This window comes from Macrotis lagotis, chromosome 1 (genome assembly GCF_037893015.1).
Source record: "Macrotis lagotis isolate mMagLag1 chromosome 1, bilby.v1.9.chrom.fasta, whole genome shotgun sequence".
NCBI classification, from domain to species: Eukaryota; Metazoa; Chordata; class Mammalia; order Peramelemorphia; family Peramelidae; genus Macrotis; species Macrotis lagotis.
This window is the reverse complement of record NC_133658.1, coordinates 802,054,241-802,198,419: the sequence shown is the minus strand read 5'-3', so window position 1 is coordinate 802,198,419 and position 144,179 is coordinate 802,054,241. Positions and strand designations below refer to the sequence as shown.

The window sequence follows — 144,179 nt, the reverse complement described above, 5'->3', positions numbered from 1 at the left end:
CAATTTTGCTGGATAGGTTATTTTTGGTTGAAATTCCAAATCTTGCCTTCCAGAATATCATATTTTTCAATGAGGTATTTCTTATTTTTTTCATTCTTTTGCCTTTTTAATTGTTTATTGACTTCTCACACAGTCATTAATTTCCACTTGTCCAATTCTAATTTTTAAAGAATGATTTTTATTTTTTTTTTTTAGGTTTTTGCAGGGCAAATGGGGTTAAGTGGCTTGCTCGAGGCCACGCGGCTAGGTAATTATTAAGTGTCTGAGACCGGATTTGAACCCAGGTACTCCTGACTCCAGGGCCAGTGCTTTATCCACTGCTCCACCTAGCCACCCCCAAGAATTATTTTCTTGAGTAAGTTTTTGTACCTTTTTTTAAATTTGCTCAATTTTTTAAATTGTTATTTTCTTTCATATGTTTTTGCATCTCTTTTGCCCCACTCTCTTATGATTTTCTTCCTTTGCTCTCATTCCTTTACCTAATTTTTCTTTTACCACTGTTATTGGTTGTTAAAATAATTTTTTAGTTCTTCTAGGAATTTTTTATGGATTTGGGTCCATTCTCATTTTCCTTGAATGTTTTTCTTGTAGCTGTTTTTAATTCATTATCTTCTTCTGAGTTGGTGTCTTGATCTCTGTCATGGGAGTAACTTTTTAATAGTTTCTTTTTTATTGATTGTTCATTTTTACACTCCATTTCTTGATTTTGAACTTTTTGGGGGGGGGGTTCTGTTCCTAGCTGTCCTAAACTTCAGGCTCTTTCACACTTGCTGTTTTCACTACTAGTTTTAGAGTGTGGAATTGGAAGCTTTCAATGTTTCCAAAGTGGTATGATCTGGGGAGAGGTGTGGTCATCATCCTCCTGGTCTGCACTCTGGTCCTTGCCCAGGAAAGGCCTTGACCCTTGAAATTGCAATTGATATTCTCCCTCAGTGTCTCTGCTCCCTTGGGACCAAAAATGATACTACCCTTCACCACCTCTTTCCTCCTGGAACTGGAAGCAATACTCAGCATCCCTGATTCTTTGTAACCACAAATGATGTAGCCCCTTGATGCCAGAGGCATACCAGACTCTTTCTTGACCACAAGGGCTCCTCTCTGCCCTCAAACTGGGGACCCAGGAATGGGTATAGGCAATGGAGTTGAAAAACAGAATCTGTTCTTATACTGAGTACTAGCAAAGGGGTACCCTGTAACCTCTTTCTGACCAGTTGCCTGGTCTCCAGCCTGGTCCCCTTATCATTTCTGGCTTGAGAGTTCCCAAAGCCACTGTTGCTTCTGTCATCACCACTACTTAGTCCCACCACTGGTACTTCATCCACATGGTTTCCAGGCCAACCTGCATCTCCATGTCAAAGATGTCTCTTTCCAACTTCCTGTTGTCCTGGGCTAGAAGAATGTCTCACTCTGAACTTTTCTTAGCTCTGCCACTCCAGAATTTGATTTGAAGTGTTATATTAAAGTTGTTTGGGAAAAAAATGTTGGGGGAGCTCAATTGAATGCTTTCTCTACTCTGCTATCTTGGCTAATCCCAGAAGACCCCCATTAAAAAAATTATCGATACATTTTGTCTTTACTAGGTTGCCATTGAGATCCCTTTCAACTCTTAAATTAGGTGATTTTCTCTGGGCATCCCAACCTAAACTTTCCTTTTGACAAAATAAAACAAACAAATAACATCCAATACAAGATGGTCACTTACAATATAAATAATAGTCTGTCTTAATGGACCCCCCACTTCTTAGTTCCTATACAATTTTAGCAGTAAAAATGTAAACTTCTTCTTTTTTTCTTTCATAATGTTAAAGAAAAAAAAGAAATAGCTCTTCTCTTATTCACCTTATTCTATTGAAAGCCACTGGGTACACAACTTGCTTATTTTTGAAATCCAAGTTCCCCTGGCATCCATCTTGTAGCTGCTTTAGCTTGGGCATCTTCACAGAAGGTAGTCAGAGCAGTGTTCATAGCATCAGAGACCCGAAGTCATATCCATAGGAAGAAAAAAGAATCTGGATTCGCATCCAGCTCTCCTGATGGCAAATGTAGCATCTTGTGCTGACAACAATTCCAGCTCCCATTTTATGAATGAGAACCTAGACTTGGGGAAAGGAAGTGATTAGCCCCAGGTCACACAAAAGAGCAAATTAAAAAGTCTATATTCTAAAACCTGATATCATCCTCCAAATACAATACTTTGTCAGCAGCATTTATTAAAATGATGAAGGGAAGTTTACCTTTATCCATCCCACATGACTTGGTGTAGTGGGAAGAACATTGAAATCAAAATCAAAAGACTTGGATTTGGGGGTATCGTTGGCTCTGGGTCAGAGTGGCAACATGGTTTGGAACGGGATACTGAATAGTCAGCAGGGAAGGCTGGTCCTAGACAAAATAAATAAAACACTCAACTATTTAAGTGCAAGGTTGTTTTAGGAGGCAGAGAATGTAAGCTCCTTTTAAAAAATTGTTTTACAAAGAACAAAATTCCATTATTTTGGATTTAAGTTTTCACTCAGGATTGCCTCCAGGGTCCTCAGGAGACAAATTAGTAGATTGTTTCCCTCTATCTCTATTTTTCACTACTCCCTCCTTCCCCCCTTCCATTAGAGGTGAGAAAAGAGGGATTTGTCATAAGCCTTTTATCTAGGGGATGACAGCAGAGAGCTAGTTGTTCAGTTTTCATTGTGAACATTTATACTTCAGAGATCAGCAAACACTACAAATCAGGGTTTGATTTATTGTTTTATTAATTGCCTAAATTCAAGAGATGGAGAAAATAATAATACAATTTTGATAATTAAAAAATTAGATTTTAAAAAGAATATTTAATAAACTTAATCGGGGTTCATAGGAACATTCTTCCCTCTGCTCCATTCCTATTCAAAATCAATTGTTAATCATTTAAGATCTAATCACTAGCTTTTGTCACTTTTATTCTTTCTTAAAAAAATTTATTTAAGGCAATGAGGTTAAGTGACTTGGCCAAGGTCACACAGGCAATTATTAAGTGTCTGACATCAGATTTGAACTCAGGTCCTCCTGACTCCAGGGCTGGTGCTCTATCCATTGCACCACCTAGCTTCACTTAGTCCACTTGTTCTTGAAACAAGCTAGCCTTCTATCTTGCCAATGTCAATATGAATATCATTATTAAGTAAAAAGTCCCGAGGGAACAATTACAATGAGGAAAAAATAGGGGACAGAAAGGGAGCAGGGGAAGAGAAGAATGGGAGTTAGGGGAAGGAGGAACAAATGCAGCTGCAAATTGTCTGTATCCCTGCTTCTTGACCTGGAGAAAACAACAAAAATGGCTAAGAGGGAACTCGAAGACAACTAGAGAAACAGTAGAAGCTCCTTTTCATACTCTCAAGAGTTCAAGTCACCAGGTGAACCAAAGCCCAGGTAAAGAAAGAGTTGGGGATCTTCACTGAGCTGACACCCCAATCAATGATCTTATTTCTTTTTTTTCTCAATTGTTATTTTATTTTATTTTTCCAGTTATGTTATGAAAAATTTTCAACATTTATCCACATGCATATGCATATTTTTAAGTTACTTAATTTCCTTCCACCCTTCCTTCCCTAGGGTTGTCCTAGCTCTGAACTTCTGAGAGGATCTGCATCCATCAAAGTTGATCTACTCATAATGTTGTTAATGTGTACATTGTTCTCTTGGTTCTGCTCCCTTTACTCAGCATCACTTCCTGTAATTCATTCCATGTTTCTTTATAGTCTGACCATTCATGTTTTCTTATAGAACAATAGTGCATCCCCTCAATTTCCAATTCTTTGTCACGATAAAAAGAACTGCTATGAATATTTTAGAATATGTGGGACTTTCCCCATATCTTATGATTTCTTCTGGATATAGGTCTAGTATTATTGCTGGATCAAAGGATAGTATTGTTGGGTCAAAGGATATGAGTAGCTTTATTGCTCTTTGGGCATAGTTCAATATTGCTCCCAGAATGTGACTCCACCAACAGTGCATTAATGTTCCAAATTCTCCAACTTTGATCATTTTCCCTTTTTGTCACTTTAGGTAATCTGATAGGTGTGAGGTGTTACCTCATAGTTGTTTTAATTTGTATTTCTCTAATCAGTAATGGTTGGAGGCAGAAATGGTCTTATTTCAAACATAAGATAGAAAAAGGAATCTGTGAATGCTAAGCCAATGAGGTTGATGCTGATTCTTGCAAAGATTAGAGAACCTTTCATGAAAGTGTTGATTTGTGAACATACAGGAAAGAAAGGGATGATTTCCAAGAACCAACATGTCTTTGTCAAAGCTACATCATGTTAGACAACCTCATTTCTTGTTTTTGACAGGGATCCTGGGGAAATACTGAAGTCTCATGCTTAGAACATAGTCCAATGAGATGATTTTTAGAACTGGGGGATTGACTATCCTTAAAGAGTAGCCACTGAAAGTTGGAGGTCAACTTGGATGGAAGGCCTCTAGTGGGGTGCCTTAGGGGTCTGTGCTTGTCTGTTTTGCTTTTTTTCCTTTATCAATGAATTGGATAAAGTAGGTGACATGTTTCTCAGATAATCAGAAAGTACAGTGCTAGACACAGTATAGCTAAGGCACTGGATGACAGAATCAGAATTCCTGCTCCCCCCCAAAAAAAGCTAAACAGGTCAGCCCAACTCTGGAGTCAAAGGACCAATCCCACCTGATATGCTTATTACCTGTCAGTGTGATTTTAGTTAAATGGTTTAACTTCCCTGGACTTCAGCCCTTTCATCAGCGCAATGAGGGGGTTGGATTAGATGTCCGTGTCATGAGCTCAGGTCAATTCACTAAAGATAAATGTAGAGTCATATATTTGTGTTCTAAAAAAAGAGTTCATAAGTATAATATTGGACATATGCCAAGACATCAGTTCATCTAAAAAAAAAAGCTAAGGATCTGGGGTTTCTAGGGGACTACAAGCTCTATATTAGCAACCAAAAAAAAAAAAAAGACATGTGTCTTAGATCATATGGTACAATGAGAGGTACAATATGTAATACTGATACATTTTAGTACTGCTCATATCTGAAAGCATAAGTTCTGGGCACCATTCCTTAGGGGGTTCACTAGTAAATGTAAGAGTGACCAGAGAGGTCAACTGGAATGAGGGGGTCTCAAAATGATTCCCTGTGGCGGTGGAGCCTAGAAAAAGGAAGACCTGCAAGAGGACGTCTTTGTGTTCAGCTAGTTTCAGGACTGTCAAATGCTTGGCCCCCAGGGTCAGAACCAGGAGCAGTGGGTGCAGAGGGGCAGTCTGAGCTGCACCCAAATGGAATGGGCTGTTTTAGGAGGAAGTGAGCTGGTTCCCCTTCCCTGGGGTTTTAATCCTGCTCTTGCCACCACCTGTGAGCCAGTCCCTTCCTTCCTTGAGTCTTGGTTTCTTCATCTGTGAAATGTGGTGGTTAGATTTCTGAGTTACCCGGGTGGAGCCAAGATGGCAACAAGAACGGATCATGTCTTAGGCTCACTCTCATAAATCTTTGAAACTAAGGACTCTTAACTAAATTTTCGAGAGACAGAACCTACAGAGGGACCCAGTGAGGTAGTTCTCCTACTCAAGGTAACCTGGAAAAGAGCAGAAAGGCTCTGCTCCCCGGGTCGGAGGGGCTGCCTGCCGGGGCGAAAGAACTTCAGCCCCTCGGAGGCAGCCCCAGGGCACTGGGAGCAGAGGATCACAGCAGCGGGGCAGTTTCCTGATCTACGCCCCAGGGAGCACCAAGGCACAAATTGGGGGAACAGCGGGGGACCTCTGCCAGAGCAAGCACATGGAGCCCAGCCCTCAGGGCACACAGAAAGCAGCTTGGCCACCAAAGCCCAGATCCAGGAACCAGAAGCAGCCAGTAAGCAGGAGCTCCCAGGGCATGAGCCCATTGCACCTAGGGAGGGGAGTGAAGGGACAGAGACTGCAGAGCTCTGTCCTCTGCCCCTGGAACTGGACTCTGGGGCTCTGACCACATTCAGATCTTGATCGAAGTCTAGGCCCCCCATAGAACAGCAGGCCCCCCCACCTCAGCCCTGTGGCAGAGGTGGGCACATATGGTCATTCACAGACCAGGGGGGAGTACAGAGCCTCACAAACTGAGATCCTTGTGGGAGTGTCCCAAAAGCTCAGGAAGCACCCCAAAACTAGGCCCAGGCTGGGAAAGTGAGCAAGCAGAGAAAAAAGAGGAACAAGCATTTTGCATATGAGCCCAAGAAGGATCAAAACACTCAGTCTGAAGATGATGCATCTAAAGACTCCAAGAAAAACAGAAATTGGGCTCAGGCTATGACAGAGCTCAAAAAAGACTTTGAAAATCAAATGAGGGAGTTAAAAGAAAAACTGGGAAAAGAAATGAGAGAGAGATGCAGGAAAAACATGAAAATGAAGTCAGCAGCTTAGTCAAGGAAATCCAAAAAACAGTTCAAAAAGTTATGAAGGAGAATGCTTTAAAAAGCAAAATTGGCCAGATGGAAAAAGAGATAAGAAAACTCTGAGGAAAACAAATCCTTCAGACAAAGAATAGAACTCAGGGATGAATTTACGAGAAACCAGGACTCAATACTTCAAAACCAAAAAAATGAAAAATTAGAAGAAAATGTGAAACATGTCATTGAAAAAACAACTGATATGGAAAACAGATTTAGGAAAGATAATTTAAAAATTATTGGAATACCTGAAAGTCATGATCAGGAAAAGAGCCTTGACATCATTTTCAAAAAATTAATACAGGAAAATTGCCCTGATATTCTAGAAGCAGAGGGCAAAATAGAAATGAAGAGAATCCACTGACCACCACCCCCCCCAGAAAGAGATACCAAAAAACCAACCCCCAGGAATATTATAGCCAAGTTCCAGAACTCCCAAGTCAAAGAGAAAATATTACAAGCAGCCAGAAGGACACAATTCAAATATCATGGAGCTGCAGTCAGGATCACACAGGACTTAGGAGCAACTACAATGCAAGCTCGTAGGGCTTGGAATATAATATACTGGAAGTCAAAAGAGCTTAGAATGCAGCCAAGAATCAACTACCCAGTAAAACTGAATGTCCTCTTCCAGGGAAAAAGATGGACTTTCAATGAACCAGGGGAATTTCAAATGTTCCTATTAGAATGGCCAGAGCTGAACAGAAGGTTTGATCTTCAGATACAGGACTCAGGTGAAGCCATAGAGATTGGAGGAGAAGGGGAAAATATGAGGGACTTAATAACGATGAACTGCATGTATTCCTGCATAGAAAAATGACACTGATAATACTCATATGAACCTTCTCAGTTAATACAGCAGGTAGAAAGAGCTTTTATAGTTGAAGCACAGGAGAAACCTGAATTTGAAGATAAAATATGGTGTAAAAATGGAGTCAGTAGAAAAAAAGGGAAATGTAATGGGAGAAAGAAAAAGGAGGGGGAATAGGCCAAGATATTTCATATAATAAGATCTTTCTTTATTACAATGAGCTACTTCAATGATATGGAAGGGGGGAAGGCAAAGGGGAATGAGGGAATCTTCGCTCTTATCAGAGGTGGCTAGGAGAGGAAACAGCATATATACTCAATGGGGTATAGACATATGGAGTAAGAAGGAGAGAAGGGGGACAGGGGGAAGGGGTGGGGATGTGAGTGATGGAGGACAGGATGGACCATGGGGGTAGAGTGGGCAGATATAACACATTGTCTTTTTTACTTCTTGCAAGGGGCTGGGATTGGAAGGCCTGTCCGGGACCACAGGGCCAGGTGGATGCTGGGCCTAAGGGGTGGTAGGGGGGCTCCAGGCCTCTTGGCCCCAGAGCCAGGGATCTGTCTGCTGCGCCACTCAGCAACCCTACAGCAGAGTCAGAGTGAAAGGAGAGAGAAAATATAGTACATAGTAGTGGAGAAATACGAAAGGAGGGAGTTGCAATCAGCAATGGCAACGGTGGAAAAATATGGAAGTAACTTTTGTGATGGACTTTTAAAGAATGTGATACACTCGCGACAGAGTTGTTGGCTTTGGAACAAAGACTCAAGCATATTTTTTATTATTATTTTGGGGGGTGCAGGGCAAATGGGGCTGGGTAGCCTGCCTGGAGCCACATAGCAGGGTGTCCGTTGGTTGTTGTCTGAGGCCAGATTTGGACCTGGGTGCTCCTGGCTCAAGGGCCAGTGCTCTGTCCACCACCCAGCCACCCCTACTATTATTACTATTTTATTTTATTTGGGGTCTTTTTTTTCCTTCTTTTTGGTTTTTGCAGGGAAGTGGGGTTGGGGTGGCTTGCATGTCACACGGCTGGGTGATTGTTGGGTGTACAGGGCCAGATGTAGGCTCTGGTGCTCATGGCTCCAGGGCTGGTGCTCTGTCCATTGCACCACCTGGCCATACCTACATTTATTACTATTATTTTTTTTATTTAATTTTTTTCTCTCCCCTTTACTTTATCACTCAAGCAAGTCTATATTTTTTGGGGAAGGGCATATTTTGTTTACTCTTAAACAAGAATATTTTATTAATGTATAAAAAACATTATTTGTACAAAATGAAAATAAATATTAAATATAAAAAAAATTGGAAAAAAAAGATTTCTGAGTTACTTTCCAGATCTTAGAGCTTGACATTTCCAGTGTCATCAGAGTTTGCTTTTGACCAGAGGTTAGACATCATTCTTCAACCTGAGCCTCCCTCATCACAGCCCCAGCAGGGGCTCAGAGATGAGAATAATGGTTCCCCTCTGGTTCCAGGATCAGAGAAACTGGGTTGCATCTTGTCTCTGATTCGTGCTTCCTCTGGGACCCCGAATAAATCACTTAGCTCCCCCCAGGCTTTAGTTTCCTCATTTGTAAAAATAAGAAGGGGTTGGTCTCTGAGGTTGCTTCTCACGCTAGATCTCTGCCCTCACATTGTATCCAGTGCTTTAAATTTCATATTTAATTTGATCCTTATGATAACCCAAACTGAGTTTCTTGAGGACAGGAACTGTCTTTTGCCTCATTTTGTGTATCCCAGTACCTGGTTTAATAAATGTTTACTGAATGACAGTCTAGAAATGGAGATTCCCATCTGACAGAGCAAGACACTGGGCACAGAGGCTGGAAATGGCTTGTCCAAAGTCGAATTACTGAGGTTGTAGAATAATGTTCCCACAATCCCAGAGAGGCAATGAGTTCCTAAAGACAGGATTCACTTTTTTATCTCCCCCCACCCCACCCCCAGAGCACAGGCTTGAGATGGCCGGTGGAGGAGGGAAGTGGTGTCAGAAGGGGAGGGGGGGAAGAGACAGGCAGAAAGTGTGTCCTAAGTGGGCCCAGCCCTCCATATGAAGTACTGGTAATGGTGTGTCCCCTTGGGAGGTGTCTGCACCAGAAGACGTCAGAATAGCTGTTTCCATCATGTAACTGCCCAGACCGAAGGTCATTTCAAAAAATAGCCCTGCCTCCTCTTTCCTTTTGGCTCTGAAAGAGCTTATGAGAGTCACTAAATCACCAGCAGGAGAGGGCCTGAGCCAGCCTTGGCTTTCTCAAGACCAGTGACCAGCCCAGTGAATCCACCCTCTTGGCCTTCCCAATCCTGAACCTGGGAAGACCAGTCCATCTTCTGGGTGAACAGGGTTTCCCTATTCTTCCCATAAGCAGGACACAATTAATTCTAGGGAGCCAGAGGCTCTGTAGAAAGTTTTACTGAAAAGGCAGATCTCTCTTTTATTCCACCAATTCTTTAATGATGATGGATCAGGTGTCCCAAGACTTCAATTCCCATCCTAAATGGTTATTGGCTTGTTAAGTGACCTTGACTATATCCGTTTTCTGGATCACAGTGTCATTTTCTTTCAAATGAAAGGACAGAATCAGATGATTCGAAGACCCCTCCTAGCTGTAACATTCTGTATTGTGTGGTTCCTTCCAGCTCTGTTACTCTCAATATTCTGTCCTAACATTATATGCACTAAAGATCCCCCTTCCCTTTGTGTAAAGGTCCCTTTGAGTTGTGACATAGAACATTCTGTGTATTGTGTTCTACAGTCCCTTCCAGTTCTGACTAGTTCCCTGTCAGAACTCAAAACCCCATCCAGATGGATCTATTATTGATAATGATGGGAATGGCCAGTCTTAGTGTTTCTGCTCCATGTGTGAAGGCTGGACTATGATGTTGAACAGAGTAACAGGAAAAGGAGGAAACATAATCTCTGCCCTTGGGAAGTTCATATTCTGGCTGGAGAGACTTGACTCCTACACCATGACCAGTTGTTTTTTTCCTTTGAGAAGCGGATCATACTATGTGCTAAATCCCACAATTTAAACTGTTGAAGACAACAGGAACCCAAGACAAGAGAAGTTTTCAAAGAATATCATCCCTGACTCTAGTTGTTTATTTTTATATTTATCCTAGAAAATGAAAGATTTGCAAAAGACTGCCTTCAAATATATAATATTTAATTTTACCAGCTTATTTGCTGTTTAGTCATTTTTAGTCATGTCCAACACTTTCAGGGGTTTTTTGATCCCTTTAAGGAATTTTCTTCCTTTTTTTTATATACGTATTTTTTTTTTTTTGCAAGGCAATGGGGTTAAGTGGCTTGTCTAAGGCCACACAACTAGGTAATTATTAGGTGTCTGAGGTCAGGTTTGAATTCAGGTCCTCCTGACTCCAGGGCCGGCCAACAGTGAGGTTGTTGAGAAGAGGATCCATGTATTTGCCCTTTCTTTTCTTTTTTTTTTTTTTTTGGTAAGGCAATGGAGGTTAAGTGATTTACCCAGGGTCATACAGCTGCTGTCAAATGACTGAATACAAATTTGAACTCAAATCCTCCAGACTCCAGGGCTGGTGCTTTATCCGATGCACCACCTAACCACCCCCCTTTAAGGAGTTTTCTTGACAAAGATAAGGGAGTAGTTTATCATTTCCTTCTCCAGCTCATTTTATAGATGAGGAAACTGAGGCAATGTTAAGTGATTTGCCCAGGGTAACACAGCTAATCATGTCAGAGGTCAAATTTGAACTCAGATCTTCCTGACTTTAGGCTTAGCTCTCTTTCCAGTGAGCCACTTTAACTGCCCTTACTGGACTCTTGACTTGGAGTAAATCACATCTCTCTAAAATGAAGTGCTTGTAGCTGCTTACAAAGAGTCAATGATGCACAGAATGAGACATAACATTTTCAGACAAAGACAACATGAGGGCTTCTTTTGCCTAACTGTGTGGGCATTTGTTACAAGAGGTTTTTTTTTTTTAAATACTTCAAAAGAGAGAAATTAGGTTCAACAAACATTCAATAAGGACATACTAAACATTGGGAATGCAAAAAAAAAATGCAAACTTGGTGGCAGCTAGGTGGCTTAGTTGATAGAGCACCTGCCCTGGAGTCTGAAGGATCTGAGTTCAAATTTGGGATTCAGTCACTTGACAGTAGCTGTAAGACCCTGGATAAATCATTTAACCTCTATTCCCTTGCAAAAAAAAAAAAGGGGAAATACATGGTCCATCTCAACAACCTCACTGTTGGCTGCCAGTCCTGGAGCCAGAAGGACCTGAATTCAAACCTGACCTCAGACACCTATAATTACCTAGCTGTGTGACCTTGGGCAAGTTACTTAACTCCATTGCCTTGCAACCCCCCCCCAAAAAAACCCCAACAACCTCACTGTCTAGTGGAGGAGATAACAGCTGGTGTCACCAAATAGCTCTTAGGGATGATAATACCCTCCCCCCAAAAGAAAAAAATAATCATCGCTGCTTTTTAAAAAATGCACAGAAACAAAAATTCAGAAGGAGGCATAAGCTAGTAGAAGAGTGTTGAAACTAAAGCATTGAATCTATTATATATTTTTTTAAAAAGCTGTATATAAAAGAAATTCATGGTTTCAGTCTTTTTTCTGTTCTTTGTATATAAAATGTTCTTTTTGTTGGTTGTTAAGATGAATATTTTTAAAAATTAAAATTATTTTTAAAGTTAAAATACATTGGGGGGTGGTCTAAACAACCTCCCAGATTCCTCCCAGATTAAAGCTACAAAACCCAGTCTCAATGCAGGAGTTAACAAGCTGTTCATTGCTAGGAAACATCACCTCTGTTCTTTCTAGATGCTTCTTCTGAAAGCTCTCCGGGCCTCTGGCAGGAGTACCTCAGCCTGTCTGAAGATAAAAGACCTGCCTGCCCCTTGCTCACTGCCTGCGCCAGCCCTCCCGCCCCTTCAATATCCCGAGGTGAAAGCATTCGAGGCTCCTCCTAGCCAAGCACGCTTCTGGCCTTCTGTGATGTGAGCCAGAAGCTAGCTTCTTGGACTGTTCAGTTCTTTCCCCTCGGACCATTCCTTGGGCCTCAGCCTGATGAACTGGCTGACTCTTTTTCTTCCTCTCTCATTGCTTTTTCACCTATATTCTGTCTTCTCCTTCCCCTTTCCCTTTTCCTTCCTTATTCTGTTTCCTGTCTTTTCTCACTTCTTTCCTCTTCTCTTTGCCTACTTTTCTCTCTCCTTTTCCTCCCTTTCTTGCTTTCTTTTTTTTAACCTCCTTTCTGTTTGCCTTTTCTTCTCTCCCTCCCTTCCTGTCCTCCCTCCCTCCTTCTCTCCCTTCATCCATCCCTTCCTGTCTTCTTTGCCTCCCCTCCTTTCTTTTTTTTCTCCCTCCCTCCCTGAATACCTGCCTTCTTTCTTTTCCTCCCTTTCTTTCTTTGGAGGTAGGTACAGTGGTAGTAGGTAGTACACTGGATAGGATGCTAGGCCTGGGTTCAGAAAGACAGATACTTACTATGTAACTATGTGAGCAATTCATTTATCCTCTGTCTGCCTCAGTTTCCCCAATTGTAAATTAGGAATAATAATAGCACCCACCTCCCAGACTTGTGAGACTCAAATGAGATATTTGTTAAGTACCAAATAGTAGCTGCTCCTTAAATATTTGTTTCCTTCCTTCCATCTTTGCTTTCTTTTTTTCTCACTCATCCCTTCCCTTCCTTCCCATTTCTTTCCTCTTTCTTCTTTCCATCCTTCTTTTCTCTCTCATCTCACCCTCTCTCTCCTTTCCATTTTTGAATCTCTCATCTCACCCTCCCCTCCCCTCCTCTTCCCTTCCCTTCTTTCCTTTTCCTTTCCTCTTTCTTCTGTCCTTTTATTTTATCTTAAATATTTTTTTTCCTTTTTTGCTTGGATGAAGGATTCCAAGGTTAAAGGCTCAGCCTGGAAGCTTCTTTGCCTCCCCGGTCAGTGATTCTCATGGCCCTTTCACTGGGGCAAAGCAATGGGGTCACATATTGTCCTACCAGTTCCTCTGCCCTGGGTGGGTCCCACGGACCAGAAGTCTTGGAGGGGATCTGGACAAACAGGGGAGTTGTCCTACAAGTCCGGAGAATGACTCAGGCTGGCCCAGTCTCAGCCTCCTACCCAATGTTAAATATGCTTTTGGGAAACAGGCCTGAAGGTCCTGGTTTCAGGCTACAGCTTCAGGCCTCTGGAGTCCAGGACCTGGCTGGCTCTTTGTTGACCTTCCCTGAAATTTCAAAGATATAAAAATTGAAACTCAGAGCATTTAAATGACTTGCCCAAGATCACATAGGTGGTAAATGGCAGAGCCAGGTCTTGAAACTGGGTCTCCTGACTCCAAATCTAATGATTTTATTATTCCATCAACCTTCCTTAGATAGTTTTGTAAGGAAAATCCATTGCCAACCTCCTTTTCTATTAATATGAATTGTTCCAGATGATTATAGAAAAATGTCTCTTGTGATTCTGGGCAAGTCACTTAATTTCTGCCTCTGTATCCTCAACTATAAAATGAGTATATAAGTAGTACCTGCCTCCCAGGGTGGCCATGAGACAATATTTGTAAAAAGTACTTAGCACAATGTCTAGCACTATATGAATGCTTCCTCTTTCTCTTTCTCTCTCTCTCTCTCTCTTTCTCTCTCTCTCTCTCTCTCTCAATCCTTTCATTAAATAAAAATATTTGTGCATTCAGCAAGCATTTACTAAGTATCTGATATGTGCAAGGACTTGCCTAGAAGCAGCCAGATGTCACAGTGGATAGAGCACCCTGGGCCTGGAATCAGAAAGACTCAATTTCCTGAACTCAAATCCAGCCTCAGACACTTAGCTAGCTGTGTGACCCTGGGCAAGTCTCTTTACACTGCCTGCCTCAGTTTCCCCATCTGTCAAATTAACTGGAATATTCTATGTCAAGAAAACACCATATCATGAAGAATCAGACATGACTGAACAACAACAAATCCAAGTCCAGTGCATTCATTACCTTGATAACTGAACTTTATAATTTATTAAAATCCTCATAGATTTAAACCTAGAGAGGACCTCAGAGGCAATCTAACCCAATCCTATCATTTTACAAATGAGGAAATTAAGGTCCAAAGTGATAATGCAATGAAAGCGGGGTGGGGAATGGGGTGGGCAGCATTTGAAGCAGGGGCATTTAGAAATTGGCATTGAAGGAAGGTCAAGATTTCAACAAGTGGGGATGGAGCTGGGCTCTTGATAAAGTCATCAAATATTATGGAACATTATTGGAAAAAACTGTTCTGGATGCTAGGAATACAAAGGCAAAACATAATAAACAATCTTCACAAACCAAAAGATTGGCATTCTAATGGAAGATAGATGAATAGCTAAACAGATAAGTTAAAGAAAAATTTGAGAAAGGGGAGAGCACTAAGGAATGGTTGTTGTTGTTGGTGGTGGTGGTGGTGGTGGTTGTGTGTGTGTGTGTGTGTGTGTGTGTGTGTGTAGGGTGGGGAGAGATCAAGACAAGCTTCCTTTTGGAAGTAGCAACCAAGCTACTTGGAAGGACGCTAAGAATTCTAGGGTTTAGCAGTGAAGAGGAAGGGTGGGATATCTACTTTTGGAAGTTGCTAGTAGGCTACTGTGACTAAGACTTTGAGTTCATGAAGAAAAATAACAAGTAAATCTGGAAAGGTAGATGGGAGCCAGATGTGGAAGGCTCTATATGCTACACTAAAACACATAGATTTTATCCTAGCAGCAATAGGCAGCCATTAAAGTTTCATGAACAGTAGAGTACAATGGTCAGACCTTTGATTTAATATGTTCATTTTAGCAGCCATACAAAATATGACTTGGAGAGGGGAGAGATAGGGAGGGAGATCACTTGAGAAGCCACAGATTGTGACTTTGAGTGGAGAGAAGAAGATGGATGATGAAAGAGTAAGAGGAGACAGATGTAGGGGCACAAGAAAGTTATAGGGAACAATGTAAGCAAAGGCTCTGGATCAAGAAATTATTAGGAAATTTGGGAAACATACAAAAAAAAGTGTCCAATTCTGGGCACCACATTTTAGGAAGGACATTGACAAACTGAAATGAGGTGACACCCAATGAAAGTGAATAGTAAGGGACAGGAAAACATAACATAGGAGGATTCTAGTCAAAGGAACTGGGAATTTTAATGTAGAGAAGAATCAGGATAAGAACCTGATAGCTTTCTACAAGTATTGCAGACCTGTCAGGTGAATGAGAAAGTAAACTTGTCCTGCATCTTGTCAGAAGGAAGAACTGGGAAAAATGACTAAAAGTTTCAGAAACAGATTTCACCTCTTTCCAAGTAAAATTCTAAGATGCAGAACTGATCCTCTCTCACTAGAGGTCTTTAGGGGGAGAAATAAGATTATTTGAATTAAATTCTTGGCCCATGTTCTTCCTATCCACCAACCCTCATCAGAGTTCATCACTTCCCATCACCCCCTTTGTAAATGTGTGCTTAGAAAAAGGAAAACTGCTGGAATATAGGGCTGAATCACAATTAGGAAGCAGTTTGAATCACAAAAGTCCAGAATCTTAATTGGCACCAATTCCCTATGGAATTGTCCTCTTAGTCTGGATTTCCTTCTCTGTTCCATGAAGATGTCTAACTGGATGGCATCTAAGGTCCCTTCCAGTTCTGAAATCCTATGCTCTCAGGGTGCTCCCAACTATAACATCATTTTCTATATCCTAAAGTCTATTCCAGCTCAAGTAATAAATAATCTCTGTTGGATTTAATTTTGTTTTCAGATCTATATTCTTTCTCTCCTACTTTTCCCTACCACTACTACAAAGAGAACAAGAAAATATAATCTATCTACTAAGATTCCTCTCAGATGTGATATGATGTATCTAGAATTTGGAAGGTAATATGACTGTGAGTGGGAGATGGGCATGAGTTCCTTTTGTGTTACCAAAAAACAAACCTAGAATCAAAGTAGGTGCCCATGAGTTGGGAATTATCAAACTGTATTATATGAATGTCATGGAAAATTATTGTGTAGGAAGAAACAAAGATGAGGAATTCAGAGAAACAGTAGAAGATTTATATAAGCTTAAATAGAATAAAGTAAGCAGAGACAGTTAACTTCAGTTTACATTTATAGAGGGTATGGTTGCATAGGCAAGTAGGTGGCACAGTAGATAGAGCACCAGCCTTGGAGTCAAGAGGACCTGGGTTCAAATCCAACCTAAAACACTTAATAATTGCTTAGCTGTGTGACCTTAGGCATTGCCTTACAAAAATAAAGCAAAAAGAAAGAAAACCCCGAATGGGAATACAAAAAAGTCAGATATGAATTAAAACAACTGAATAACAACAAATGGTACAGGAGTAGAACTCTCCATGTAAAGAAGTCTGGTGACAAGACTTCTAGGAGACTTATGATGAAAGATAAGGAAAATGGCTTGTAAGAGAGTGTACAACATCCATGGATATTGGTTAACTGGTTCCTGGTAGCCAGCTACAGGTGGAGAGGAAGCTTTTTTCAAAAAGACCAGAGTCAACTTCATTATATCTTTGCTCTGTTTGTGTCTGGGCAATCTTCAAGATTCACTCACTTGGTCCATGACCTTATTTGTTTGTTTTTAATTTTTAGTTTTCTTTTTTCTATTCTAGGTGATGGGAGTGGAGTCTCAGACCTTGAGAGTTTCAAAGATCAGGAGAGTAAACCTCAGGAAACTGGGAGTCAGATCCAGGTTCGGTTTTGCAGCTAGTGCAGTATTAATCCCTCAAAGAGCCATTTTGAGACTGACATTCAACACCCTAATTCAGTGGAGAGAAGCTAAATCAAATCTAGATTTGAACTTGGTGGAACATGTCTTTTAAGAATTTAGTTAAGTTTTCAGACCATTTCCCTAGAGACTTAGAGAAGTAAACTTACTTTTTATACAAGTCACTCATTGTTAAGTAGTTAAATGAAACTGGGAGCTACTCCTCATTAACCCCCAGCAATGGGTATCACAGATAATGATGGCTTGAACCCATGGAGAAGCAAGAACCCCATAAACCACTTAGGGTTTCCTAGGATCTTGAGGAGGTGATGTACCCAACCTGAGATTGAGAGAGTGGGGCCAGAGCTTACATGTGACCCATTATGTTTTATCTATTATAATGCAAACTAATAGACCACTTTTGGTTGAGGACAGGAGATAAGGAAATGTACTTCCTTTTCTAGAGATGGGAAGGGCAGTGCTATAGGGAGCAGAATGTTGCAAACAAAGTCATTGGGCTGGCTTGCTTAATTGTTTTTTTATTAGAAGACCTCATTTCTCATCTCTCTCTCTCTCTCTCTCTCTCTCTCTCTCTCTCTCTCTCTTCCTCTCCCCTCCTCTCATCCCACCCTCTTTCCCTCTCTCCCCCCTTAACAGCTTCCATAATAGATGCAGTCATCATCTTTATATCTATATATTTTGTCCTAATCTCTCCTGATTTACAATCTTGCATCATCAGCTATCTTTTAGACATTCTTCCAAGATGACATATAAAATACTGTTTGGCATTTAAAAAGCCCTTCCAAATCTGCTCACCCCCCTCCATTCCCAGTCTTTCTTATGCCGTATTTCCCTCACATACTCTGCCATTCATTGACATCAGCTTCCTGATAGTTTTCCTGAAACAAAAGCTCTCCCAACCTAGACCTTTTTACCAGATCTCCCATACCTTGAATATTCTTCCTCATCTTCACCTTACAGCTTCCATCAAGTCTCAGTTAAACCCCCATCTCCTACAAGAAGCCTTCCCCATCTCTTTTCATTCTGATGCCTTCTCTTTGTTAGTTATTTTCCCTTCTATCCTGTATCTAAATTGTTTGTCCATAATTGTTCATTGTTGTCTCGCCCATCAGACTAGGGGCTCCTTGAGGCCAGGGACTGGTTTTTAACTGTCTTTATATCTCCAGCCCAGAGAGAAGTGCCTATCACATTGTAGATATTTCTAATAATATCCTTTTTGATTGGCTACCGTGAACTCTTCTTACTGTCATTTCCATTCATCCTTCTAGTCCTGGTTCTAGCGGCAGTCGACCCCAGGTAGTTGTTAGGTCCTTGATGGAAAATGGCAGGTTAAGGTGCTGTTAAAAATAGGAATCAGGCCCAGAAGAGAGGAGAGGAAGCTGGTTGGGTAATCACACAGAAGGGACCTGGGATGGCACCTGAGATGACTGGACAGGGGAGCTTCAGGGGAATGTGTGTGAGGCAGCTCAGTGGTGCTCATTGTGGTGATGGTAGAAGCCTACCCAAGTGGGCTTCATCTTCCAGGACCAGCACAGACTAGCTATCCATCTGCTCCATGAGCTCATGCTTCCCTGTGTTCCCTCTCACCCCCCAACACACCCACATGCAGACACACAGTGTATTTCCCGATACATAGGACTCTACCCATAAACTGCCAGTCTATACCTGCCAATCCACATGTTCCAGCTCCCTCCATCCTTGACATGAATTCAGCCAACCCACCCAAGGCTCTCGGTTCATCAGACCATAAGAGTAGGAAGGGAGCTTAGAGCAGAGAGTGTCAGAGTTGAGAGTCTTTAGGATGTCAGAGATCATAAGACCCTTTGAACATACAATGTCAGGCCTAGGAAGAACCCTAGAGCTGGGAGGGGCCTTAGAGAACCTTTGATCCAACTCTCCATTTTACAGATGAAGAAACCAAGGTCCAGAAAAATGCAGTGAGTGTGTCCACACAGCGCTGCCAGCCTGCCCCATCCCCCAAACCGAATGATCATTCAGAGCCTTAGATGATGGCTGAGGATGGACTGCTCCTCCAAGAGTAGGGGTCTCAAGGAAAATGTCCCGAAACTCTGAGAGAAGTTACTTGTCAAAAGTCAGGGAGTTATCTGCAGAGCCAGGTGTCCTAATTCAATTTTATGTTTCTGGCTGACCTCTGTTGTCTAAGGAGAGAACCTTAATGAGGGTAAATATAAGGTTGGGGAGAAGGAGTTATAAGAAATGGTGGTTTGGCTTCCACAAGAATGTGAGGAAAGATTGTTAGTTTACATTACAAATACTGGGGTCTGCCTGTGATTGTGCCTATGGGCAGGTATATGTGTGTAAGACAAAGGAATTGACCCCAACCTAATCAGACCTGAGATTAGATCAGACCTGCCCCATCTGGTTCCCAGTTGACCTAGGGTTCTTGTCCTTTAGAAGTGCACCTGCTTAAGTTGGTTCATGCATATTACTGTTCATTCCTCTATGCTCATTAGTATAATAAGCAGGCAGGGAAAACATTTGGAGTGAATGTATTGATTAGATTGTAACTGTGGCCAATGATTAGCATGAAGGGGAGAACAAACCTTTCAAGCTGCATATAAGATTGGACATTGTTATAATTCAGGGCCTTCTTTCATTAGGAGAGAAAGTCCTTCTTTGCAAAGAAAAGTTAACAAAAGCCATTTTAATCACTCTGGACTAAGTATTTATAATTAAAAGCCATTAATAACAGATTGGAAGAATTTGTGCAAATGGAAAGAAGGAAGGAAAAGAAGGAATAAGAAAGGGAGGGAGGAAGGAAAGGAGAAGGAAGGAAGGAAGGAAAGGAAAGAAAGATGGGAGGGAGGAGGAAAGAAAAAAAGGGAGAGAGAATGCAAAGTACTTTACAGCTCTTTCATTCAGTCCTCACAACCAACCCAGAGAGGTATGTGATATAATAGCCATTTTACAGATGAGACACTGAGGGAGGCAGAAATTAAATGACTTCTCTGGGTCTCACACCTAATAAATGACTGAGAACATATTTAAACTCAGATCTTCTCAACTCCAGGTTCTATCTGTTGTACCACCTAACTGAAGGCAAAATTCAAAATTTGTCTGCATTATCTACAACCTTACCCAATCCTCCTTAATTTTAGTGCCTTTTCTTCTGAAATTATCTTCAAATTACCCATTATTTATCTTCTTTGTATATTCAGTTATGTCCAACCCTTTATGACCACTTTTGGGGTTTTCTTGGCAGTGATTCTGGAATGATTTGCCATTTCCTTCTCCAACTCATTTTAGAGTTGAGGAAACTGGGGCAAATGGGTAATTTGCCCAGGGTCACACAACTATTAAGTGGCTAAGACTGAATTTAAACTCAGGTCTTCCTGACTCCAGAACTGCACTCCATTCACTATGTTTGTAGGTTGTTGTTTGTATATTATTAAGAACAGGGACTATTTCTTACCTTTTCTTTTTTATGTTCTCACAGCTTAGCACAGTGCCCAGCAAATGGTAGGTTCTTAATAAATGCTTATTGACTTGATTTACTATATAAAGATGAACTTCCTGACATCAGAAATATTTCAAAGTAGAATGGGCTATCTCTGGAGATATTAGGTTCTCTTCTTAGATATGTCTTACCATTTTTTCCCAGGAAGAATAATAGAGGGATATTCTATTTATGTCTGGACTGGCTTAATAAATTGCTTGAAATTCCTTCCAACTCTGGAATGCTCTGGTTCTGGATAATGACTTTTTCCATATGATAGGGGACTCAGGGCAGTAGTTTATAGGATAGAGAATGGAATGTTCTTAGGAGACATCCTCAGTGGGGGTCTTAAAAGGCCAAAGTCCTCCTTTATTTCCTGACCTTGTAAGAAAGGTGACCGATCTTCAGACTCTGGGAGCCATACCAGGAGCCATACCAGGAGGCAGCCCAATGAGAGTCTGGATTTGTCTAATAATAATAATAATAATAACAGTAACTTACATGTACGTAACACTATATGACTACAAAGAACTAGCACATCTGAGCTCTCAGTGTAATGTGCAGAACAAACAGCCACGAGGGAGATAGGAAATGGAATATTACCTCCTTTATGCATATAAAGGAACTGAGGCTCAGAGAGAAGCAGGGACCTGACCATCATCACTAAGTGGGTAAGTAATTGATCTGGAATTCAAAACCAAACTTCTGGCATCTAGTCCAAGGCTTCCCCATTGAATTGAAATCCCCTTTATTAAGAAGAAAACTTCCCATCTGTCTCTTGATGCAAGGTGGTTATTTTAGCCTGGCTTATCTTGATGAGGGTAGAGGGATGTTTATAGTCATTTTTCTTTTCTTTTTTTCTAATTATATTCAAAGATAGTTTTCAACATTCATTCTTTTGCAAGCTTTTGAATTCCACATTTTTCTACCACACTCCCTTCTCTACTCTCTTCCATGGTAGCAAACATTCTGATATAAATTGGATTTAACATTTTCAATTTAGTCATGTGAAAGAGGAACTTAGAATTGAAAGCATGAGAAAGAAAGGAAAAAAAAAATAAAAGAAGTTAAGATTCTATATGCTTTACTCTGAATTTAAACTCCATAGTTTTGTGATTTTTTTGCTGGATGTGGATGGAATTTTCCATAACAGGTCTCTCAGGATTGTCCTTGATCTCCGTACTGCTGCTGAGTGGAGCTATGTCCATCATAGTTGATCATCTCACAGTGGCTCTTCTTATTTCACTCAGCATCAATTCATGCAAGTCTTTCCAGGCTTTTCTAAAGTGCAGCTGCTCATGATTTCTTACAGAAAAATTGTACTCCATCATATTCATATGCCATAATTTGTTCAGGCAATTCCCAATGGATGGATATCCCCTCAATTTTCAGGGTTTTTTTGTCATTATAAAAAGAACTGCTATAAGAAATGTTTGTACAAGTGAGTTTTTTCTTCCTTTTTATGATTTTCTTGGGGTTATAATGAACCTTGGAGTTTCTTGACTTGGATCAAAGGTCATGTACCATTTTATTGCCCTTTAGGCATAATTCCAAATTATGTTCTGGAATGGCTGGATCAGTTCACAACTCCACCAACAACTGTGCATCTCAGTTTTCCCACATCCCCTACAACACTGATCATTTTCTTTTTCTGTCATTTTAGCCCATCTGATAGTTGTGAACTAGTACCTCAGTTACTTTAATTTATATTTCTCTAATCAAGAGTGATTTAGAGCATCTTTTCATATGACTTAGAGTTGTCTCAGCTTTTCCCACTACTATTGGAGATCAATAATAAATAAAAAAATACCATTTCACTGACTATCCCTTCATATTTAGCCTATGATAGAACAGAGCTTAGAATAGAGAAGATTAGATTAGGGAGTCACTACCCACTCTAACTAACCCTATTGTTTTGCAGACAGAAAAACTGAGGCAGTGAAAAGAAAAAAAACTTTCTTCCCAAGGCTGCCCAATAAATTGCTAAGTAAACTAGGACTAGAACCCAGATCTGACTTTTGAACTACCAATCAATGAATCAATCAAACAAATTTATATAATGTATAAGGTGCAATGCTAAACACTAGGAATAAAAAGATAAAATTGAAAATAGTTCCCCTTCCCCTTTAAGAACTGTGCATTCTGCCAAGGGATTGTTCTTCACCTCAGTTAAATCATATGATTTCATATAAACTCACTATGATTCAGACAACCAAAGTTTACATTGCTCTTTCTGTGGAAAGATACCTTGTTAAACAAATACATGGTGTAAGCCAGGAGGAGATTATACATGTAAAGTGTTTTACAAACCTTAGAGTACTATAGGAAGTTAGCAGTTATTGTATTATTGTTATGCATGTTTAATCTATTTAGGGGAACAATTGATATGATAAGTGTAGGTCACTCTTATCATGAAGGAGTCTTCAAGTGGATCTCAGAGGGTCTCTGATTGCCTGGATACTGTCACTAGATTTTTTTAAAAGTAATGATGCTTGGGGCAGCTAGGTGGCACAGTGGATAGTGCGCCGGCCCTGGAGTCAGGAGGACCTGGGTTCAAATCCAGCCTCAGACACTTAATGATTACCTAGCTGTGTGGCCTTGGGCAAGCCACTTAACCCCATTGCCTTGCAAAAAAAAAAGGTAATGAAGCTTTCTCACAGAAGTCTAAAAAAAGGGGGGGGGACCTATAAAAAGATTTAGAACAACTCTTTGTTGTGATAAAGAATTAGAAATTGAAGGGATGCCCATCAGTTGAAGAATGGCTAAACAAATCGCGCTCTATGATTGTGATGGAATATTATTATGGTGTAGAAATGACTAGGAAGGATGGTTTCAGACTTACACGAACTGATACAGAACCAAGAGGACATTGTACACAATAAAAGTAATCTTAACTGTGAAAGATTTTGCTACTTTGATCAATATAAAGATCCAAGGCAATTTCAAAGTGCTCATGATGAAAATGACTATTCATCTCCAGAGAGAGAACTGATGAATTCAGAGCGCACGTATATTTTTTCACTTTTAAAATTTTTCTTGCTTTGGGGAAAATGGTGAATATGGAAATATGGTTTACATGACTTCACATGTATAATGGACATATTAACTTGTCTTTTCAATGAGTAGGGGAGAGATGGGAAGAAGGGGCAGAATTTAAAGTTCAAAATTTTTAAAAATGAATATAAAAATAAAAAAGATTGCATCATAAAATAATAAAGATTATAAAACTGCCTTTCTTTAAAAAATATTCCTTGGTTCTCACTTATTCAGATGGATGTATTCTCCAGGTAACAGTATTAAAAGACAACTATCATTGAAACCTATGTGCTGGGCATTTTGAGGAGGGAGAATCAGAGATGGACACATCTTTCTGAAGGGAACAGCTGAAAAAAATCTAATAACACAAGGCTGAAGGGTTATGATGGTTAGCCTTTATGCTCAGAGGACCAGCATTGCATCACCATGTTGGGTCAGGGCTTGGTGTGTCCAATTGTAGCTGATTAAACTAATGTAAGTTCAGAAGACTCTACCACAGTTGGGCACAAATAGTAAATTTGGAGTAGAGATGGCTAAATTTGTGCATCTCATAATAATAATAATAATAATAATAATAATAATAATGATAATAATAATAATAATAATATGGCATTAGGGAATAGTGAACTTATAGAAGCTGTAGAAGGACTTGCAATCTGGAAAGGACTTAGAACATAGACAGTCCAGAATCAGAAGGGATCTTAGAGCATGTCTTAGCAGTGTGGTATAGTGGAAAACTCCCTGATTTTGGTGTTAGAGGTTTTGGTTTCAGATCTTGCTCCCTCCCCCACCCCCCGTTTGTTTCTTCATCTATAAAATGGGTGACTTCTGTGGTTTCTTCAAGCTCTATAGCTATGATCTTATGTTATCTTAAGAATGTTAAAGCTAAAGACCTTCTAACTTGGAATGTTCAAACACAGAATATTTGAGCTGGAAAGGGGAATGGTGATTCATGTTTCTATTGTACTAGAAACTTACAGAGCACCTTGCTCACACTATCTCTGTGAGTGAGGAAGGTGGTACCAAGTATATTATTCTCATTTTACAGAGGATAAAATTAAAACTTGGAGAGGGTAGTTCCCTTGCCTGTGGTCCACAGCTAGTTTTGGGGCCAGTATTTGAATCCAGGCTTCCTAACTCTCCATCCTATGGGTTTTTTTAAAATTAGAATTTGCTGCATTATAAAACCACTTTGGCTATTAAATACTTTTTGAATTTGAAATTCCAGACTTTGAGAGTTGAAAGGGCTTTCACAGACATCTAGAACCAACCAAACTATACCTGAACAGGGACCCCTGCTACCCCTTCCCCAACAAGTGATTACTTATCCTTTGTTTTGAGACCTCCAGCGAGAGGGAATTCAGTGCCTCCCAAGTGAGCCCATTATCCTTTCAGACAGGCTCTTTGGAAGTTTTTTCTTACATCAAGTTGAAATCTCACTCCATTCGACATTCCCTCATGGCTTCCAGTTCTGCCCTCTCTGGCCAAAGCAGAACTGGTATTATTGACTTAGACTTAGACTTTTTGATTCAGGGAATATTATAGAGATAAAGGAGGAGGAAGCTTGAGTATAAAATATAACAAATTTGGGTTAAAATATAACAAATTTTGGGTATAAAATATAACAAATTAAGGTTATTTTCATGTAAAGAATGATTGCCCACAGGTGTTTTTTTATAATATGTAATTTCATATTTAATGTTGGAATATGACTCATTATTTGCTCATGGATCCCTTATTATGGAGAACAGGGAATACTGACACTGTCCAAATCCTTCATTTTAAATATAAGGAAACTGAGATCCAGAGAAGTAGAAATGACTTTTCCAAGGCCACAAAGACAACTTGTTTTCCCCTTTACTTTTTCCATCCCCTCTCTACATCTTTCTCTCCTTTTCCTTTTTTCCATTCTTGCCTTCTATCCCTCTCTTCCCTTCTTTCTCTTAAACCTGGCCTCTTATCTCCTCCTCATTCTTCTTTCCTCCCTCTCTCTTGTTCCATGCCTCCCTTCTCCTTTCATGTCTTCTCCCTGCCCTTTCTCCTCTTTTCCATCCTCTCCTTTCCTCCCCATCTTTCTTGCTCCCCCCCTTCCTCCATTTGACTTCTTTTCTTTCTCTCTTTTCCTTCTAGACTGCTATAATCAGTAACAGCTTTTGCCTCACTCCAGTCAGACAGTTGGATAAGACCAAAAGCCATCTAGGCAAACCAATATCTGAGCAAGATTCAGAGACAACAACGTCAAACAAGGACTGGTCCAGTCTTTGCTGTAAGAATTCCAGTGAGGGGCAACCTCATGACCTCCAGAGACGACTCACTTCATTTTCAGACATCTCTGAATGTTAGGAAATATTACACCAAGGCTAAACCTGCTTCCTGACTGCTCTCAGGCCTCATCCAGCTCTTATATGAGAAGGTGAGGTCGCTGAGGGCTAGGTGGGAAACACAACCCAGGGTGCCCACTGGGGCCCTGGGCCCCTCCCTGCCCCTGCCTGGGAAGGATGTGTTAGCCTGGGGCTTGGGGGAGCAGGTAGGAAGGATTAATGTGAGCGAATGGAAATCAGGCGGTGGGAATACAGGGGACAGGAAACTGCCTGCACGTCTGGGCAATCAGATAACCCAAATCACCGGCACCGGTAATTGAGGAGAAGGAAAATATATTAATCTCCTAAGTGGGGTGGGAGGAGCTTCCTCCTCCTACTCATAGGGTTAGATGGGCCTTTGAACCTTGAATGTCAGAACTGGAGTGGGCCTTAGAACACAATGTCAGAGCTGGAAAGGGTTTTAGAACATAGAATGAATGTTAGAGCTGGGAAAGTCTCAGAACAGGGAATGTCAGAGCTGGAAGGGCCATTAGAACACAGAACATCAGACCTGACATAGAATGTGAGATATTTAGGAAAGCCTTCAGAACAGGGAATGTCAGAGTTGGGAGAGGTGTTAGAACACAGAATGTCAGAGCTGGAGGGATCTTGGAGACTCATCTAGACCTTATGTTATACTGTAGTTAAGAAAACGGGACCAGATTTGAGAAAGTGATTTACTCAAAGTCACATAGGCAAGGGTCTGTGGAGCATCTATGTGTTCATATATGCAGCAATATTACTTTATTTTCTCATCTCTCGGTACATTTAATGCTTGCAAAGCCTTTACTTCCCTAGGGTATGGAGTGCAAGAAGGATCATGGCTGGCTCGTGGACTTTACACCATAGAATATTAGAGCTGAAAGGAATCTCAGTCATCATCTAATTCAGGGGTTCTTAAACTGACAAAAGGACCCATGGTTTCAGAAGAGGGAAAAAAAAGTTGCATCTTTTTTACTCATCTACCTCTCACCAAAAAATTAAGCAAAACCTTACTGTGTGACTCTGGTCAAGTCATTTAACCTCTCAGCCTCAGTTTCCTTAACTTTAAAATGGGATAATAGCATCTACTTCCCTGGGTTTATGGAGATGCAAACATCAATCAAAAGCACGGTCTAGAAAATTCAAATTTAAAGATCAGTATCATCTTTATCTGGTTTTAGGACTATTGAGCATTGGGAGTTTTCATTGATCTGGTTTCTCTAAGAGTTGTGAGGACCAAATGAGATTTAAAACCTTAAAGTGCTATATAAATTCCAGATATTAGCAATTGAAATCTAGTGGTTCTCAAAGTTCTCAAAAGTCTAGGTGTTCCTGGGACCCCTTCAGAAAAATTCATGAGGTTAAAGGTATTTTCATAATCATATTAAAAGCTTTTAATTTCTAATGACATATTTTGATAGCTGTAATCCCCATAAACACTCTTGTGGGGGGAGGGATCTTTAAAAGTTCCCCAAGGGCGGCTAGGTGTCCTAGTGGATAAAGCACCAGCCTTGGAGTCAGGAGTACCTGGGTTCAAATCTGGTCTCAGACACTTAATAATTACCTAGCTGTGTGGCCTTGGGCAAGCCACTTAACCCCATTTGCCTTGCAAAAACCTAAAAAAAAAAAAAAAAAAGTTCCCCAAGACCAAAACCCTTGAAAACTGCTGATTAAATTCAGTCACCTCATTTTACTCCTAAGTAAACAGAGGCTTAAAGAGATTCAACAACTTGCTAAGATCACACAGTTAATCAAAGATGGGTCATGGCCTTGAACCCATTTCTGCTCTCTTTCCAGTCTCCTATTCTTTATTATTTATGTCTTATATGTGTATATGTGCACTAGATGGTACAGTGGGTAAAGTACTGACCCTGAAGTCCAGAGGACCTGAGTTCAAATTTGACCTCAGATACTAGCTGTGTGACTTGGGCAAGTCACTTAATCCTGATTACCTTGAATCCAAGGCTTTCTCCAGTCGACTGATTCATATCTGGCCACTGGACTCAGATGGCTCAGGAGGAGAAAGTGAGGTTGGTGACCAAGCACAGCCCCAACTCATACAAATCCAATTCATGCATCACCTCCCTTATATCATGATCTTCTTTGAGAATGAAGAACAGACATTATTTATATGTCATTCAGCAAACTCAGATTAAGGGCCTGCTACGAACAGCTCCAGCCTCAGAAATTTACCAGCTATATGACCCTGGGTAAATCACTTAACCCTGTTGACCTCAGTTTCCTCATATGTATAATAAGCTGGAGAAGGAAATGGTAAATACCAAATGAAGTTAAGAAGCATTGGACATGACTGAAAAGACTGAATAACAATAAAATGTACATAATACAAGGTTAGGACCTGGGCAAGATGTACTATGTAGATAATTATATTTAGATAAATGACCCTACTATCATGATATTTATCTCTTAATTGACTATTCAAGGCAATAAACATTTATATACATAGATGAAAAACACCATGTGCCAGGCTCTTTACAAATATTATCTCATTCTATACTCACAACTTTGGGAGATATGTGTCATTATTATTCCCAATTTATATATGAGGAAACAGATGCAGGCAGAGGTGAAGTGACCTTCACCAGGGTCACACAGCTAATAAGTGCCTGAGGCTGGATTTGAACTCTGGTATTGAATCCTGTCCAGGACCACCTAGCTACCTTTGAACATTACACTAAGATGTGGTTGCCAATAAAAATGAAAGCAAATGATAAACCTACCATGCATGAGAAGACTCAGAGGACATGAGTTCAAAGATGACCATGACATGACTTCCCAGCTATTTAAGAAGGTGCTAATCACTTCTTTTGTCCCAGATTTTAGTTATCTCTGCTTTAAAATTGGAGTTAGATAGTCTGTGGATCTCTGAAACCCCTTCTAGCTTTAAATCCTGAAGCCCAATGATTCTGAATGAAAGTTTTTGAAATTACAAATCTGTTGAAAATGTGGTCAGTTAAGGTGATACAGTATAGAAAGCATCAGTCTTAGAGTCAGGGGGATCTGAGTTCAAATTTGACCTCATACATTTGACACTATGACTTTGGGCAAGTCATTTCATATCTGACCCCTGATCCCAGATGATTCTGGAGGAGAAAACAAGGCTGGTGACTTAACAGAGTCCCCTCTCACTCAAATCCAATTCACATGCTTGTCATAGCATCACTCCCTGATATCATGGTGTTCTTTGAGAATGAAAGACAAACATCCTCATAATCCTTAAAACAAGGGTGGAGGAGATGGATTAGAACATTTTAAAGTTACTTCCATCTCTACTTTTATGTTCTCTGATCTCAATGTGACTTGGGAGAGAGGGGGAAGAAAACTAAGTCTCTCTCTCTCTCTCTCTCTCTCTCTCTCTCTCTCTCTCTCCTCCCTCCCTCTCCTTTCTAACCCATTTCCCCTTCCCCCCCTTTCTTCTCTTCTCTTTGTCTCCCCCTTCTCAATCTCTGCTTCTCTCCTTCCTATCTCTCTCTTTCTCTTTGCCTCTCTCTCTCTCTCTCTCTCTCTCTCTCTCTCTCTCTCTCACACACACACACACACACACACACACACACACACACACACACACATTCGTGAGCAACAAATATAGTAAAAGCAAAAGATTCAGAGATCTACCTTCACACAAATGCATACAACTTCTATACTTTCTCTTTGGAAAAGTTATTTCAGGCTCTAGATAGAATTTCTGATCTGACAAATACCAATAATAGACAGAATTGAATATTGGGTTGCTGAAGACAATGTATTTCAGAGAATCAGAGAGGGAGCCAGGGAAACCAGAGAAAGGAGAGAATTAAAAAAGGAGAGACAGGGTAAGGTGGGGGACAGCTTTGGATGTGAGAAGTAGATACTGAAACACACCTAGAGATATAGAGGTTAGGAATAGAGACAGACATGAGGAGTGATGCTGTAAGAAGGGCAGAGACAGAAGGGTGAAAGAATGAAAGAAAAAGAAACAGACAGCTGGGAGAAGGGAGAAAGGCAAAAAAAAACCCCCAAAGGAATGAAAGGAGAGGAAAAAAGAGGGAGAGGAAAGGGTGGAAACAAGAAGAGAGAGAAGGAAGAGGAAGGGAGGGAAAAGGAGAAAGAAGGGAAAGAAAAAAAGGATGAGGGGAGAAAAAGGAAGAGAGGAAGAGAGAAAGGTGAAGAAAAAGTAATAGTAGTAGTAGTAGTAGTAAAAGAAGAAGAGGAGGAGGAAAAAAGGAGGAGGAAGGAGAAGGAGGAAGAGACAAGAGAGAAAAGAAGAGAGAAGGGAGAAAGAAAAATTTGTTTAACAACCATAAAGTGAAATGAATTTTTTAATTCTTTTGCTCCACACAGCCTGATTCTGGACTCCAGTCTCATGGGATTATCTGCAGACTTTGTTTGGACCATATAACCTCTATTCCATCCCTGCCATTTACATTGAAATGGACCCCATAATTATTCTGGGGGCCATTATTCCATACTTCCTGCTATGACTGAGATCCCAATATATTTCAGGTCAAAATAAAAGGTCTATCAATGAAACCCCCAACTCACTTCATGTGGTTTTGTTGCCTTAGGCATACAAGGGACAAGGGATAGAAAACAAAAGGAGAGAGAAAAAAAGAGAGGAGACAAAGAGCCAGATTGAGAGAGAGAGAGAGAGAGAGAGAGAGAGAGTTGAAGGAGAGACAGAAATACTTTGAGAAGAGGGAGCAGGAGGAAAAAACCAATCATTTATTAACCACTTGTTTTATTTTTATTATTTATTAAATGCTTATATACCAGTCACTGTGTGAAGCAGTTTAGAAAGTTCATCAGGAAGTTGCTATAGGGGAAACTAAACTGGCATTGAGATGGAAATTAATGATATTTTGTAGGTCCCAGACAACTTTGAAACTCTATGGTTCAGAAAAAATAAATAATAATATTGTTTTTATTCAATTACAAAAAAGTAATTTTAGCAACATGAAACAATAGCCTTAAGAACATTATAGTCAAAGAATAAAATTGGGGTAGCAGCTCATCTCAGGACCATTTCTGTCTGATTCTCAGAGAGAGAGAGGGAGACAGAATGAGACAGAGACAAAGATGAGAACCAAATGATGACAATAGTGGATACTTAAATTACTTTAAAGAAATTCTAAGAGGTATTGTAGCAGAGAATAGACACTGGATGCTGGGGCTTGAAGGGGGAGGGGTCAAATTCTATTTCTGACTCATACTGACTATAGGATCCTGAGCAAGTCACTTAATTCAGTCATTCAGTCAGCATTTTTGAAGCAGCATGTACTAGACATCATGCTAAGTGTGGAGAATACAAATATTAAGGAGATAGCCCTGTCCTCAAGGAATTCACATTCTATTAGGGAGGAAGACATTTCAAAGGTAGCTAAAAAGGAGAGGTGGGACAAAGGTGCCCAATTTGAGGGCATGGTAGGAGTCCCAAGCACATCCTGGAGAAGTTGTAGGTGTCCACAGATAACTGCTCCCCACCAAAATTCAAATCACAGGGTTGGAACCTTTCAAATGACAGAGACCCAGGATACTCCCTCACCCAAGATTCTGGGATTCTCTCTAGGATTCTAAGCTGGTTGGTACTTAGTGGTCATATAAAAAGTCTTTTGAGGATAAAAACTTTTTTTCCTTTCATCCTTCCCAGAGCCTAACCTAGTTTTTCCTGGTATATAGTATGTACTTAATAAATGTGTGTCTATGGAATGGAATTCCTCCATTCTAAGTTTCTAAACTTTTGTGATTCTTTGAAAAAATCACAGACTCCTAAAACTGGAGGAACACTGAAGATGGTCTCATCCATCCCTTTCTGAAGATGAAGACTTCAGATGGAAGTAGGATAATTCTCTGCTTTTTGTCAGAGCAACAGCCCCTTTCTCTTTATTTCACAGTGCAAGGGACAGAGGGATGGATTCAATTAAGATAGCCACTCTTTCTAGGTTCTCTTCTCAGTAAAATGAAGCAAATAATACCATTCCAACGGGTAACTCCAGGTGATTGTGAGGAAAGTCTGTTGGAAGAGCTCTAGAACTGAAGTCAGGAAAAACCTGAGTTCAAATAATTGCCCAGTCTCACAGCTAATAAGGAGGTCAGTTTCCTTATCTGCAAAATGGGGATAATAATAACAACTATCTCTATCTCCCAGGATTGTTGTGAGGATCAAATGAGTTAACATAAATACTTTATTAACCTTAAAGCACAATGTAAATGTTAACTGTGGCTACCACCACCACTACCACCACCACCACTGCCACTATTACTATTGCTACTACTGCAATCACCATCACCACCACCACCACCACCACTAGTTCTATTACAACTGCTGCTGCTATTATACCATGAAGCCCTACCGAAATGTAAATCCTTTATAGAATGAATCAGCATCAATCAGTCAGTGTCCTAGCCTGAGGTCAGCTGACACACTTGCCCAGTTTTCTGCGAAGGGGAAGTAGGTGGAGAGAGATTCTTTCACTCTTTCCCAGCCCATCCAGGAACCAAGAATGGGTGCGGGACTCCTAGGAAGAGGCTAGAGAATGTCCAGATTATCAGACCCAGCCCTTTCGCCTCCGTGTCGGAATTTATCCAGGTCTGAAGCATAGGGGGAGCCATTGGCGCAGAGACCTAGGACCACAGAGAGGAGAGCTGGGAATTTACGTTTTAAAATTTCGTTGGGATTTCGTTCTGAGCAAACAGAACCACCCCCTAGGAAGAGGGATTTGAACTGAGCATTAACTCAGTCCTTTTCCCTGCCAGAGGCAGAGGGAGTAATAAAGGTGATACTTTACACTTCATTTCCTTGGCGTTTCCTAGAGGCATAGATGGAGTGCTCCAAGGTCACCTGGTCCAACCCCTTCATTTTACGAATTGGAGCTAGAGAGGTTGAGTGACTTATCCGAGGTCACACAAATTGCACATAGATTGCAAAAGTCATAGACGGAAGACTTGAATCCTCTTCTGACTCCAGACCCCCAGCGTTTTAAACGTCTCAAAGAGGCGGATTTGAACACGGGTCTTCCTGACTGTCCTGCCTGAGGTCTTAGCTTTATACTTGGTTCCCTTTCTTACCTTAGGCGATCCCCCTTCATTGCACTGCTGATCGTCCCTCACATCCTCTCCTGACTCCGAGCCATAGTAGTGGCAGTTCCCCTTAACCTGAAATGTTCATCATCTTCAATCGCACATTCTCCCTTTCCTAACTTCCTTTAATGCTCAGTTCAAATCCCACCTCCTTGGGGGGGGGGGGTGAAGCTTTCCCGCATCCACTCCTTCCTCCTCCTCCTCCTCCTCCTCCTCCCTTCTGAGACTGTCAGCAATATACGAAGTGTTTTTCTTGTGTACATCATTTTCTGAGACAGGATTCGAACTCCCATCCTCCGGACTCCAGGGCCAGTGCTCTATCCACTGTGCCACCTCTTAATGAATGCTTATTGACTGATTTAACCGCCTGACTTTAGAGACAGGAAAATGGAGATTCAGATCCTGCTTTTAACCATTACTAGAAGCGAGATCTTGGACAAACTACTGATCGTCAGTTTACTTTTCTGTAAAACAGGAAGATGATAATAATCCGGCTACCTGTCTCAGCGAATTATCGTGAGGAAAATCCTCTGGGTGACTTTGGGAAACTCACTTTCTTCCCCTTCCCCTTCCCCTCAGCGCCCCCTTCTCACCCTGAGGGATTTGGGCTATGCCAATTTGTAAGGTTCCCTCCAGCTTTAACATTTTCTGATTCCATGAAAAATTAAAGTGCTTTATGAGGTTATGGGGTTTCTGCTCATTATTACCACTCCCCCTCCCCAATACCCACACTCTATTTCTCCCCCTACGGTAGACACACACACACACACACACACACACACACACACACACACACACACCACGCACAGCATACACACACCAGAACACAAACTCACACCACATCACACACACTCAGAACACATCAGAACACAATACACACACCACAGAAATACGCCACCACGCACAACACATATAAATCAGAACACAAACACACTACATCATACACAACACCACACACCACCCAAACACACACGAATACACACCACACACACACACACACACACACACACACACACACACACACATTCCCTTGGGATTCCCCCCCCTCGGGATCAAACAGGTTGGAGTCTGGTGTGGGCCCAGAAGCTTGGGGCCCGCTTTGTTATGCTAATCCCCTCTGACATCACCCGGGCGATCAAAGCTGTCAGGGCTTCTTATAAGCAGGTCCGGAGCGCTCCTGAGCACCAGAGCCGCCTCCGAAGGGCCAGGGCGGAGGAGGCGCAGCTGTGGTGACCGACCCGCACCCCCAGCCACCCCCACTCCTCCCGCTAGCTTGCGGCTGGTTTCTGGGGTTGGACAGAGTCGCTCTCGCTACCTGCACCGGAGACTCCCTCCCGCGCCCTGGAGATGTCCACCCCGTAGGCTCTGAGGCGCGGGCCGGGAGCGCTTGCCTCTGCCCTTGGAGGGGCGCTGCGGCTGGGGCGGGGGACAGTAGCCTTCCTGCTGTGGGGCAGCACGGCCGCTGGCCAAACGTAGGGAGAAAGGTAAGGAGTATGGGCCTGGGGAGGGGGGGAGCCCCGGGGTCTAGGGGGCAGCCAGCTCCCCTACCCAATTCTAACGACGTGCTGGCGTTCGAAGTCTATGGGGAGAGCAGGAGTTACATGTTTGTCGTCCTTCACAGCCTCCTTCACCAACTGCACCCCCTTCTCCCAGCTACCAGGCGGCTACTAGAAGGGGGAGATCCAGGCTGGAGGGGGGAAGAAATCAGGCTCCTGCAGCTGAACACCCCCCCCCCCGCCCCTCCCAGCACTATCGCCCTGGAGGCCGGGAGGGATGAGCTCACGCCCGAGCCATCCCGGGGGTGGGGGTGCGGTACTCTCCCCCAAACTGCCAGCGCGAAATGGGAAGGTGGGCAGGGTCCTATCCCAGTGGCAAGTTACTGTATCTCCGACCACCCCCTTCCCCCCAGTCCCCTTTGAAAAGTTTCCCAAGGCGAGCTAGGGGAACTAGCCCTGGTAGGGATGATAGCAACCCATTGCCAAGACTCTTCAAAATAAGGGTTTGGAAGACACGAAGAGGGGAAAGGAGGGGGGGCGTTTGTTTACAGATCTGATCTCTGAGCCCAGGAGGACGAGCCGGCAGCCTGAAAACGAAAGGAGATCCAGTGAGATCACCGAATTAGAACTTAGAGATGGAAGGAGTCTCAGCGAAAAGGAGAGCTAGAAGGACCTTTAGAAGGTAGAGCTGTCAGAGCTGTCAGGGACCCCCAGAACCAGAGAAAGCCACTTCTTGCCGGGAAGGGAATAGAGTATTAGAGCTGGTTGGTGCTTTAGCTCGGAGAAGTTAAGAATTGTAAGGAACTTGGATCCCAAAATATCAGGGCTTGCAAGCATCTTGGAACTGAGAAAGAGTTGAAACGAATCTTAAAACGCTGAAATCTTGGCGGCCAGAGAGAATCTATGGTGATGCAGTGATGTAGAATTGGGACCTGGAGTTACCGGAGCCTTTCCTAACTTACTACCTCTCTGACCTTGGACACGTTACTTTTTGGCTCCCCGTCCTCAGCTTCCTCGTCCATAAAGGGAAGGAGCCGGACTGGAGGATGGGGAAGACGCCTTCTTAGCTTAGTCTCCCGACTCCTGACAGAACAGGAAGCCGCGCCAAAGAGAGGGAGAGGGAGCTGCCCCAGGTCGCGAGCTGGCTGAGGGACGCAGACCCCGAGGTTTTCGACGGGTCCTCCCGCAGCCTCCCGCACTAGGGTCTCCCGGGCTCCCTCTGGGGAGAGGCGCTCCGAAGGGCGCCACTGGTTTAGCTCGGTCACAGTCCCGAGCCTAGCTAGGCTTGGACGGGTCCAAGTCCCTCCTCCCCCAAAGTATCCCTGGAATGAGCGAGTCTGGAAGAGGAGCTGCCCAGAAACCTCTTCCCACCCCCCACGAGGAGCCAGGTCTCTCTGCAGAGCCAGGAGATCCCGCTGCCTTTTAAGCCTTGGCCCGGAACGAGCCTTAATTAAAAAGAGGTAGAAAACCCAAACTCCCCAAATCTCCAAAGCAAGGAGGCTTTTCCAGGTGGCTGACAGCTTCGGAGCGGCGGTAGGCGAAGGGGGAAAGTTTCCAAGTTTGCACAAGGTGCCTGTCTGTGAGTGTTGGGCTCTGTGCCCCAGGGGCCCCGCTGGAGGCCGGTCTTGGGAGAGGCGCCTCCCTGGGCTTCGGGAGTCGGCCTGTGCGCGATGCGCCCACCTAGAGGTCTGGGGTAATGCAGGAGCCTCAGGTCACGGCTGTAGGTAGCCTGGGGACAGAGGCTTTTCCAGACCGCCTTAGGAGAGAGTGGGGGCAAGGGATCTCGGATTTCCCAGGCGTCCTCTGTCCCTTCTTCGGCCTCTTCCCCCCTTCCTTTTTCTCACACTGCCCTCTCTCCTCTCCTCTAACCGAACTCCGACAGGAGCTAGGGGAGGACCTTCCGAAATCACCTCGTGAAAGCCTAGCATTTTAGAGAAGGGGGAATTGGGATGGGCCTTGGCCAAGGTCACTCTGCGGGCCGGTCAGTGGCAGGGCTGCGACCTGGCCTGGGGTGTGCAGCCAGGGCACCCTCCCAATAGCTACCAAAGTCCCCCTATGGTTTGCTCTTCCCCCAGCAGCAAAGGCTGTATGTAGCTTCGCACCGGGGAAAGCGTGGGAGATGGATGGAGGAAAAGCTCTGGGCAGGCTCCTGGGAGAGGGGCGAGGGGCGAGAGCTGGCTGCGAAGAGGGGAGGAGGAGGGAGCAATGGAGCGCTAGGAGAAGGAGTCGATGCCTTCCTGCCCCCTCCAGCAAAAGTCTGCGGTTAAAAGCTGACAGCCCCCTCCCCACCCCCCTAAATCCCAGCAGGGCGAGAGGAGATGACGAGTGGGTTGTGTGTGGAAGGAGAAAGGCTAATTCGAAGCGAGAAGCAGATAAGAGAAGCTCGGAAATAGCTTTGCCAGTCCTACTCCCCCACCCCCGCCCCCCTCCTTTCCCCGCAGGCAAAAGCCAAAGCTTTCAAGTGCAGAGCTAGCTGAAGGGTCTTGGCCGCTGATAAAAGAGACAGAAATAACCCGAGGCCTGGGGCACTCTCGCCGAGGCCGAGATCCCCGGGAACACCTCCTTCCCTCGAGGGGAGAGGGAGCTGCCGGATGGCCACCAGAACTCTTTACGTGGCCCGTAGCTTTGGTTTGAAACCTATCTCCGCTAATTAGTCTCTGCAACTGGCCAAGCCGGCTTCTTCCTTGCTCTCCCTTTGGAAAATGGGGGGAAATAATCCCTACCCTGCAGAACTCACAGGCCTTTGTGAGATCCAGGGAATCGGCGAGTATAAAGTGCTTCCCAAAAAAGCGCCCTATTATAAATGGGTGCTATTGTACTGTAATGGGGACCCCCCCCCCAACTTGGGCCTGGAGGTGAAAGAGGGCAGGAGTTAATGCGGCGTCTTGGAAAGAGGGAAAACTCTGGCTCCCAGTCCTAACTTTCACCATTGCTGTGATCTTGAGCAGTCACTTTTCTTCTCGAAACTTCAGCATCCTCGAATTGTAAAAATAAGAACTCTAAATCACCGAGTGCTTCCTTCCACTCTAAAATTCTATGTTCTGCATAGGACTAGAACAGGGAGAATTCGAGTGTGCACCTACCTCCTAGAGAGAGAGAATTCCCTCCTGTGGGGAGATACGATTTAGTGGAAAGAAATCTGGATTCGGGAATCAGGAGACATACGTTCTAGTATTCCACTCTGCCCCTGCCTTGCCGGGTATCCTGGAAGAAAGACACTGTTCTCCCTCATTTTCCAAGGAGGTTGGACTTCATTTGATCTCTAACCTCGCTTCCAGACTCAGCATTCTTTGTCGATCCCAGAAATGGGATTTTTGATCCCTTCCCCAGAATCGTGCCCACCCTGTGCAATATTGTTTTCCATCAGGGAATGGAAGACAGGGACCTTCTTTAGTAATCCGACTTGGACTGGGTAATTGAGGGTAGTGTAGTGGACAGTCAAACCTCCTCTGCTCCTATCTCAGTTCAGCTGCTTAATTAGTTGTTTGATCTTGGTCATTCCTGGACATTTGTTTCCAATTGGATTCAATCAGGAGGTCGAGTTGGATGGTTCCTAAGTTCCCTTCCAACTCTCATTCTGATTTCTTATTCTGATCATTCAGAATGGGTATGGAACAAACTAGAACTTAGTCTATAAGCATTTATGAAGTACCTAATCAGTGTCGGATACCATTCTGGATATTGAGGACGCAGACAAAAATATAACCCCCTGACTCAAATTCTTTTAAACAAAACCCACCCCCTCTCCCCAAAAAAGACACACAAACGTCTTTAAGCTCAACATCCTCCAGTCCTGCCCCACCCTGACCCCCAGGACAAAAGGCTCTTGGGTCTTGATTGACCTCCGGCTGCAGTTTCATCCCAGGTGTGGGTAAATTTGGAAGAGGCTGCCAGGCCGAGGTAATGAGGTGTGAAGGCAAGCATAGAGGGAGCCTGTATCGGCGGAGCAAGGGCACCGCCATTAGTCCACAGATGGATGCGCGTTTCATTTCTCCTTGAAAATTGGGATGGGGAGAAAGAGGAGAGAGATTAGCTGAAAATTTGACTTGAACTGGGGGAGTTTGAGATTTGTTTCTTTGCTATTTTGGATAGGTTTCCCCTAGAGAGGAGGACATGTGTGAATGTCAGTATACAGATCTTGGTCCCTTCCTCCCCCCCCGCCCCCGAAACGTGGATAGATGCCCCTTAAGCATCTTCCCTTCCTCTATTCAATGGTTCCTAGCAACAACCCTGTGAGGTAGGTACAATTTGGCAATATTGTCTCCACTTGATATCTAAGGAACCTCAATCACAGAACTTGTTCTATGACCTTGAAAAAGAACCTTTCCCTCCCTCAGTCTCCTTTACTCCTTGATAAAACGTGGGAATTGGGCTAGGTCATCTCTCAGGTTCTTTCCAGCTCTAACATCCCATGTTCTATAGTTCCTTTGAGCTCCAACATACTGTTCTAAGATCCTTTCCAGCTCTAAATCCTATGATCTCATGTTCATGTCATCGTGTGCCTAATAAGTGATGGAATGGAGGCTAGAGTGAGTCAGTAGTCTCCCTCCCTCTCAGTCTCCCATAGAATCATAGAGTCATAGCATTTCAGCACTAAAAGGCACTTTAGAGATCAGGTCTAGTCTCCTCGTTTTATGGGAGAAGAGGACAAAGCCTTCTATAGAGCATTTAGCAAGGTAATGTCAGAATTTGAACTGGAATCCAAGTCTCTGGATTTGTAATGCAGTACTTTGCCCACTACACTGAAGCTTCTTTTGACTTTTTATTTCTCTCACTCCTTTTTTCCTTTTTCGTCTACTTTATCTGTCTCTCCTTCTTTCTCTCTGTCTCTTTGTCTTTGTCTTTTTTCATTTCTCTTCGTCTCTGTCTTTCTTATTCCTTTTTCCTTTCTTTCTCTTCTTCCTCCTCTTCTTCCTCTTCTTCCTCCTCCTCTTTTTCTCCCTCTCTCCACTCCCCTCTTTTCTCTCTCTCCCTTCCCACATACACACACACACACACACACACACACACACACACTCAGACATAGACATACACACATTCGTACATATAACCTTGTAAAAAACTGGATCGGTGAGGAAGGTTCACCATATGGAGAGTTAAATAGAAACACGCAATCAGTCGTATAATGCAAGACATAATTCAACCCATACGTGCACTGTCTTTGTTGGCTATAAAGGTTCTATCAAAAGTGGGGGGTTGAGGGGGGGGAGAAGAGACACACACACACCCCGCCGAGCCCTCCCCGCTTCCCAATTCGCAGGCCCCTCCTTTGCCATTTGAATAACACACCCCCCTCGCCCCAAGCCCCGCTTTTAACCACAGCTCCCATCTCTGCTGGCTCTTAGGTTTTTCTTGCGGACCAAAGAAGAGCAGCCAAGAGAGAGCCAGAGCGAGCGGGGTTCCCGAGCCGGAGCGGAGGACCTTTGGTTTGGAAAGCCTTCCTCTCTCCCTCGGGGGCACAAGGACTTGCCCCCCGGGAGTCCTGGAAAATGAAGGCCAAGGTGCAGTTTCTTTGGACGGTTTTCCTGTCTCTGATTTTGCAGACCGGTCTTGGTTACGCGATTAAATGGCTGTGAGTATCCCTTCAGCTCCCAATGGCCTGCCGGGCTTGGACAAACAGCGGTGCTTGGGGGTCGGCTAGGGAGGAAATATCTAATAGGGAGCTAAGGAGGATGGGCTTCACAGATCGCTGCGCCTGGGCCATCTCCATCACCCTTCATTTTTCTCTGCTGCCGACTTCAGGCTTTTCATTTTTAAAACAGTTTTCTAAGAGGGGTGGGGACGGGAGTTTAGGGAGTGATGAATCTGTGGATAGTGAAGGCAGAATCAGCAGACACAGCTACTTAGCCTAGCTTTTCAACTAACTAGTTGGGTGACCTTGGGTGAATCCTGTCCTTGGGCCTCAGTTTTCTAGATCTGTTCAAGGGGGCTAGACCTTACGATGTCTTACGTCCCTCCATCTGTGATCGTTCATGTTCTGCATTCTAAAGGGTCTTTTCCAGTTCCGACATTCTGTCCTGCTGTGATTGTTTAACTTGAGTTTGGATCCTGGTCCTACCACTGACTTGCTGTGTGACCTTGGAGGAATTGCTTTCCCCGGCTGGGTCTTAGCTTCCTCTTCTGTAAAATGAGGACAATATAGTCTTTCCCTGCCTCCCTCTGGGGTCTCTTTCTAGGATCAAATGAAATCACAGCTGGGAAAGTGTAACTGATAAAATGCTATATAAATTTAAGACCTGGTTATTGGAGTCATCTTATCTTGGTTCATCAAGAGTTAAGGAGATCAAGATTCTAGTCCCAGTGCTCCTGGTGACCTTGGACAGAGGCAGTTACTTTACTTAATCGGAAATGCCCAAGACTGGAAATCACAGATCAAATTTGAGTCCAGCCACAAACTTTTTTTTTTGTGGACTCTGAGAAGCTTTTTCATCTTTGAGCCTCAGTTTTCTCCTTTATAAATTGGTATTTAATAACTTTTCTCTGTCTACCTCAGGGGACTATTATGAGGATATATTGAATTAGTAGATAGGGAAGTACTTTGTGACCTGTAAAGCACAGTAGCCATATGGAGGATTAGTATTGTTATTGTCTCAGGTTGGAGCCACATTCTCATTTGAAACCTCTGCTGCTTTGGATGCTTCCAAGAATTAAGGTGGGTGGAAGAAAGAGCGGCATTCTCTGAGAGAATCTACAGGTAAATCCCCGGCCTTTGGGAGAGGGATAAGAGTGAGTCACAGGTCAGAGATTAAAATCATAAACTGTCAGAACTGGAAGAGCTTCAAGGGACCTTATTTAGAACATATTTAGAATGTCAGACTTAGAATGTTAGGACCAAGAATGGCAGAGTTAGAAAGGCTTGAGAATGTTAGAACATGCTTCTAACAGGACCTAGTAAACCCGACTCTGTAGAGATAAGGAAACGTGGACCAATCTAATGGCTACCTCCGGACAGTTATAAAGGCAGCAAAGTATCTTCTGGATTGGATTTTTGGCAAACAAAACAATAGATTCATGATCTTCTAATTAGAAGTGAGTTGTTATTGATTAATTGATGCTTTATTAAAAATCATCCTGTGGGCCGCTAGGTGGCACAGTGGATAGAGCACCAGCCCTGGAGTCAGGAGTACCTGAGTTCAAATCCAGCCTCAGACACTTAATAATTACCTAGCTGTGTGGCCTTGGGCAAGCCACTTAACCCCATTTGCCTTGCAAAAGCCTAAAAAAATAAACCATCCTGTACACTATCAGACTTTTTGTTGCAACATAGAAAATGGTCTTTGTGGTCTATCTGCCTTGCCCAAGAGGTAGTTGTTCTCTTTATTATCTCTTTGTGACTCTAATGCATTGTGAAAAAAATGTTAAAATTATTATCATTGGAGAAGGGTGTGGCATTCATCTATTGCTGGGATATAAATCAGGGAATGCTGGCCAGAGAAGGGCCCTTCAGATCATCTTGTCAAGCTTCCTCACTTTGCAGAGGAGAAAATTGAGGCCCAGAGAGGGGAAGGGATTTATTGAAGGTTGCATAGAGAGTCCCTGGCAGAGCTTGGACTGGGGGATCTTGGGGAATTCCTTCATCCTGGTGGATTGTAGAGAGGAGGGAAAACAAGAGGAGGAGGAGAGTCTGCTAATGTGACAAATATCTATATCTGTGACTTTTAGATTAGTTCCAAAAGCACAATAACATCCCCTTACCCATCTCTTACACCCTCATCTCTTGCCTTCTCTGACACCTCCCCTCAATTTGGTTCAAAGCTGCTTGGCTTATTAGTTTTTGATTTTTCTATGATCTCATCCATGTGGGCACTCCCTGACTGGTGAGATTTCCAACTTTTTTACATCTTATCCTGTGGGATTCTTCACATCTTTCCATAGCCTCCACAGAGAACCACAGGAAAACATTGGAGTTCCCTTGAACCGAAAGGAAGTTTAGCCTTCATATAGATCAACATTGCTTAATCAGGGGGTCTGCACATTTTAAATAAACAGATAGATAAGCAATTCTCAATTTATTTCCTTTGTGTGATATATATTTTATCCATTTAAAAATTGGTTTTAAATATTTCAAATGGCCAAATTATGAATAAATCTAAATACATTATTAAACTGTATTAAATGAAATTTAAGATTGTTAAATTAAAATTTTATTTTAAATGATTTTAAAATCATTATGAGAAAAGTATAGGCTTTATCAGACTGCTAAAGGGGTGCATGGTACACAAAGGGTTAAGAACTTCTGCTTCAGCTGAAGATCCTCATTTTGGCTAAGGGACAGTCACTCAGACTTCTTAAGTAGTAGAACTGCAACTTGTATTCTAAATCTAGTGCCTTCTCCACTCTGTCAGCTTTTTTCTTCTAAGTTTCCATGGGAATGCCCTTGAACACACCTTCTACATAGTTACTCCTGGTTTTCTTGGTAGGGAGAAAATCTGTCTGAGCATGGCTCAGTTTCTCCAGTTGGGCATCATCCTGCCCCATTGTGTGGATAGTCTTTGTTCCCGGCTTTGATATACAAGTTCCGTTGGGCAAGTTCCCCATGGAAATGAAAAATGGCTCCTCTAGTAGGACTAAGAGATATTTTGAATTTTTCTGGCTCATGACCAAAAACTTTTCATTCCCATTTGGCTACCCTTGTCCCAAATATTTGACTTGGAAGGTCTTTTTAACCAGAGGCACATAGTCCATCTCCTTCCTGGTCTGTACTGGAGGTCTGGCCAGCATGGCAAGGTCTTGGCTGGGCTTGCATTCCATTGGCAAAGCCCACCTCTCTGCTGGAAAGGGAGAGAGAAAGGAAGACCTCAGTGATGGAGTCATTGCTATTATCTAAATTATTTTTATTGAAAGGATCTAGCATTGTGATAGTACCAATCAGTATTTTCATGCCTCTGAAAGGTCATTATGTGAAAGAATGATCTGATTTATTCTGTTTGGGCCTAGAATAAAGGGAAGTTACAGAGAAGCTCCATAGAAACAAAGCTTAAACTATGGTTTCCATCTGCCAAGGCAAACCAATTCATTCTCTGAATTTTCTAGAGTAGGTGAGGGAAGGGGAGTTAAGTGACTTGCCCAGGACTGCACATATCCAGCATATGACATGGCAGGACTAGAATACAAGTCTTGGTTCTGATGCTAGTTCTCTATTCACTGCACCTCAAGGGGAATGGGTTGGTTTGGGTGACAATGAGCTAGTCACTTGGGGTAGTCATAGAGAGAAGCTGGATGACCATTCATTGGATATGTTGTAGAGAGAATTCCCCAGGATTGTGCCTGTCAGATTAGATGTGCTCTGAGGTTTTTTCCCCATCCAGGGCTCTGGGGTTCTCTGAACAATCCTGAAAAGTAGGTAGTCCAGGCAAGTGTCATTTAAAGAGATCCAGTAAAATTCCACAAGTACAAACACCTATAAGCATCAGTGCTAGTGTCGATCTCCTAACTCCAAATCCAGGACTCATTCTGCTATACCAGCTATTCTCAAAGGGAGATAGGGGTTTCCAGGGATTCCCCAGGACCCTTTCAGGGAGTCTAGGAGATAAAAATTCTTTTCATAATAATACTTAGATACATTTATTTCTAATAGAGTGAATTTTTGTTATAATAACCCATATAAACAAAAGCTTTTTGGAAGGAGGTCCCTCAATCATTTTCAGGAATGTAAAGGGATCCTTTATGATTCTGAGAACCTCTGGGCTGTTGTCTCACTAAGGAGTCTAAAGCTTTGTTTCCAAGAAAGGAGTTATTGACATTAGGCAGCATGGGGGGGGGGTCAGAGAAGAGGGAGGGTTTATTTTGGGGTTTTTTTGTTTGTTATTTAGGGCACTGGATGATCTTTTCCTAAGGAAATTACTGACTCTAACTGTGGTGACCTTGAAGTTAGAAAACAGATTCAAATCCCATAGTACTGCTACTCAGGCAGTTCTCTGTCTCTGTCTCTGTCTCTGTCTCTTTCTCTCTCTCTCTCTCTCTTTCTCCCCTCCCTCCTTTCCTCTTTCCCTTCCTCTTTCTCTCCTCTCTTCTCTCCCCACCTCTCTCTCCTCTCCTCTCTTTCTTAAATATACCTTATTTATTTTTTAACATTCATTTAAAATAAATTTCAGTTCCAAATTCTCTCCATCTTGTCCTTCCCCCACCCATTGAGAAGACAAACAATATGATCATTTCACCTAAGCCTCAGTTTCCCCCTCTGAAAAATGAGAAAGTTGCATCAAATCAAGAATTCTTAACCTAGGCTCCAAGCACTCCCCAGGGGGTCCATGGATATATTACAGGGAGACTGTGAACATGCTGGGGAAGGAAAAAGATACATTCTTATTTTCACTAATCTCTACTGAAATTTGTTGTTTTTAAAATATAGTATTCCAAAAAAGGAATCTCTGGGCTTCACCAGATGACCAAAGGAATCCTTGACCCAAAAAATGTTAAGAACTCCTACTCTGGGTTATCTTTAATTCTTCTATTAGTTTGATCTACTTGCTAAAATCCTTTCTAGCTCTGACATTCCATGTTCCAAGGTCCCTCCCAGCTCTAACATTCTGTGTTCTAAGGGTGCTTTCAGCTTTGATATTCTGTGTTCTAAGGGTCCTCTCAGCTCTGACATTCTGTGTTCCAAGATCCCTCACAGCTATGACATTCTAGGGGAAAATATTTAATAATTATTCACATCTATTTTTCCAAAGTTCTTTCTCAGGCATTATTATTTCAGCTGATTCTCTTGGTATCTCTGTCAGAAAGATAGTAACAAGAGCAATCATGTCCATATTATACTTGAGGAAGTGATGTATCCAAGATTACCCACATCATAGAACAAATTGGGGTCAACAATACTTAAATATATATGAGGGACTCAGGGAAGACCAGCACCCCTAGTCTTAAGGCTTACCAGGTTCCTTTTCAGGGCTGCTTATCCACCTTTGGTATTTACCTGCCACCTATCTCTCACCTGTGGCCCCAAGAATTATGCTCTGAAGTCACACCCTGGTAAAAACCATCTCGGCAGATGGGCTAAACCATATTGAGGATAACCCAACAGGCCTCAAACCTGAATTAGAGGAAGACTTATCCCAAGCATGTGAAGTTTTCCCCCAGTTGAATGGGCAGATGTGAACAATTTATTTCAATGGTCATGCAGGCAGATGAAGTTGCACTGTGGAATACTTAGCATTTAGTCAGACATCAAAGATGCCAAGGTCATCCACCACAACTTGGATCACTACCAGCCATCTTGAGTTTTGTCCTCCCACAGGTGGCACCACCTTTGATGCCACTGATCCTCTTCAAAAACATCATGGGGGAGCGGCTAGGTGGCACAGTGGATAAAGCACCAGCCCTGGAGTCAGGAGTACCTGGGTTCAAATCCTGTCTCAGACACTTAATAATTACCTAGCTGTGTGGCCTTGGGCAAGCCACTTAACCCCTTTTGCCTTACAAAAACCTAAAAAAAAAACATCATGAGGGGGACTACACCAAGCAAACCTGAGTCTGAGGTGGTCCCCCAACCTGAGCCAAGCACCAGGCCTGGGGTAAGGAAGACTTGAGTTGAAATTCAGCCAGAGATACTTGTTAGTTTTATGACCTTGATCAATTCACTTAATCTGTTTTGCCTCACTTTCCTCATCTGCAAAATGGGGATTGATAATAGAACCTACCTCCCCAGGATTGTTATGAGATTCAAATAAGAAAATATTTGTAAATCCCTTAGCATAAAGTAGGTACCATATTGCTATATTTATCAAAGAACTGTATAATCACAGATTTAGAAATGGGGGAAAGATATAATAGTTGTCTTTCTGCAGTATTTTTGGATTTGCATAGAATTTCCCCCACAACCACCTTGTGAGCTGCCAGCATTTATTGCCCATTTTAGAAAAAGGAGTAGTAGTAGTAGTAGAGCCGGAAGCTATAAAAATTTAAGTTATTATTGAATTCTAGATAAATAAATTCTAGAATAATATCTAGATGTTACAAAATTTAGATAAATTAATTCTAGAAGCTATCAAAAGAAACTAATGCTTGGATTTTTTCCCTTAAACCATTGGAATTTCAGAGAGCAACTGAGATATATTTTCTTTGTCCTAGAAGTTGGGTTGGAAAGGTCAAGGGGATCAGGACAGTTTTTTTGTACCAGCAGTTTGTACTAGAACAAATCCAACCCTGATTTTGGCATTGGGAGAGCTGGGTTTGAATTCTGCCTTTCCTCTTTAAGATCTCTGTGACCTTTAGGTTTCAGTTCCATCATCTTTGAAATGGGGAGAACAGCCCTAATACTGCCTAAAGAAAGGACTTTGTAAATGAAAGACACCAAAGGAGTGACAGTGGCTCTCATTTTTATCTATCCCCAGCCCTCACCTGTACCATGAAGCATCAAACCTTGAGGGGATGGTGCTAAAGGCATCTCCTTCAATTAGTTCTAGAAATGAGAAGGCCTTGGATGAGAGGAAACCGGGCCTGGCAGATAAGCAAGCCAGTCAAAGGAATGAGGATGAAAGGGGCGCGTGCTGGGTGAACCACAACCAGATGTGGCCATTTTACCCTGAGCTCACACCTGCTGGGAACCTGGGCCCAGAGCCCATGCTTCCTGGCACTTCCTACCTCCTGGCTCTTCCTACTGGGCCAGCTGCCCGGCTCCGATCCATCCAACGACCAAACACTTGGTGCAGCTTGTGGGGCCGTGACTCAGAGCTGGAGCCGTGGGGCAGGCTGGGCTGGGAGTTAGAAGAACCAGTGTTCTCTCCTGGATCTGCCAGTGACTTGCTATGTAGGAACAATTTAGAAAGCATTTTACATGTCACCAAAAATAAGTAAGCCTATGTTTATAAAGCACTTTACATGTGCCATCTCACTGGATATTCACAATTCGGGGGTGGTGGTGTTGTTATTATCCCTATTTTATAGCTGGGGAAACTGAGGCACAGAAAAATTAAATTACTTGCCCCGGGGGTCACTGTGTTTGAGGCCAGTCCAAGTCCAACACTCTCCATGCACTCTGGGCCTTCTTTTATCATCTTTAACAATAATAACTCACATTTACATAACTTGGAAGTTTCACAGAATCACAGAATTTGACAACTAGAAGGACCCTCAGTAGTTGTCTTGTTCCACTCATACATTAAAAATCTCTCCCCACTCTAAAATCCCCAAGTGGAGACTGAAGATGCTCAAGGAGGGGAATCTACCATCACCCAGAGCAGTTCATTCCTCCTTTGCTAGAAAAATCTTCCTGATCTCAAGGCTAAATCTTTCTCTCTGGGACTTCTGCCCAGTGTCTTTGACTTTATTTGTCCTTGGGGTGCCAGACAGAACAGAATTCATCCCCACCATGGCAGCCCTTACACGCCACAGAACACTAGTACATCCCTCCCGGAGTCTTCCCTTTTCAAGGTCAACTATTCCTAGTTCTTCCCATTGCTCTCCATAAAACATGGGCTTAGGAGCCTTTGCCTGGTTGTACTGGATATTTTTTCAAACCCCTCTTTAAGTAGGGCACCCAGAAATGAATGGAAAACTCCAGATGTGATCTGCCCAAGACATAGTATGATGGAATAAATACTTTCCAATTTCTGGAAACTTTGCCTTTCAACTTAGGCCAAAATCACACCTGTTCTTTTGACCACTGCATAAAACTGCCTACACATATTTAGCCTCCAATCCATTAAGAATCTCAGATTTTTCTTCAGGATAATTGCTATCAAACCATACCTCCCCTATCCTATATCTATGGGGTTGATTTTTTGCACCCAAGGGAAAGACTTTATATTTATCCTTATTGATTTCATCCAGTTAGATTCAGCCAGATATCCTAGCATGTCAAGATCTATTTGAATTTTCACTCTGTCCTTTAGTTTATGATAGCTATCCCTCCTTGCTTCCTATCATCTGTAAATTCACTGAACCTGCCATCTGCACCATAAATACAGCCCTCTAATTTGAAAGTCTCCAACTCTCCCCATCACTGATTTTAATGTTAAATGGCACAGGGTCAAGCACAGATTCCTGAGGTATTCCCCTGAAGACCTCCTGCCATGTTGACATTAGATTGTAAGCTCACTGAGGGCAAGGTTTGTCTTTTACCTCTTTATATCTTCAGTGTTTAGAACAAAGCAGGTGCTTAATGGATGTTTATTGATTGATTGATTGATTGATTGACATGAAACCACTTACAACTACTCTAGGTTTGGTGATGTAACCAGTTCTGAATCTATTTAATGCATAGCTCTCCTCTTCAAGAATAGTAAGAGATTCAGACAGGACCTGGAAGACTCCCCAGGAATCAAAAATCATCTGTTTTGGCAGGGTCTGAGCCAAAGATAAATAATTGAAGGAATTTGCCTTTTTTTGTCTTTCCTATCATCTCATATTAATCATCAATTTATAAGGGGGGAATTAGCTTAAAATTCCTCTCCCAGGGGTACTTGCCAACAACTGGTTAACCTACTGTGTGTCAAAACACCTGGCAGTAGTTCTGGCATCAATATTCATTTGCCCTGTGATTTTATAGAAGGATGAGCCTCAGTTTTCTTTTATGTCAAGTGGGAATCATACTATTGCATGCTAACACTCTAAAATTCAGAGTCTTTAAGTTGGAAGGAACCTGAAAATCCACACCTGTCCAAGAATCCTTCCCATAATGGACCAAGGCAGGCAGCCTTCCAGTTTTTATTTGGCCACCTTCAGTGGGATGCAGGGGGAAGGGGTGTGAATTATTATTTCCAAAGGCAGCTCATTCCTATTTGCATACCTCTGATTGTAACATTAAGTCTAAATTTGTTCTTTTGGAAACTTCCCTAACTTTGCTTTCCAAAAGTAAGATGAATAATGCTAATTCTTCCATACAAGCAGCCCATTTCAAATACTTGGAGGTAGTTAGCATGTCACTCCTGTAGGCTGTCTACAGTCCTTGAAGTCTCATGTGGAATTAACTGAAGGCTCCCTACCATCCAAAGTTACTTCATTAGATCATTCTCCAAATTATTAATATCCTTCTTCCACTGTGATACCCAGAAATAAACAATAATTATATAGATGTAGTCTGAGTAAGGCAGAGTATAGTTGAGTTTTCAGCTTCCTAATTCTGGGCACTATGCTTTTTAACACAGTCCAGGATACATTAGCTTGTTTTAGCTATTATATCACATTATTGAATTATTGGGCTTGTGGTCCACTAAAACTTTCAGATCTTTTTCCCCCATACAGTTGTCTAGCCACAACTCTCCCATATTCTACTTGGAGCAACATTTTTTTTTAACTCAGATATTAGGCTACATTTATCCCAATTAAGTTTCACATTATTAAATTCAGTCTCTTATTCTAGCCTGCCAAGATATTTTTTGGATCCTGACCCTGCCATCTGGTGTTAGGGATAGCCGTGTTAGCTTTTCCTCCCAACTTTGTGCTATCTGCCCATGTGATAAGTGTGTCATCTGTATCTTTATCCAAATCATTGACAAAAATTCTAAATAATACATGGCCAAGTCTAGACTCCTGGGACCCTTTGCTAGAGAACTCCTCGGTCAGTATTGAATTATTAATGATTACCAAGAGCATTCATTTCCCTTGTAAGATCGGAAATACTATGTTTATGTGAGCAGTTATTATCATCAAGAGTAATAATAAACCCTAATTGTTTATCCTACACCATCTGTGGCTCAATGGTGTAATAGGAAAAAAATTGAATTAGACATCAGGATTGTCAGTTCTGCCACCAACCCATTAATACAGTGTGAAAAACCCTGAATTTGGAATCAAAAGACATGGATTCAAATCCCAGCTCAGTTAATGAACTCCTATGTGACTTTAGCCCAGTCAATTCTCTTGTCCATACCTCCTATTTAAAATGAAGGAGGTCAGCATTGAGGATTACCTACAATTCCTTCCAGCTCTAAAGAAGAAGGAAAAGCATTATATCCTGTTAATTGTATGTCACATAACAGGGAACAGAGGTGTGTGAATGGGAGGGCACCCAGTTCCTTTAAGATTTTCCTCCTTCCCCCAGCTCAGATGAAGAGTAAAAGCCAAACCCTTACCATCTCACCTTTTAAATACCTCAGGTAAGAGGAGGCTAGGGAAGTGAATATTTTAATAGCAGTGGATTACAATCAAGTCTCTTGTTGAAGATGGGGGCAGGAATTTTATTAGTACCAGTAGGGGAGGCCAGGCAGTGCAAGCATGCTCCCACTTACAGCTGAGACCTAGGTTTGAATCCTATCATTAACCAGCTGGGTCACATGGTTAAAACCACTTTCTTTTCTGAATCTGACCTTCTTTCTCTGTAAAATAGGAGTACTTGGGGCATCTAAGTGGCACAGTGGATAGAGCACCGACCCTGGAGTCAGGAGGACCTGAGTTCAAATCCAGCCTCAGACATTTAATAATTACCTAGCTGTATGACCTTGGGCAAGTCACTTAACCCCATTGCCTTGCAAAAACAAAAAAAAATTAGTAAAACAGGAATAGTGATTCTTATAGTGGAGATGCAGAATGTTGGCATACTGAATAGAAGATCAACTCTGTAGTCAGACAGACTTGGCTTCAAGTCCTATCTCTAATGGGTCCTAGCTTGGTGACCCTGGTCAAGTTGCTTAACCTCCCAGTGCCCTCAAAAAGCTCTAAGACTGTAATTACAGACGTGTTATTGGTCTGCATCTGGGGAAGGATTTTCCACACCTGTCAGTTCTCTAGAGTAGTGAAATCATGGATCTGGAATTTAAAAAAATACTCCACTCACCATGAGGAAAGAACTTTGTAAATCATAAAATGTTATGGAAAGGAAACCTGTTATTATTTTCATTGTATAAATATTTATTAGAGGCAGCCTGGGAATCCAGACTGACTTTAATAATAATACTAGATAATATTTATATCACATTCTTAAGATTTGCAAAATGCCTTTACAATATTATCTTTTTTAAGTATAACAATTCTGGGTGATAGGGGCAGTAATTATCCACATTTTTCAGATGAGGAAACCAAATCAGATGTAATGACTTGCCCAGGGTCACACAACTAGTAAGAGTCTGAGGCTAGATTTGAACTTAGGACTTCCCTGCCTCCCAGTTCACCACTCTATCCACTGTACCACCCAGACGCTTTAGCTTAGAAACACCCTTGGGGCATAATTTGGGGAGACCTTGGAAGACCTAATAGGCAAAAAAGTTGATTCCAAAGTTAGGGAGACTAGGCCTTGGCAAATCCTTTAACCTGTCTATACTCCAGATGACTCTCAAAGACTCAGTTTACAAGTTGATGGTGATCTGTATCAGTAGAGGGACATTCCTTCCTAGGAACTCTCTACATTGATGAATTCAAAGAATCGGTAAAAAAAAAAAATAAATTGATATTAATTATGTACAGGATTCATGCTAGGGGCATTGTGGGAGAAATAGTGATGAAGGTCTAGAAGCAGGGTCCCTGCTTTGTGGAAACTCAGTTTGACCTTTAGAATAATATGCTATTGACACACAGTTTTAATGTTTACAAAGTGTTTTTCCAAATATTAGTTTGTTCAGTATACAGAGGCTCAGCCTTTGAGTCAGGAAGACCTGAGTTCAAATCCAGCCTCAGACACATACTATCTGTGTGACACCCCACACACACACACAAATCACCTAATCCCTGTTTACTTTAATCTACCAGAGTAGGAAATGACAAAGCATTTTAGTGGTTCTTTTTTTTTTATTAAATTTTTTGTTTTTTAGGTTTTTGCAAGGCAAACGGGGTTAAGTGGTTTGCCCAAGGCCACACAGCTAAGTAATAAGTGTTTGAGACTGGATTTGAACCCAGGTACTCCTGACTCCAGGGCTGGTGTTTTATCCACTACACCACCTAGCCACCCCAATTAATTTTTTTTTTTAATTTATTTAAGGCAATGGGGTTAAGCGACTTGACCAAGGTCACACAGTGTCTGAGGCTGGATTTGAACTCAGGTCCTCCTGACTCCAGGGCCAATGCTCTATCCACTATGACACCTAGCTGCCCCCACACTCTAGTGGTTCTTTGCCAAGAAAATTCCATGGATATTATGGGTCATTGGGGTGAGAGTGGGGGGGAAAGAGGGGTCAGGAAGAATTGAATATAACTGTTTGCAAATATTATCTCATTTTATCATTATAACAAGCACAGAATCCCCATTCAGATCATTCTTAGCCAATTGGGCCTTGCCTCTGGGCAAAGGGCAAACCCTTGGAAACCAAGTTGGGGCTGCAAGGTCAGAGTTCTCTGAACCCATCAGAAAAGGAAACTGAGGCTCAAGGAGAGAAAGGACTTGATCAGTATATTAGGAGATCTAAGTCTTCTAAGGCAGCTAGAAACTTCATTGATTAAACCACTGGATCTTGAATAAGAAAGACCTGAATTCAAATCTAACTTTACACATTTACTGAGTAGTTCTATGACCTCCATCATCAGCCTCTTATCTGTATCTTAGGTGTTGAAATGGCAATAGTCCTATGCCTAGATCCAAAAAGACAAATCCAGTCTTAGACATTTATTAGTTATATAACTCTAGACACTTAAACTCTGCCTCAGTTTCCTCAAATATAAAGTAGAAATCATAATAGCTTCTACCTCCAAGAGTTGTTATAAAATGAAATATTTTTTAAAACTCTTATCGTATGATTGGTATTTAATGAATGCTTATTCCCTTCCCCTTAATTATGAAACTGCCCTTTTTTAGCCTTTACCCCATCCCTCTGCCCAAACACACACACACACACACACACACACACACACACACACACACACACACGAATATAACACTTTGTGGGGAATTTTGAGTCCATTTCCTTCTTTACATATGAAGAAAACCAAGGCCTAGTGATGTCCAATGAGTTGTCCCAATTTACCAGCAAAGGATGAACAAAGCAGACCATGTCTTCTGGCTCATAGGCCACACTCCACTGCCACAATAGATTGTTTGTCTTAATCCTCAAATTCTCTCTTTCTTTTTCCTCACCTTTACCGAAAACCTTCCAATATTGATATATAGGAAAAATTCAGTGGAAGCTTGTTCTTATCTTCCCAGATCTGAGGAAATTCTTCATTTATCTTAGGAGCTGTGATTTAAGGTATTTAGTCATGATCTGGGGTCTCCAGGTAAAGACAGGACTGGGTTTTTCCTTATCAAAAGAACATTTAAAAAATGTTTAATATCTTATTTTTCCCAATTACATGTAAAAACAATTTATACAGTCATTTTAAAAAATTTTGAGCTCCAAATTCTCTTCCTCCATCCTTTCCCTTCCTCCTTGAGAAGACAGACCATTTGAAATAGATTATACATTTGCAGTCATGTAAAATATATTTCCATATTAGCTATGTTGTGAAAGAAAACATAGACCAAAAAAAAAACCCCAACCCCTCAAAAAGAAAAATAAAGTTTAAGAAAAAAATCTGCTTTGATCCGCATTCAGACTCCATCACTTCTTTCTCTGAAGATGGAACATTTTTCATGAGAAATTCTTTGGAGGGACAGCTAGGTTGCTTAGTAGCTAGAGCACTAGCCCTAGAGGCAAGAGGACCTAAGTTCAACTCCAGCCTCAGACACTTGATATTTATTAGCTGTATGACCTTGGGCAAGTCACTTAACCCAGTTGTCATACCAAAAAAAGTAAGTCCTTTGAAATTGTCTTGGATCATTATATTGCTGAAAATAGCGAAGTAATTCACAGATGATCACCCTGAACAATATTGCTATTACTATGTACACTGTTCTCCTGGTTCAGCTCATTTCACTTTGCATCAGATCATGTTAGTCTTCTATGACATTTCTGAAATCATTCTGCTTGTCATTTCTTATGGCACAATAGTATTCCATCACAATACTATTAGCACAACTTGCTCAGACCTTTTCCAGTTGATTGGCATCCCTTCAATTTCCAATTCTTTGCCACCATAAAAGAGCTGCTATAAATATTTTTGAACCTATAGGTCCTTTTCCTTTTTTCTTTGATTTCTTTGGGATACTAGATCAAAGGATATGTACAGTTTTGCAGTCCTTTAGGCCTAGTTCCAAATTGCTCTCCAGAATGGTTGGATCAGTTCATAACTTCACCAACAGTGCATTAGTGTCCAGTTTTCCCCACATTCCTGCCAACATTTGTCATTTTCTTTTTCTGTCATATTAGTGAATCTGACAAGTGTGAAGTGGCAGTTCAGAGTTGTTTTAATTTTCATTTCTTTAATCAATAATGATGTAGAGCATTTTTATATGATTTCTTTTTCCAACAAAGGAATTTTAAAAAATTAAAATAAAACACATTTCTATAGCACTTTTTCCCAAGAGCTCTTCCTCTATTATCTCAATCTTCTTAACAACTCCTTGAGGCAGAGGGCACAAATAGTATTTCTGCTTCACAAGTAAGGAAGAACTAAAGTAGGTTAAATGATTCACTTATATTAAAACAGCTAATAATAAATCAGTCAATAAAAATTTATAAAGTGCTTTCTATCTGCCAGATCCTATGCTAAGCACTAGGGGTACAGAAAAGGGCAAACAACTCAATCTAATATGTAGAAAATATGTAAATACTATAATAAAATAAATAATAATAATAATAATTTACATAGTGCCTGCTTTGTTCCAGCATTGTGCTATTTAAGCACTTTACAATTATTATCTCATTTGATCTTCACAACAACCCTGGGAGTTTGGTGTTATTATGATTCTCATTTTATAATTGGAGAAACTGAGGCAAACAAAGATGTAAAATCACATAACTAAGAAGTATCCGTGATCAGATTTGAGCATTTAAGGGGGATCAGGATAGGATTTCTGTAGAAGGTGGAATTTTATCTTGAAGGAAACTTCAGAGCCAGAGTAGAAGAGGGAGAACATTCCAGCCATGGGGAAGAGCCAATGAAAAATCTAGGACTTGGGGGTTGGAGTGTTAAAGGTATATCAAGGAAGCCAATGGAAGTGTAGGAAGACTGGAAGCAGGAGGGAGGGGCAGGTTTTGAGATGCTTTTATATTTGATCCTAGAAATGATATTAAGGCACTAGAATTGAGACAAAAGATGATGTGGATAGGCCTACACTTCAGGAAAATCACTTAGTTGTATATTGGACAGTTGTAGCAAAGTAGAGACTAGAATCAGACAGACTCACCAGCAGGCTATCGAAGTGGTCCAAGCTTGAGATGATGATGATGATGATGATGATGATGATGATGAAACTTCAAGCTGATGTCTGGGTCAAAGGAGGGAAGGAGGCATGTCTGAGAGATGTTATGAAGGTAGAGACAACAGGACCTGATAACAGATCAGATGTGGGGTGAGCAGAGAGGAGAAAGAGAGTTAGAATTGAGGATAACCCTGAAGGTATGAAGCCTAGTTACTGGAAAGATGGTATTCTCTGCAGGGGAAAGATAAATGACTCTAGATTTAACCATGCTGAGTTACGGATGTCCTCTAGATGTTCTCTAAACACTCAGTTCAAGATGTCCAATAAATAGTTGAAGTGTATGAGGAAGGATCCAAAACAAGTCACTTAATTTTTTCCCCAGATTTCTTTTATATTATTACAATAATTTTGTTATAAGAGTTAACATAAACCCCCTCCCCCTGCCAAGAAGATAAGAAATCTCAAGATTAGTGAGAGAGAGAGAAAAAAAAATGTATTTCAGCCTGTGTTCAGGTTCCTGTCTCTGGGGTGAGTTTTTCTTTATCATAAGTCCACCAGAGAAGTTGCTTCAATATTTTCTCCACAGTTGCTATAACTAGCTAAATTTTCCTCCATTCTATTTCCCCCACTCTAATTTATTCTGTTCTCTCTCCTTTCACCCTAACCCTGTCCAAAAGTGTGTTGTTATCTGAGTATCCTCTCCCTCAACCTTCCCTCTCTTCTATCACCTATTCCCCCTTCCCTCCCCCCCATTCCCCCTTATCCCATCCCTTTCTTCTCATTTTTCTCTAGCGTAAGATAGATCTCCATACCCTATTAAGTGTGTATGTTATTTCCTCTCTGTACCATTTCTGATGAGAATGAAAGCTTACTCATTCCCCCTTGCCTTCCCCTGTTCCACTCCAATGAAAAAGCTTTTTCTTGATTCTCCTGTGAAATTTCTTAGCTTCTTCATCTCCTTTCCCTTCCTCCCAGTACTTTCCTTTATCACTTCTTGACTCCATCTTTTTACTATATTAATTACTATATTATTTACTATATTCCACTCCTTCCTGTGTCCTGTCTATATATGTTCTTTCTTAACAGCTCTTATAAAGGAGAAAGTTCATATGAGTTATCAATATCTTCTTCCCATGCAGGAACACAAACAGTTCAATATCATTAAGTTCCACATAGTTAGTCCTTCTCATCCACCCCCTCTATGTTTCACCAGAGTCCTGTACTTGGAGATCAAACTTTCTGTTCAGCTCTGGTTGTTTCAATAGGAAAGCTTGAAAGTTCCCTTTTTCATTGAAAGTCCATCTTTTGACCCTGAGAGAGGATGTTCAGTTTTGCTGGGTAGTTGATTCTAGGTTGTAAATCATGATCTTTTGCCTTCCAGAATATCATATCCCAATCCCTATTAGCCCTTAATATAGGTGCTACCAATCCTGTGTAATCCTGAATATGGAGCCTCAGTAGTTGAATTGTCTGTTTCTGGCAGCTTTTAGAATTTTCTCTTTGATTTGGGAGTTTTGGAATTTGGCTACAATATTCCTGGAAGTTTTTCTTTTGGGATCTCTTTCAGGAGTTGACCGGCAAATTCTCTTGATTTCTATTTTACCCTCTGCTTCCAGGATCTCAGGGCAATTTTGCTGTATTATTTCTTCAAAAATGAAGTCTAGGCTCTTTTTCCTGGTTGTGACTTTCAGGTAGCCCAGTAGTTCTTAAATTATTTCCTTCTGGATTTGTTTATAAGGTCAGTTATTTTTCCAATGAAATATTTCACATTTTCTTCTAATTTTTGGCTTTTTTGGAAGAGTTTTATTTCTTCCTGATTTCTTGCAAAGTCATCAGCTTTCTTTAGTTCCATTCTGCATTTGAAGGAGTTATTTTCTTCAGAGAGCTTTTTTATCTCCTTTTCCAGCTGAACAATTTTGTTTTTTAAGGTAATCTTCTCATTTGTCTTTTGTTTTGCTTTTTCCCATTAGGCCTAAACTGGTTTTTAACATATTATTTTTTTCAGTATTTTTTTGTATTTCTTTCACCAAGCTGTTGATTTGGTTTTCATGATTTTTCTGCATCGCTCTCATTTCTCCTCCCAATTTTTCCTCTACCTCCCGTAATTGCTTTTCAAAATCTTTTTCAAGCTCATCCATAGTCTGAACCCATTTTCTATTTCTCTTGGAGGTTTTGGATATGGAAGCTTCGATTTTGTCATCATCTGAGTATGTATTTTGATCTTCCATAGGACTAAAGTAATTCTCTATGGTCAGATTCTTCTTTTTCTGTTGCTTACTCATTTCCTCAGCCCAAGACTAATTTATAGCACTTCCAAGGCTTTGCTTTTTTTGGGGGGACACCCCCCTGGGACCTTTATTCCTCCAAGGTCTTATGCTCTCTTGCCTGTGCTTTGCTATATAGATGACCACAGCATTCCCCTCTGCCCTGGAGCTGTAAGGAGGAGCTCTGCTTGACTATCTTAGTATGGAAGGCCAAATTGCAACCTGGATCTGATGCAAATAGCAGAGTCCTGCCCCCAGGGAGAGCAAAGAAATTTCTGCAATCTCCCCTGACCCCCTTACCATCTGTGGGCTGTGCTCTGGAGGTGCAGGCTGGTTTCTCCTGATACTCACTATAGGTTCTGCAGCCCGTGCTCTTCACTCCACACTCATTCTGGTGTAGCAGAATTCTCTCCCCCACCCCTTCAAGCTGTTCCAGGGCTGTGCTGTGACCAGGTTTTTTCCAACCCTGGGTCCTGGTTAAACCTTTCCTGTGGAACTTCTAATTTATCTTGGACTGGGAAAATGTATCACTCAGTCTTTCTGTGGGTTCTGCCCCTCTAAATTTTGGCTAGAGTCATAATTTGATGGCTTTTCAAGTTCCCTGGAGAAGGAGTCCCCGGGAATGCTGCCTTCATGCCACCATCTTGGCTCTGCCTCCAAGTCACTTTAAATCCACATTTAGTGCTCTAGCCACTGTGCCACACTAATTCTAAAAATATGATGATGATGATAGTGATGATGATGGCAATTAATACTTATAGTGCTTCTTATGTGCCAGTGCTGGGAAGTGGGTGCTGTCATCTCATTTTATAGATGAGAAAACTGATATAAACAGAGATTAATGACTTGCCCAAAGTCACACAACTAGGTCACATTTGAACTCAGGTCTTCCTGACTCCCAGTCCATCCATGCTCTATCCACCAAGTTCCCCAGTTGAAAAGGTACAGAGGGATTATTCTTTCCCAAATTCCATGAGTCAACTAAATTGGTCCATATTCTTCCCATTCTATGTATATAACATCTCTATATACATAACACACATCCAAGTCTTTGCATATCTTCCTGACTAGGCTGAATTCTGTTTTAAGATGCCTTCCTCCTCTGACAATCAGTGTTCAAAGGGCCCTCTCATCTCTCATTTTATAGATCCTCTCTAGCTCTGACTTATTATGATTCCATGAAAAGCCCTTCTCCTATAATAGGAATTTCAGGGAACAGACAGGGAATTTTGGAGGTGGTAGAGCCTTCCTAGGTTCCACTGAATTATACCTCTTCAGAAGTTAAGACCAGTCCTGGAAGCAGATGGAAAGACCCATGAGCATCAAAATGCAAAAGAAACAGCCTTGTGCTCCTCCCCTCTCCCTGCTCCAAGGTGAACTCAGAGGCCCCTCAATTACCAATGTACTACCTGGATGCCCCCCCCCCCATCCTTCCCTCAGTAGCCCTCAGCAGATCTTCACAGGGCAGAATTTCCAACCTGTCAGGCCCCAGCTGGATTTTCCTTTACCTAACTGTATCCTGTCACCTCCCCAGCATGTCACCCTGTCTTCAGAGGCAGTGAGGGACAATGCAGAAAGCCCAAAACAGAGGACGCCCAAGCCCAAGTTCTAGTCAGAGGCCTGCCATTGATCCTCTCTCTCTGACCTGGGTCTAATCACAGTACCTCATTATACTTCTGTTTCCTCTTCTGTTAAATGAGGGTTAACCCAGCTGATCTCTGAGGTCTCCCTCAGGTCTAACATTTTACAGCTTTACAGCCCAAAGGGAGTTGGTGTGGAGAGCAGGGTTTTGTGTGTGTTTGTGTGTGTGTGTGTGTGTGTGTGTGTGTGTGTGTGTGTATTTTTGGCTGTTCAGACTGAACCTCTGAATAAACAGATTGCTGGCCAAGTTTGAGTTCCCCCCATGCTCATTTTACCTTCTGCAAAACATTCCCCGGGCCCTGGCTCTCTGCTGAAGTTCCCAACACTGACAGCAGGCTCTAAACACAACTGGAGGGAAAGTATGATGCATGGGACCAGGCCCTGGTGAATGAGCGGATTAATTTGTAAGTAGCTCAGAGCAGCCCTCATAAATTCATTGGAATATCCCACGATGCAGTCTAGGAAGGGGGAGGTCGGTGCTTCTGACCTGGACCAGGAGGACTCTCAGACAAGGAAGAATGACTATTTTGAAAGGAAATGAGCGCCATGTAATGCACAGTTCCCAGGACCCAAGAGCCAAGAGAGTGATTTGAATCCAGTCTCCGATACTTGCTGGCTATGTGAGCACAAACAAGACACTGACCTGTCTGAGCATCAGTCCCCTCATCTGTAGCATGGGAATCTGTGCATTCCCTACCCTAGAGACTTGTGTGTAAAATAGGAAGCACAGTAAAAACATTAACTTTTCTTTCTAGGATTCCTATTATTCCCAAACAGACCTGTTCTTTGCCTGGATTTCCTACTTCTCTGGGGAAGTAGCCCAGAATCCTGTCCCCAGAGACTACGATTAGGGTTGATAACATTAAGAAGCAACTAGTTCTAGTGGAAAGAGTCCTTGGATTTTGAGTCTCAACTCTAGCCACCTGACCCTTTTGCTCTGGGTCTCAGTTTTCCCCCTCTATAAAATGATAGGGTTGATTAGAAGATATCTAAAGTCTCTATTCTCTGACATTATCAGCTTTCTCCTTGAGAGCTGGCCTTCAATTTTTGTCATCTATAAAATGGAAATTATACTTGTAACATTTGTCTCACAGAATTATTCTGAAAATCAAATGAGATAAGGTATATGCAATCTTTTTTTATATACTTAAAGATTTTATTTTGAGTTTTACAATTTTTCTCCTAATTTTACTTCCCTCCCCCCACACCCTACAGAATGCAATTTGTCGGTCTTTACATTATTTCCATGTTGTACATTGATCCAAATTGAATGTGATGAGAGAGAAATCATATCCTTAAGGAAGAAACATAAAGTATAAGAGATAGCAAGATCAGACAATAAGAGATCAGTTTTTTTTTCTAAATTAAAGTTAATAGTTCAAACTCCACAGTTGTTCCTCTGGATACAGATGGTATTCTCCATTGCAGACAGCCCCAAATTGTTCCTGATTGTTGTGCTGATGGAATGAGCAAGTCCATCAAGGTTGATTATCACCCCAATGTTGCTGATAGGGTGTACAGTGTTTTTCTGGTTCTGCTCATCTCACTCAGCATCAGTTCATGCAAATCCCTCCAGGCTTCCCTGAATTCCCATCTCTCCTGGTGTCTAATAGAACAATAGTGTTCCATGACATACATATACCACAGTTTGCTAAGCCATTCCCCAATTGAAGGACATTTACTTGATTTCTAGTTCTTTGACACCACAAACAGAGCTGCTATGAATATTTTTGTACAAGTGATGTTTTTACCCTTTTTCATACATCTCTTCAGGGTATAGACCTAGTAATGGTATTGCTGGATCAAAGCATATGCACATTTTTGTTGCCCTTTGGGCATAGTTCCAAATAGCTCTCCAGAAAAGTTGGATGAGTTCACAGCTCCATCAACAATGTAATAGTGTCCCAGATTTCCCACAACCCTTCCAACAATGATCATTATCCTTTCTGATCATATTGGCCATTCTGAGAGGTGTGAGGTGGTACCTCAGAGAAGCTTTAATTTGCATTTTTCTAATAAGTAATGTATATACAATCTTTTGCAAACCTTAAAGCACCCTATAGATGTCAGTTGTTAATACTATTATTGCTATTAGAGACTGCAGATTTTTGAGTAGGTATGACACTGTCAGACCTGAGTTTAGACATATCATTGACTATGGAGAGAAGAAGATGTGGAGAGAGGAAAAGGTTGGTCCTGGGTGAGAATTCAGGAGGGGTAGAATTAGGGAAATGATTGTGTGAAGAAAGATGAGAGATGTATGGAAGATAGAAACTGCAAAGTTTGACCCCTGATTCAATATGATGAGGGAGGAAGGAGAGAGGAAGAGTTAAGGCTGACTTTGAGACTGTAAAACTTGGGTAAATGGAAGGATTCATTTATTTCAACAAAAATAGGTTAGTGTTGAATTTGGAATCATGAAAACCTTCCTGAGACAGTTAGCAGCTGTGTGACCCTCGGCAAGTCACTTAACCACTCTCAACCTCAATTTTCTTATCTGTAAAAATGGGGATAATAGTAGCAACTCTTTCCCAGAGTTTGCTGTGAGGATCAAATGATATATGGATAGAGAATGCATATACATACATACATACATACATACATACATACATACATATATATATATATATTATCTATCTATACATGTAATTATGTGTATGTCTATATAGATAGATAGCTATATGTGTGCTAGGTGGTGCAGTGGACAGAGCACCAGCCCTGGAGTCAGGAGGACCTGGGTTCACTTCTGACCTCAGATACTCACCAGCTGTGTGACCTTGGGCAAGTCACTTCCCCTTGATTGCCTCGCAGCAGGGCCACCTCAAGCCTTCCTGATCCATATCTGGCCACTGGACCCAGATGACTCCAGATGCTGGTGACTTAACACAGCACTCCCTCATTCAAATCCAATTCACTTGCTTGTCATAGCATCACCTTCCTGATGTCATGTTCTTCTTTGAGAACAAAGGACAAACATCATCAACGGAAATGTAAATCTATGCTTATTCCTTTCCCTTCTTAAGTTTTTTAAACTTGTTGTCATTACAACATTATTACCCTTATAAAAATGATTCTCCAATTGCTACTCACTTATCCTGCTTCATCTCATGTAAGTTTTGCCAGGTTTTTCTGAAACCATTTGGGAAGCAATGCCCAATAGCAAAACTAACAATAATAGCAATATCTACCTTGGGAAGAAGGTAAGATCACTGGTAGGAGTTTGAGGGTTTGGGGGTTGGGGATCCAAGTCTGACATTTAAGAGGCTGAACAGCCCCATGTCAGGGAAATTGAAGAGAAAATTCCTGAACTGGACAGAAGATTGGACTAAATACCTCTAAAGTCCTTTACACCTCTGAGATTCTAATTGTGCAGGATCTGAACCCTCAAATTGGAGGCCAGCCAGAAGCAAAGAGTGAAATCTTCTTTGACCAGAAGAAGGCTTGAGTGGACAGAATCCAAGCTTGTGATCACTCAGACAGCTTCTCATCCTGGTGGGTCAGAAGTTAGACAAGTTCAGCCCCAAGGTTTCCCCTGCCTCTGAATGCTAATGGCAGGTGGTACTCACCACCTCTTCTCTAAAATGGAGAGAATAAAAATTTCTCCTCTCCTTGTGTCATTGTACTGTTGGAAAGCTCAGATGAGATTAAAAAAATATTGCAAAGTGCTTTGTTAACTGCTATAGATGTGACAAAATCTTGGTGACATATAGTTATTATTAATAGGTCAGTCCATTGTATTTCCAACTTCTAGATGCTTAATAAATACTTGTTGATTGATTAATTTATGTAGGTGACCAGATGTGCTAGAGATGGTGAGAGAGACAGAGCATCTCTGGGACATGAAGGCAGCAGGGAGGCCAGGAGGGAGAGATGAAGAGGGAGAGCATTCCAAGCATGGGAAACTAGCCAAAGTTGGGAGTTAAGATTTGTTACTGGAACAGTAAGAAAGTCAGTGTCACCTTGATCTTAAAGGGAGTGAGCTATAAGAAGACCGAAAAGGGAGGAGGGAGATAGGTTTTGAAGGACTTAGAATTTTATACTTGACAGAGGATTTTGTACTTGAACCTAAAGTCATAGGAGAAGGGTGTCAGTGTCAGAGCTGTACTTTAGGAAAAGCTCTTTCTAGTCCTAGTTTTATGAGTGCAGTTATATGAGTGCTGGAGCATTATTTCAGCTCTCTGGATTTAAGATTAGTTGCCTCCTTGTAAAATAGGGCTCAATAATGAAAATTTCATTACCTGCATCACAAGGATTTTTTTTTATGAGCAAAGAATTTGATAAAGGACAAATATGATAGCATATACCTAATAACAGAATTAATAGTAATAAATGAATGTGAATCAGATAAGTGGGGCAAAACTGATCTGCACTTATGCTCCTTATATAATAAGACTTAGGTCAAGTCAGTTTGATTCAGGTGGAAAATGCAATGTTTGTATGTAAAGTCAAAGTATCTGGATTCAAGTCTCAACTTTTCTATGCATTCTTAGACAAGTCCCACTCCCATCTCTGGGTTTTAACTTCTTCCTTTGTAAAATGAAAGAACTAGATTAGAGAATACCCAAGTTTTAATGCTACAATACGCCATCATGTCAAAAAGAACAGGTACCCCAAATCCCTTTGCAGAGCCTTGCCAATGATCAAGTCCTAGGGTCATTGATTTATCTCTGCCTATCAGTCCCCTCTTTCCGTTCTACCAGAAGCTCAGAATCTAAGGAACTGGAAGGGACTTCAGATGCTTTTTGAAGGACAATGGGATCATAGACCTGAAACCATTGAGTCCAACCCTTCCATTTTCCAGCAACTTGTCTGAAGTAACAGAAGTAGTAACCATAAGAGGTTGAATTTGAACCTTGGCCCAGAGCTCTTTACACCGATGGCATCCAATCTTCTTACCTCTCTCAAAGACTTCTACTGTCTCCCAGATGTCAGTCATAGGCAGCCCATGCTTCAGTACCACTAAGACCAGGCAATTAGTGCATCAGGAAGCCCAGCTCATTTTATCTTGGAATATCTCAGATTTTACCGAAGTTCTTCCCAACTTGAATAATGACAGTTCAGACTTTTTCAGTTTGCCTTGGTTCCCTCAAGTGTAAAGTGGGGAGAGTAACAGCACCTTCCTTGAAGGGATGTCAAGAGGAAGAAATGAGATAATATTTGTAAAGAACTGACTCATAGAGGGTGCTTTACAAATTCTTATTCCCTTTCCCCTTACTTTTCCTCACACCCACCTTGTGAGGCGAATAGCACAAATATTAAAGTCCCTATTTTACAGTGGAGGAATCTGTGGTTTCTACAGATGTTGTGATTTCCTCAGGGTCCCCCAGCAGGCAAAGTTTATAGCCAAAACTGAGCCCAAGTCTCTCCTCCAGGATCAGCTCTGGTTCTGTCTCTTTGAAGCTTAAATGAGAATTTGCCTTGGGCCATGAGTTTAAGGAAGATCCCAGCTTTCTGGGGAAATCCAATCTAAATTCCAATCCAAAGACCTCTCAATATGGAATCAGGAGATTCCTAAGTATTTCATCAATTTAAGGCTAGAAGGGACCTTAGAAGTCACCAAGCCTAATCTGTCTCATTTTCTTGGGCTCTGGGAGGGTAGATTGGTGGATTTGACAATATCAAGCAGATCAGAGTTGGAATTTGCCTTTAAAGATTTACTAAACTGTGCAATTCTGGGCAAATCACTTCACTCTCTGAGCCTCGTTGATTATGAGGATTAAATGAGGATAAAATGAGATAATATGAAACATGCTTTGCAAACTTTAAGACACTATACAAATGCTAACTATTATTATTATTACAGATGAGAAAACTGAGACTCAGAGAAGTTATTTGACTTGCCCATGGTCTCACCAGTAGTAAGGGACAGAATAAGGTTTTGACTCTAAATCCCCTGACTCAAAATCTTTCACTTTTCTCTACTGTTATGAGCTGCCTCTGACCCGGAACTGTGATTTCCTACTTAGAAGACCTTGGTCCAATCAGTTAACCTCTCTTGGTCTCTGATTTTCCCCATCTGTAAAACCAGGGCTTTGGACTAGATAATCCTTCTGGTCTCTTCCAACTCCAAATCCCATGATCCTTCTGGGCATTGATTCAGGGAATTTTGCCCTTGGCCCAGAGCTGCCTTCTTACTTCAATCTTTACTAATCTTTCATCTCTAGCTGAAGATGCAAGGCTCCAAAACCACTAAGTCCCTTCCCCCAATCCCCAGAAAGATGGTACCACAATTTTGGGGTGCCCTAAGACCAGTATTTGCTTCTTTCTTCTCACTATACCCAAACCTTCCGAAATCTCCAAGAAGCTCAAGAGATAGAGGGAACTTTGAGCATGAATCTCTTCTACAACAATCTCTGACAGATTGGCAGCTAGCTTTAGAATTAGTCTTATTAAACGCTTAACTGATAAGCATTTGTGAATCACCTATCACTTGTCCATTACTGTGCTAAACACTACAAAGAGTGGCAAAAATAATCCCTGACTTTGAGGAGCAAATGGAGACACGACATGCAAACAGCTAGGTACAAATAAACTATAGAAGGATAAATGGAAAATAATCAACAAAGGGAAGGTACCAGAATCAAGAGGGATAGGAAAAGGCTTCCTGAGGATGGTGGGCTTTTAGTTTCCACTTGAAGACCTGATGTGATGAGGAACTCACTATCACCCAAGGCAGCCCATTTAATTGTTGGACAGCCAATGTGATTTCCATCAGAGTGGATGGGGCATGGACTGTGTGTTGGACATGGTCTGTGTGTTGTCTGTATGCAACTTCCACTTAGCTCAGTTTTCTTGTCTATAAAATGGGAATGGTACCCTTCGTCTTACTTCCCTTGAGAAGGTATTGCAAAGACACTGCTTTGTAAAGCTAAAAAAGGTCATAGAAAGAGGAATAGGTGCATTGCAGAACACTCCAAGACATGAGTGTGTGTTTTCCAGGGAATGTGCGTGAGGGTTCAGCTCTCCATCCAAAGAATCCCCTAGTTGTTGTTTTTTTCAAGAGAGATACAAAAAACTAAGATTCAGAATGGAGACATCAAGACCGCTGGTCTAACAGGGAATTTACCCTACTGTAGGTCCCTTTCTGAGGGGAGGACAAGAAGACAATACGAGCTAGAATTAAAGAAGTGATCTGGAAGAAAGAGTGCTAAGAACTGACTCTCTTGCTTCCTAACTATGTGGCCTCTGTTTTCCTCTCTGTAAAGTGGGGGTGCCATATTAAATGATTCCTAAGTTTTATCAATCTAAATTTAAATAAATTCCTTTTTGTGAACCTCGGTTTCCTCATCTGTAAATGGAAGGGTTGGAAAAGATGGTTTCTGAGTTCAAGAATGCTATGTTCTAATGTTTCTCCCAAGTGTGATAGTGTGTGTTTTTAAATGCTTTTTAGTTAACATTCTTTGTGCTTAGATATCTGCCTTCTGGCTCTGATATTCTTTGTTCTAAAGTGTCTTCTAGCACTAGCATTTTATGTTCTAAGATTCTTTCTGGCTCTGACACTCCACTCTCTAAGGTCCCAGCTAGCTCTGATGTTCTATGCTCTAAGATCTCTTCTACCTCTGTCTTTCTAGGTTCTAAGGTCCACTCTAGCCTAAGTGGCATGGCTGAAGGCAGAAGAGATGGGAATAGCCAGGGACCTTGGGCAGGAATCAGGACTGTCCAAGATTCGGGCTGCCAACAATCAATGTGAGGAAGGATGGGGCAGCTCAGTTTCATGGATGAAGCCAGAGCCCTTCAGCACAGGGCAGGGAAATCAATCCTAGACACACATAAATAAATACATTAAGAAGAGGCTAGTTGCATCCAAAGAGAGGGGATTCAGTAATTTGGTAATTAACAGTAATGACCGTTTCTAACTTAGTCCCACTCCAGGGAGTCAATCAGGGATTATAGGCGGGAGGCAGAAATTTACTGGTCTGGACAGCCTTTCTCAGCTTGACTCACTCATTCAAATCCCTAATTGAAAACATTTTGGTTTATCTCCGGGGAAGGAGAGTATGAGAACTGAAAAGAAAGCTCAGTGGTGCCCAGAGCTCTATTCCCCAGAATCTAAAGAAAGGCACTTCTGAAGTCACCTTGCAGGTCCCCATCCATTGCTGAACTACTGGCCAATAACATAGCCTCTTCTGAGGCCAATCTTGTTGTTCAAGAGACACACACCCATTGGTCCTTCTCAGCCTCAAGTCAATGATTGCAAGATCTTTGTGATTAGAGACCTTTGATACATAGGGTTCATCCTCCTGGACCATGCTACCTCTGGGGTCACTTCCATTTCAGAAAGTCTGTGATTCTTGAGTTAAGTTCAGTATGAATTTCCCAACAAAGATTTCCCTTATAAGCTCCATGGTTTATAGACTTATTTCTGGTAGAGAACTTACAGGTCATTTGATTCAACTTCCTTGTATTACAGAGGAAGAAATTGAGACGAAGAGAAGCCATGAGGTTAAATGATTCCCTCAATGGCAAACAAGTGGTAAGTGACAGAACCAGGATTTGAACCTAGTTCTTCTGATTCCAAATCCAGCACTCTTTCTGCTATGTCACACTGGGGAAACTCAACCATTTTCTCCATCAATCCATTCTGCTTGTGGACAGTTTTGGCTTTTAGGAAGCATGTGAGCCAAAGTCCCAGAGAGGTTATTATATTGTTCTTACCACTGAGCAGATAGAATAAGGAGTGCTAGCATTAAAGTCAGGGGTTCTATCCCAGCTCTTCCACTTGAAAATATGGTTTTCATAGGTTTTATTTTCCTTAATTTGTAAATTTCCTTGTACTTTCAAACCTTTGATAGGGTTAGTCCTATCCTATGAAAACCCTTCAGATACTGGAATAAAGGTTTTTTTGTTCTTCCCTTAAGTCTCCCCTCATTATGTATTCTCTTAAATTCAGGGATTCTCATCATTTTCAGAGTCTAGTCCCTTGGGCTAGGTGGGAAAGTGGACAATGGAGTCTGTATCCCCTGAACTGCCCCAGTGATCACAGGAAAAGAGACTATTTTGTCTGTGATAGGTAGCAAAGCAAAAGGAACAGGTGACCCTATAAATGACCTTGCTTCCCTTTTAGTAGACTTGTGGAACAGTGCTGTGGGAGTCTGTAGGTTTTCTTTCCTGTTCCCAGTTTCTCCTCTCCTGGAGAAGAGCTAGAATGGGGAGGTGTTCAAGTGGAGGCCAGATGACTTATGGAGATGTTGTTGGAACATCCATCATCCCAAGTAGGAGTAAGACTAATTTTATGGCAACAAATTTTCGATAGTATGGTAAAGTTAACCTGTCTCTCAGTGGTCTAATCATAGTGAAGAAACAAGATCAAGAAACAAGAATGTCAGAAAGTTGAGTTCATCAGATATAGTCAGTGCCAATTCTCAGCTTTGCAATTCTGTGGTTGGTTTCTAAATAGCCTAGCCCTGGACTTTAGCAATCACTATTTCCTCTGCTTCCTTCACTTACCAAACCTTCTTGGAACCAGTCTAGAAAACTTTGCCCAAGGTACTAGGGTTCTCCTTCTCCCCATTGTGTCTGTTTCCTTTCTCTGGGGCCAAGCAATACAGAACAAGCAAGTGTTTTTGACAAATTGACAAGACAGTCAACTATGTAGTTGGCATTAGGCTAAGTGTTGACGATTCAAAAAAAGCTAAAAAATATAGTCTCTACTTTCAGGGAATTCACAGTCTAATGGGAGAAGGCACAGGGAGACAATATGTATACACATACAAACAAGACATAGGCAGGTTTAATCGAGGGTAAGCTCAGAGAGGAGAATCTAGGATTAAGGAAAACTGGGAAAGGTTTCTTGTTGAAGCTGGGACTTTGAGATATTTGAAGGAAGTCAAGGAAGCTAGAAGGCAGATGTAGAGAGGAGTTCAGGGTATTCCAGGCATGGAAGAGAGGAGGGGAAAGCCCAGAGAGAATTCCAGAAACAGCAAAGAGGACAATGTCCCTGGCTTGAGGGCTATGTGAGTGCATTCAGTGTAAGAAGACTGGAGAGTTAGAAAGAGGACATCATTGGATTGAGGAGTATGTGAGCGAGCAAAATATAAGAAGATTGGAAAGTTAGAAAGGGGCAAAGTAATGAAAGATTTTGAAAGCCAGAATATTTATACTTGATCCTGGAGGTAATAGGAAGCCACTAGAGATGACTGAATAGAGGGTGAGAAGATCAGTTTGACAGTTGAACAGAGGATGGACTGAATCCCATCAAACAGCTTTAAATATTTGAAGCCAGTGGCCATGACAATTCTCTGCCCTAAATCTGGTCCTCTTCAGGCCAGGATGACGTAGCTCTGTTTGCCCTGGTCAGGTCCCATCTGGCATGTTTGTGGTTAGTTCTGGGCGCCACTTAGAAAGACATTGACAGGATGTGTATCTATTAGGATGTGTATCTATTATGGGCCCCTTCACTCTGGGTTCCATAAACCAGACCATATGGGGATCCATTGAAGGGCTTGGAAAGATTTAGCCTGGAAGAGAGAGCCAAGAATGACATGAATACTGTCTCTAGGAAACCAAAGGGACATCCTACAGGGGAGAGAATTGAAGTTCTGCTTGGCTCCAGACAGCAGAACAAAGAGCAAAGAGCAAAAGGCAGATTTTTAAATAAAATCTAAGTACAATTGAAACTCTCTCAAAGCAGAATGGGTTGCTTTAGGTAATAGTGAATTCTCTCTCAATGGAGGTCTTCAAGAGAAGTTTGGGGGACTCTAGTCAGGGTGTTGAAGGAATTCTGGATCAAAGGTAGATCTGAGATTCTTGCCAACCCTGAGATTATAGGGCTCTAAAAGTCCCTAGTTCTTTTTACCTAATCCTGTTATGGCTAGGTTTCCAGTCCCCCTTTTTCACCTACCCCACCTTCTCTGTCCCTCTTTCTCAGGATGCTTCCTGGCTTACCAAGGTCCTTCTAAAAATTCATCCTTCAGATCTGGGACAGTATTTACAAGCTTAGCCCCTCTGCTGCCAATCCCCAGCATTATTACCCAGGGACCAGACTAAGCTGTGCTCCCAGCCCCCAAGGCAGACATTCAGGCTCTCCTGAACTCAGGGCTGAACTAAGGATCTGATGTGGAAGAAATTGGGGAGAGGGGCAGGATAGAGAGGGGTAGGCAAAAGTCTTCAACTATTCACCCCATCACTTACTTGTCTTGTACTTTTTTTCCTTTGAATCTTGAAGATTTTTTTTTCTATTTCCTAGACATTTTTTTTTTAAAATACACCTCTAGTCAGTTAGCACATAACAGAAGAGCTGGAAAGGCCGTGAAAATATATAGAACAGAAACTGGCAAGTTTGAAGTATCTTTATTAGAGCTGGAAGGAGCCTTAGAACATAGAATGTCTTTGCTGAGGGGATTTAGAACAAAGGATGTGGAGATTATTCAGTTCTTTCTCCAATTTGATGGATGATCAGAGACCAGTATTGACTTGTTCTAAGTCACAAAGCACACCCAAGTGGCTAAATGGAACAAACTTCAATTCCCCAGGGCTAGGGTTTCCACCCTAGCTTCAGCAGATACTTAATGAATAACAAAAACAGTGATAAGAATTATAATGACAATAGCTAATATTGATGTTGTACTTTAAAATTTGCAAAGTTCTTTACAACTCTTATCTCAATTGATATTTGATCTTATCTATGCTATTGATAGCACCCTGGAAGGTAGGGCCTATTCTTATCATCCCCATTTTACAAATGAGAAAAATGGGAGGCTGAGGAGTATTGAGTGACCAGGTCACACTGCCAGTGGGTATCTAAGGAAGAATCTGAACCCAACCCAGACCTTCCAGACTCCAGATTCAGCTTGTTTCTATAATTCTCTAAAGGCTATGAAGTACTTTCCTTGCAGCCCTAAGGGGTAGATTGAACAAGTTTTACAGATAAAGAAACTAAGACTCCAAGAAATGATTTGGCCAAAGTCACAACCAGTATTGGCACCTTGGTTTGCTGGATCCTGGTCCTCTGCTATTTCTTAGCTCGGGTTTCAAATACTTCTATTACCCCTTTTGGGTCCTAAATCACTCTACAGTCATTATTTAACTTGAGCCTCAAAGTAGCCCCATGATGGGGGGCATTATCGTGGAGGGATATAGAGGAAAGAGCACTAAATGTATATCAGAAGAGCCAGGTTCCAATCATGTATGTGCTCCTTCTGTAACCTTGGCCAAATGACTTCCTCTCCCTGGACTTCACTTTCCTCTTCTACAAGATGAAAGGTTTAGCCCAGAGGAGCTAGCCTCTTCTATTTTTCACTCCTACCAATCCTCCCTTTCCAGAAGTCTCCATTGGACTTCCAGAACACAGTTCTAGAACTAGAGGGGACCTCAGAAGCCAACACCTTAGATCATACCTTTCAATGGACCATTTGATCCATAGTGCCTCCTCTCCCCACTCCCCCCCCCCCCCCCCCCCCCCCCCAGTATACCCATGGTAGCTGCTAAGCTTTTGTTGAGGAGTTTCTCTCTACTTGGCTAAACTGGGTCTTGGGAGACAAATTCACCCTCTGTCCCAGGTCTGTATTGAAGCCTCCTTGGCTTGGTGAGAACTGTCAGAGCTTACATTCTCCTGGCACTTCCTTCCAGGACTGGAATTGTGCCCACACTGCAGGGAGATATAAGAGGAGGGCTTTTGTAGAGGAATACAAGCATTATTAGACATCCCCAATAGAAAGTAAGTCCCTTGAGGGCAGGAGCAGTTTCATTTTTGCCCAACAGCAGTACATACTTGGAGCTTAATAAATACTTTTTGATTGATTACTATCTCCATTTTTCCAGGGAAGAAAATTGAATTTCTGAGATGTTAAGGAATTTGCCTAAGGTCACATAGCTAAGAAGTTGCTAAGTTGGTTCTATGCTCTTTCCATCATAATGTGGATCCCTGAAGGATCATTTCCTTAATAAGCTGGGAATGATGACAGGTAGTGATCAGATTAATGATTAATAATAACTATAATAATAACTAACATTTATATTTATTGTGGACCAGACATTGTATTTTACAATTATTATCTCATTTGATCCTCACAACCCTGGGAGGTAGGTACTATTGTTATTCCCATTTTACAGATGAGGAAACTAAGGCAAACACAGGCTAAGTGACTTGCCCAGGATCACATAGCTATGGTATTTAAGGTCACATTTGAACTCAGATGTTTGCAATTTCAGGCCCTTCAGATTGTCCCTCTTAGGGGAGAATTCAAGAGTATCATAGGAAGTGGTAAGCCTAATAGACCTCTGATCTGTTTTTTTTTCTCTCTACAGGCAAGTCCCAGAGGCATCTTAATTGAAGATGACCTGATGTCAGGGAGGGTAGTTAACTTACTGTGTGACCATAGGGAAGTCACTACCTTTCTCTGGGCCTCATGAGCTATATCCTTAAAATGTAAGAGAGGAACGAATTGTTTTTTAAAGTTGTTTCCAGTCTTAACTTTCTATGGTGCTGTGAGGCTCTGGTAAGAATCTCGTACGTAGTAGTCACTAGACTCTCCCAGGCCCCACCTGGTCACTGGTTTCCATTGAAATTGTGGAATTGGTTAAACAGGATCTTAAAATTCTGGAGACATAGATTATTAGCAAATTGCAAGGTAACTTAGATATAAAATGTTTGAGCACAAGTGTCAGAGCTGAAAGGGGCCTTAGGATACAGATCATGAGGTCAGAGCTAGAAAGGGCTTTAGAACACAGAGCATGAGGTCAGAGCTAAAAGGGACTTTACAATGTAGAACACAGAATGCCAGGGCTGGAAGAATCCTTAGAACAGAACATTAGAGGTCAAAGGAGAGTTGAGGGGAACTTTCAAGATCACTCTATCTACCGCTCTTCACTTTATGAAAGGAGGAACTGAGGTCCAAAGAGAGGAAGGTCATACAATGAAGTGGTGATGGTCTATGGTGTAAGGACCCTTCCAGATCTTAACAGAGCATGATTTTAAAGTAGAGGCCCAGTCAAGACCAAAGCCAGAACTGCCACACTAGGCTGCCTCTTCAGGCAGATGACTTCATCTGTCTCTCCTACAGAGACTTGAAGTCTGGGTCTAGGTAGAGAGAAGCCCCGTTGGGAGGACTTTCTGACCCTCATTGGCCTTATTCCTCTTTGTTCTTTTCTTGTTTTTCTTTTAATTTCCCTTCTGGGGTGCCTAGTGCCCTTTCCAAGACACCCTCAGTACTGGCCCTGAACCAGACTCAGCACTGCAAACAGCTGGAAGGACTGGTGTCCTCCCAGGTCCAGCTCTGCCGGAGCAACTTGGAGCTGATGCAAACCATCGTGCAGGCGGCCAGAGAGGCCATGAAGACCTGCCGGAAGGCCTTCTCTGACATGCGGTGGAACTGCTCCTCTATTGAACGTGCCCCCAACTACCTGCTGGACTTGGAAAGAGGTAGGGGAGGAGCGTCTGGAATCAGGAAGGCTACTGGGAAGAAAGGAGGAGGGAGACCAGCAAAGAAGACAGCCTCTTGTCTACTAAAGATAGTACTCGGTCTATGATCCTGTGATCCTAAAGGAGATCCCAGTGGGGGCGGGGGGAGCATCCTTAAAGAGCTAATTATCTGGGGGTGGCTAGATAGTGCAGTGGATAGAGCATCAGCCCTGGAATCAGGAGGACTTGAGTTCAAATCTGACCTCAGACACTTAATAATTACCTAGCTGTGTGGTCTTGGGCAAGCCACTTATACCCCATTGCCTTGCAAAAAACCTAAAAAGAATTTTTTTTTTAAATAACTAGTAATCCAGAATCAGTAGCATCTTGTCCAAGGTCTCAGGGTTTCCTAGTGGCAGAGTCAAAGAATTTTGCATGTCAGAATTGTAGGGGATCTGAGGGAGACTCAGTACAGAGGTTCTTAACCTGGGATCTGCAGACACTTCTCCCACTTCCCATTAAAAAGACCTGTGGATAGATTTCAGAGAGTCTAAGAGCCTTGGATGGGGGAAAAGTACATCTCTATTTCAATGTAATGAGTTTCTGTTGTCATCCTATGTATTTTACTTTATGCATACTGAGAAGGGTTTCCTAGGCTTCAACAGATGGCCTGCCAATGGGGGACCATGACACAAAAATGATTAAGACTAGGAGAACCTACCTATTTTACAGATGATGAAACCGAGACCTGGAAAATGTGACTTGCCCAAGGGTAGTTACTGTGAGAGACTAAACAGAGGCACACAAAAAAGGACAAATTACATAAGAAAGGTAACATGAATAGCTTCAGATCATCTATTTGGAGCTGGCAAGGGTCTTACTGGCTATCTAGTATCCAAGACCATGACAGGAGTAAGGAGCAGAGCCAGGCTTTAAACTCAAAGTCTCTTGACTTTGAATCCATTGTTCTCACCAGAGTATCACATTGCTTAGAAGAGATCGTGGAATTCAGGATGCAGCCAGAACCATGAAAGGTCAATCTGGGAAGCTTCATGTAGGAGGAGGAGGAGTGGGAAGAGCATTCTGAGAATCAGAAAACCTAGATCCACCTGCTACTCACTACTTCTTGAATAAATTTTCACATTTATACATATATTTTCCCACTTTCTGCCCCAACCCTCATCCCCAAGCCCCGATTCTTTCCAGTCTAACTTCCCATCCTGCTACATCATTGAAACTGCTGTCTCCAAGGTCATAATTTGCCTTCTCTCAGTCCTTTTCCTCCTTGATATTCTTCAACTTTGGATATCATTAGCACCTCCCCCTTTCTTCAGAGACATCAAACTTGCCATTTTTTCTTCTGTCCTGATACTTTCTTCTCTTTTCTTCACAGGCTCTTCTTCCCATTCTCTGAATTTCCTTAAGTTCCCAATGGCTTATTAGTAACCTCCTTTTTTTCTTTATACCCTTGTATCTCCTTATGGGGCAGCTACTCCCACGACTTTAGTTACTGCTTTTATGCAAGACTCCCAAACCTAAATCTCTAGTTCTGATCCTGTCTCCGAGCTCCAGATCAAATTAAATGATGGTACATATAATGCCTTGAAAATCATAAAGTGTTAGTTAAATAGTAATTGAAGCTATTATTATCCTTTATAATTATATTTATATTAAACAGGAATATATTTATTTGGATATATAGTAATCATAAACTATGCTTATATTAAATATAAAAATGTTTATTTTATTATATAGTAATCAAATTGTGTTTATAAATATATAAATATACTTCATTGATTATAATCATAAATTATATATTTCTATTAAAAGGTTATTCTTTCTAATAATTATTTATTTTAAATATACTTATCCATCATAAATTATATATTTAAACTAAAACTTTAGGTGATTGTTATTCTTTAAAATAATTATATTTATATTAAATATGCAAATATTTTATTAGTCATGATAAATATATAAATTATATTTATATAGATTAAAAAGCTATTAGGATTATAATAATCATGTTTATATTGAGCATACACATATCTGATTATATATTCATTACACATATTATATAAATATATGAAAATATAAAACTACTATTATTGTTATTGTTATATCCCCATCTCCAACTACTTTTAGACTAGCTTCATTTGCAGGGATCCTACAGGCACCTTGAACCTATTCTAAAGAGGTAGAATTGGGCAACTAGGTAGTACAGCAAATAGAGCACTAAGCCTTGAGTCAGGAAGACATCTTCCTGAGTTCAACTCCAGTCTCAGACTCTTACTAGCCATGTGAGCCTAGACAAGTCACTTAGCCCTGTTTGCCTCAGTTTCCTTAGCTATAAAAACGAACTAGAGAAAAATGACAAACCATTTCAATACTTTGGCCAAGGAAACCAAAATAGGTCATGAAGAATTGAACACAATTGAAAAATGACTCAAGAATGAGACATATGGCATAGTGGGAAACAATTGTGACTCAAATCAGAGTACCTGGGTTCAAATCCCACTTCTATTTATATCCTCTTTGACTTAGGGCAAGTCTGTGCCTCCCCCCCCCCCCTTCCCCCTAAGTTTTCTCATCTATACAATAAGGGAGGTAGAAGCTGATGCTTCTTCCTGCTCTACATCTATAATCCTATGCTCCAAATTGAATTTATTATCTTTTCTCCCCAAATTCATACTTTCTTCCATCATCACCACTCATACTGGCTAGATTGTGAGTTTCCAAAAGGCAGGGAATATTATTTTGTATTGTCTTTATATTGCCAGTGTTTGGCATAACAGGGATGCTTCATAAATACTTATCAATTGGTTGACTACTTTTTGTTATCCCATGAATCACTTCCTCTCCCTCTCCTCCCTTCTCCCTTCTCAATCTCTCTCTCTCTCTCTCTCTCTCTCTCTCTCTCTCTCTCTCTGAGTTCTTTCTCCATTACTTCTAAATATGTTTAAGTCTCCACTATCCTTAAAAAGCCTTTAATTGGCCCTCTGATGCCATCTCCTCTATCATCCCATATCTCTCTTGCTTTTCATTGGTTCAACTCCCAGATTCATTTGTCCTTAATATCTCCACTTTCTTATCTTGCCTTTGCTTCTCACCCATCCTTTGCAATCTGGCTCCTGATCCTTGCACTTAACTGAAGCTTCTCTCTCAGTTTGCCAATGAATTCTTAACTGCTGATCCACTGGTTAGCACACCTTTGTCTTTTCAGCAGCTTTTGGCATTGTTGACCACTCCCTCCTTGGATAGAGTGGAGACTTAACTGGGAGGGGAGGGAATAAAATGAGATAAAGCAGAGGTGTAGAAAGAAGGCTTTAATAAGGAAAAAAAGAGAGGTTTAAACTTTAGTAGGAAGACAAAAGGGAGCCATTGCAAATTTTTGAGCAGAGGAGTGTGACAAGACCATTTCTATGCATATGAAAATCTGGTTATGCTAAAAAGGATAGATTATTGAAAGGAAGAAGTGGTGGTTATTTCAAAATGCTAATATCCCCAGGTAGAGGTGATGAGTAAGGAAATAGAAAGGATGAGACAGATTCCTAAGATTCCTGAGAAGTTTCAAGAAGGACCTAGAGAGCCTTTCTGCCTTTCATTCCTATGACATTGACTTTCTTTCTATTGGACTATTCTTTGTTCATCTCCTTTGCTGAATCATCTGTCTTGCCCACTAAGTGTGAGTTTTACTTGTCCATTCTGGGGTCTCTTCTCACTCTCTTTTGGTGATGTCATCGGCTTTCATGGCTTCAATTATCATCTCTATTCAGATGACCACCAGATCAGGCCCCCTAGTTTTAATCTCTCCCTTAAATCCCAATTCTACATCTCCAGTTGTCTGCTCAACATATCCACCTGGATGTCCTTTGGAAATTTAACATGTCTAGAACAGAAAACGTCATCATTTCTCCCAAAATCCTCTACTTCTGAAAACTGGCTTATCTCTTCAGATGGAATCAGAGGATCACAAGTCCATAGAAGCAGAGTCAGATGGGACCCTAGAGGACGTTTGGGCCAATCCTTCATTTTACAGATAAGGAAACTGAGGCTCAGGTATCCTCCCAGTCACTTAGACTGAAGGCTTCAGAGTCATCTTTGACTCTTGCCTTGGTTCTAATCTCTAGATGGAAGAGGATCTCCATATCCAGTCATGTGTTAAATTCTAATGATCATAACCCCAAGATATCGCTTGACATTGTCTTCTTTTTACCCAAATGGTCAATATCCCAGTTCACTTCCCCATCACTGACTTTGATTACTATAACAGCTTTTAAATATATACACATATATTCTTTTTAATATCATTTAAAAACATTTGAGTTCCAAATTTTCTCTCTTTCTCGAGCCCTTCTCCTGCCCATTGAAAAGGCAAGCAATATCAATTATACATATAAAATCACATGAGACATTTCCATTTCTATGCTGCAAAAAAGCAAGAAAAAAATATTTCATGTAATAGCCTTTTAATAGGTATCTCTGCCTTGCCACCCCATATCTCCCCTTCTAAACCATTCTCACAATTGAGAAGATAATTTTTCAAAGGCACTAATTTGATCATATCATTTCCCTAATCAAACTGGGACTGGTGGTTCAGTGGATAAAGTGTCCTCTCTTGGGTCATGAAGACTAGAATTCAAAACCAGCCTCAAGACACTCACTAGCTGTGTGACTGTGACCCTTGGCAAGTCACTTAACCCTACTTGCCTCAGTTTCTTCATCTGTAAGATAAGCTGGGTAAAGAAATGGCCAATCACTCCAGAGTCTTTGCCAAGAAAACCCCAAATGGGGTTCATTGAGGTTCAGACACAGCTGAAACACCTGAACAACAACAACAATATTCAAACAACTTCAGTGGTTCCCTTTTCCTTTTGAACAAAATTTGAACTTTGTAGCTTGGCACTTTTTTTTTTTTTTTTTTAGGTTTTTGAAAGGCATTGGGGTTAAGTGACTTTCCCACAGCTAGGTAGTTATTAAGTGTCTGAGGCTGATTTGAACTCAGGTACTCCTGACTCCAGGGCCGGTGCTCTATCCACTGAGCCACCTAGCCACCCCTGTAGCTTGGCACTCTTAAGCCCTTCACAGTCTGACTTAAATCTACTTTTCCAGGCTCATTTCACATTATTCCCATATTGCAGCCAAACTGGATTACTACTGGCAGTTCTTGGAATCAGCACTCCATCTGCCAAGCATTTACACAAACTGACTCTATTTCCTAAAATATGCTCCCTTATCTCTATCTTGCAGAATCTTTATTTTCCATTGGGGCACACTTCAAGTGGCACCTCAACCCCCTCTTCCCTGCACCTCTACCTCCACTCTGTCCCCCCAGTGTCTACCTCCCTTATTGTATAAATGAGGAAACTAAGGAACAGAGGGGGAAGAGACTTGTCCTAAGTCAAAAAGGATATAAGTAATAGAAGTGGAATTTGAACTCAGGTGCTCTGATTTGAGTCACAATTTTTTCCCACTGTGCCATACGTCTCATTCTTGAGTCATTTTTCAATTGTATTCAATTCTTCGTGGCCCATTTTGGTTTCCTTGGTCAAAGTATTATATTTCGTCAGTAAAGTGTAAGCTTTTTCAGGACAAAGACTAATAAAGTGTGAGTGGTGGTAGTAGACCTACAGTCGCATTGTTGTAGGTAGTTTCCATTGAAGAAATTCTGACCTCTCTCCACCAATGCTGGACAGCAACTATTCAGAAATTTCATGGGATAACAAAAATACTAGAGTCAAGTCAAGTGAAACAGCATTTAATGTACTAAGACTTAGGAAAACAAATATGAACAGAAAGAAAGAGAGTCCCTGACCTTGGGGCTTACATTCTAATGAGAGAAGAAAACTCATAAAGGGAGTTGAAAAGTATTGAATTAAGTGAACCTTCCCTGGCTTCCCATAGTCTTGTCATTTTTCCCCCATCTCACTTCTGTATAACAACCCCTAGAATACTTGAGTACAGGCATCCTGTATCCCCTAGACTGCTCTTCTCCAGGCTGAACATCTCCAGGTCTTTCAGCGTTGGCCAGGGTCACACATGGCTGCAAGAAGCAGAATTTGAAGCCAGGACTACTCTTAAGACCATGCTGCCTTAGCTTTGCTGAGTTTTTCATGCCTCTTCCTCCCCAATGCCGAAGTCAGGCCCTGGGTGGGTGGGAGGCATTATCTGGACCTTTCCCATGAGCCCCCTGCACTGAACCTCACTCATCCCTCTTCTCTCTTACAGGGACGAGGGAGTCCGCCTTCGTGTACGCCCTCTCCGCTGCTGCCATCAGCCATACCATCGCCAGGGCCTGCACCACTGGGGACCTTCCTGGCTGTTCCTGTGGCCCCGTCCCAGGTGAGACACCTGGGCCCGGGTACCGATGGGGAGGATGTGCTGACAACCTCAACTACGGGCTCCTCATGGGGGCCAAATTTTCAGACGCTCCCATGAAGGTGAAAAAAACAGGATCCCAGGCCAATAAGCTGATGCACCTTCACAACAGCGAAGTAGGGAGACAGGTAACAGCCCCTCCCCCCTGCCCATCACCTCCCCCCTCCCTCCCTCTCCCCCCAGGGCGGGTGTTGTGCTTGGGTCCTGCTGCTCATCTGCTGCTAGGGACTGGTTCCAGACAATGGGCCAGCAGTCAGCCTGTGGGGCAGGGCCAGGGCCAGGGAGGCCAGGGAGGGAGGAGGTAGCAGCCAGGGTCCAGTGCTAGGAGATAGGAGACTCAGGTTAAAGCCTGTCTCTGCTCCGACCCTGTTGGTTAGGAGCAAGGTCAGTGCAGCCTCTCTGGGGGTCAGCTGTAACATGAGGGAGCTGGGATTGAACTGTCTCTAATATTCTTGGTTTTACGTCAGTGCTTTTCAACCTTTCTGAGTGTAAAGATCCCTTTTGAATGCCAGGAAACTTCACACCATCAGAACCTATCAACTAAGAATAGACAGTGTTGGGTAACTTGCTATAACTCCATGGTCCCCCTGATAGAACCCCAGCTATATTAGTTATGATCCCTTCCACCTCTAACAATCTATGTTTTGGATCTGAGGTCAGAAAATGTGGTTCAAATCTCAGCTTTGCCACTTACTACCTCTGACCTCTGGTAAAACACTTACTAGAGGACCCAGGGACAAGACTCTGACCTCTGAAGCCCTTTCCAGCTCTAAATGCTTAATTTCATGATCTTAAGACCTTCCAATCCTGACATACTTTGTTCTTAGGGGTCCTTAAAGATTAATATTCTGTGTTCTTTGTGTGTCTAGCTAGGTGGGACAGAGGACAGAGGATCAGGCCTGGAATCAGGAAAACTGGAGCTTAAAGATGAACTCAGATCCTTGCTAGCTATATGATCCTGGGCAAGTCACTTATCCTCTGTTTGCTTCTGTTTCCTTTTCTTTTTTTTTTCAGATTTTTTCAAAGCAAATGGGGTTAAGTGGCTTGCCCAAGGCCACACAGCTAGGTAATTATTAAGTGTCTGAGGCTGAATTTGAACTCGGGCACTCCTGACTCCAGGGCTGGTGCTCTATCCACTGTACCACCTAGTCACCCCTTGCTTCTGTTTCCTTATCTGTAAAATGAGCTGAATCCATTCCAGCATCTTTACCAAAAAAATTAAATAAATAAATAAAGAAAATCCAGATGAGGTCATGAAGAGATGGACATGACTGAAAGAAAAATAATTCTTTGTTCTAAAGCCCCTTTCACATTTAACATACGTTCTCAGTTTCTCCCAGCCCTGATATTCTGTGTTCTCAAGTGCCTTTCTTTTCTGACACTCTATAAGTTCCTTTTCAACTCTGATATTTTATATTCTTCTTTTCAGCCCTCAGATGTTCTCTGTTCTAAGGCCCCTCCCAGTGCTGACATCCTATATTCTAAGGGCCCTCCTTGTTCTGACATTATTTTAGGAACCCTCGCAATTCTGACATTCTTTATTCTAAGGTCCTTTCCATTACTGATATTCTGTATTATAAAGTCCTTCCCAGTGCTGACTTTCTAAGTTCTAAGGACCCTCCCAGTTCTGACATTCTATATTCTAAGGTCCCTCCAAGCTCTGACATTCTGGGTTCTAAGATCCCTTCAGGCTTTAATATTCTATGTTCCAAGACCCCTTTCAACTCTAAAATTCTATGTTCTAAAGTAATTTCTGGCTGACATTCTATGTTCTAAACTCCTTTCCATCTTTGACATTCTGGGTTCTGTTGTAAGCTCCCTTCCATTTCTAATATTTTATGATTCCCTGAGTGTCCCAAATGAAGTTGGGTTTCACCCTGTTCACTAGGGCATAGATCAGTCCCTTTACCATATTGATATTACCTGCAGTGAACTTAGGTAGCCGGTCTTTTTGTCTGCCATTCTGGGGACTTTTTAAACTGAGGATATGGTCCAGAGTACTTGTGATTTAAGCAGTGGTGACCTCAAAAATCCATAGAAGAAGAAATACTCACTGGACAATAGAAATTGTACCTAGTGGAATTGGGAGATCACTGCTCTGGATCTTGGGAGACCTGATGAGTTCTAGGCCTGGCTGTGCCATTAACTAGCTTGATGACCTCAGAAAAGTCATTTCCTTTCTCTGGCTTCTTCTTCCATAAGATGGAGAGGATGTACTAGACCAGGGGGTCTTGAATCATTTTTTGTGCATTATGGACTCCTTTGGTTGACTAATCACAGATACCTTCTCAGAATTAAGTTATTAAATATTTTTAAAATGCTAGAGTTTTATTAGAGGTAAGAAAAAAATAAAGATTAACATTTTTCCATCCAAGTTCATGGAACCCCTGAAATCTATCTGCAGGCCCTTGGGGGCCCTTGGACCTTAGGTTAAGAGCCCTAGGACTAGATGGTCCTTATTGAATCTTCTATAGCTAAAGCTGATGACTGGGAAATCTTCTGGGCTTCTGCTATAATTACAAATGGATTTATTAGCCTCTGGAATGTTTAAATTCCAACAGCACCTTCCATTCATAGCATGATTCTGATTTTCAAAAGCATTTTGCTTAATTAGCTCATTGGCTCTTCACAGTAGTCCAGGGAGGGAAGCAGGGCAGGGATGTTAAGTAATGATATTCCAGCCTTAAAGTTGGGGCATCCATCTGTGAGGATGATGGAGATCATACTCCCATTTTACAGGAGATGGAATTGAGTGAGGTCTGGAAGGATGGACAATTCGGTCAAGGTTATCTAGTGAATATCTGAGCTAAGACCATCTGACTCAGAGCTACCTCTGAAGCAAACCAGAATCATGATTCTAATGAAGACTTCTGGTGAGGGGGAATCTCTTATAAGGAAGCTTGGATCTGGAATTCAAGAACAGGGATTGAAACCCAGCTTTGGCCTTTTTACAAATGACATCTCAGGGTCTCAGTTTTCTCAATTGTAAAATGATATGATATGATTAGATGAGATGACTTTTCAAGTCCCTTCTATTCCCAAATTTAAGAGGAAGGAATCCATTATGTTCTTTCTTAAACCAAGTCTATATCTCCTACTCTATAACATCAATGTCATAGTATTTATATAAAACCTGCTGTGCATCTAGGACTATTCTAGGCATGTGGCAAATATCTCATTTGATTCTTGCAATAACTCTAAGAGGCATCCCCATTTCACAGATGAAGAAACTGAGGCAAACAGAACTTAGGTGATTTGCCCAGAGCCACATATCTGGAAAGTGTCTTAGGTTGTATTTGAACTCAGGTCTGTCAGATTCCAAGCCCAGTACTCTACCACCTTGTTGCCTCAACCATTGGGCTAATTCTACCTTTTGGGATGAAGCAGAAGAATTTCAACACTCTCCACACACTTATTGTGGAGAGAAAGAAACTGAGGCACAGTGAGAGATAGTGAATCATTTGTGGCAGAGACAAGACTCAGATCCAGGTGGTTAATGCCTGGTGACCACTGAGGGACACTTCCACATCATTTCCAAATTACTCCCTGGGACTGCTTTTCCTCATGCTCCATTGAGCCCCAGATATCACTGGCCTTCCATGTGTAGTCTCATTATCCACTGATGAGAGTGGCAGTCAGCCAATCAATAAGCATCTCATAATCATATAATATGTTCTTGGCACAGTGGTAAACCAGGATAAAACAGAAGGCTAAAAACCTGGGTGCTTCCCTTGAGGAAGTCACAGATGACATACAAATAGTTTGGTACATGCTGAATATATTCAGAGTAGATGAGGACAAGCCAGAGGGAAATGCATTAGCCATGAGAGGGGACCCACATACAGAAGGTGGTGAGATGAGCCTCCGCGGGACTCAGGAAACCCAGAGGCAGGAGGGGAAGAGGGAGCACATTCTAAGCTTGGGGTGCTGCTAGGCAAACTCACAGAGTCAGGAGATGGGGTGACTTGGACAAGGAAGAACAAGACATTCAATGTAGCTAATTCTAGAATGGGTAGAAAGGGGTAAAAAAGTAAGAATGGGAAGGAAGGAAGGAGCCAGGTTATAAAGACACAACTTCATGAAAATTCAAACCAGGGGAGCCACTGAGCCAAATATAGTTTCTTTTTTTTTTTTTTTTTAGGTTTTTGCTAGGCAATGGGGTTAAGTGGCTTGCCCAAGGCCACACAGCTAGGTAATTATTAACTGTCTAAGGTCAGATTTGAACTCAGGTACTCCTAACTCCAGGGCTGGTGCTCTATCCACTGCGCCACCTAGCCGCCCCCCAAATATAGTTTCACCTTAGAAGAAGGTGAATATGTAGAAGGAGTTGGATGTGGTATCAGAGCATCTGAGCTGAAATCTCAGCACTTGATATTTATTAATAATCTGTGTCATCTAGGATGTCACCTTGGCTAAGTCTTTTTCCCTCTGTGGTCTAAATGTCTTCCTCTATAAAATGAGGTTGGTTCACTATTTGTCATCCTTGAACTTGATTGAAATGTTTATAGTTTATTATTTTATGTTAAGAATTTATTAGTCTCCTGGAGACCAAATAAGTGTGGGTGGCCAGAAACAAGGAAACTGGAGAAAGACAAAACAGCAAAGATCTGAGCCCAATCTCTCCTCTTCCCCATAAACCACCCCAGAGTCCCTGATTCTTTAGGACCTAATGGTCCTAGGGACAGACTCAGCCAGCTAAAGGAAGGGTGCTTGAGCCTCCAAATGTTCTGATTTGGGAAATTGTCCTTGCAGGGGGGAATGCCATTGATAGACAATCTGAGTGGCTCCAATGGAATGTAAACTCCTTGAGGGCAGGGAAAGATTCATTATGAATTGTGTGCACACACACACCCTCCCAAAGCTTTTTTTTTAAATTTAGCACTTAATAAATGCTTTGTGGAATGAGTGAGAGTAAGTTTAACTCCTTTGGCCAATTACCTCACCTGTAAAATTGGATTAATAATGTTTGCCCTGCCTTCTTGACTGGGCTCCTGTAGGGAAAAAATGTTCTATAAATCTTACAGGGTCATAGAAATGAGGCCTCATAATAGAAAACTCATTGAATTTGAAATTAGAAGACCTAGATTTGAATCCTGGTTCTGTTGTGTGGCCCTGTGTGAAATTACTCTACTACACTGGACTCAGGTTCCTTACCTGGAAATGAGGAAGTTGAATTAGAGGTTCTGAGTTTCTAGCTATAAATCTTGGTCCCCCGATTAGACTAGCTCTGAACTCCCATTCAAAACTGGGGTAGAGCAGAGCTGTCTAACATGAACCTGAGATGACAAGACCCAAAAATTTGCTGCCCCACCACCACCTCCCATTCCCCACAATACTCTGGAGTGCTGAAACAGAATAAAATGCAATTGAGAAATATTTTTAAAAATAAAGTACAATGGAACATAGATAATGAACCACAGTGTAGTTTTCTAAGTCAACATGCTGCTCTTAGGTATATTTATATGCAGTTTAGTGTGGGTACTCCCCCCCATTTCAATTTGAGTTTATCACCATTAGGTAAGAAGATTATCCTAGATGCCATCATATCTTGATTTAAAGTAGGTGTCAGAATAGGTGGACTTTGACTCCTCTGAGGTTGGTAGCTATATTTAATGAAAGTGGCGGAATCACATTGACTTAAGAAAAGAATTTTCCTTTGTTTTCATTGTAAAATCCACAGAATGTGAAAATGTCTAAGTTAGAAAGATCTTAGAACATAAAAATGTTATCAGAGCTGAGTAGGGCCTTAGAGTATAAAATATCAGAGCTGGAACAGACTTTAGAACATAGAATGTCAGATCTGGGAGGGTCCTTAAAATGTAGACTATCAGAGCTGAAAGGGACCTTAGAACATAGAATGTCATCAGAGCTGAAGGGGCCCTTAGAATGAAGAATGTTAAAGTTGGGATGGGACTTTAGAACATAGAATGTACTAGGGTAGGACCTTAATCAGAACTGGAGGAACTTGGAAAACAAAATGTCACAGCTGGAAGGGGCCTTAGAACAAAGACCGTCAGAGCTGGGAGGCCCTTTGAACATAGTGTCAGAACTAAAAGGGATGTTGGAACAAGGATTGACAGAATTGGAAGGATCTTTAAAAGACAGAATGTCAGAGTTGGGAGGGACCTTGAGACCATCAGTTTAACTCTCTTATTTTATAGTTAGCTAGGTAGTACAGTGGTTATAATGTGAGACCTGGCATTTCACCAGATTTCAGACATTGACTTCATAAGACATTCTGGACAAGTCACCTGATTTCCTCTGTGTCTCAGTTTCCACATCTCCAAAATGGGAATAATAATAGCACCTACCTCCCCCAGTTGTTATGAGGGTCAAATGAAATAAAATGTGCAAAAACTTTTGTACACCTTAAAGCTCTATTTAAATGCTAGCCATAATTACTAATACAGAAGAACAAGCTGAGGCTAGTCAATTCTAGAGTTGGATTAGACTCAGAGAGTTGGGTGGCAGAGCTAGAGTAGGGTCTATAGGACACCTAATCTGATGACTTTCTCACCACCTCACAATTATAATTTTTAAAACTGATAATCAACATTTATAATTTTAATAAAATTTATGACCAAAGTTTATAATTTTTCTTTATTTTGTTACATTTATAATCCAAATTTATTATTTAAATTTATATTTTTTGCAAAATTATTACTCAAAAACTTACAGTCTTTTATAGAGAACCTTGTTCTACATGCTTTCATGTACAATATCATGTCATAGAAAGAACACCAGAAATCAGAAAACTTTATTTTTAGAACTAGTTCTTCCACTAATAAATTCTGTGATCTGGGGAAAAAACATTTCCCTTCTCCTGGCCTCAATTTCCTCAGTAATTTGAGGGCATTGGACTAGACAGTCCCTCAGGGCCTGTGAGTCTATGAATCATTCTCTCTCTCCCTCCTCTCCTGGAGTAGCTCTGTAAGGCTAGAAGCGGCTGAGATAAATTCACCTTTATGGGCTGGGACATAAAGGCTAGTCGGAGCTGGGCTGTTTTCCTGCCAGGGAGCATCAGGGTGATGTATAGCAAAGAGCTTTCTGCTGGCAATTGTGTAGCCTTGGGTAGACCTCTCCCTTCTTCTGGTCTCAGTTTCCCCATCCATTAAAGGGAACATGATAATCCTTTCCTCATCCCCTTGATAGGTTTACTGTGAAGAGTGTTAGAAAAGTTAAAGGCTAGGGATGGAGTCTGGTCTTGGGATTTCATTAATAGAATTCCCGGGTGAGGGAATCTCTCCACTAATGCAGGTTGGTACCTGCTCTGCCAATAATAGTCTTAGAGAGATACACAGAGGGCCTAAATGATTTGCCCAGGGTCATTCAGTAAATTTGTGGCAGAGGCAGAACTTGAACCCAGGCCTTCCTGTAAACCTTGGGCATTGGGGAAATAGAAGTTATTGATATTATTGGGGTAATGGAAGGAGATTAAAAGAGACATAAGCCAGGATTGAAATTACATGTAATAATTATATAATGTATTATATTAATATATGCTACATATTAATATATTATATTAATATAATTAATATGGTAATTAATGCTCTTCTTTGATGAGTATGGAAGAATCAAGGGAAGGGAGGAAGCAAGTCTTTATTAAACACCTACACTGTGCTAAGTGCTTTACCAATATGACCTCACTTGATTGAGGAGAGGCAGACTGACTCTGTAAGGAGATACTCTGCTGCCATCTCCCCATCTGAAGCATGGTCTCTTCCTTCCTCCCTCCCGCAGGCCCTGAGAGCATCCCTAGAGATGAAGTGTAAATGTCATGGCGTCTCAGGCTCTTGCTCCATCAAGACTTGCTGGAAGGGGCTGCAGGAGCTTCGCGATGTGGCCCAAGACCTCAAGACCAAATACCTGTCAGCCACCAAGGTGGTGCATCGACCCATGGGCAACCGGAAACACCTGGTGCCCAAGGACCTGGATATTCGGCCCGTCCAGGACACAGAGCTGATCTACCTGCAGAGCTCCCCTGACTTCTGCATGAAGAATGAGAAGGTGGGCTCACACGGGACGCAGGACAGGTAAGGTGGGGGCTGGAATTGGGAGAACTGTAGAGTGCAGTTCTCTGTCTTGGGGAGCTTTGACCCACTAATAGCCTGCAAACTCCTTGAAGACAAGGGACCTGTCTTAACTCGGTGCAGTACCATGCTCTAAATTCAGTAGGGTCTTCAACCTAGGATAATGGAAAGAACAGAGTAGAATGAGGAGGCCTCCCCTAGGAGACCTAGAGAAGGAGGGAACTGTGCTTTGATGGAAGGCCTCCACTACAATCCAAATGACTACTTGTAGAGGGGAATTGGGGGAAGGGGGCACTCATTCAGAGACAGGTTGGAGCCAATGGCCTTTGAAGATTCTTCCATATGAGACTGTATGACCTGGAGTCAGATCCTGGCTTGGGTACTTTCTGCCTTTGTGACCCTGGGCCAGTCCCCTCTTCTCTTTGTATCTGTTTTCTCATTTATAAAATAGCAAAAATTATATTTGCACTATGCACATGAAATTCATTCATCCATGAAACTCTGAATATATCTGTCAGATAATTAAACATTACTATATACCAATCACTGTGGGAAGTACTGGAAACAGGATTGGAAGGGAACAAGTAGATGAAGACAGGAATGTTTGAAGGAAATTTGGAGGTGTTTGAAGGCTAGATGGGCACTTCTGTGGAGAGGACAGTCTAAATACATAAAATATTCTGAGAGATAAAGCAGCTCCATTTGTCCTTGGGAGGTACATGTGAACAGCTCTGACTGTGGAGGTGAGGGTGCTGGCCACCCATCCACACATATCAGGGTTGCCCAGGGTCATCCCAGAACGTAAGAGCTGCAAGGATCTCTTGTTGAATCTTGGAATATGAGAGGTAGAAAGAGATCTCAAAATCAGGGGGACATAATAGGAAGGAAGGAAGGAAAAGAAAAGAGGAGGGGGATAAAAATAAAATTGGAGAGACTTGAGTTTAAATTCCTCCTTGGAAACCTTCTAGCTATAGGACCATAGGCAGGTATTTTACCCTCTCTGACCCTCATTTTCCTTATTTATAAATAAAAATAATAACAGTAATAATAATATTTACAATAAATTTAACTCAGAATGTTATTCTGAGGATCAAAATAAATAATACATGTAAAGGGCTTTGCAAATTATAAGCTGTTATATGAATATGTTATTATTATTTTTATTACATACAACTAGTAAGTATGCTTGAGGCAGAATTTAAATTCCGACTTTCCTACATCTTAATGCACTGTACCCACTGTGCCACCTAGTTCCCAATCATAAAAGGTAATATAGGTCAAAATTACCTAGTAATTTCTCAAATCAAAAAGAATCGTTGGTTTCTGCTATATTTGGATTATCTTCACTATTGTTAACTTTTAGAAGTTAGAAACCTGAGCAGATGATTAAATAGATAGGGCCCTGGATAAATCTGGTATTTATGGACCACCAGAGGCTTAAAAGGATCTTGGAATGTAGAAGATAGGAGGTCACACTCAAAGAAACTTCAGAACATAGAAAGAAAAATGGAAGAACCAGATAGGACTTTATGAGACAGAAAAATCAGAACTAACAGAAACTGAGATAAAGAACAAATTGGAAGAACATTTAGAACATGGCATCTTAGAGCTAAGAAGGTCCTGAGAACATCAATTACAAAAGCTAGAACATAAAATATCAAAATTTGAAAATATTTCAAATCAGAAAATGTTAGAGCTAGAAGGGGCCTTTAATTATCACTTGGTCTAACCCTTTCATTTATGGATCAGGAGATTGGGTTAAACTCTTCAAGACCAGAAATGAACTTGGAACACAGATCTCCTGACTGCAAATTCAGTTGTCTTTTCTCTATCTCAGACTGCTTGTTTTGATTCTCATAACATAAAAAAATTGTTACTGATGTGGAAATGATGAAAAAGAAGTTATATGACTTACCTAAGGAAGCTTGTAAGTGTCAGAGGCAGAATTTGTGTCTGTCTTTTCTGACTCCAAAATGCCAAAGCTCCTCATTTTCTTTAAAATGTGAACTGTTAATGCTAGTAGAAACCTTAGAAATCAGATTGGCAGAGCTCAAACGGCTCTCAGAAGACAGAATTGGGGGATACCAGTGCACCCTCATTAATAGCTGAGGAAATGGAAGCCTGGAATGGAAGGTACCGCCTCGGAATCACACAGTCATCAGTGGCAAAGTCCATGCTTCTCATTTCCCTACTCTCTAATCCAGGGATTTTTCTAGTATCTCCCATTACTTCTTATACCATGTGGTTTCCGCCAGGTCCAAGGTACTCCAGAGTCGAGGTGTGTAATAATAGGGACTGTGAAGGGGTCAGCTTCTCATCATATTTGGGCCATGTTGGACCCCCTTTTCTCACCATCACCCCCATTGCCAGAATGCAGTTAAATCCTTGGGAGTCTCTGCTAATAAAGCATCTGCTTCCCAGAGAGCTGGCCCAGTATACCCCTGTGGTTTGGATCCTACTCACTGCATTTTCTCACGTCCCTTGGCTTATCCTATCAGTGTTCTTGGCTTGGTTTTTCTCCCTCTTTAGGGAACTGTTCCCAAGGGGGGGGGGGGCGTTCTATGCTGTGACTGGTACAGTCAGACCCCACAGAGCTCCCTTTGCTGTCTCCAAAGAGGCAATATGGTAGCAAGAGTTCCAGTCTTGGAAGCAAGATTCTTGGGTTCAGATTCTACCTGTGACTCCCTAGTGGGATGAACTTGGTAAATTACTTCCCCCACCTGAGTCTCCATTTCTTCTTTTACGAAATGAGGAAAATAATTCCTGTACTATCTATTCACAGTATAAAGAGGTCAGTGCTTTGTAAAAGTAGTGAAAGACCCCAGAAGAATGAATTATTCATATAGGCTGGAAGTTTGTACACCTGGTCTGTTCTTCCTGGATCTCCATAAAATGAGGGTCTGATAAGATGGTCTTTATGGCCCCTCCCACCTCTGCCCTTCTGTAGATTCTAGGGGAGGAGTCCCAGCACACTCACTGACTTCAGCCGAGGAGGAAGAAAGTTATAGTACCCTTTTGGGGTTTTTTTAGGTTTTTGCAAGGCAATGAGGTTAAGTGGCTTGCCCAAGGCCACACGGCTAGGTAATTATTAAGTGTCTGAGGCTGGATTTGAACCCAGGTACTCCTGACTCCAGGGTTGGTGCTTTATCCACTGCACCACCTAGCTGCCCCTATAGTATCCTTCTTACCACCACCATTATTTCCCCTTGTAGGCTTCTTGAAAGGCTGCTTTCAGGATAATCTGATCTCTCTTGTTTGGGGTCGGGGGTTGGACAGAACAGGCCGTGGCAAGTGATTTTTTTATTTTGTTTTTATTGTTTGTTTTTGCCCCACAAGGCAAAGGTTAAGTGACTTGCCCAAGGTCACACAGCTAGGTAATTATGAAGTGTGGCAAGTGTTTTTTTTTAAAAAACACATACAAAGTCAGAGCTGCAGGAGACCTTAGCAATATAATATCTAAGTTAGAAGAGCATATATAGAGACCATCTGGTCTGATCACTCCCATTTTACAGATGGAAAACTTGAGGCATAGGAAAGGGTTACCCAGTAGGGAAGAAGCAGACTTCAGTTTCTCCTTATGTCAAATGAAGGTCAAAGAATCAGAGATTGAGACCTAGATGGATATGGATCATATAGTCCCCCTTTGTTTTATAGGTGGAGGTTAAGTGACTTGTCCAAGTTCACATAGAGAGTTAACTCCACAAAAATGCTCTGACTACAAACCCAGGATTTTTTCTATTATATACTATGCTGCCCTCCTACTGCCTTCTACTTCTGACATTTTGAGATTCTGCTGTTAAACCCACTGGTGGGCTTGAGCAAATCTTTTGTCCTCTGAGGGTAGTGTGTATCATTTTTCCTATCTTTATAATGGAAAGACTACACTCAATGATCTCTAAAGCTGCCTTTCACCTGTGTCCTCCAATTCTATAATCCTGGAAGAAGTGAATAATATTATTTCACTGCTTCAGGAATTCATAATTTGATCCACTGGGGACTTTTTACAGAGATCACAATAATTATTATAAGTATTTATAGATCACTTTAAGGTTTTCAAAGCACTTTACAAATATAATCTTACTTTCTTTATCCTCAGAGCAATAGTACAGGAATATAGGCACTACTATTATCTTCCTTTTACAGTTAAGGAAATTGAGGCAGGCAGCTTAAATGACTTACCTAGGGTCATATAGCTAGAGACAGAATTTGAACTCAGGTCTTCCTGACTCCCTGAAGTCAATGCTCTGTTCATTGAACCCATCTCGCTACCTATGTTGTACTTTGGCATTAGGTGGCTAAAAAATTCATTCCCCTGTGGCCAACTTTTAGTAGCTAGCCTCTTCACATTTAGCTGGACAGTTTTTCACAGAGATTTCTGCCTAGTCCCTTCCCCCCATCCTGTACTTTAGTCAATTGATTTTTTGAACCTAAGTGTTGAATTTTACATTTTGCACTAAGATGTTAAGTCTAAGAATGACCAAGAAATAACTTAACAACTTAAAGTTTTCCAGTCCTCTCTTTTGCTCCAAAATCACCAACTCCCCAATATGATTCCCCATTAGCAGGATCTCTCAGGACTTAGGGATGCCACAACCCCTGGGGATGCCAAAAGGCAGGTAGGAGGAGACTAGGAAGTACTTCCAGACTTTCCTAGTTTCCCTTAATGAGCTGTCAGAAATTTGTCATCCATTAATTTATCTAAACTTTTCTTGAACTTGTACATATTTATAGCTTGTACCAACATCCAGGGACTGAGTTCATATGTTCACTCCCCAACAGGCTAAAGAATGATTGGTAGCTTTTAGTTAAGGCCCCAAATGACTTCCTTCAGGCTCACTGAATACAGGCGTTGAGAGCTGGAGGGACCTTGGAGAACATCTGGTCCAGCACCCTCACTTGAGAGATGAGGGAACTAAGGCCAAACAAACACACTTAACCAAGGTCACAGAACCAGTCAGGGATAGAGTCAGAACCCAGGGGATTCAGACTCCAAGCCCAAGATGCATTTTTTGTTTTGCTTTGTTTTATCACTGAATGCTTTTTCTCTTAAAATGGTCTCCTATGGGAGAAACTGAATGCTACTCACAGGGAACCATATATAAATACTGTCCTCCAGTTCTGGAACATCTCCCCTCTTTTCAGTTTCTATCTGAAGAAGTCACATTTTGTAGAATCCCAGTATGTCAGAATTGAGAAAAATATTAGGGATAGGGACAGGGTCTGTGATTTCATTAGTTGTTATTGTCCAGTTATGTCCAATTCTCTGTGAATCCATTTGGAATTTTCTTGGAAAAGATCCTGGAATGGTTTACCATTTCCTTCTCCAGCTTTTTTTACAGATGAGGAAACTGAGGCAGATTGACTTGCTCAGGGTCACAGCTAATAAGTGTCTGAGGTCATATTTAAACTCTGGAAGGGGAGTGGGTTACCAATGTATCTCAGCTCCTTATCTCCAATTCATATTGTTAAGGAGTTGCTTGGGGCACTGAAAAGTTAGTGATATGGTTTTTCTGGAGTCCCCTAACCAATATGTCAGAGGCAAGAAGCTAAGGCAGGTCTTGCTGGTTCCAAAGTCAGTCTTCTGTCCACTACAGTCCACTGATTCTCATTAGAGAGAAACAATAAAACCTAAAACTATGTAGTTCAATACTTTCATTTTACAGAGAAGAAAACTGAGGCCCTGAGAGGGGAAGAGGCTTGAATGATGTCTCAGAGATACCATCTGGCAAACAACTGAGCCCCCAGTCCCACCTGCAGTCCATTCAGTTTCCCTGATTGGTATCTTGTATTATCTGAGATGCGGATGACAGTGGGCAATCAGAAGTTAAGAATATATTGCAGAGTTGTCCAGCAGTAGAATTCAATGACTTGGCAGGGACCAACCTCTTATCACTGGAGGTCTTCCAGGAGAAGCCTGTCAGAGGTGTCAAAGAGGGTTCCAGCTAGGGGAAAGGCCCCTGTCTGTGAAACTCCAAATGTGGATGCATGAGTAACACCTTATACTTGGAGGAGGCCTTGGTCCAAGTTCTGCCATGACATGACTTTGAGTAATTCACTTACCCTACTCTGAGTCTCAGTTTCCTTGTCTGTAAATGAAGATTGGACTGGATCTACTTGAGTCCCTTCCAATTTTGACATTCTGTATTCTAAGGTTCTCCCAACTCCGACATTTTATATTCTCAAATCCCTTCCGGCTCTGACATTCTGTATTCTAAGGGCAGCTCTGATATTCTGTGTCTAAAGAACCTTCCAACTCTGACATTCTGTGTTCTCAGGTCCCTCCAAGTTCTGACGTTCTGTTGTGTTCTAAGGTTCTTCCCAACTTTGATATTCTGTGTTCTAAGGTTCCTCCCAATTTTGACATTCTGAGTTCCAAGATCCCTCCCAACTCTGACATTCTCTGTTCTAAGGTTCCTCCCAGGTCTGACTTTCTATCTTCTAAGGTCTTTCCCAGCTCTGACTTACTGTATTCTACGGACGTCTCAGCTCTGCCATTAGAGGTTCCCAGAACTCTCTGACCTTCTATAACTGTAGCCTCTGCTCCAATCTGCCCCAAAGGGCAGCAAGGCTCTGGCTGGCCAGTATTCCCATATGGACACCAGATTGCAGAGATCAGCCAGGAGAGAGGGACGAGCTGCCAGGAGACCAAAAGAATGTCAGTCCAGGAAGTGCTGGCTTCAGGCGAGCCCTGGCGCTGCGCAGGCAGAGAGGGAAATGAGAAGAGGAGGAGAGTGTGTCTGGATGGAGGAGAAGCCAGAAGGGAAATGGGTTAGGGTCCCCTGGGGAAATCAAGGCGTTGCTGGATCCCATTACCAGGCTGGAGCTGGAGGGACCATGAAGCCGGGAGATCAGGTTTCTCCCCCAGCTCTCAGTTGCCACCCCTCCCGAGTCAGGTGTTGGGAATAGGGACCGAATGAGGCGATATCAAGGTGGGAAGTGACTTAAAGGACCTTTGGGTCCAAATCCCTCTGTTTAAAGGGGAGAAACTGAGATGCGCAGAGGAGGCAGAGATGGGTGCAGGCATTCAAGGTTGGAGCTGAATCAAGAGGAAAGGGAGGAGGCACAGGTTCAAATCCTGCCTCTGATACCTCTTTATTACCTGTGAGACCTTGGGGCAAAACATTTCCTCTTTCTGGATCTTGGGGTGGATCTGCAAAATGGGGGGGGGTGGGACTAGGTGGCCCCAAGGGCCCTTCAGCCCTAAGCTCTAGGATCTTGCCACTGACCAGGGCTGCCTCATCTTACCTACTCTCCTCAGGCAGCTCCAACCTCCAGGACAAATGGGTTTTCCCACACCTTCACAAGCTGTTGGTGGACCCCATTTTCTCCCCAGGTTTGTGTAATGGGAGCAGCAGGCTGTTCTTGCCTGTGTGAACCAATTTATTTATGAGATAATTCATGGGGAATCACTGTGGAAACTATAAAACACAAGCACAGGTGAGGGGGGATGGTGGATGGCTGATTTGAAAACCAATCTTGGAAATCTTAGAGTGTCAGATCTCCTTGGGACCTTAGAACAACGAACAGAGAAGGTGTCAACCTTCACCCCACACTCTCCAGTTCCATCATAAACTGGGCTTCTTGGGTGTCAGCACATCTGCCTTTTCTGGATCCCACTCTTTACCATCTTTGGCCCTCCTACCTATCAGTGTGTGTGTGGGGGGGGGGGGGTATGCTTGGCCAGGAATATGGGAAGGGGAAGGTTGGAAGGATGTGAGGAGAAGAGGAAAGTCTGGTGGTGATGTGACTTGAGAAGGTTGAACCAAGTCTTTTCTAAGATGCCTTCTATTTCTAGTTGTTTTGTGTCTTGGGATCCTGTCCAACTCAAACTTTCTATGTACTAAGAAGAGTACTCTCTCCTTCCAACATTGGAGGTTCTAAGTTGTGACATTCTCTGCTATAAGGTCCTTTCTGTTCCCAACATCCTAGATGCTTAAGACTCCTTCCAGGTCAGACATGATTCATTCTAAAGTTCCTTCTGTAACATTCTGTGTTCTGACTACATGTTCTAGAACCCTTTTTAACTCTGACATTTTAAGATACAATTCAGCATTCAAATTCTAGTCTCTGAAGCTTCCTTCCAGCCCAGATGTACTTTATTCTAAAGCCCCTTCAGGTTCAAATATTCTGTGTTCTGATATCACATGCTCTATGTTTCTGAGTCCCTTCCAGACCTAACATTCTAAGTTCTGGATCTCCTTTCCAATCAAGTATTTTTGGTTCTCAAGGGTCCATCCAACTCTAACATTCTGTGTTCTGGTGTTACATGCTCTAGAATCCTTTCTATGTCCCAAAGTCCCTCCAGATCTGGCATCCATTGATACTTTCAACAATTGCAGGGGGGGGGGGGACAACCAAGACAGAAATTTTTCCTTCCCATTTTACAATGATGAAGCCCAGTGAGGTACCATGACTTAACTATAGTTACACATCATGATGAATGACAGAGTCCTCACTAGACCTTGGATCCCTGGATTGTGTCCTATTAGATTTTCAGTGCACTATTACAAACTCTCACTGCAACCCACTCCAGTTTCTGTCATTTCTCTCCCTGGGGGCATGGATGTTGGCAAGTGTGGGAAGAATTGTGGCCAAATGCCAAAACCTGCTTTCCCTACTCGATCCTGCTGCTGCCCAAATGTTTAGTCTACTGGACTAGAGGGAGATGGCATCTTTCTCTCTCTTTCTCTTGATCTTACTACTCCAAGATCAGAATATCCAACACCTCCAAGATCAAGAGAACCCAGCACTGTTCTGCCTTTCTCCCTTGGTTCCCTGCCCCTCACCTCTAAACCCTAGAAGAAATTCCAGACCCTGCAAAGACCATTTTTCAGAATAAGAGCATATTATTAGACTCAAGAAATCACCAGTCAGACTTCTACAGATACCTGTGACCAGGTGATTGATTGTAGGTTGGGGTCAATGACTCTAAGAATCAAGGCAAGTTCTCTCTCTGGGCCACCTTTTCCTTATTTGGAAAGGAATGGAGGAGTGGAGAGGGATTTATGGGCCATCAGGGCTCTTCTTAGTCTCCATCTGAGCTCTCTTCTCCCTTTTTCCTTATTTCTCATTCTATAGGCTCGATGTCATTTCTCTCTCAACCTCAGTCTTAGCTCAGTTTGATTGGCCCACCATGTGTGGAGAAGAATCGTGTGTAATAAAACTGATTGGAGTCAGGATATGAAGAATTTTCTATACTAAACAGAGAAGTTTATATTATATCCTAGAATAGGGAATCACTGATGTTTATTGAGTAATGCAGACTCACATCTTTCCAGAGTCACACTCTTAAGTAGATAGAGTTAGCATGAGTGAACAAGATCTTAGGTACAGAAGGTCAGAGCTGGAAGGGGACATAGAGGTGATCTAATCCAATAATCCATACTCTCATTTGATGGATGGGAAGACAGATCCAAAGAAAATGATTTATGTGAGATCACACAGACAGTAAATTATAGAACTTTTCTGGGTGACCTTGGACAACTCTTTGGCTGTCTCTTCCCTCGGGCAAGAGGATCCCTGGGAAAAAGGGCTTTGTTTATCATGTTCCCTGAGCAGGACTCTCTAAGGTCAGAAACCACTTTCCTAAATTAATCCATTAACAAATAAACATTTATTAAGTGCCTAATGTGTGCCACACTCTGGAGATTCAAAGATTAAAATGAAAATCTTCATCCTTAAAGAACTTCTATAGGAAGAACATTTACAAATATCAATATATACAACATATAGATTTATTTTTGAAAGCAATTTGAGGGAGTCCATCCACAAACATTAAGTGCTAGACTAAATGCTAGAGATTAAAAGGTAAAAGACAGTCCCTGCCCTTGAGTTGCTTCAATCTAATGAGGATCACAACATATAAACAACTCTGGACAAAGACACAATACAGAGGAACTGTAGGAAATACTCCACAGAGGGAAGGCACTGGAAAGAAGAGGGGTGAGGGAGGGTTTCCTCGAGAAGTGGGATTTTAGCAGGGACTTGAGGTGGACTATAGTATGGGAGGCCATGGAGAGACAGAGGGGGTCTGGTCTTTGTTTTAGACTGGGCTTTCTGGAGGGTAGGCATTGTGCCTCCTTCTCAGACTGGGGATTCCTAAAGGTTTGTGAATCAGCCAGATCTCACCAGAGCTTCCCCGTTTCTCTCTCCCACCCTTCTTACCTCAGACAATGCAACAAGACGTCCAACGGCAGTGACAGCTGTGACCTCATGTGCTGCGGCCGAGGCTACAACCCTTATATGGACAAGGTGGTAGAAAGATGTCACTGTAAATACCACTGGTGCTGCTACGTAACCTGCAAGAAATGTGAGAGGATCGTGGAGCGGTATGTCTGCAAATGAAGCTGGCCACTGCCCACCTGCCCACCCAGGCCCTGGTCTTGGCCTTAACCTTGGCCTCTGTGTTCTCAGGGTAGCAGAGGTCACAAGGTGCCAAACCCTGGCCTTCCCAAGTTCCTCGCCCCCTTGCCCCTCATGCATCTGCCAAGATTCCAGACTTGCAAGAAATAAAGCAAAATTGCTGACACGTGGGGTGAGGGAGGTATAATAATCAAAGGAGGAAGATCAGGACCTCATGGGAAGGAAAATCAAACAGACCATTTTTTTTTAAATTGTCATCCATGGTGACTCTCATCTCTTATTTTTCCTTTTGTGCCTTGAGGAAGACATCTGCAATTGGAAGGGTGGATTGAGCTGGGTAACCAGCCTTCAGAGCCTTCTAAGGAGCATTTGCCTACATAGTAGGAAGAAGGGGTGGGGAAAAAAATAAAGAGACTCTCAATAACCCTGGGGTCAAGGTGTCCACTTCAGCTATCCGATTGTCTCCTAGGGGTAAGGTATTGAGTGGAATGTCAATGTCATTGGCCTGGAGGAACTGTAGCAAAGAGTTCTAAGAGAGGGATGAGGAGGAAGAGGAGGAAACACAGACTCTAAATAATTGTGGAATTGGAGTGTCTTCCCCTTGCATCATCCTTGGGAAGGAGAGAGGAAGGGGGTGAGGCAAGGACATTCAGGATCTGGTCATGGAGGAAAATAAGCACATGGCAATGGGGGGGTTATTCAGACCTCTAACTCTCTGGAGAGAGGCCCATCCTTTATTTTCATGGATGTGTTTGCAGAAGATGAACTTTGAAATTATCCAAACAAGAACCTTACTCCCCCTCCATCACTGGTTTTAAGAACAACAGAGGCTGGAGAGCTCAGCTGTGCATGGAAGGGGTGGGAGAAGACAGGACAGTTCCAGAATACCTTTCCTCTGCCCAAAAGAAGACTCCATCCAGAACCAAGAACAGCATTGTCCAGGCCATTGTGCAAATGGACCCACTTATGGGGATACATTTTCTCCTCCTTTGCAATGCAGAATATACAGAAATATTTATAAAAGTATAGCTCATGTTGTGGATTGTTTTCCTTCTATTCCTCCTTACATATAAATATATAAAATATGAATATATGATCTATATTTTAAACAGCAGTATGAAATAAATGCTGTGATGGTATTCGAAAGCCTTCCAGACCCCATCATGCTCCTGTTTCTTGCCTATTTTCAGGATTTCTGGTCCTCAAGGAAATATATTGGACCACTGAGAGGATGTTGTGGGGGATGCTCTCTGGTAGCCTTGAAGGCTGACATCCTAATACTGAGTTACACTGTTGGGCAAAAAATCTGGATTTGAGTCTGAACCCTGCTACTGCCACTCTGTAACTTGTGTCTCTTTGGGAAAAGTCTTTGCTCTTTCTGAGCCTCAGTTTCCTTGAGGGGGGTGATTGGACTTGGCAACTTTAAATCTTATGATCTTTTCTAATTTCACATTCATGAAAACACATGTTTGTATAGCATTTTAGGACTTGGGCATAGACCTAGGATTCCACTGATGTATTAGAACTCACCCTCTCTACCAAGACAATCACTCATAATCTCTACCAAGATTCTCAGAATTTTAGAGAGGTGTTGGGGGCCTTCCAAAGTTAATTGACTCCCCTAGGGTCCCATGCCTAGTATGACTCAGAGGCAGGTCTTGAACCCAGCTCTGAACCAACTTTCTACCTACCAAGCTGCTATTTTAGATTTAGCTTATTTTAATGTTCTAACTGAGACGATCTTTTAAAGATCTCAAATGAGAAGATAACAGATATAGGAGATGTCAAGGAGGCAAAATCAACAAAAAATGATTGAGTAGTGATATGGAAAAGGCAAGGAGGTTGTGAACCTAGGTGAGTAGAAGGATGGTGACTCCTTTCACTGAAATAGAGAGGGTTGAGGAAGGTTCAGATTTAAGGGAAAATAAATTCCTTTCTTGAAATGCAGATGGGGACAATCACTGGAGATGCAGCTAGAGTATATAAAACTGAGAATCCAGGTCTGGATTACAGATTTGGTAATCATCAGCATGGAGATGTTAGTTGAACCCAGGAGAGAAAGACTAAAGAGAGAGGAAAAAAAATAGGACCTAAGGATCCTTGGAAAATGAACAAACACATTGGGCAGGAGAATAAGGTTGATCTAGCAGAGGAGACAGGGAAAGAGTGATCAGATAAGAAGGAAAAGAGCACATTTGAGTTTTGGATTATTATTATTGTTATTATTCCCATATTACAATTGAGGAAACTGAGTCAGGCAGAGGTTTAGTGCCTTGCCCAGGGTCACACAGCTAATAAATGTCTGAACCCAATTTAAACTTGGGTCTCCCTGCATCCAGGTCCAATACTCTGGATTGTAATGTTAGGAGGTAGAATCATCAGAGGAAATGGAGGCAGTTGAAGGTTAAGTGATTTGTTCAGTTATTTAAGTGTATGAGATCAAATTGAACTCCAGACTCAGCGCTTCATCCACTGTGCCATTCAATTGGCTCTGCAGAAGACGAATCAGGGACAAGCAATATAATAGCTAAGGGAGGAGAAAAAGTCAACGATAAGGGGACAGTAAACAGCATCAAAACCTGCTGGATATTAAGAAAGTTGAAGACTAAGAAAAGAATGCAATGAGGGAAGAGAATAGGTATAGGAGGAAATAGAAACAGGGAGAAAAGAAACTCAGCTTAGAAAGGGGCAGCAAATAAGGAGTGATAGGCAGACTGTCAGATTCTGGTCAGATTTCTAAATCGCTCATGACTAACAATGAGAACTATCTCAAAGTAGAATGGCAAGCTGTTTGGGAAAGACATAAGTTTCCCTTGTCTTTAGGCCCACTTGATGGAGATGGCTTCTTTCAAAAGGATAAAGGCCTTTTGAGATCTGATGAGAAGCAGCCTAGTAGAAAGGAGAGCCTAAACAATATACAAATTGAGCCTAAACAATATACAAATATGCTAGAAAATATTTAACAACCAGGCTGGAGTGAGGAGAGGGAGGAGGCATGGGTACATATACTCTATTAAGTCAAATCTACATTAATAACATTTTCTCCATCACTTTCTTCAGTCTAGTCCACAACACACTAAATTAAGCCCTTATTTGCAGCTATCCCTGATTTTTGACTCTTGCAAGCAGGTGAGAGCTGGATCTGACACAGCCGTGAATCAGACTTATTGAAGTCTGAAAAAAAAAAGCAATTTGGCCGAGATCATACAGCTAATAATTAATGGAACTGAGATTTGAATCACTATCTGAAAATCTGGTGTTTTTGGTATGAAAAGCACCTTCTCCATTACCTCATTAGAGCCTCAGCCACTTTCAGGGTTCAAACTTTAATCCCAGATCTTTATGACTTCCAGAACAGTCTCTATTATCCCACAGACCCCATCCTAAAGAGTTTAAGACTTATACAATATCCTCATATCCCTAGGTGGTAAGTAGCACAAGGTATTTTCCACCATTTATTCTCATTTTTTAGGGAGAGATTATTCCCATTTCATAGAAGAGGAAATTAAGGCTTAGAGGTTACAACAAGAACACAGTTAGCAAGTACACCTTATTCTTCCCATTCCTTCCTGCTAGCTTTTCATACAATATAGAATATTAGAGTTGTAAGGGCAGACCTTAGTGGTCATCTAGAGGCTAGATTCTAGATTTAGAGAAGAAAGGTGACTGAAGAGATAAAAGTAGATAGGCTTGATGTTAGCAAGATGGGTTCAAATACTGCCTCAACATTTATTAGTTATATGAACCTGGGAGAGTCACTTCTCTGGACCTCTGTCTTCTCATCTGTCAAAAAAGAAGTTTGGACTTGGGTGGCTCCAAGAACTTCTCCCAGCTCTTAATCTAGTTTCCTATGCTGGCTTAATTTACAGATGAGAAAATTGAGGCAGAAAAGAAAATTGACTTACCCAAGATCATGCAAATATGTAGTTTTCGGAATTGAGTCTTGAACCAAGTTCTAACTAAATTCCAGACTCAATTTACTACATCATGGCTACATTATGAAAATGAGGATAACACATAACCAAGTTTTACCAAGTTTTTCACGATATTTCATTTTAGCTTCACCATCACTCTCAGAGGTATCACAAATATCAGAGACAGTCATTTGAGCTCAGGTTTTCCTGGTTCCAAATCTAAGGGACCACCAGGATTATAAACTAGACATTCCACTCCTGGGGATATGATGGGGGCAATAACATACTTTCCCTTACCCCTCACAATCTCACTATTCATATCAATCCAATTTAATCAGTATCCCATCTGTCTATTGGATAATCTGTCTTTCTATCTGACTATCTGTCTATCTGACTTTCTGTTGGTCTGTTTATTTATTTCTATCTGTTTATTCATATCTACCTGTTTCTATCTCTATCCCTCCACCAATCAATCTATATCTATTTACTTGCCTATCTATCTATTCATTCATCTATATCATATATCCATCTATCATCTATCTATCAAGGTATCCATAACTGAGTTCTATACCCTACACTTTTCTCTCCAGTCTCAAAAGAAGAGTTGGCCTTCTTTATGGCATTAGCTCTTTTCAGGCACCCTCACACTCATACCTTCTCATTTCCTTCTTGATCCCCATTCTAGTCCCATAATAATAATGATGATGGTTGGCATTTATAAAGATCTCTTTTTTCTTGCTTCATGCTTTGGTGTGATTTCATTAGTGTGGGTAAACAACCACAAATCTTTGCAACCAATAATCTTATAGTGCCTTGGTCTGAAGTATTGAGAGGTTAAACAATTTGTTCTGTGTCACACAGCCAGAATGTTATCAGAGTTGACACTTGAACCAGCTCTTCCTGGGTCTCCTCTCTATCCTTTTATGCCTTATGCATCCTCATAAAGGGTTTATGACTTATAAAATTCTTTCCTTGTAACTCTGGGAGGTAAGTAGCACAAGAAATTTTATTCCCATTTTATAGTTGAGGAAACTGAGGCTCATAAAGATCGAGAAAATTGCTTGGGCTCCTAAACTAGTAAGTATGGTAGCTGAAGAACTCATTCCCTTTCTGTAAAAATAAATTGACTGTCTCTTATAGATCTTCAATCTCATCCTCTCTGTTTCTTCACCTTAGCTTTCCAAATATGCTTAAGTCTCTCTTCATTCTGAAAAAAACAGCTATCTCTCAACCTTATTACCCCCTCAAGCTATTGCCCTGTATCTTTCCTTAATGCTGAATTCCTAGATAGATATTCCCCACCCACTCATTCCTCTTTCTCAGCAATCTGTACAACCCCATTTATTCTTAGGGGTCAAGGGCCAGATAATGACCCAGCAGGGAAGAGGCAGTCAGATAGGTAGAAGAAAAACTAGGAAAGAGAAATATCAAAGAAACCAAGGGAGGAGAGAGCATCCAGGAAGACAGAAATGGTTAACTGTACTTCAGGGCTTTGAGGAGAAGACTTGAAACAGGTGGCTCAAGAAAAGTAAGAGAGTCAGTTAAGGAAGATGTTAAAGAACTGTTGTGAATCCATGCAGTCCCTACTGAGGCATGAATTTGTATTGGACTCAGATGGCTCGGTTGTGGAACATTTTCCTAGTGCTTCCCATGAGAAGCCCTTGATAAATGCTTGCTGACTCTAAGTTCTAGATTCATTTTACAGCATCATTGACTACATTATGAAAATGAGGATGATACCAACATATAACTTAAATTTTATCAAGTTTTTCATATTTCATTTTAGCTTCACCACCACTCTCAGAGGTATCACAGTTTGTATTTCCCTTTTTACATATGAGGAAATTGAAATCAAGAAAAGTTGACTTGTCCAAGGTCACACAGCTAGAAAGTATCAGAGACAGTATTTGAGCTCAGATTTTTCCTGGTGCTAGTGTCCAGCAGTTGGGAAGTAGAAGATAAGGTAGATGTTGGGAGCACCATCCTTGGTCTTAGAGACACTGAAAGAAAATGAAAGGCATTATCTGCCATCAAAGAGCTTACAATCTACTGGAGGTTACAAAATGTACTCAGTTATCATGATCATTTAAGGAGGGAACCAGGAGGGATTTATTGTGGACAACGGCTCTTGAGCTGAGTCACAATGTATGTAAGGATTAAAAGAGGCAGAGATATGAAGGAACCTTCCAGAGACAGGAGTCATCAGTACAAAGTTATGAAGGCACGATATGGAATGTGATGTTAAGAGAGCAAAAAATAGAGCAGTTGGAGTGAAATGTAAATTGTGTGAAGGGGTGTTAATATACAATAAAGTTGAAGACATAGGTAGGAGTCAGACTGTAAAGAGTTTTAAATGCCAGGCAAGAGAGTTTTTATTTTTATCCTAAAGGTAATAGGGGAATCATTGAGCAATGACTTAGACCTGTGCTTGAAAAGTGTGGCAACTGTACAGAGGATGGCTTGAAGAAGGAGAAACTAGAGATTCCAGGCCAGGTGAGTTGTGATGAGGGTCCAAGCCAAGATAATGACTGTGTGAGTGAAGAGAAGGGTTGAAGATTGGCAGAGTATGAATAGAAGCAGGATAAGGAAGAATAGGAAGGGGGAGGGAAAAGATAGCACATAATTTTTCAACAGAGTCAAAAGTGAGGGGAAGAAATTGAGACCTGAGCAAGATTAATAGATTGGGGAAAGAGAGAAAGGCAGAGACAGTCATTTTAGTCATGTCTGACTCTTGATGATCTCATCTGGGGTTTTCTTGGCAGAGATACTAGAGGGATTTGCCATTTCCTTCTCCAACTCATTTTTTACACATGAGGAAACTGAGGCAAACAATGACTAGCTTGAGATGAGATAAAAATAGATTTAGGAGAGAGGCAGAGGGATGATTAGAAGGGGGAGAACATTCTGATCAGAAGGAAATGTCAATCTAGAATTTTGGAGAGAGAACAATGTGGGTGGTTCAGGTAGAGTGGAGACAGAGGCTATGGAGCCGAGGAGGTCAATGAACTTGGAGGTCAGGGTATTCAAGGGAACATTCATTAATCAAAAGTCAGAGGTAAGGGTGGAAAGGGGGAATGAGTCAGATTCTGAATGCCAGAGGAAAGGTGGGAGGATGTCCTGGGATAGGAGAAGATAGTAACTAATGATATAAATGAATAGAATAAACCTCAGAGGAAGAGAGGTCACTGATGATGGCCAAAGGAAAGCTTGGAAGTGTCAGTGAGGAGTATGATAGCTCCTCTGCTTCACCTAGTATGTTAACAGGGCGTAAGAAAAAGAAGAATCTGCCCTGAAGAGCATGACAAGGCGGAAGATAGATGAGATGGACAGAAGATGCCAGAAGCTGAGATTATGGGACCATAGACCTAGAGTTGAAGAGACTCAGAGGTCATCTAGTCCAGCACCCTCATTTTACAGATGAAGAAAATGGGGCCCAGGAAAGTCAGTGATTTGACCAAGAACACACAACCAGTATCCAAGGCAGAATTTTAACTTAGGTCCTCTGTTAGGGGACTCACTGCCTCCTGGGGGAAGTGAGAACTAAGCTGGATCAGGTTGAGAGTACAAGAAGGAGAAGTGAGGAAAGGAAGAAGGTGACTGAACAGGAGGTGGGATTTTGATTTCCATAGGATGGGAGTAGTACTAGTTGATCGTAATGCAGGAAACTAAAGGATAGATGGGAATGAGGGTCAGGAAGACAATGGGGAAAGAGTCCTCTAGTCCCGAGCATTAGTTTGTCATTCTTTTCCAATGTCTCCTGTTATCATGATCCTAGGGAGAGTCTAGTACTATGACTGAGGCTGGGTCAGTAGAGTTGGTAAGCATTATAATAGTGGCTCTCTCTTCAGGAGCCATGACCCTAATTATACTTGCCAATAGTGGGCATTGCAAAGGATCCTGGTGCATGTATGTATGAATGAAGTAAGAGAAAAAAGAATTTCTCAAGCATATACTGTGTAAAGCATTGTGCTAAGCCCTAGGGATACAAATAGAAAAATAAGCTAGCCCCTGCCTTCAGGGAGCTAATTTGAGAAGCAATATATATAAGAAATTTCAGCTGCAAGTCAGATGGAAGGATACCCATAGACTGCCAAAGCAAATAGATGGAAATGTATCTTCCTTAGTATAATTTCCACTGATAAAACTCTTATCTGGTTTGATATCTTATCAGATATCAAATAATTTAATATTAAAAGACTTTTTTCCCCCCAGGTCTTCAATAGTTGTGGTGTGAGGGTCAGGTTGATGGGTTCAAGTCTTACCTCTAATATCATACTCAATGAGTGTCCCTTTCAGTGCTTTAGGAAATTCTCTGAGACCATAAACAGCAAAGTGAATCTCATCTACCTACTGGCAGATGGTTTTTCCTCATTGGGTGTTGTCTACACGGAACAGAAATCACCATTGAACTATGCTAAGAATTGGAGTTATAAATGAAGGTAAAAACACAGTCCATGCCCAAAGGATCTCATATAAATCACAGATCCAGACTACCAAAAAAAAATGGTGGTTGGCATGTGATGAGAAAGGATAGGGAGGGTTACTTTCTCCAATCTCAGTTATAGAAAGGCTGCAGCTAAGTCTGGGGCTCCCCTCCTCCAGATGGAGGGCTGACAATAGAGCGGAGGAAATGCATGGGGAAGGGGCATCTCTGTGAAAAAACCCCCTCCCTCCCTTCAGCAGCCCTGGCAGTTCACTGTCTGGCTCCAACCTTCCTGTTCTTATCTCATACTACTCCCCTTCACATACCCAACATTCCAGCTGAACTAGCTACTGGAGTTGGGCTTTGAAAGATGAGTGAGATTTTAATAAGAGGCTTGGATGCAGTCCTATCCGGCCTTGGGATAATGGAAGGAGCATTAAATTAGCAGTCTGAGAACCTGGGCCTTTCAATTTTCTACCTATTTCTACCAAGATCTTCTACCAGAAGAGTGGTTTTCCTTCAGCAAATCACTTCGCTCTTCTGGGCCTTAGTTTTCCGATTTATAAAATGGAATGGGGAAGGGTTGTACCAAAAGGGGTTCAAGGTTTCTTTCAGATCTAATTTAGTGCTTATTACCCTGATTACCCTGTATCCAGGGCCATCTCCAGTCATCCTGATTCATATCTGGCCACTGGCCCCAGATGGTTCTGGAGAAGTGAGGCCAGGTGACAGAGCACAGCCTCCCTTCAAAATCTAATTCATGTACTTGTCATGGCATCACCTCCCTGACGTTGCAGTCTTCTTCGAAAATGAGGAACAAACATTATTATTATTATTATTATTATTATAGGTATACCAATCATTTCTCTGAACCTCCTTAGTAAAATGAAGACAAAAATTGAGTAGCTCAAATGAGATAATACATATAAAGAGCTTTCTAAATTTTTAAATCTTTATATATATTTGCATTTTTATTATTATTATTATGTGCAGCTCAATATTGAGTTCTTATGGTCTTACTCAGAATGTATAAAATCCTTCTGTTATTATTGTCATTTCTGAACCAGACCCAACAAAGAAGGTGGCATAGGGGCAGGAGGAGGAATTGCAGAATGCATCCCCCACTCCTTTTTCTACTTCTCTGATTGCTTCTCCCCTATCTTCCTTGTGATTTCCTCTCTTTCTCTTAGCAGTAAACATTTGCTCAGAGTTTTGTCCTTGGTCCTCTTCTTCACTTTTTCTATGTTCTCTCCTTTCATGATTTCATCCATCCTCATATCTTCCTTTCCTCCGAGATCCAGAACTTTGCTGTTGTTCTCTGCTCACACATCCTGCATCTAAAACTTCCTGTTGCACAACTCTCCCTGAATGTCCTTCTGCTATTCTTTCCAGTTCTACCTGTCCCAAACTAAATGAGTTGGGAATGATGAGTAGAACAGTGTCCTTGAAAGTAATATAGAGCCAAAGAGCTACTCTTCCATTCTCATTGGTCTCCTGACATGACTTCTTCCCACTGGTAAGGAATCAGGGAGATGCCATTTCCTTGTGGTACAGGAGGAGAAAAAAAGATCCTATTCCTTCCTGTTTCCTTTGCCTATCTCCTAATTTGATCTGTGAGCATTGAGAGAATGTCCTAAAGGGACCAGGCAGAAATGCTATTCTATAAGTTTACTCTACTGGCTCTCACCCCTGAACCGCCTAACCCTGAGTGTACCTCTTCAAGTCAAGACCCCCTAGTAATGTTAATAAAACTTCTGAATCCATCCTTCAATGATTTACAGATTCTTACCTGGTCACACCCTCCCCATCTCAGTGATCCTGAAACCTTGTTATCATTATACAAACCCCATCCTTCATTTCCTACTGCCTGTTCCCTTATTTCCATTTCCCTCACCCAATCCCCTACTTATACCATCCAATGACTCACTCTAAATGTATCCACACCATTCCACTGTGGGGTGTCTGGAATACATATTTCCTAAGCTTGTTTTCATCTTAAATCTTACCTTTCTCATTCTTGCCATTTTCTTGTCCTCATTGAGACCTGACTCCATCCTAATGACACAGTTATCTTGGCATCCCTTTCCACTATTTATTACGCTTTCACTCATTCCCCATTTCTAACTCACAGTTTGGGAAGGGGAGTTAGAATATTTCTTTTTCCCCTTGACCACTTCCAGGCCCTCTCTCTACCTCCTTCACTTGATAATTTTTCCTCCTTTGAAGTTCACTCAATCTATATCTATCTTCCAATCAAAATTCTGATAGCTATTGTCTACTGATTTCAGGACACTGCTCTTCCTTCCTCAATGAATTGAGTATCTAGCTCATGGTCTTTCTCTTCTCCCCACTTTCTGTCCTCATTATAAGAGACTTCAACAAACATACTGATACTTTCTCAAACTCTCCCAGTTCTGCACCATAGCTACACACTGAGCTGGTCTATTTGTGATCTTTCCATCACCCACAAATGTGATGTATTTATGAATTCTTAAATTCTCTTAACTGATCACAATCTATCTTTCCCTCCACCTTACAATGCCAAACTCTATCCTTCATCCTTACTGAGATCTCTAATCCTTAATAGTCAATCACTCTGTGTCTCTTGACTTTTTTTTTTTAGGTTTTTGCAAGGCAAATGGGGTTAAGTGGATTGCCCAAGGCCACACAGCTAGGTAATTATTAAGTGTCTGAGACTAGATTCGAACCCAGGTACTCCTGACTCCAAGGCCAGTGCTTTATCCACTGCGCCACCTAGCCGTCCCCGTCTCTTGACTTCTAATGGTTATTAATATGCCCATCTCTCTCCCATTCTCAAAAAACCTTTGCCTGATCCATATCAACCTGTTAGCTAGCTCCCCCTTTGTAACTCAACATATTCCTTCAGTCCTAAGGGTTTCTAATCCTCTCTAAGGACTTTTTTGACAGAACCCTAAAGATCAACCAAAAAAAAATGTAGCATCCACAGCCAAGGGGCCACCCTGCTCCTCTTTCCTTCAAGGTAGTGGGGTTTCAGTGAGTCCATTTAATTTAATTCAAATAGCATGTATTACATTCCTATCCAATGCCAGACCTTAGAGATAAGAAGAAAATAAGATGTCCCTAACCCCCAAGGGATTTACCTTCTGAGAATACATAGAGAAGTAAACTCAAGGTAATTAAAACAGGGAATAATTGGCCAAGGTTTGAGATGCCTTCATAAAGGAAGGGATTCTAAATGTTTTGGGGTCTAAGAGTTAGAAGGAAGTAGGTACCACCTATTTGGTGAGAAGACAAGTTTCACTCACAAGTCATAATCATTTATTCATTCAAAATCAGTACTGTTGGGAGGAAAATATTGCACACAGAGTATTGTATATAAATGGGAAAGGTTTTTGGGTATCATCTTGCTTCTCAGACTCTCTCAGAGAGGGAGTCAGATAACAAGCACATATCAAATGCTTTCTGTGTTCCAGAGACACTGACTGAAGTTATTATTCCCATTTTAGGAAGGAAGCTCTTGGACCCTAGAGGGGAAATGATTTAACCCATGGTCACAATTATCAGAGGCAAAATTTGAACCTAGACTTTCTAAGAGAGCAGAGCTCTCTTTCTATTCCTGACTTTTTTGGAATCAAAATGCAAGAGGGTAGATGAGTGCTAGAGAAGGTCAATGAAGGGAGTGATTATTAGGAGGATGGTGTGAAATGAAATCTAAGACTAGAGTCAAGAGCCCCAGATTCAAATTCTGCCACTGACACTTTGGGAATCATGGAACCTCAGAGTTGGAAAGATCTTCAGGGAAGAACCTATCATTCCCTAAGGCAGCCCCTTCTACATTTGAACAGCTCTAATTGTCAGAAAGTTCTTCCTAAAATAGAGCTTGAGTCTGCCTCTATACCTCCCACCCAAAACTCCTAGTTCTAACCTTGGGGAAATGTGGGGGAGGGGGATAGGGAAAGCAGAACCAGACTAATCTTTTTTATAAGACAATCTTCAAATACTTGAGAACTGTCATCATGCCCTTCCCCACCCCCATCCAAAATCTTCTCTTCACTAAATTAAACATCCTCCATTCCTAAATGTATAATTATGGGTAAGTCCCTTCATGGTTCCAAACATATTTCCTTATCTGTAAAATGAAAGAAATTAATATTCACATTCCTGACCTCACAGGGTTGTTTGAGAGCAAACATTTTGTAAACCTTAAAAAAAAATAACAGAAATGGGTACTAGTATAAATGTGGTGCTGGGGCAGTCTGGAAAGGCTTTTTTTTTTTTGAAAGATGGGCTATTTGTACTAAGGGTGTTGAAGGATGGGGACAATTTGGAGAAGAAATGACTAGTTCTGATGATTGATGGTCTATGGGGGAAAGAGAAGAGGAACAAAAATGTCTTTAAGGTATCAGAGAATGAGAAAAAGGAGGAAATGGGGAAGAGGAAGAGAGAAGAAAAGAGGGAGGGCAGGAGAAAAAGGAAAAGGGGGAAGGAGAAAGAGGAGGGGAGAAGAGAGAGGAAGGAGAGAGAAAAGAAGAGGGAAGGGAGAGTGAGAGAGAAAGAGAAAGGGCAGGGAAGAAGAAAGGATTTTCATAGATTTTACAGGATTTGGAACTGAGAAGAGTTCCTTAAAATAGAATCATAGTATGTCCGAGTGAAAGGGATGCTGCAGATCGATTTCTCCAAATGGCTCTTGTGAAAATCCAGGGTTGAACATTTTGTTTTATTCCATCAAGGGAGAGCATAATGAGGGAATGGTCTATGAGCTGGCCCTGGTAAAACTCTGAAGTTAGAATCCAAGAGTCTTAGAATAGTAAGTTTTGAGAGGCATAATATCTTATGCAGTTACAGAATTCTAAAATGGGATTTACTTTTTAAGTAAGTTTTTAATTTGATGTCTTTTTCTACATCATAATAATTTTCCCCCTATCCTTCCCACTTCTCCTCCCGGAAAACCATCTCATATAACAAATCAGATTTTAAGACAAAATAAAGAAAAAGAAGAAGGGGGAAATTCAGCAAAACTGACAGAATCATTGAGAAAGTTTGGCAATATATACAATGTGCACCAATTCTGTACCTCCCATTTCTGCAAAGCTGGGAATTGGGGAGCAGGTAGTCTCATATTTCTTCTTTCTTGACATGTTTTTTGAAAGTTAGATTTTTCCAGAATTAGAGAAAGCTAGAAATTTGAATTTCAGAATTGAAAGAAATCTTTGAACATGGACCATGATTGCTGGGAAGACTGAGCTGTCCAGAACAGATCTGAAATATGAACACAAATCTTCTTCAGAGGAGTGCTGGCAAATGTATAACAACCATCTCTCTTGGGGGGTGGGGGTAGGAAGAGGAATGTACACACACAACATATTTTTTTTTAAAGATTTTATTTATTTTAAGTTTTACAATTTTTCCCCTAATCTTACTTCCCTCCCCCCCACCACAGAAGGCAATTTGCCAGTCTTTACATTGTTTCCATGTTGTACATTGATCCAAATTGAGTGTGATGAGAGAAATCATATCCTCAAAGAAGAAACATAAAGTGTTAGAGATGGCAAGATCAGACAATAAGATATCAGTTTTTTTATTTTCTAAATTAAAGGTAATAGTCTTTGGTCTTTGTTCAAAGTCCATAATTCTTTCTCTGTATACAGATGGTATTCTCCATTGCAGACAGCCCCAAATTGTCCCTGATTGTTGCACTTATGGAATGAGCAAGTCCATTAAGATTGGTCATCAGCCCCATGTTGCTGTTAGGGTGTACAGTGTTTTTCTGGTTCTGCTCATCTCACTCAGCATTAGGGTTTTTTTTTCAAGGCAAATAGAGTTAAATGGCTTGCCCAAGGACACACAGCTAGGTAATTATTAAGTGTCTGAGGCTGTATTTGAACTCAGGTCCTCCTGACTCTAGGGCAGGTGCTCTATCCACTGTGCCACCTAGCCACCCCTTTCCAATACATTCTTGCTTCAGATCCCAAATCCTGCCATATTTTCATGACACCAAATTGCTCATCTCTTCAGGTTCCTCTTATATGGATCTGAGTAAATAGAGCAACCTCTATCTATAGATCCATATAGGTATATAGTTATGTACACTTAAATACACACACACACACATACACACACACACACATATGCAAATCTACATACATATGAATAGGAACAGGATGTTCCAGAAAGTCTTAAAGAATGGTTTCCAGTTTTAAAGCTTAATGTGATTGAATTAGTTTTAAACTTTAATAGATTAAAACTACACCAAGCCTTTTGGGACAAATTGTCTATAGGTGATTTTTATATGTGCAGTACAGTAGGGGAATGAGCAGATAACATTTTTGTGACTCTGAGGTCTTGCCTCTAGCTTTGCCATTGATCACCCTTTCTTCATGTTTGTATTTATTTAGATGCATTTTCTCAATGGATGACAATAGCATCAGTCAATGAAAATATAATGCTCATGGTATATGTGAGAAAACTGCATCTTTAAATTTAAGGTTAAAAAAGAAACTTTTCTGAGTGACCTACAGCTAAGTATCAGAAGAATTCAAATGTGATTCCTGATTCCCAAATTGAATACTCTTACCTTTGCTGTTCCAAAGAATGCATTTAGATATTTTATTCCTGATAATAACAAACATAGGTATATATGTATACATGATACATAGATACATATTTAATGTGTCCAAGGAATGAATTTATGTATTTTCTTTCTGAAAAAATAAATGTTTTATTGCTGAAGTTACAAATATGACCTAATAAGACACAGTGACAAGCATCTGTAGTCAAGGAGAAAAAGGAGGCAAGAAACTGGAACCCAGAGATTAGTTTGGTGGGAAAGGCTGGAATCCGACAGATAAGACCCGAGGGAAAAACTGAGCAATACCCGGAAGAATAGAATGAGGGGTGGAAGAGGAAGGAGAATCAGCCTAGATTTGTTATTCCCCAATTCTCCTGGGGACAAGCTGTCACGTTACAAAGCCCAGACCTACTATATGACCCAGACATTGCAGCTGAGTCCACCATCTCACTCGACAGTTGAGAGGGACACTGACAGGGAGGAAAGGCCGTGTTGTTCTGCAGAAGGAGCCTTAGAAGGGGAACGAGCAGATCACATTTCTGTGACTCTGAGGTCTTGCCTCTAGCTTTGCCATTGACTCACCATGTGACCCTTTCCCTCTCTTGACCACCCTTTCTTCATCTATTAAATGAGAGGGGCTAGGCTAATGATCTCTAAGGACTCCTCTGATTTTGGGTATTCTGTAACAGTTACATGGGTAAAGTGGGTAGAGGACCGGGCCTGGAGTCAGGTCAAAATCAGCTTCTAACACCAGCCATATGACCCCTGGGCTATCATTTAATCTGTCAGTCTCAGTGTCCTCATCTGTAAAATGGGAATCAGGATCATAATAACCTATTTCCTATTTGAGGATCAAATGAGTTAACACCTATAAAGTGTTTGGCACCCTTCTTCATATGTGTGTTTCTTTCCTTCCTTCCTTCCTATGTTCTAAGGACTTTTCCAGCTTTGACATTCTATGTTCTATGGCTCCTCCAGTTCTAACAATAGATGCTCTAAGGTCCTTTTCAACTCAGACTTTCTATTTCCTATCAACTCTAACATCTTATTTCTATGACATTCTACCCTATATTCTAAGGCTCCTTTCAATTCTAACAGTCAATCTTCTCTTGAAGCTCTAAAAGCTTATGTCTAATATTCTTCATTCTAAGGTTGCTTCCTAGTCTCACATTTCACGTTCTAATGTCCCTTGCAGCTCTGATGGTCTAGTCTAACAGTCTATGTTCTAAGGTTCCCTCCAGTTCTGAGATTCCTTGTTCTAACTTCCTTCCAGGTTCTATGGTTCTATGATCTGAAGGCTGTCGTTCTAAAATCCTGTAAGTCTCCAGTGTTCTATGATTCTCAAGTTCTGTGATTCCCGCCCAGTCCAGTTCAGGAGTCTGAAACGGCAGCCCCAAGTCTGCTCTCCCATTAGGTTCTATCCTGACAGAATTAAGTACGTGTTCATCCCTAGCTTCTGACCAGGCCAGGCCTGCTCAATGTTATGCCACATTTGAGCTCTGCGTAGGCTGTCAGCAGCGGCACCACGGCAGAGGCCCAGGGCCATGTTCTCTCCTCCTTGGGGCAGATAACCCAGCCCTAATAAATCCATTTTATGGCCATTAGCCTCACTTGGTTATCATTCTTCAGTGATTTAGATGCTATTGGAAAAGGAGAGCACAGGGAGGAGAAACTGTCATCTCCCTTGTGCGCGGAGGCAGAGATGGCATCAGAAGAGAGAGATGGATTTCAAACAAAAAAGCCTTGGCTTGGGTTTCCCTGCTGTTTTCCAGACATCTGCAGCTGACATTCTTGAGGCTTTTTACTACCTGTGTCCCTGAGCAAAGGTTAAACTAAGCATGCCAGCCAGCTAGGTGTGCCCTGGGGCAATGGGCTTCCCTCCTCTGAGTCTTCCATCTGTAAAATGGGATAACAATCTTTGCACAACTATTTCCTCCCCCACCCTAGGGGGGTACTGCTCACACAGAACTTGATGTACTTTAAAGAGCCACAGAGAGATGAGTTATAATTAAAATCACATAGTGCTGAGGTTTGCCAAGAACTTAAAAATTATTTTCTCATTTTATTTTCACAACAGACTTGAAAAGTGGGTGCTATTATTATCCTCAATTTACAGATGAGGAAACTGAGGTAGGCAGCGGTTACAAGACTTGTTCAGGGTCACCCAGCTAGGAAGCATCTAAAGTCATTTCCCCTTAAGTCTTCTTGGCTATCTAACTGCCATTTTTGTTACTGGCATATAATCAATCTCCAATCAGTGCTCTGAGGAGCACATTTTTGGTACCATAGAAGGAGATTGGAAGATTAAGCTTGGGCCTTCCAGTTCCCCCATCCAAGTTTCTTCCCCAGCACCATTTGCATTTGGTAAGGTGGTTGACCCAAGGGGCTCTGGGTGTCTCTGAAGACATGTTCTTGCAGTAAGTTAAAAAAAAAAAAAAAACCGAATCAAGGATGTCCAGAGAAGGATGAGGAAGGTAGAAAGGAAATGAAATATTACACCATAGAAGGACTAGTTGAAAGAAAAGTGAGGTTTAGTTGGAGAAAGATAGGCTCTTTCAGGTTTTGAAGGGTTATCATGTAAAAAAAAAAAAAGGATTTAACTTGATCTGCTTGGTCCTAGAATTAGAACCAATGGGCTGATGGGTTGGGATGGAAAAGAAACCCAAGGAAGCCACTTGGGCTCAATGACAAGAATGAATTATCTGACCCTCAAAGCTTTCCTGCAATGGAATGAGATGCCTATAGAGGGAATGAAAAGCATGTCGCTGGAGGTATTCAATCAAAAGCTAAATGACTCATTGTCTTGGAGGGATACTGTGGAGAGGGCATTCCACACTGCTTTGGGATTAGGCTAGATAGATGTTCTCTGAAGTCCTTTCCAGCTCCTAGATTCAATGATTTTATGGTGTGTGATTTGATGGGTTGTTTATTTGGAGAGGGCTCCATCCACAGGATAGGGGATATTCCCAGCAGCCCCTTCCACACCTCCCCTCTGTCCCTCCCTTCCTGACCCCATTCATTCCTGAAGTCTAGGTCTTTGGTCCTTTTCCCTTGCCCACATTCCTCCCCCCACCCCAAATTGGAACCTTAGAGGTCTCCAGGACCCTGACTCACTGTGTCCAACAGCCCCACCCCAGGTCACAGCTAAGGATGCAGAGCCAGGAATAAATTCCAAGGAGCCTTCTCCCAATACTTAAATTTTGTGTATCCTGCCTTCTTTCTACCCCCTTCCCAGCACCCCTCTCCCACCCAGCTGGAGATTGCATTGCTCCAAACAAAAGAAAACCAATAATGTCAACATTCCTTGTTAATTCAGAAACAGAAAACAGAAATGGCAGAGCTTAAAAAATAGTTAGAACATAAAATGATAGAACTAAAAGGAATCTTAGAACAGAATGTCAGAGCTGGGAGGTCCCTTAGAACACAGAATATCAAGGGCTGGAAGGGTCCTTAGAACACAAATTATCAGAGCTGGGAAGGCCCTTAGAACCTAGATTGTCAGAGCTGGGAGGGTCCTTAGACCATAGAATACAGAACTGAAGGGTGGGGGGGGGAGATCTTAGAACACAGAATGTTAGAGCTGGAGAGGACTTTAGAGCATAGAATGTCAGAACTGGAAAGGACTTTAGAATACAATATTATGACTCATTAGGTCCTTAGACCATTGAACCTTAGAGATAAAAAAATGTCTTAGTGAAAACTAGTACAGGAATATTTAATCTGGAAATAGTAAACTTTGCTTTTTAAAAAATAATTTAGTAATCTGTATTTAAATATAATTGTATATATATTTAAATATATATGATACAGCATGTTGTGTTATGCATAAATTTAATATTTAAATGTAGAAATTATAATTTCCTTTGTAATCCTGTGTATTTTATTGTATGCATTTAAAATATAATCCCAAGAAGAGGGTCATAGGCTTTACTGGTCCACTAAAGGGATCCAGGATATAAAAAAGGTTACAATTTTCTACTCTAGTATAACTCCTAAAGAGAAAGAAGTTGAGAACAGAGAATGGAAGGGAATTGTTCAAAATCACATAAGGATATGGAAAAAAAAACAACTTACTGTCCTTCCTCAGAACTCAGCAGATATGCTATTCTTTAAACAAAACAAAACAAAACAAAACCCAGTTATCTAAAAAGAAAAATCGAGATCCATACTCTTTTTTTGCACTAACAATTTCCAAGCATAATTTCAGCCTACATCATCAGAGCCTCCAGTCCCCCAAGGCTCACCAGGAGACCTGTAAACTCTCTCTGGCCTAGCCATATGAGGCCCTTCCCACAGCTGTTGACTGGCTCTGACTGAGAGAGCTGGGGCTACTCCATGTCACCCTGGACATTCCAACCTTTAGTGGTCCTGAAGAGCCTCCGGGCAGCAGATGGAGGCCCCAGAGGACCCAAAAGTCTGACCAGCTGTCTGCTTTTGTGGGTCCTAAGGACCTCTGAGCCCCAGAACAGAGGTTATATCATTCATTTAGTTCTAGACCCTGGAAAGAAGAGAAAGAAGGAGTCCCTAGTCTCAGGGTAGAACCCTCTCCTCAGAGGCTACCAATCTTGAGGGGAACACACAGCCCAGGCTGGATGTTTTGTTTTTTTTTTTTTTAGATTTTGCAAGGCAATGGGGTTAAGTGGTTGTCGGATTTGAACCTAGGCACTCCTGACTCCAAGGCCGGTGCTCTATCCACTGTGCCACCTAGCCCCCCCCCCCCCACTGGATCCTAACTGTTGTATTGTCTCCCCCAGTTTTTGGTGCTGGCCAAAACCATATTCACCCAGATATGCCAATGCCTGCTAACCCCTCTTCCTCCAGGTGATGAAGTGAGTATAGTGGGGTCTGAGTCTGGGAGGTGGCTGTGATAAGATCCAGGACAGTGCCACAATGATAGATCTGGAAGTAATTATCTACCACTGGAGGCTCAAGTCCTTTATTTGGAGGCTTTGAAGATTCAGATCAGAGCTAGAGACTTTGGACCAGTCCTTTCTACTCTCTCACCCTCAATTTCCTCATTAGTAAAAGTTCTATGCTCCTTTCTATCTATAACTCTCTATTTGGAGTTGGGGGGGGGTGTCTTTGAACAAACTGGATGACCCCGTGAAAGGGCAGTGTATTGAGGATGCTTGTCTGAGAGAGCTAGGTTGGGGAGATCCCATGGTACTGTATTGGACCTATATCAGGGGCTCAGGGGCTGAAAAAAGAGAGAAAGCCCTCCTTCCCTCCCTGCCAGGAGCACATGGCTTCCAGGCAGGAGAAACAGGAGCAGCTTTGTGAGGGTGAAGCTGCTTCTATTGACTATCTTCCCTCATTCACTGTCTTGATGACATCCCTGCTCCACCCTACCCCCACACATCTGTGCAATCAAGACTTCTCCATGGACTCTCCTTGACTGAAGGAGCAAATCCAGACCTGACTGGTTCGTTTTCCAAGTTCCCCTCAGTCTGGCTACAGCTCACCTTTCCAGTTTCCTGCGTGCTGTGGCCCACTGCAATCCAGAAACCATAACAAAGTCTGCCATGTGCTCAGCACTAGGTTTGGGGAGATGCTTCACAGACCTTGCTCTCAGGGGCTTTGCAATTTATTGGGTGGAAAATAACATATATGTAGATATGTAAAGAGAATGTCGATGTGAAGGGCATATGAAATAATTCCAGCAGACAGGGAGGTGGTTAGGAACTCTGGGAATCAGATGGAACTTCAGTAAGAGGCAAACTGAGATTTGTGAAGGGAAGAAGGGAGTTTAAGAGCATAGGATGGAGGGGGGGGCATTCTAAGCATGGGGCAGAGTCATAGTCTGTGGATAAAGGCAAGAAGATGAGAGATTGCAATTCATACAACTAGGGTGGTTAGCCTGGACTATAGGATGAATGAAAGGATGTAATGTGCCAGAGAACTGGAAAGGTAGGTTTGAATTGTGATGAGCTTTAAATGCCAATCAGAGGAGTTTATGTTTGACCTTGAGGCAATAAGGAACCAGTGAGAGCTGCCAGAGGCAATGAGGGGGGGATGGGGGATAGAACACTTGATTTGGTATCAGGAAGACCTGAGTTCAAATCCAGCCTCTGACACTAGCTTGTATGCCTCTGGGCAATTTACTCAATCCTGGTTGCCTCAGTTTCCTCACCTGTAAAATGACTTGAAGAAGGAAATGGCTAATCATTCCAAGAAAACTCCAAATGGAGTCATGAAGAGTCAGATAGGATTGAAGAATAACTGAGCAAAAAAAATGAGGTTTATGAACCCTGGGTGGTTGGAAAGATACGGGTACCCTCAACAGAAAGACAGGGATTCAAAGGCTTTTGGGAGGAGATAGCCTTTAACATGGATTTGAAAGAAGGGGAAGTTGCTGAGATGTGGAGGGAATGTGTTCCAGGTGTGGGGGGGCTTTGATGGACAGACTGTGAGAATACACAGAGGAATTCCTCAAAAGAGAGAAAGAGCTAGGAAAGATCTTCTCAGCTAGGTCTGAAAAGAAGGAAGGAATTCTATAGGAGTTAAGTTGGGGCATGGAAGCAGCCCACTGTAGGAGAGAGCAATGATGAACAAGGGGAGTCAAGAGAGAGAGGAAGAGCGAGGAAGGATCTCCTCAGCTGGGTCTGAAAAGAAGGAAATAATTTTATAGGTGGAAAGGGGAGGTAAAGAAGCAGCCCACACCAGGAGAGGGCAGGACAAGAACTGGGGATGGAGAGCAGTCCAGCCTGGAGGAGAACTTGGCTGCCTATAGGGGAGAGGTATGAGATGAGGCTGGACTGGAGCCAAGTTGTGGGGGCTCCCACTAGCTGTTCCCCTGTTTTAATCTGTTCTGACCCTCTGTGCATTTCCATAGTTGGAATATGATCTATCTACATCTCTGTCTCTTGACATCTTTCCCTACATGAGGTGCTGGTCCCTCACAAAGCCTTGCCTGGCACCTGGCTCCCTTCTTCTAAAAATGCTTCTTCTCCCTTTGAATCTCCCACCCTCCTCTCTAGTGGATTTCTCCCGTGGCCTGATGCCATTAAGGATTATTATAGTTAAATGGGAAAAGCCTCAGTCTTCCTTAGTTGTAAGCGGCTTGTGAGCAAGGGATGGGGTCCTTTCTCACTTTTTCATCTCCAGTGCATAGTAGGCCCAGAAGACTCATTTGATGAATTGAATTAAATGGGGTGGAACCACCAAGTTTTTTTGGTGGGGGCGGGATTGAGGAGGTCTGAATTCGGACTGAACTGACTCAGGAAAAAACCTGGGAGAGTCTGTGAAACTGAGGACAATTGGAAACGGCTGTGAAGGGGAGAAAGGCTGGAGATGCAGCAGCAGCAGCAGCAGCAGCAGCAGTAGCGAAACTAGCCCACTTCCCCAGGCCGGTTTTCTTCCATTCTCAACCCCCTCCCCTTTGGTCTGCGGGTCCTAATCTGATTCCACCCACCAAGTCTGCAGGGGAGGCCATGGGGGGCCAGGGATACAGAAAGGAGGGAGGGTCCAAGTCTTTCCCACTCTCTGGCTTCCCACCGGACATTCTCTCACCCCACAGCCTGCAACCATTCACCCAGCACATCTTCTCCCACCCCATCCATCAGCCCAAACATCAGCCCTCCCCTCCCACCCGGTTTCCACATCTGTAGAATCCCCAAACCTTCTCCTCTCCATCTCCCCCCAACCTTTTCCTGCCTTTCTTTCTGTACGTGAGTCAATCCATCCATCTATATTTCTCTGTGTGTATGTGTTTGTGTAATTACATTATAGGCACCTCTCCCTTCACCCTTCGCTGTTGGGTTTCTAGAGTATCCCCAACTCTCACAAAGCTCCCCCCCACCCAAGTCCAAGGAGGACCCATAATAAACCAACAAGGGAAGGGACATCCCTGGACAGGATCACATCTCTCAGGTGGAGCACTGGCCTTGGAGTCAAGAGATTGTAGTTCAAACCTTGTCTCAGATCTATCAGCTAGTGGACCCTGAGAAAGACACCTAACTTTTCTGGGCCTTAACTTTCTCATCCATAAAATGGAAGTAATAACAGCACTGATGTCTCAGAGTTATTATGAGGATCAAAATGAAGTATGAATCTATAAATATATATATAATATGTAAATGCAAATAAATATATACTATACATAAAAAATATATAATATGAATATACAAAATTTATAAATATATTATATATAAATAGATATAAATACATGCATATAAATAGACATACATACATATGACCAATGTGTGCATATATGTGTATATTGTGTGTTTATAAAACAAAAATATAAACACATGCATGTACATATATGAACATATATTATACGTACACCCACCCAAATCAGGCAGCTAGAGAGTGCAGTGAATAGAGTTCTGAGTCTGGAGTCAGGAAAACCTGAGTTAAAATCTAGATTTAGCCACTTACAAGCCATGTGACCCTGGGGAAATCACTTAACCCTGTTTGCCTCAGTTTCCTCCTCTGGAAAATGGACTGCAGAAGGAAAAGGAAAACCATTCTGGTATCTCTGCCAAGAAAACCCCAAATGGGGGTCACAAGAGTCAGGCACGAGTGAAATAACTAAGCAACAACAAAATCTTATATCTATGAATGAATATACATATATGTGTATGTATGTATATATATATATATATATATACATGCATGCATGTGACTTTGCAAGTCTTAAAGCATCATGTGGCTGTTAATTCATCTTCATCATCATCATCCTATTGAAATCATTCAAGCCATTCCAGGAAGCCCTCCCCAGTACTCTAGCCCTCCTTAGGGCTACATCTTTCTCTTAGGTTTTATATCACGCAATCCTGCTTCCTCGCTACATTGTAGAATCAAATCATATTCAAATTGTCAGCTGTATATGACTCATCTGTTTTATTCAAGACATTGCAATGTTCCCCAATTGCTGAGGGTAGAGATCTTATTTCTTCCAAAGAATTGGAGATTCTGAGAGGGCAGGGATAATGTCTCTTCTAGCTGTTATCCCTGAATCATGGGACTGGTCCCCTAAGTAACAAAAATAGGTGATATTTATATAAAATTTTAAGTTTTGTAAAGTACTTTACATATGGTAACTCAGTTGATTCTTACAACAACCACACTGGGAGGTAGGCGATATTATTCCCACTTTACAAATGAGGAATCTGAAGCAGATCACCCTTAAGAGACTAGCCCGGGGCTAATAAGTGTCTGAGGTTGGAATTGAACTCCAGACTCAGTGTTTTACTTATCCAGCTTCAAGTATGTGCTTGATAAATACATACTGGATATTTAGAGACAACTGGATTGTGGTCCCTCATTACCTCATTCTTTCATAAGAAATTTTATTTCCCTGGACCTCCATTTTCTTTTTTTTTAATTAGGTTTTTTTTTTTTTGCAAGGCAAATAGGGTTAAGTGGCTTGCCTAAGGCCACACAGCTAGGCAATTATTAAGTGTCTGAGGTCACATTTGAACTCAGGCACTCCTGACTCTAGGGCAGGTGCTCTATCCACTGCACCACCTAGCTGCCCAGACCTCCATTTTCTTAACTATATTGTATAGTTAATAAGTACTGCCTCATCTTCTTAAGAGTTAGAATATATTAGAGCAGAATGGGGACATTAAAACTTAGAATGTTAGCTGTAAGGTACCTTAGAACATATAATAATAGCAATAATAATAATAATAATAATAATAATGTTTGTCATTTATATGGCCATTTAAGGTTTGCAAAGCACTGTGTTCTAATGGAGCTCTAAGTGACCTTGGACTCTAGAAAGTCAGAGCTAGAAGAAATCTTAGAACCCCAAAATGTCAGTGTTGGGAGGGGCCTCGGAACATTGACTGTCAGAGGGAAGGTGTCCCTACAGACTGTCAGAGCTGGAAAATGTCTCAATGAAGCACCTCTGAGCAGGGAACATAGAGATGTAAGTGATTTTTCCTTATGAAGAGTCATGTAACCCTGAGGTCCTATGATTTTGTGTCTCAAGGTGTAAACAGGAACTAAGGATGCAATGTGGCAAAGAGAAAAGAACCCTGTATTTGGGTCACTAAGATTTGGGCTTATCTCTCAGATTCCACATTTATTAGCTGAATGAACCTTGAGCAAGTCACACTTCCTTTCTTGGCCTCAGTTTCCTTATTTGTAAAATGGGTTCAATAACAAGTGTTATTATTATCTACTTGTACCCCCCCAACCCCCAGCATTCCATATATCTTATTTCCCTGTGGAGATGGGAGTTGTTATGATGATGTCAAGATACCAGAGGTTCAAGATTCCAAGAGGACCATTCTCTGATCCTAAGATGCTAAGCCTAGGAGTGGCTCAAAAGGTCTGGTCTGACTCACAGTTCAAATAGTAAGTCAGCAATATAGTAAGTCAAATAGTAAGTCAGGGCCCCAATTCTTCCCCCCGCCCCTTTTTAGTTTATATTTGTTGTCCCTTGCTTGCCTGGTCAGTCTTAATGAGATAGAGAGATGGATGGATGGACAGATAGATAGATAGATATGTAAATAGATGCAGAGAGAGAGAGAGAGAGAGAGAGAGAGCATTTTGTAAGCACTCACTGTGCTAAGTACTAAGGTTTACAAATATAGGTTCCTGTCCTCAAGGAGTTTACATTCCAATGGGGGAAAAATGACCAGGAAGTGGTGATAAGATAGTTCTGCATAAGATAAGTCAAAACTCATTTATAAGACACTTATCAGGGTCATAGTGAAGGGAATAAGAAAGGCAACATAGCCTGGAGATGAATAGAGAGTGATGTAGAAACCTGATTTCTAACAAGATAAGTGAAAAACCCACCTATTAGAGCTCATTTTCATTTTTTTCTAGGAAATGAAAAAATGATTGAAGAATATTTATTAAGTGTACCCAAGCTCTGCTGAGGAAATAGACAAAAGCAAAGCAATTCTTGTATTCAAGGGGCTTACACTGTATTTTTGTTCAATCTTGTCTGATTCTTTGTGATCTCTTTTGGAGTTTCTTGATAATGACAATGAATTGTTTTGCCATTTCCTTCTCCAATTCATTTTACAAATAAGGAAACTGAGGCAAACAAGATTAAGTGACTTGTCCAAGGTCATACAGCTGGTAGGCATCTGAGACTAAATTTGAATTCGGATCTTGAGTCCAGGCCCTGCACTCTATCCATTGAGCCATCTAACTACTATAACAAAGAAAGACTATAAAAAAAATACACAGGGAGTGATGGCTAAAGGAGGAAATATTTTGATTTAGGAAGTCCTAGGGATGGGTAGCAGAGCTACATAGGAGTGCCTAATAAACCCTTGGCAGAAGTGATTGTTATCTTAATTTGATTGCTGTTCCCAGAGCAAGAGGAAGGAGGCAGGGGAGGGATTTGGTGGTGGTAGGGTGGGTTAAAAGAAGGTTACCTGGATGTGAGAAAATGTCCCAGGCCCAACCCATCTGTCTCATTCTTTGTGTATAATGGGTTACAACCTGTTTCCCCACCCATTTCCCACCACAAGCCTCTCTATTGCCCTTTGGGTGATACTCCATTTCTTCCAAGACCACAGCACTCCAACCCAAGGACTGGGGACTTTCTCCATGTTCTCTCTATAAGTGGATACCCCAGGACCACATTGTAGGAGAAAAGAAATAAAACCTCTGTGCAATGTAGTATGGATGCAATTTGGAAGGACATGAGAAAGGTCTTTGGCCCACTGGGTGGACCCCTTGGGGCAAACTTATGAGAGGAGGTGGTCAAGAATGACACAGATAAGCAGGCAACAATGATATAGCCTAGATGGAATGCACAGATCAATGAGATGATTGATCCCTTGGAGTGTTGAAGCACTACTACCTTCAAACCAGACAAAACCCCCATACAGATGCAGCACTTCACGTTTGCTTATTATCACTTCATCAGTCATCTCTCTCAGATTCCTCTGTCTGGCATTCAAGGCTCACCACAACTACTTGTCATCCTGTTTTTCCAGTCTTATCTCATATGCTTCCCTTTAAGTACACTACTCTGGACAGCTCTCGATTCTACATCCATGCCCAGTTCTTTCCTATGTCCCTGCATTTTCTCTGGCTATTAATTATACCCAGAATGTCTCCATTTCACCCTAAATCCCTAGTCATCATTTAAAGTTCAGGTCAAATGGTGCTTCCTATAGGAAGCTTTTGGTGATTCCCTCCTAGTCCTCAGATAACATCCTGTGTGGTAATTCTCAAGTGCACTAATCACATAATGTCATGTATTATAGTGATCCATATGAGTATCAGATCTCCCTACTAAATTTTGGGCAGGAGCTAGGTTTTTATAAATTTCTTTTAGTCCCCGATGCACTTTTACACAAGGTCCTTTGTTTGGCATTGGAGTGACATACAAAGGGGGTGACATCTATTGACAGAAATTTATTGTCTACTATATAATTATGTCTACTATGCATCAGATGTGGTCCTAGCTGTTACAAACTACATCCTATGGGGAGATTGGGGAAGAGGATTAATATGTCCCTGTATAACTACATACAGAATAAATGCAAAATTAATACAAGGTAGCTTGTGGAGGGTGAGTAGCAACAATTGGGGATGAGGCATCAGAGAAGACTATGTAAAGGTGTTATTGTTTCTCCATTTTTAAAAAAGGATCAATAACATCACAAACCAAGTCTTGACTTGTACACGAGGCAGAGTTGCACAAAGTCATCAACCTCACTATCTCTTCCAGAAATATCCAAGTTCAGTCAAAAAGGCAGTATGACTGGTGATGGTTTGGGATATAATGAATGACTTTGGCATTACTTTCATGGATGATAGAATGAATTGTTCTCATCTGCCCATTCTGGGGAAAATCTTCACATGCTTGGGATAAACACCTCCATAACTCACAAATGGGTTTGAGGTCCATATGTTAACCCCAACTGCCTTTACCTCTTCTGTTGAGATAGTTTGCTGGGGCATGGCCAGCTTCTGGAGCTACAGGTAAAAATTGGATGAAAAGTGAATAGCAAAGGTAGATGAGCAGCCCTGCAAAGGACCCACAAGTCCTCACCCAAGAGATGCTAGTCCTCTTGGAACAGAGTTAGGTCTGGAAGGAAACAAGGATCGAAGTAGGTGAGGAGGGAATATATTGTAGTCAAAGTTATAGACATGGAAGATGGAGGAACAACAGGAACATGATCACGTTCTGAACTCTAACATTCTATGTTCTATATTCCATCAGCTCTTCTGAATTCTCTGATCCTTTTCTAGCTCTAACATTCTATATTTTGTATTCTAAGGCATCTTCCCACTCTGACATTCTATATTCTATTTTCTAAGGTCACATTCAGCTCTGACATTCTATATTCTGCATAACAACATTATATTTTCTATAGGTCTTTCCAGATCTAACAATTTGTGTTCTTTGCTCTAAGAAACTCTCCGGCTCTGACATTCTCTGTTCTATATACTAAGATCCCTTCCAGTTTGGACATTCTTTGGTTCTTGGGGAAAATTATCTATCATTCTAAAATATCATGAAGAAATGTCCCCAAGTATCCCAAAGAAGTTGGGACCAGCCTTCAGGGCCCCCTCTCTGTTGGGAGGTGGAGCCCACTTTGATTAGGATGTATTGACTCTATGGCTCAAGGCCTACTGGGCCCATAGCCAGCAGGCCTGATGGTAATCAATCCCAAATAATCTTCCACCTCCATCCAGCTACATCTCTGGGGACTGCAAGGGAGTCAGCGCCAGAGGGATGTCAGCACTACAGATTCCAGGGCTCGGCCTCCAATGCCAGCGAAAGGGAATCTGCAAATATTTAGTCTGTCAGAAAGACACGTCCAATTAGCAGATCTCAGATCCCGCCAGGCCTGGGGTTTCCAGCGGCCAGCCTGGGCAGGTCTTCCTCCAGCACCATCAGTAACTGAGAACAATTAGACTCTGATGGCCCCAGGGGACTCTGGGCCCTCAAACCAGAAAGAGCCTGGTTTACCAAAACAAGCAAAGAACCCACAACTCTAAGAGGCTTACTACACACAGCATGTAATTCTAGAATCTTGAAATCATACAGTCCAATAATCCTATATATTCTATCCTACAATAATCTTAGAATTCAAAAATCCTACAAACATGGAAACCTATGGTCTTAGAATTTCATTATCTTATAGTCTTATAAATCTATGATCTTAGAAACCTAAATCTTAGAATCCTATAGCACTACTAGCACTAAGAACATATAGTCTTCGAATTACAATAATTTAGGATCTTAGAATTCTACAGTCCTGCAAACTTATAAACCTTCTGGCTTTCAGTTACAGAATCTTAGAATTCTGGAATTCTAGATTCCTAGAATGATAGCATCTCATATGATCTTTTATGATCTTAAAAACCTAAGTCTCAGAATTACAGAATCCTATAGTGCTTCCAACTTAGAAATATATAGTCTTAGAATTTGTCATTGCTGTTGTTGTCCAATTGTTTCAGTGGTGTCCAATTCTTTGGGATTCCATTTGGGTTTTCTTGGCAGAGATATTGGGATAGGTAAACAGAGTTCTTTTTTAAAAATTTTGTTTATTTAAGGCAATGGGGTTAAGTGACTTGCCCAAGGTCACACAGCTAGGCAATTATTAAGGGTCTGAGGCTGGATTTGAACTCACGTACTCCTGACTCCAGGGCCACTGCTCTGTTTGCTGTGCAATCTAGCTGCCCCCTTGTAAATAAGGTTAAATGACTTCCTGGTTTAGGTTCTCCTATCAGAGTGGAGTGATTAAAATTGTTTTGAACAGAAGATTGATGTGGTCAGACCCATGCAAGAACAGAGCATGTTAGCACTAAAAGGATCATAAATATTAGACTCTGATCTCTTCACTTTTTGTTTGTTTTTTTAAGTGATTTACCAAAGGTCACACAGCTGGGTAATTATTAAGTATCTGAGGTCATATTTGAACTCGGGCCCTCCTGACTCCAGGGCGGGTGCTCTAGCCACTGCACCACCTAGCTTAACCCTTCTTCACTTTTCAAAAGAAAAACCTTTCCCAGTGAGGGGAGAGTCATTTTCCCAAGGACAAGAGTAGTGAGTTAGCAGCAGAACCCTGCCTAAATAAAAGATTGCCTCCTTTCCATCCACTCTTGATGGCTATGCAATACTCCTGAAAGAATAAAACTATAATATTGGAATTTCAGTTGTTAGATGGCAAAGGAGATTTTGGGGAGGATGCAATGATTAATAATTTATTGGGGGCAGATGCTACCTCTGATACTTTTTTTAGTCCCTTCCAATTTGGAATACAGTATTCAGAAGGTCATATTTCTACAATACCTTATGATTTAAAAAGCACATTCATAATAATTCTATGAGGTATGGTGGTGAAAAGAAAAAATAACTGAGTCTGGAACACAGTTCAAATATGAGTCTACTAATTTACTACCCATGTGATCTTAAGAAAGGCATCCCCCTTCTCTGAACCTCAGGTTCCTCCTTCATCATATAAGAAGGTGTTATAATTCACTGGATAGCTAAGGTCCTTTCTAGCTCTAAATCATCTGAACTTGCTGAAAGGTGCTACTGGTAATATCTTATTTTTTAGATGAGAAAATTGAGGTCCAATGATAAGAATCAACTTGCCCACCCATCAACCAGTTAGTAGTTGGCAAAGCTGGGGCTAGAGTCCAGGTCTTCTGTAGACCAAAGGACTTTCCTAAACTTGGACTAAGCTGGATTCCCTATCTATTCTGTGTACCTGCAAGTTGTTCACGAGAGCCCCAGGAAGTACTTCCTAGTTCTTGGTGGTGTCATGGAAGATAGGGAGCCCTGTGGATCATTTTGGGGATATCCAAAAGGTATCTGAGGTCCATGTTCCCTTCTTCAGACTTACTTCAGGCCTCACTGACTGGAAACACTTAGTGCTTTGTGGAGAGCCTCTGAGGAAGGGCCTCCTTGCTCCATTGGTGCGAAAAACCTCCCTCCTCACACACAAATATTCTCGCCAAGAGGATCCCCAAGTGGGCTTTTTGTGGTATGACCAGGGGCTGGGGTTCTGCCCCATTTCCAGGAGGGTTGGGTGGGGAGCATAGGCCGGCCTTTGTGCTCTACTCTGAGGCGGGGATGAGGGACTCCCTTCCCATCACCGCCTGCCCAATTTCATGTGTCTCTCAGCCCCAGTGTGGGATATGTTGGGTCACGTCAGCAAGGTTCTTTCCCGAACCCTCCAGCTGCATGATTGGCTGTTTTTCTTTCGACGGACTCGGATTATTGAGTTCAGGAAATGAGCCCCTTGGGACAGTCAGACACGCGTAAGTGCCTGTTACTCATCACAGGCCTGAGCTTCGTGGTCTGACTTTTGCTTTCACAGGTCTTTGGAACACAAGGCCTAGACTGAAATTTAGTCTCCAAGAGAAGTTGTTACAGATGGGGAAACTGAGACCCCAAGAAATGAGGTTACTTAGCCATGTTGTCCTTCATTCTTGAAGATGACCAAGACATGAGGAAGGTGATGTCATGGCATGCAAGTGAATTGGATTTAAGTGAGTGAGAATTGTGCAGTCACAAACTCACTTTCTCCTCTGGAGCCACCTGGGTCCACTGGCCAGATATGGATCAGGACAACTGGAAATGGCCCTGGATGCAGTGGGAGACCTTGGCCTTTTTAAGCGATGATCTTTATCAGCTCTCAATAGGATTAAGTGAACACTCTTATTAATGATTAATACTGGGTAAGAAATGAGGCAAAGTATGGTCCCGTCAATCTGGTCTTTTAAAAAAAAATTAAATCTGAGAGGGTTTCTGGCTAAAACAGACACAATTTCTATTTGCGTTTACTTCTACTGGAATTTTTTTTTCGATCCAATGCCATAGTAGTAATAGTAATTACAGCAACTCAAGAATACAGGGGAATAATAAACAAATTAATAAAAGGGCATTTATTAAGGGCTTGCTATATGCCAAGAGCTAGAGATGCAAATAATCAAGATAAGACAATCTCTACTCACAGAGAGCTCACATTTGAATTTGGGATCAAAACAAGAGAGTTGAGCTGCAGGAAAGGTTTGAAAGAACTGGTAGTCCTAACATTTCAGCAGTGGGTAGATGGCTAGTCTCAGAGCTACTTAGATTATATTAGCAGATCAGATGAAAGAAAGTACTGGGGAACTTCAAGGGGTAGAGCCTGGCTATTATGGTAAGGTTTGAAAAAACTTAGAAGGTAGTGGTGGGACCCATTGTAAAGACTGGTCATTCTCCATCATAATGAAAGGGTGAAGTTGCTGATGCCTATCTTATCCCATTCTTGTCAGCAGGGAAGCAATGTGGACAGCAAGGAGTTTGGGACTTAGAAGACCAATTTACAAATCCTGCATTTACTAACAAAGTGATTTTAGGATTCACTTATAAAATGGGGATGATATTAGAATCTTAGATTTAGGGTTGGAAAGAGCTTGAGTGGTCATCTTGTCCAACCCTTTCATTTTACAAATGAAAACACCAAGGGCCAGAAAATTCAGATGATTTCTCCAAACTCACATAGGAAGGTCCTGAAGGTAGGATTCAAATCTAGATAGAATTCAAATACAGAATTCTTCGCACTAATGCACACTACCTCCCATATTAATAATTAGTTATAGCTCAACTCTTATTTCTAGGACACTTTAAGGTGCTTTCTTCACAATAATCCATTGAACAGATGGGAATTGGGAATATTCTTATTTTCACTCTGTGAGTGAGGAAACTCAACCCCAGAGAAGTTAAATGGCTTCCCCAAGATCATTTCACATCAGGGCAGGCATTTAAACTAAGGTCTCCTATCTCCAAATCTAATGTACTTTCTAATATATTATAATTGTCTGCATCATAGACTCTACCTGAGAAAACACCAGATCAACCTTCCTTAGCTTCTGAGCACCTTCCTGGGTGTGGGCTACCACTGACATCCAGGTTCCTCAACCTAATCCTTTTTTTCCCCATTTTCCCATCACTAGACTAGCTTCAGAGCCCTGAACCCAGAGCAGAATACAGTGTATGGAAACTCTGCCTACTTTTCCCTGCTTCAACAAATCATTTGAGAAAGAGAAGTAAACTATTTGACCTTGAGACCCTCTTGCTAGCTATATACAAGACAGGGATCAATTAAAAAAATGAGCAGAGACCCTTTACATTAAAAAATATTCATAACATTCATAACAGTACTTTTTATGAGAGCAAAAAATTGGAAACTAAAAAGGTCCCTACTGATTGAAGTAATGACTGAACGAATTCTAGCATGTGGATATAATAGAACATCAGTGTATTATAAGATACAATGACTATGAGGAATTCAGATGTACCTGGTATCCCAGGGGACAAATAAGGGAAAAGGCTCCTGAGGTTCACATAGATGTGGATTCATCCTGGGGCATCCCTGGCTTCTCTCAATCTCTGACTCGTGCTCTCACACCAGAGTAAAACTCCAGGGAAATCTCTAAAGCAAAGCTTCAGTTGAGCTCATGTCTAGAGTTAGATTTCAAATTTCACAGTTCATCTTTCTGATTTTCACATCCTGTCTTTCTATTTCTCCTCTGGTCTCACTCTTCCCAAATCCACTCTTAATCTTCACTGTGACCTCCAGTCTCTAAATCCCTCCTGGTTCTTTCAGGTGATTATTTCTGCTCTGATCTCCCTTCCCTCCCATCACATAACCTTGAAATGATGAAATCAAATGTATGCTTAAATCACTCCTCCCCTGGTTCTATCATCAGTTAACTTTGCCATACTCTTGCCCTGGGTTTATTTTCATCATCTACTTTCTCTACTCTGAGTACAGAGATTAGCACACACAGTAAGCATTTAATATTTTTTTATTTATTCATTAATCATATTCTGTTGAATGCTAGTGGAGAAAGTCACACAACTGTCCAAATAGATTTCCCAATAAAACAATCTTTCTAATTTCTCTTTGTAACCTCTGGCTCATGGTTTCAGTTTTGAGCTCATATAGTCTAATCATATGGTTCAACCTTTGAGGGCCCCTTAATAATAATACTCTACCTAGTGTTCCAGCCCCTGAGAACATCTGAATTTTGGTTCATGTCTCTGTTAGGTTTCTGCTCTTCTCTGCAAGCAGTAAGGTTCACAAGCATTTAATAAAGAACAGGTTTATTAAGAGACAGCAATAACACAAGCTAAGTGATAGAAATAATTATTTTTCCTTCCACTTTCCTCCCTCAGGGGTTTTAGAATTGTTTCTCCAAAGTCCCAGTCAAGTCAATGGTCTTAATAAAGGGAGCATCTCCCTACATCCCTCATCTTTTCTCTAGGGTAGAATCATTTGTCCTTCCAGCTTCTGATGCTGCTGCTGCTGTTGGGGGATAAATTGTTGTTGCAGCTGTCCTAACTCTTTGGTCTGGGGTCTCTGAAGCCCAGGCAGTTTCAGCAGGATGTCCCCCTCCTCTGGTTAGGTTAACTGACTGGCCTCTGCCCTAGCAAATGACAGAATGATCTCCTTTGCTTCATGGCCAACTGATATTGCTTATCACCTCAAATTCTGGAAGCACACTTATCTTCAGCAGGCTATTCAAAACCAAATTTCTCTCCCTATTCAGTTTTCTCAGAGATACAAAGACAGGGCAGATAAACAGTGGTGATTAGAGTTAGAGAACATAGCACATTCCCAATAAGCAAGGGCATGCCAAAACCTGCTCAGTTCTGCTCTCTCCAGATGGTTGTTAAATTTTCGTATAAACAAGGAAGGTGAAAATGCTTCAGAAATGACAAATGCTATAGAGCAGGGCTTGTTTTATTGTTTTGTAGATTGTCTACACTTAAGATATTGATAAAGAAAATGTTAATGATGGAGATTAAACTTAAAAGTGTGTCCTGAGTATATTTTTTTCCTTTGAAGAATCTGTTGTTCAACATTTTATCTATATACCCCTGACTATGCTCATACCTGGCGATACAAAAGAGTTCTTAACATCAAGAAACTCTCATGAAGCCAAGAAGTTAATGGGTTGAAGACCTGCCTCTGACATTCTGATTTGGTGGCCTTAGGAAAGTCATTTAATCCCTTTGGGCCCAGGGTTCTTTTCTAAGACTATATATTTCAGAGAAAGAGGTGACCTCTATAAGTAGAAGGTGTTTCTTAATCTGGGAGTTCCCTACATCATAAATTCAGAGGTCTGGTACCTTTGTCCTATGAGTCATTCATAGAAAATAATGCTGAGTTCTTTGAAGAGGGAAAGCATTAAAAATTTAGAGGATTGTGAAAGACTTGGTTTTCTAAGTGTAGTAATATGGAATAAGACAGAAAAGTAGTTTGAAACTAGATAGTGAAAGTTTTTCAGTTGAGGAGTTAATATTTTATCTTTGAGACAACAGGAGTGGATACAGCACTGGCCCTGGAGTCAGGAGGACCTAACTTCAAATCTAACGTCAGACCATTAATACTTAGCTAGCTGTGTGACCTTGGCAAGTCACTTAATGCAAAAATCTGAGAGAGAGAAAGAGAGAGAGAGAGAGAGAGAGAGAGAGAGAGAGAGAGAGAGAGAGAGAGAGAGAATAGGAGTCACTGAAATCTTTGAGCAGAGTAAGATTATTTGGGCAGTAATATGGAGGATAGAGAATATAAAGAAATAGAGACTGGAAATAGGAAGACCTAATAGGAGATTATTGCACCAAGGTGTCAACAAGAGATAGTGAGGGGTTGATGGTGGCAATGTAAGAAGGGCATGAATGAGAGAGATATTACAGAATTAGACTCAAGAGACTTGATAAATAATTAGATGATGAGAATTAGGGAGAAGGAGGAGTTAAGTTTGACTCCAAGGCTGCAGATCTGAGTAACTTGGAAGAACGGTGGTGTCTTCCACAGAAATAAAGAAGTTTGGGGGAGAGATAGGTTTGGGGAAGTTGGAGAGAGATCAAAACTTTCATTTTGAGTATATTTGATAATGGAACATCCAGATGGAGCTGTCCAACAATCAACTGGAGATACAAACCAGTATTTAGAAAGAAGTAGGATTTGGGAGTCATTAACATAGAGATGAATCTTGAATCCATATGAGCTAAGGAGATCACCAGGGGTGCATAGAAAAAGAAAAGAAGAATCAGGCTGATTCTTGGGGGATATGCACAATTAAAGGGTGACAGTTGAGTGCTGATCCAGCTTAAGAGACTGAGCAATACTTTTAATTTGCTTTTCTCTATCTAAAGTGGGGCATCAAGATAGTATTTGTAGCACCAGCCTTGGAATCAGAAAGGCCTAAGTGCAAATGTGACCTCAGATACTTGATACTTAATAGTGCCATGACCTTGAGCAAGTGACTTAACCCCAATTGCCTTATCAAAAAATAGTTATTTAGAGTACTTCTTCATATTCCTATTGAGAGCTTTGATTTCTTCATCTGAAAACTATATCCTTTGACCTTTTATCAATAGGGGAATGATTTTTAGTCTTATAAATTTGACTTGGTTTTCTATATATTTTTGAAATGAGGCTTTGATCAGGGACACTTGCTTATAAAGATTGTTTCCCAGCTTTCTGCTTTCTTCCTACTCTTGGTTGCAAATGTTTTTTAGTTAAATATAATCAATAAATATATATCAAATCAAATTAAATATAATCTATTTTACATTTTGTTATACTTTAACAGTAGTTACACAAGTAGGAAGAGAACTTGGAACCAATAGATAGCAGTTTTCAGGGAGGAAAGGGACAAGGGAATATCTACGATGAGGGAATAAATGATCAGTGTTCAAAGCTGCAGAGAACTCAAATGGAGTGAGAATTGAGAAATGTCCCTGGATTTAGCAGCTTAAAGATGACTGATAATTTTAGAGTAATTTTAGTCAAGTGGTAGAGTTGGGAATCAGATTGAAAGTGGGCATAAACCAAAGGGCAACAAAAATGTGCATACCCTTTGATCCAGCAATACTACTACTGGGTCTATACCCTGAAGAGATTATGAAAAAGGGTTAAAACATCATTTGTACAAAATATTCATAGAAGCCCTGTTTGTGGTGGCAAAAAAATGGAAATTAAGTGAATGTCGTTCCACTGGGGAATGGCTTAACAAACTGTGGTATGTGTATGTCATGGAACGCTATTGTTCTATTAGAAACCAGGAGGGATGGGGATTCAGGGAAGCTTGGAAGGATTTGCATGAACTGATGCTGAGTGAGATGAGCAGAACCAGAAAAACACTGTATACCCTAACAGCAACATGGGGGTGATGTTCAACCTTGAAGGACTTGCTCATTCCATCAGTGCAACAACCAGAGACAATTTTGGAATATCTGCAATGGAGAATACCATCTGTATCCAGAGAAAGAATTATGTACTTTCAACAAAGACCAAAGACTATTACCTTCAAATTAGGAAAAAAATCCATTATCTTATTATGTAATTTTACTATCTCATAACTTTATTTTTCTTTCCTAAGGATATGATTTCTCTCTCATCACATTCAACTGAGATCAATGTATAACATGGAACCAATGTAATGACTAACAGAATGTCTTCTGTGGAGGGTGAGGGGAGGGAAGCAAGAATGAGGGAAAAATTGTAAAACTCAAAATAAATAAAATCTTTCTAAAAAAAAAAAGTGGGCATAAAGTAAGAACACAGAGCCAGGAGAACAGTAAAGAAGTATTTCTAAGTAAGGCATGGAAAGACTGAGTAGTCTTTCAGTTCAAATACAGACATTTTGAATTCTTGCAAAATCTTGCATCCTAATCACATAATATTCATGGGGGGAGCTCATTGGCATTTCTGGCCATCAAGAGGTCAGAAATGATGAAGAGTAAGGGACTTGGACCCCATGGAGGACCTGTTTGATAGATACATATGGGTAGTTAATGCCATAAAAGGGTCCACATGTGAAGATTTCGATTTTTTAAAAATGGATGAAAGGGAAGTTTAAGTAGGAAAAGATACCAAGATGGTGCCAAATTGAAGTGGAGAGGGTAAAGGTTGAATTCAGAGCCCACTGCTTTTCTGCCCATCATTCTAGATTTGTCTGACCCTCAAAGAGATAGAAACTCTCTGCAGAATCTGGCCCCTGAAGAGCTCTGGATGTCTCCATTTGGCCTAGGCTGTCCATGGGGGAAACTAGAGGTCACAAATGATACTGGACTACAGAAAAAGGGCCTATATGATCTGCCCAACTACCAGAGTCTGATGCCCCCAGGGATGGGCAAAGAACAGCCTTCATGTCAGCTAACTGTGCTTCCTGGAGGAGCCACACAGTGAGGTATAGTAGAAAGAAGACTGGACTTGGGAGTCAGAGCCCCAGGAGCCCTGCCCCCTTACTATTCTAGGTGATCTTGGGCAAGTCATAAATTCTATAGGTCTCAGGTGCCCCCCCACAAAATCAGGGCATTCCAACTCTAAATCTATGACCTGTACTCAATCACTGCTCTTGGGGAACTGGCAGCAGCTGATAATGGAGTACATATAGTGATAACAATTTATATAACATTTTAAACAGTAATACACAGCACAAGTGCTAGACTTGGAATCAGGAAAACCAGAGTTCACATCTAGACTTTGCCTGTTCCTAGCTATGTGACCCTAGGCAAGTTATTTTACTCTGTTTGCCATAGTTTCCTCATCTATAAAAATGAACTGGAGAAGGAAATGGCAAACCACTCCAATGTATATATCCCCAATACTCCATTTTTATGTGCAAAGTTTCCTTATAGTCCCCATGTATTTCCCCATGGATAAGATGCACCTTAATTTTGAGACCTGAAATCTGAAAAAAAATGTGTTACATAAAGTCATTGAACTTGTTTTATTCAACATGAAGCTTTCAGGCATCTTTTGGGCAAGTCTGGTGCATGGATGCATACTTAGTCCATTCCGGTTCATGAATCTGAAACACCAATTGTGTCCTCTTTGAAATCAGTCACTTCTTTTCCATCAGCAATTCTTCTTGCCTCCTGCTGACTCATCTCTGTGGACACAGGAATTCCAATGGCCCTTTGCTTTTCAATCCGTATCTTCATTTCCCTCTCTACATCAAGCCATTTTGCTGACTTGCCTCTCATGGCCTTCTTCTGCAGTGGCATTTTCAGTAGGGTTTCTTCTTCCCATAGCCAGTCTCAGATTGTTTTCTTAGTTGGAGGAGGACCAAACTGATGTTCAGCCACATGGTTCTCATTCACTTTTGAAAACTGCAAACTGGATCACTTTTGAACTTGAATTCAACATTGGACAAAATCTGTTCTGAGCCATTTCTGGGCAGAACATGGCAAAACGTAACCTAACATACTGGTAACAAATGTGAAACAATGAGCACAAAGGTAGGTAGCCCAAAAAAGCGGAAAATAGAAGTAAAAAAATCTACAACCACTGTATAAGACATTCTCAGTTTTTAGATCCCAAATTTTCAAAAAAGGGTGTCTTATATATGAGGAAATATGGTAATGGGCATCTTATAAATGTCTGTTGATCTGGTGGCGTTTTGAGAAGATCTTGGTAAATCACAATGTGCTGCAGAGAGGGGTTGGCCATGTCTGGCTTGGCCTCACTGGGCTGGGCTAGGAGAAGGAGGTAGAAATAGTAGAGAGTCAGGTTGAGGCTCAATGTCAGGAAACAATAGCAAAGACAGATGTCCAAAATTGAATTTTGCCTTTGTAATGGCTATCTCCTATACTGGAAACTCACTGTTTCCTCCCTCCTCCCTCTTCTATTCCTCAGTATTCCTTAAAACTTAGCTCAAGTCATCTTCTACACAAGATCTGCATAGATGCCTCACATTGAAAGGGTCCTCAACTAATGCCTTGGATTTCTGTAGCATATACAGTCTATGTACCAGCAGTCTATACATACATGATACTTCCCCCAGGAAAATATGGATATCTTTATTTTTTTGTTGTTGTTGAAAGATTTTATTTATTTTGAGTTTTATAATTTTTCCCCTAATCTAGCTTCCCTCCCTCCACTCCCCACAGGAGACAGTCTGTTAGTCTTTACATTGTTTCCATGGTATACATTGACCTAAGTTGAATGTGATGAAAGAGAACTCATATCCTTAAGGGAAAAAAATTAAGTATAAGAGATAGCAAAATTACATAATAAGATGATAGGTTTTTTTAAATTAAAGGTAATAGTCTTTGGTCTTTATTTAAACTCCACAATTCTTTCTCTGGATACTGATGGTATTCTCCATCACAGATATTCCAAAATTGTGCCTGATTATTGCACTGATGGAATGAGCAAGTCCATTAACGTTGATCATTGCCCCTGTGTTGCTGTTAGGACATACAATGTTTTTCTGGTGCTGCTCATCTCATTCAGCATCAGTTCATGTAAGTCCTTCCAGGTTTCCCTGAATTCCCATCCCTCCTGGTTTCTAATAGAACAATAGTGTTCCATGTCATATATATACCACTATTTGTTAAACCATTCCCCAATTGAAGGACATTCACTTAATTTCCAATTCTTTGCCACCACAAACAGGGCTGCTATAAATATTTTTGTACAAGTCATGTTTTAACCTTTTTTTCATAATCTCTTCAGGGTATAGACCTAGTAGTGGTATTGCTGGATCAAAGGGTATGCACATTTTTGTTGCCCTTTGGGGGTAATGTGAATATCTTTAGCATAGTTTGAATTTTAAAGTAGACTTCTAGCTCTGCACAGCAGATAGAGGACTGGGTCTGTAGTCAGGAAGACTTGCATTCAAATACAGCCTCAGACTTTCCTAGTAGTGGAAGTTTGTGGGCAAGTCATTTAAGTCAGTTTTCCCAAGTGTAAAATGTTAATAAAAGCACTTACTCCCCACCCCAGAGTTGTTATTAGGGTCAAATGAATTAATATGTACAAAGAGATTTGCAAATATTAAAGACTATCTAAGGATTAGCTATTATTGTATATTGCCTAAAGGTTTGCTATGCACTTTTGCCTGTTGTATCTCATTTGATCCTTATTACCTTGTGAAGGCTGAATTTGAATTCAAATCTTCCTGACTTTCAAGTTCAGTCTTGGACACCAAGATGTCTTTAGAGGATGGGTTATTTTGTTTTAATCTTTGTATAACCAGCACCTTAACAGAATGCCAGCACATGGTAGATTCTTCATAAATTCTCACTGATTGATGTGTAGAACATAGAATCTTTAGAATCACAAAATGTCTTAGAATGTTAATGGAACAGATGACTGTGCATTTGCAAAAGCAAATCAACAGGCCTCCATCTCTTTCTTTCTTTCCAGTTGCATAGGTATCTCCCATATGACTTCATAGAGCTATAAACACCTATCCTAATGAGGTCCTAACTAGGTGAGCATTCCCTTGGACCTCTAAATGCATTCACTATTAGAGTTTCTTCTTTCGTGATCTTAGGTTAAACAAGTATTTCATGGTGGATATATCTAGGATTGGAAGCAAACTAGTGACTTAGGGAAGTATGGGTTGTTCCAACCCGTTGGATCTGGCTTATGGCAGGGCAATTTCTAAATTGAATTAATTGAGCACCAATAAAAGGAACAAGGTGACAAGTCAAGTTGAAATGTAAAATGACTACTAAGAGAGCCAGCCTCAGAGTCAGAAAGACCTAGGTTCTAATCCTGCCTTTGAGACATACTGACAGTTTAACCTTGGATAAATGACTTAATCTCTTAGTGCTCTAAGCAACGTTCTAGACCTTAAGTTGCAAAAAAGGATACTGGTCTGTATCAATAGAAGAATTTTCCTCACCAGGAATTAAACCAAAAGAACATGGCAGTGTTCATGCAGTATAGTCAAAGATTTTAGCTAAGAACCAGAAACCCTAGGGACTGGGCCTGGAAATGATCAGCAGAGACTAAACATTCATCAGAATAGCGTTAGAGTAGCACCAGTGTGCAAAGACAATGTTGGAACAGTAGCTGTGAGATATGAGACTAGTAAAGAGCAAGGTCAATGGGAACAGTCCAGTGTCATTACATAAAAACATTAGTAGCTGTACTGGGTCAGAGGATTGCATTTCCATTCTATATATGTGATCTAGTCATGAAAGCATATGTGCCAGATTTATGAATGAAATATTTTACTGCTACTTTTTGTACTATACTATTTCACTAATCCCATCCCCTAGCAGACTAGTATGAGTTAACCACTGAATGGGGGGCACATGATCTCTATAAGAGGTTTGGGATAAATATGGGCCCATAGAGCACCTTTGACTTGAGGCAGCCTTGGCAGAGAACCCATCCTGTGAATCACAGGGTGCCCTCAGGTGCTACATATAGACTCTCAAGGTTAAAAGACACTTTAGAGATCCTCTCATCCAACTTTTCTTTTGTTGCAAGAATACTTTTTATAGCCTCCTTGATAAGTGATTTTATATAGTTTTTATATAACATCTCCAGTGATGAGGTTCTCATTGTCTCAAGGCGGCTCATTCCTTTCATGGACAACTGATGGCCAAGTTGCTTTTTCTTAGGTTGGGTTTTAATTTTCTTGTCTTTGATGTTTTGAAGAACTCCCCCACCTCCTCCCCTACCCCCGGATATTGTGGGTTATTATCTCCAGACCTTTCCAGCTGAGAAGGCTGGAGGTAATGACCTGACACTTCCTGGAAGAGATCCCAAAAAAACTCAGAATGGGAACCACCTGTGGCCTCAGAGGGGCCATGATCCACAAAAGTTCCCCCCAGCCACTGGATGTTGGTTGTCAAGGACCTGCCTTCCATACTAGCTCCCAAATCTAGTGGGATAGCATTCTCTCATCCAAACTGGGTGGGCCCTGTCCATGCAAGAAGGAAGCACCAGAGACCTAAATCTACCTCCTCTTCTAGCTCTTTTCTTCCCCAAAGTGGCACCCATCCAACACCCAGCTTCTACAGCTAATTCTCTTTTTTATCCTTGGGTAGCCATTAACTAATCTGAACCTCAGTTTCTTCATTTGTCAAATAAGGACAAGTAGCTTTTGTATATGTGAAAGTCCTTTCACATCAATTTTCATTTTTTGTGTTCTCTTCAACCAGGAAAGATCTCTCTCCTCCTTGCCCCCTAGCCTTTGTTCATTTGGTTCTTATGGCTTTTATCACACTCTGCCTCTCTATGACCCCATTTTGGTGTTTTCTTGGAAAGATACTAGAGTGGTTTGCCATTTCCTTCTCCAGCTCCTCTATTCGAAGATGAACAGAGTTAATGACTTGCTTGGGGTCACACAGTTTGTAAGTGTCTGAGGTCAGATTGAACTCATGAAAATAAGTAATCTTAATTCCAAACCCAGGGCTCTCTTTGTTAAACCACCTAACTGTTCCTACCCTACAGCTTAGCCTAGGACAATGGCCTGCACATAACAGACACTCAGTATAATATTTGTTGAATTGGATTCAACTGAAGAACAAACAAGTTAAGATAATATTAAGATGTTAGTTAAGATAATGGTATTTGAGGCTGTAACTTGAGTTTCTGGACCAAAATGGAATATACAGCAACGACAAGGCTCTTGACCAGCCTAAAAGGGGCTGAGAATGTTTTTGCCTTGAGTCATATATCTTATCAAAAGGGTTTAAAATTAAAAGGAAAAGGGAAGAAAATAACTGAGGTTTTGTTTTTGTCCCCTCAAAACCAATCATCCTAGATACCATAGAAATTAGCTACGATGTGGGAAAAAGTTTAGCAGTAGAGAAGCTCATGAAATTCAAAGGTAGCAATAACCAAGAAAAGAGTCTGTGAATAATCCTATGTATATTTGAATATAAAAGCAAAGAGTATAGGTGAACTATACAGTCCAAAACAAGGAGAAAAATTTGAGCTTAATGCCATCATTGATATTTAATGAGATGAGACTCATGACTGTCATGTGGTTTTGGAAAAATACTATCATACCTGGTTTAAAGGCATAAGCTGTATAAAGGAATCAGAGCAGCACTGTGAAAATATTTGAATGTGAGACAATTTAGAAGTCATAGGGAAACATAGTAGCTTACACCTAGATGAAATCAGTGGAGGTAAAAACTGAAGAAATTTTGTTCCTGAAGTAGACTCTATAACATACCATGGACATTTGATCAAAAAGAGGAATTTGGGGATCAGATCACAAATATGATATGGAGGTGAACCTGTAGTATTAATCCTTGACTTCAATGATCCGGATATTTCTCTCTGTCAAAGCAGACAGCTACTTATCTCTTGAGTTTCTACAAATGATAAGCTCATACTTTAAAAGGAAGGAGGGCGTTGACAGATAGGTGGTACAGCAGATAGAGTCCTGGGCCTGGAATCAAGAAGACCTGAGTTCAAAATTAAGCTCCAGATACTTATTAGCAGTGTGACTTTGAGAAAGGTTTTGTCCTCTGCCTGCCTCAGTCTCCTCAACTGTAAAGTTATAGTTATAGTGGCAGTCACCATCCAGGGTTGTTGTGAAGATCAAATGAGGTAACAATTGTAAAGTGTTTAGCAAAACATCCGATGCCTGATACTTAGTGGGTTCTATATAAATGCTAGCTATTACTATTATAATTAATTTTAATTGTGGATCTGCTTGCCACCAACAAGGCAAAGAGTTTCTGGAGTAGAGATGAAGGAATCTTGGGAGAGAATTGCCTCTTCATCTTAGAATTTGTGATAAAGGAGATAAAATTTGAGCATAGTCTGACACATTTTATATTTTCATAGAGATTTCAATGGAATCAGAGAAAAAATAAATTAAAATTTTACGGGGGAAGTTAGCTCAAGAGAGGATGTGAAGCTCTTCAGAGTTTTCAAGATGAAAAAGAAACAACTTCAATGAAGAAGGAAAGGAGAGAATGGGAAGCATCCAAATAGAACAATGTCTATGCACAGGGAACCCTTCAACTAACTTAGATTTTTTTTATAAAAGATGCACATAGAAGAATTTCTTCAAAGATCTATCTGATTGTCTCATTGCAGAATGGAAGTGACTCTAGGTTTTTGAGATGATGTCCTTGCAGATTTTCTTATGCTAGCTAGGCTTTAATTTTTTTTTTTTTTTTTAGGTTTTTGCAAGGCAAATGGGGTTAAGTGGCTTGCCCAAGGCCACACACAGCTAGGTAATTATTAAGTGTCTGAGACTGGATTTGAACCCAGGTACTCCTGACTCTAGGGCCAGTGTTTTATCCACTGTACCACTTAGCTGCCCCCTCGCTAGGCTTTAATTAAGGTTTTTGGTAACAAAGTGTATATATTTTCTATTGATCAGACTAGCATATTATGGAGGGATTCATATGCTGATTGACTAGTGGCAAACTGGTGGACCATGGCAAACAATGAAACAGATAAAAATAGAAAATGTTCCTGAGTTCTGTGTAGCCATCTTCCATTTTCCAGGACTGGTAACCAAATGAAAAAAAAGGGGGCTAAGAGTCATACTATTTTTAGACTTATCTTAAACATGAACCTTAGTCTAAATAAGAGTCTTTATTAGTCCTCTAAATAGGAAATTCTGAGGACTAACAAGTTAAAAGCCTACCTGAGTAACTAAATTGGATCAACTTGATATTTCTCTATAAATGAAGCCAGAACACAAGAAGTTACAGTCAAGTGGCTGAGAGATCTTCTTTAGAGAAGCAAATAATTGGCAGTAAATTTTGTAATGTTTCCAAAGGCAACAAAAAAAAATCACAAGATACTTGATCATCTCACATTGTCATGATCATAATTAGTACTTTCAGAAGAACCTCTATGGAGATAATTGCAGAAGATAATAACATCAAAAATTCTATGAAGAATTCAACAACAAATAAAATTTCAAAGCTTTTGCATAAGCAAAATCAATCAAAATAGAATTAGAAGACAATTGAGAAAAAAGTTTGCATCAAATACCACTTATAAAATTCTGATATCCAAAATATATGGGGAATTGATACAACCACATAGGACCAAGAAATATTCCTCAATAGATATATCATGGTCAATGTATCTGAACGGTTTTTCAAAAGAATTTCAAACTATAAATGCCCAT

General features: G+C 41.4%; 1 protein-coding gene across 3 annotated transcripts; it reads left to right on the top strand.

Moving 5' to 3' along the window:
• Positions 1-34,315: 34,315 nt before the first annotated feature.
• On the top strand, positions 34,316-102,068 carry WNT11 (Wnt family member 11). Of its 3 annotated transcripts, none has more exons than XM_074216915.1 (6): positions 34,316-34,363; positions 39,721-39,947; positions 73,513-73,748; positions 79,956-80,233; positions 87,846-88,138; positions 98,305-102,068. In XM_074216915.1, exons 2-6 carry the CDS (start codon positions 39,865-39,867, stop codon positions 98,477-98,479), a joined length of 1,065 nt encoding a protein of 354 aa, XP_074073016.1. In that variant the 5' UTR covers positions 34,316-34,363; positions 39,721-39,864; the 3' UTR covers positions 98,480-102,068. The 3 variants fall into 3 exon arrangements, with proteins under 3 accessions (XP_074073016.1, XP_074073017.1, XP_074073015.1); XM_074216916.1 differs by lacking the exon at positions 34,316-34,363 and adding an exon at positions 35,719-35,908; XM_074216914.1 differs by lacking the exon at positions 34,316-34,363 and adding an exon at positions 35,719-35,944.
• Positions 102,069-144,179: the final 42,111 nt, after the last annotated feature.

What these genes read in the sequence shown, in the direction of transcription:
- WNT11 (XM_074216915.1), top strand. Translation starts at nt 39,865, where the DNA reads ATGAAGGCCAAGGTGCAGTTTCTTTGGACGGTTTTCCTGTCTCTGATT. An exon ending in GGTTACGCGATTAAATGGCT is followed by an intron (nt 39,948 to 73,512) that starts GTGAGTATCCCT and finishes TGGGGTGCCTAG; the next exon opens with TGCCCTTTCCAAGACACCCT. An exon ending in TCACACGGGACGCAGGACAG is followed by an intron (nt 88,139 to 98,304) that starts GTAAGGTGGGGG and finishes TTCTTACCTCAG; the next exon opens with ACAATGCAACAAGACGTCCA.